This window comes from Crotalus tigris, unplaced genomic scaffold (genome assembly GCF_016545835.1).
Source record: "Crotalus tigris isolate CLP2741 ecotype Arizona unplaced genomic scaffold, ASM1654583v1 scf7180000020166.501630, whole genome shotgun sequence".
NCBI classification, from domain to species: domain Eukaryota; kingdom Metazoa; phylum Chordata; class Lepidosauria; order Squamata; family Viperidae; genus Crotalus; species Crotalus tigris.
Genome location: NW_024097884.1, coordinates 336,751 through 480,929, shown reverse-complemented (window position 1 = coordinate 480,929; position 144,179 = coordinate 336,751). Strand labels below are relative to the sequence as shown.

The 144,179-nt window shown below is 41.1% G+C and overlaps 3 protein-coding genes and 1 long non-coding RNA gene across 8 annotated transcripts in view; 2 read left to right on the top strand and 2 right to left on the bottom strand.

The window, feature by feature from the left end:
* NEMP1 (nuclear envelope integral membrane protein 1) overlaps positions 1-8,816 on the bottom strand; it is a 21,428-nt gene extending 12,612 nt beyond the window's left edge. For all 3 annotated transcript variants that reach the window (XM_039365710.1, XM_039365711.1, XM_039365713.1), the window contains exons 1-5: positions 8,661-8,816; positions 7,069-7,184; positions 5,792-6,011; positions 2,315-2,387; positions 1,701-1,794 (exon numbers count right to left, since the gene is read on the bottom strand). In XM_039365710.1, the coding sequence (XP_039221644.1) occupies positions 1,701-1,794; positions 2,315-2,387; positions 5,792-6,011; positions 7,069-7,184; positions 8,661-8,757 (600 nt within the window). In that variant the 5' untranslated portion in view covers positions 8,758-8,816. The remainder of the gene's footprint in view (positions 1-1,700; positions 1,795-2,314; positions 2,388-5,791; positions 6,012-7,068; positions 7,185-8,660) is intronic.
* A 17,535-nt stretch (positions 8,817-26,351) lies between these two features.
* NAB2 (NGFI-A binding protein 2) lies at positions 26,352-46,447 on the top strand. The gene is made up of 7 exons (XM_039365714.1): positions 26,352-27,779; positions 31,002-31,767; positions 33,364-33,497; positions 36,305-36,356; positions 38,570-38,693; positions 41,080-41,280; positions 43,836-46,447. Exons 1-7 carry the CDS (start codon positions 27,340-27,342, stop codon positions 43,934-43,936), a joined length of 1,818 nt encoding a protein of 605 aa, XP_039221648.1. The 5' UTR covers positions 26,352-27,339; the 3' UTR covers positions 43,937-46,447.
* A 344-nt stretch (positions 46,448-46,791) lies between these two features.
* On the bottom strand, positions 46,792-125,987 carry STAT6 (signal transducer and activator of transcription 6). 3 transcript variants are annotated; one of them, XM_039365707.1, is made up of 21 exons: positions 125,771-125,987; positions 93,274-93,404; positions 85,303-85,444; positions 83,493-83,576; positions 82,806-82,944; positions 77,097-77,158; positions 73,495-73,652; positions 72,922-73,041; positions 67,334-67,522; positions 66,474-66,561; positions 65,268-65,390; positions 63,598-63,690; positions 62,592-62,798; positions 62,400-62,494; positions 61,365-61,501; positions 55,650-55,796; positions 54,634-54,694; positions 53,317-53,412; positions 50,748-50,825; positions 49,513-49,680; positions 46,792-48,927 (listed from the first exon to the last, which is right to left on the bottom strand). In XM_039365707.1, the coding sequence occupies exons 2-21, from the start codon at positions 93,402-93,404 to the stop codon at positions 48,822-48,824; spliced, it is 2,424 nt and encodes an 807-aa protein (XP_039221641.1). In that variant the 5' UTR covers positions 125,771-125,987; the 3' UTR covers positions 46,792-48,821. The 3 variants fall into 3 exon arrangements, with proteins under 3 accessions (XP_039221641.1, XP_039221642.1, XP_039221643.1); XM_039365708.1 differs by lacking the exon at positions 125,771-125,987 and adding an exon at positions 125,191-125,656; XM_039365709.1 differs by lacking the exon at positions 125,771-125,987 and adding an exon at positions 101,895-101,913.
* Positions 125,762-127,095, top strand: LOC120318292. Its single transcript, XR_005559449.1, has 2 exons — positions 125,762-125,854; positions 127,021-127,095. It is a non-coding gene; the product is annotated as an uncharacterized LOC120318292 (long non-coding RNA).
* The last annotated feature ends 17,084 nt before the right edge of the window (positions 127,096-144,179 follow it).

Genomic DNA, 144,179 nt, shown 5'->3' with positions numbered 1-144,179 from the left:
AGATGTACAGCTAAAGCATTATGATCCTGCTTCCTTCTAACATTTGTGCATTCAAGGCTGTTTTTCCTGTTGCTTTTAAGCAAGGTCTGCTATATTATTCATAAATGAGTCCTTTTGATCTAAATCAGACAACTGAATTTTTGCTTTTCTCCTTACAGACCTTTTCTTAAAAGAAATGTGATAAATCTAAGGAAGCTTTTATCAAGGGTATATGAGTATGGGCCAAATAGATAGAGATCGCATTTATGTGAAAAATGGAAGAATCTACCCTCTAATAATGTAGACCACGGGTGTCAAACTCGCCGCGTCACGTGACGTATTGCAACTTTTTTTTGCATTGCCAGAGCTGCAACCGGTCTGTGGGCCGGCAGTTTGACACCTCTGATGTAGACAGAAAAACATTACAATGGGCCAAAGTGAATGCTCTTCTATAGTCCAATACAGTCCTCTTGAGGCCAGTATGGATGTAGCTGGAATATAAGTTTTCTTTGTGTTAAATAATGGCAAACATATTCTGGAAATTCTGTTATCTCTATATTTTTAATTCTGTCCGTTTCTAGATAAATTAGAAAATGAGGCAAGAAACTGCCATTATTACAATTATTTAACATTTTTCTCCACTGAATCAATCAGGATTAGGGATGCTAAAAAGTCTGAAGAAATATTATACATATTTGTCCAATAATTAAGATGCAAAACCATATCCTTTCTCATAATTAAAAGCTTAGATATTCCTGGAAAACACATCAGGGCACTTAACAATTTATTCTTTATTATCTCCAATGGACCAAAATCAATACCTATATATCAAGTATTTTTCAAGTTTGGGAATGTTAAATGTGTGAACTTCAACTTCCAGAATTCCTCAGCCAGCATGGGGAATTCTGGGAGTTGAAGTTCACATACCTTAAAGTTCCCAAGGTTGAAAAATATTGAAGCATATGAAAAAAATGAAGCTCCATAAAGCACTTCAGTTATAACCTAAACCTCAAAACACATAAAATAGTTGGAATCAAAACTTCCACACTCCACTCAGTTCTAAAAAAATTTGAGCACGGCTTTTGAATTTGTGTTCCAGGAGCCCACTATAATGAATAAGATTCTAGATATTTAGAGTTCTTTACTTGTTCAATTTGCTGATAATGCTATATTTGTAATTTTCTTTCAGAAAATTTTAATAGTTTTCCAATAAAGTCCCTTCTTATAATAACCAAAGGTAAAAGAAAATTATAGCGCTATCATCATATCATATAACTACTATTATCCAATCTGCCAAATTAGATGGCATAAGGACCTGCACCACATTATGGGTAGTAAAATTGTGAAGAAATTGTTTTCTATACCTAACTAGGTCAGTAAAATTTCCTGCACGTTTCCAAGCTCACTTAAACATTATAAATGAGGCGGGCAGAAAATAAAATAAAACACAACATAACAATAAAAAGGGGGGAGGGATTCAAAAGGGAAAAAAAGTGAAAAAAGGGGGGAAGATGAATAAACAAAGGGGGGAGGGCTCTGATTTTCCTCAGTACAGATACAAATATACAATAAGGTAATCCCTTACCCTCCATACCTGTTAGACTACCACACCTAAAAATACCAAGCAGAAAGGCCTTTAGCCAGTTCAGGATATTTATTTTTCAGAATGTTGCCAAAACCTCTATCGGTAATATAGTTAAGCCTTCATATTTTTAACCCACCTTGGGTACAAATCTGGATAGTACGTAGATAACAATGAGCAATGAACTCAGTACGCCAATGCTTATTCCAGTTGAATAGAAGAAGATTGAACTTCTGCAAAGAGAAAGAATATTTCAGATGCTGTGCATGAAAATCTACACATGGCACAAGTTCAACAGTAACTTTAGAAATTGTAGGTTTTGGACTGGCAGCCATTAAAAAAAAAAAAAGAAATGACAGCAAGGACTGATGGGTAGACAGGAAGACAAATAGAAAATGAATTATAGCAGCAAGAAGAAAACTGAACAATACTCCAATAACTAAAAGCCATAAAGCTTCCCCCAAAGGGACAGACTTTAGCTGCCAAATTACATAGTAGTAGTAGTGGAAGTCATGCAAGTTTTGGAAGTAATGACGCACAAGTATTGAGACTTCACAAATGTCTCTCTTCACTACCCAAAAAAAGAACAGAGGACAAAAATATCCTGTTACGTGGAAGCCCCTAGAAACAACAAGATTTGATATTTGCCAAGTAGTCTGTAGTAAAAAGGGACAGATTAACACAATCACAAGCTGAAGCAGAGATAGGCATTTACTAGATTATATGGTTACCAGTTACTGGATTTTTACTTACCTACTCATCAAATCACCACAGAAAAACAGCAGCAGGCCCAGAAATGTAACAATGAAGAGTTTGGGATCAAGTGCTACAAAAAATAAAATTATTATTTTATTAATCAGCTGGCTGAGCTACTCAGAATATAACGGCAAATATATGTAAAAAGTAAAAATATCTTTCCATCAATATGTGTTTCTGCTGCATACAGGTTTTTGATAAAGTGATTGTCAAAATGAAAAGATAGAGGACTATTAAGAATCATTGCTGTAAAGTCTTTAAAAAGGCAAACAGTATTTTGTTTTAAAACCGTTCTTTTCATCATTCATATTTTTTTCAAGAACCAACTGATCTGAAAAATGCAGACTGCATAATAAAACCAATTCACACACTTTACATTTTGTACCTCAGAACATCTTATCCATACTCAAACATAGCTCAGCAATTGTGCACAATTGTGTTTCAAAATGAACAGATATTATGTATACAAAATAAGCATGTCCGTGTATGAGATGTTCCTCTTTTTTTACTTCTGCAGATTTAAACCTATTAGACTTGTCCTTATGGTAGCAAATGCTGCCTTGAAGCTTCATAATGTAACATATATACATAAAAAGTCAATGATCATTCTAAATGTGTTCAATTCTCCTTGCTTATTCAGGATAATTCCATCCTTCAGACACAAAGAGGAAATAAAATATGTATGAAAAAAGTAAAGATATTCCCAGAACCCAAGCAGCACATTCAGGAAACGCATCATCTAATTTTACAGGATCATAGAACTGTGGAATTGGAAGAGATCAAAAGGATAATCTAGTCCAGGGGTATCAAATTCGCAACATCACGTGACGTGTTGTGACATTTTTTCCATTGCCGGCAATGGGGTAGGCGCACTTCAGTATGATGGATCTGGCCCACGGGCCAGCATTTTGACACCCCTGATCTAGTCCATTTTTCTGTGAAGGAGACCATCCTTGAAAAATGGATGTCCAGCCTCTTCCAAACCTCCAAAGATAGAGAACTCCCAGATAGACTATTCCATTTTGGAGGGGGGGAGGAACCGAGTTAGCCATGTTTCTGGCAACTGCCCTTAAGAGTCTTTGCAGTTTCCTTGGCAAGATTTGCAGAAGTAGCTTACCATAGTCTGCTTCCTAGGGCTGAGAGCGTGACTGACTCAATGTCACCAGCTGGTTTTGTGTCTAGGACAGGACTAGAAATCATGATCTCCTGGTTTCTACCCTGGTGGCTTAACTATTACACGTAAATGGCTCTTATATAGGGTTTGGCATTAGAACATTTTCTTTAATTTAGGTAGTTGTGTGAGCATGCCAGGTAGTGCATTAGGTGTTCGTATTTATAACAGATTGTCAAGTGGCCTGTGATAATGCGATTGCCATTTGCAATCTTTTGTTCTGTTTCCTCAAAAAGTCAACAGGGAAACCAACAGGAAAAGCTGCAAGCAGAGGGGACATTGGACTTGAGGTCTGTTCTCCCAGTGTCCTGAGAGATTTCCCCTCTCCGCCATGCAGGAAAGGGAAATCCTCCAGTGCAGTGGAGGGATGGATCTCAGATCTGATGAAAACACTAGTAGATTCCAGTGTTTTGAACCTTCTAAACCAGTGGTGGCGAACCTTTTAGAGACCGAGTGCCCAAACCGCAACCCAAAAACCATTTATTTATCGCTGCGTGCCGGGTGGGCGTGGCTGACTGGGTGGGCGTGGCCTCGGTGGTCACAACCATAATAAAAAAAACCTTTGTTCCAGAGAATTTTTTTCCTAGCAGCCAGTCAGAAGAGCAGAGCCCCAAGGCAAGTGTCCCGGAGATGTTTCCGCCCGCGTCTTTCTCATTTTCAATTCTCTTGCCCGTGTGTTGTTTGCACCCCACCCCCCAATTGCTCTACGCTTCGCAGCCCAGGGAGTGAGATTCACCCCCCCCCCGCCTCAGGGCCCCGCTCTTCTGCCTTGTGCTGGCAGCTCCATCATCTGCAGCGGCCGGAACAAGAGGCGGGCCGCAGCAGCCCATTAATCTTTTTGCTGCATCGGCACCCGGGAGCTTGCTATTTCCCCCCCCCCACCCAAAAATCTAGGTCGAGGTACAAACCCAGCTCATGTGCCTTTGCTCAGGAGGAGCAACTTATTATGGTTGTGAACTAAGCCATAATAAGAGAGGTTTTACTTCTTGCCGATTTATGGGGGGGGGGAGGAAGCCCTTGCCCGGCCTGGGCGCATCCACTCGACGGATCTCATGGGGGTGGCTTCTGCTGCTGCTCTGACCGGTCAGCAGGAAAGCAGGAGGTGGAGGGGCAGCCGGGGGGGCTGGAGCCACCTCAGCTGCTCACTAGCAGCCCGAGGCAGCAGATTCGTGCACCAGCTGCCCCTTTTGCTTCCCTGTAGGGCTAACCGGTCAGAGCAGCAGCAGAAGCCATCCCCATCAGATCCGTCGAGTGGATGCACCCAGGCCAGGCAAAGGCTTTTTTCCGGCTATCCCAGAGCGATTTCCACCTGCGCCGATGGGGCTCTGTGGCCAGTACGCCATTATGCAGGACAGCATGCTGTGGCTGCTGACGGACACCATCGGCCCCCATGCGCTCGCTGGCTTCTGTGTGTGGAGGCCAATAGTGTCAGGCAGCAGATCCGGAAGCGAAGCTCTGCTGACTATTCTTGTGCTGGCAGCGGCGGCAGCTGGGGAAGGCAGCATCTGGCATGTGAGCACCCTTTGCCGCTGCTGCCGCACATTGTCCCACATGAGCCACAGCTCACCTTCCCCCGCCACTGCCCCCACCAGCACGAGTTTTGCTTCCAGAACTGCGGCTAGCTTGGCTTGGCGATGCAGGGATCACGCCGCTGCCTCCTGCTTCTCTGTGTGGTTGGCCAGTCAAGGGGCTCAGAGCAACAGCCGCCGCCCCCATCAGAGCCACCCTGTAGACAGGACCCGCACCAGGTGAGGGCTCCTTCCCAACTGTCCTGGGGCCATCTCCGTTCACGCCGATGGGGCTGCACTGCGAAAGGGGGATGGCGGCTCTGATTTCACTCACTCTCCCGCCAAAACTGCTCCTTTTATACATTCCTTCACCCCGGCCAGCACTTGCAACTGTTCCCAGACTGCACATGCGCGGAGAGGGGGAGGAGCCCAGAAATGGCAAGCGTGCCCACAGGGACAGCTCTGCATACTACCTGTGGCACGCATGCCATAGGTTCACCACCACTGTTCTAAACTGATTAAGAGCCTGCAATAATTCAACTAAGTGGAGCAGGGAAAGGATCTAGGCCCGAGTATAATGACACACATGTTCACTTTGTGTCCACAACTGGGAGAGCCGAGGTTCTCCCAGTTGTTGAGTAAGGTGGTTGTTGAGTAAGGTGGTTGTTGAGTAAGGTGGTGACATGGTAATTTACTTAACATTTGATTCACTCAATGACAGAGATTCTGGGCACAATTGCAGTTGCAAGTGGTGGAATACCTGTGTTAGAGCAAGTAAGATAAAAGAAAACTTACTTCGAGTAACGCTGATGGTATATTTGGAGTCTGGGTCTAATATCTCGACTTTCAAGCAGGTTTCTTTACTGAAAATGTCAACATTAATGTAAGTATCATTAAGCTTCTCTTTGAAGAGCAAGCCAATATACATCCATAAACTAAATCCATCCAGTTCTTTCAGCTTCTCCTCACTTTCAACTTGGATGACACGGATTACCTTGGTGCTGTTTATTCGGATCTGGATGGAAAAACAAGAGATGTCAAAAGCAAGAACAGTTCCATAATTAATGCAGAGATTTCATAATATTATTTAACAGTTAGTTGAATTAGCCAGCATTACTTTTAACAAGTTGTGCAACACTGTCCTTACAAAATGCACAACAACTAGCTTCAGGGGAAAATGCTAAAAACTTAACAGGGCTTTTGAAAAACTGCCAAAGGAAATCTGAAAAAACTTAGCATTTTGAACAGGCAGCTTATTTATGGAGAAAAGGCTATTTAATCTAGTGATGGGAAAGAGAGACTAATATTAAATCTCATTGTGAAACCAACTGAGAAATACAACTAACATCCCAAAAAGGCCTTGTGGGGGAGGAACTCTGATTCTTATCTAGTAGAATCCACTGACTCAATTCCATTCCCAACCTCTAATACTGAAATAGGTTAAAATATAGCCTGTATGGATAAGCAATTACAATATGCTACTGCAACATTACTAAGTTACAGAATATAATCTTGTTCTTGACTGTCCCTGATCATCTTCTTCAAAGCTTATTTGAATGGAATATAATTCTATAACTGTGAGATATTTTTGGACCAAAGTTTTTCCTAGATGTGTATAAACTAACTACATCTAATGGAATAGCTTAAAAAGACAAAACAGCAGGACTATTCTTGTTACACAATATACACAGCAAATTGGATCCTTAGCAATTTACTATACAAGCTCCAAATTTATAATTTGCTTTCACCTCTACATGCTCCAAAGTAGAAACTGACTGGGCGTTTTTGGGCCAGTCACACATTCTCTCTCTCACTCCAATACATCTCACAGGGTTGTTGTGAGGAAAATAGGAAGAGGTTTGCTATATTCAACATCTTGAGTTGTGTATGAAAAAATAAAAGGGGGATAAAAATTAAAAAACAAAGACGCTAGAAAACTAAAAATAACCAGGGTTTTAGTGAAATCTAAATTGGAGTCACATAGGATATATTTACAGATCTATGGTTATTCATAGACATAAAAATTAGCTAAGATTCACCTCAGTTGCAAAAAAAAGTAATCTAATTCTTACCTGAATTTTGGTCCATATATCATGCCATTTTGGGATCATTTTATTTGAATAGCAAAACTGTTCAGAGGAATCACGTAGATATGGTTGATGTTCTCTAAGTAACACTACATCTCCATCTACAGGAATCCACACAAAGAAGAAAACAGATATATTAGTAAAATAAAGAAATGCCTTTTAAGACAATGAGACCGATTTATACAAAATGATCAGAATAGTCATATCTAGTAAAATTCCAATATGCCTTTTTTTCCTATTTTTTTACATTTAGAACCTCCTGAAATTTATTTTATGAGTTTGAGGCAGCATATTTTACATAGCACTCCTTTGATTCCCCTCTCCCTCCACATATATACTAAGACAGTTTTGCATAATAGTAACGGCAAAAGGCTAGGTGATCACAATCCATTTTGCTTGTATCAAATCGCAGAGCGCACAAAAAGAAATCTTACTTAAGTCTCAATCTGAACATATTTAGATTTTTTAAAAAGATTAATAAACCATTTACCCTTTGCAGTGACATCAACAACCATAAAACAGCCATTATAAATTTTATAAATAAATTATAAACCCACTAAAATAAGCATTAGCCACATTGCCCCCCCATATGATATGTATGAAAAGTAAGCTAATAAGCAGATGTAAATATTTGTCTTATGCCACAACTCACAGGAAAACAGGATATGCTAGAGTATCAATTCTGCCCAATAATCCATTTGAGGTTTTTTTCTGAGTATTCTAAACAATAGCCCATATTGTCATACTATTGTGATCTTCCTAATGTGGAATAATAATAATGAAAAATCATATCACTAGAATAATGATGTGTCTGCATAATTACTAGAATGCTGTGTTAGCAATATATGACTAACCAAATGCGCATTGCACTCGAATACAATGTATGTAGCAAAATTCTCCATTGTATGCTCATGAGAAACTAACCTAATGTAATACAATGTTTATCATAAATGTGTAGTCCTTTGTTTCTGAAAAAGAGAAAGTATAAAACTGAAGTCTGAACCCGCCCTCGGGGTTCAGAATTGCTTGTCTCTATTGCTTCCGAACCTGCGCAATAAATCTCTCTGCTAAACTCTCTAGAATTCGTAAAAGTTCCTTTCGTTTTCCACAAGGTTCCTTCCTTCCTTCCTTTCTTCCTTCCAAATCCATTTTTACCAAGAAACCTGATGCCCACTTAATTTTAAAACTTCTATCATAATCCAAGCACGCCCCTCAAATCACTTTACATAAGTTGAGGAAAATTTAATACTCGGTATAGCCCAAACTGTTACAAGAAGACGTGCTGGGATTCCAGTCCCCAAGCCTGGCTGGGAATTCTGGGAACGGAAGTCCCATTTGGAGAGGTCCAGGATGGAAAAGACTGTCCTGGAGAATCCATCCAGAGTACCCTTCGTTCTCCTAAATGATAAGAAATATTTTCTGATGGGGGATTTCCGGTTAAGAAATCAACATGAGCTCATCATCGCTTCCTAACAATAAGGCCACTTAGGCATCCTGAGCCTCCGTTACCGGAAGAGGCTCAAGAGGAAAAGGGGCAACTGGGGATGCCCTGAACTATCTCGTGCTCATCTGCTTACCGGAGCCGCGCGCCAGGATCGAAAGAACCACAACCCGTAACAGGAGGTGGCAGCCATGATGGGGCCATTCGGAAGCCGTTTTTGTCTCTCCCGCCATAATTTCCCCTCCTGTCTCTCACCCGCCCCCCATCGTAAAATAACCCTCCCCTCCGCGGTGACCCTCGCAGCCTATCGGAGAGCAAGAGCCACGGCGGCACGCCCTCCAGCTCAGCGCGAGAGTTTAACGGCATCACCCAATTACAAGCCGTTTCACAAGGGAGGGCGGACGAATAAGGCCGGGCTTAGAATCCGTCTTGCCAACGGTCGCGTTGACTGAAGTGACAGCGAACCAATCAACGATCAGAGTTGAGGCTCTTGTGAGGTAACGCCTCTCGACACTGACATGCGGCGAAATTGATATACAGCAGGTGTCTTCAAACTTGGCCCTTTTAGACTTATGGATTTCAACTCTAGCTGAGGAATTCTGGGAGTTGAAGTTCACAAGTCATAAAAAGGCCATGTTTGAAGATCCCTGATATACAATATGTCCACTCAACCAGGGCATCAAGCTTCTCGTCATTAACTAAATCCATTTTGTCACCCCAATTGGTTGGAAGCTGACAACTTTCAACCAATCGAAGAGAGAGAATTGAGAAGCGTGATCAAAAAACACCCACCTTTTTTCTTCAGACGGAAATGGCAGTGTTTTAGCAGGCGAAGCGTGAGGGTGGAATGGTGACTTAACCGACAATTCTCTTAACAACCAACGAGTGTCTTGCACTAGCAACAATCTCCCGAATGACAGGCCGCAACTGGAGCTCGTTGGGAAGGGTGGGAAACTAGAGTGAAGGAGTACTGCTGTTTTTGTGGGATTCGGATTATACAGTAGAGTTCAGAGACAATTATTGTCCACAATTTCCCCTCTGATTCCTCACAGAATGGGGAAATCATATGCAATATACTAGGCACAGTGGCTTTTAAAAAAATGTTATTACGAGTTTGGAAAACTCCAGAAAAATAAACCAGCTAGAAAAGAAATAGAAAAACAAGTTAAGAAAAGTTCACAAAATTAATTAAAAGTTAACTGTTAATGATATGTTGATGCAGTCAAAATCCATCCTTGAAATACTGTCACTGGCCTATCAAACTGATGTTGCTAAAATTAAGGCTTTTTTTTCAGTGAAGGTCTGATGTAAAATCTCTGCTGGAAAAAGTGTTGGACTTTTTACATTTTAAACGTGAGCTCCATTTTACAAATAGTGTTGCAGTGGGATTTTAATAGTGCCACTGACTTTCCCCCTTAGTGCCAATTTACATTCTGTTAAAGTGGGAAAGAAATAGAATAACATAGAATAAAGAAGAATAAAGTATAATAATAATAATAATGAAAAATCACTAAAAGCAAAAATCATGTGTCTGCATAATCTCTGAAAGAAAGCTGTGTTAGCAAAAGCTGTATTAACAGTACGTGAATGACCTAATGCATATTTAGCAACATTGTATAAAAGTAAAAACTGCCTTCATTGTATTCCCATGAGAAATGGACCTAACGTGTGAGAAACTATCTGAATGTTACACAAAGTAGATTCCATATACAATGTAAGATTCCATCTATGCTTCCTTTGTTCCTGAGAAAAAGAAACCTATAAAGCTTTAGTTTAGACGCTCCCCCTTGTTCAGAAATTTGTTGATTGTTAAATCACTTCTGAACCTTTTGCGCAAAAATAAAAATCTCTCTTTCACGCATGGAATTTCGTAAAGGCCCTTTATTTTTTTAAGGCTTTATTTTTCCACAAGACTGTGGTGCTCGGTTTTTAAAAGTGTTTGTTTTTAACCAGAGATAACAATTTGTTCTAGGGTTTCTGGAGCATGTAAGTTAACCATTTGACCAACCACGCAGGGTGCAACTGCCAAGCTGTGGATCATGGGTTATAGCCTGATTATGAAGATTTAATCCTTCATATTTGCATTACATTTATTTCACTTCAGATGAGTTTATTTGGTTGTGCCAGAAACGAACATTGCCAGAAATTTTGTTGGTCCTTGCTACAGAAAAAGAAATAATGGTCAACTACAGTAGAAGATCTTTCTGATCTAGACCAACCTTTGTGAGTAACCTTTTGTCATGACGTAAGTTTTTTAGAATCAAAAATACTGATCCCCTCCTCAGGGAAAGTTCCTTGTATTTCACAATATCATATTTTCTCTAAGGTTGGTAAGAGGCTAGCACAGTGGTTCTCAACCTGTGGGTCGGGACCCCATTTGGGGTCGAACGACCATTTCACGGGGGTCGCCAAACAACGCAGTCCACCACTTTTCCCCCTTTTCCTTAGCTGTGCTACTCCCTTTTATTCTATTGGCTTTTGAAAGCCAATAGAATAGACTCTCTTGAATAGAGTCTAATTCTATTGGCTTTTGAAAGCCAATAGGAATTGTCCAGGCTGTCTCTGCCCTGCTGAGCCCGCCAAAAGTCCCATTCTGCAAATGGAGCTGCACCAGTTGAGTAGTCCTCGACTTAGTCCTCGACTTACGACCGGTTGGGGGTCGTGGCATTAAAAAGGTTGAGAACCACTGGGCTAGCACCTCTTACCTTGGCCAGAAGGAACTGATCCCTACTTTACTACCTGCCTGCTTTTAAGCCAGGAAGAAAAAAAGGAAGGACCCTTATATTTTATTCAAGATGTGAGAGCTTTTAACTGTTATATAATTTCATTCTCTGGTTCCAAAGCTTAATCTTCAGCTTCTATCCCTGCTGATGCTACTCATTTCACTGTTACAGAGCCCATTCTTTTTTCTTGTCTCTAAAATAAAATTGGAAAAGAGTATGCCAGGTATTCTCTTTGTTCTTTTCGTTGTGTTATGAAATCTTTTGTGTTCCAGAGGTATACTCCATTCAAGTTAAGCTCACTAGAGCCTGTAAATTACCCACTGGAGAAATGTTACTATTTTTAGTGACACTGAATATGCTCATGGGCATTGCTGTTCCTTTGATGTTATTTAGAAAAAGTTGCTAACTTTGGCTGAAACATCCACCTTCCATACTTCTTTTATTCATGTTTTATTGTTCTATTGTTCAACCTTCTGAGGTTGCTATAGTCTTATGTATAGCACATCAACATGATTTTTCTTGTTACTAATGGAGAGAGATATGCTGGCATGTCAGTTTGTACAGTTGCATTAAGAAGCCCATCACTACCAGAATTTTGGATGCAATTCAGCAAACCGAGGACATAGGTCAAATCTTGCCTTCTTTTGGTGATCTAAAAATATAACAGAAAGGGATCCAACCAACTGAGTATTAGTTAAGTGAGGTGCAACAGGGGCCTCAGGACTGGAAGCATCAAGCTGGGCAACTAGTTGCCCCAAGGCAACTAGTAAAACACTTTGTATTTTTCACCAGCTTATTAATGCAAATTTATTTATTTTTATCTCATTATTTTTTATTATTTTTATAAATATTATTGATAATAAATCATTTTTATTATTTTTATGGAGAACTCAAGGTGGTGAACATACCTAATATTCCTTCTTCTTTTACAGGTAGTCCTCGACTTACAACAGACATGACCGTTTTTCACACTTATAACCATTTTAGCATTCCCATGGTCACATGATTAAAATTCAGATGCTTGGCAGCTGGTTCATATTTATGATGGTTGCAGTATCCTAGGTTCACGTGATCATCTTTTGTGACATTCTAACAAGCAAAATCAATGAGAAATCCAGATTCACTTAATAACCATGTTACTAACTTAACAAATGGAATGATTCACTTAACAGCTGTGGCAAGAAAAGTCGCAAAATGGGGCAAACTCTCTTTAACAAATGTTTCACTTAGCAACATACATTTTGGGCTCAATTGTGGCCATAACTCGAGGACTACTTGTATTTTCCCCACAACCACAACGCTGTGAGGGATTTGGCTGAGAGAGAGTGACTGGCCCAAATTCACACCGCCAGCTTTTATGCCTAAGGCAGAACTAGAATTCACAATTTCCTAGTTTCTAACCAGGTACCTTAAATTGCCTCTTTCTAAGGAGGGGTTTTTACAACTTGTAATATTTTTCTGGTATGCGTTTGTTCATCAGGAAGCTCAAATTATATTATGTTTGTTAATTACACAATGTGGATCTGGGGGAATCAACAAAGCCCACAGCCAAATCATAGTTGCAAAGTCAGCAGCAGGCACGTCCAACCTTTTGGTTTGCATGGGCCAGATTGAGCAAAGAGGAATTTTTCTTGAGCCACATATAAAATATATAATATAGTTAATGTATATAAATCATATTATTTATTTATTTATTTATTTATGAGACTTATATACCGCTTTAAGTGCAAGCACTCTCTAAGTGGTGTACACCAGTAAGCAATGTATATATATATTTATATTGCCCCCAACAATCTGGGTCCTCATTTTACCTACCTCGGAAGGATGGAAGGATGAGTCAACCTTGAGCCGGTGAGATTTGAACCGCTGACCTGCTGAACACAGTCACCTAAAGTGGCCTGCAGTACTTATGATCTTGTGAAGCCACATTACTAGCTGTCCGGGGTCACATGCAGCCTGTGGGCTGTGGGTTGGACATGCCTGGTCTACAGTATTCAAATCCTTGAAAATGGATTGTGCTGAGCTCCCTAAGTCAAATGGGTTTTCTCACTTACTAGATATTTTGTGTATCTTTTCAGGATAGATGGACGCTTACCTCTGACATTGGAACAATGCCATTACTGTAATGAAGAAAAATGTTGACAGATTTTATTCCAAGTAGAGCAGTAAATTAACTACACAGCAATAGGGATTAAATTTCAATTTCACATGTCTATTTTATCCAGCATACATGGAACAATGGAACCAGGATATTAAAAACCACTTGGTCAAGGCAGTGGCTGATACAAGTCTCTCCTAGCCAAAAGTCCTTCTCTTTGTTCTTATAGCAATTTGAATGGCTCCCAATTGCAAGCATGGTCTCTCTCCATTTGAGATTATTATTGACTAGCAAATACCAGGATCTCTAAAGTGGTTGGTGACATCCTGAGACCTAATCTTTGGATGAAGAGCTTACTAGCACAATGATTAATTAATTGTAACTGTAATCAAGTATGAAGAGGGCTTATAACCCACCCTTCTTCCAAATCGTTGCACCATGGCCTCTAGTGTTAAACTTGTCAATAAATAATAAATATGCTTCAATATAGCTGTTTCTTAAGCTCTGATTTAAAGTGCTCCTAAGACAAAAAATATTATCGTTCATTTGCGTGCATGAATGACTGCCATCTCATTTACATTGATTCACAATACTACCAGCTACTTTTAAAGAGGAACTAGTTCACATATTTTTGACTGATTTTATTCTGAATCAGTGCTCTCCAAAGGTAGGAAAATAAGATGATTTTTAAAAACCACTGTTGAAGGGAGAAAAGGAAATATAGATTGCATAGTAGGGCATATTTATACAATTCTAATCAAAATACTTTTAAATGTGGAAGGTGTCAAAAGTGCCAATTTTAAACCTTTTAATTCTCCAAAGCCAAATGTAGATTAAGGCAATACCCAGAAATTACTACTACTGTACTTTAAATGGCAGATCACAAAATCAGCATACAAATCAGAAATGACTTTACCAAGCGACTAATGCATTTCCAGTATGCTTGGAAGCCATAAAATAATCTTTTTACGTAACTGCAATAGATCACAGTTGTTGTTTTTTAAATCAATGTCTCCTTGCTAAGCCATAACTCCATGTTGCTCCTTAGCTACGGTTGTAGTGCAGCCTTTAAGAACAACCTCAAATACATCTTTAAAACTATGTTTTAAAATGTATGTTTCAGAAAAACCTGCCACTGGTTGGTAATGGTACTAATGTTCATCAGGGTTAAAGCAAGCTGAGTTTAATCTTCCCCCTTCCACTCCCCCATATATGGACTTAAGAAATACAATTTCTTTGGCACTGCAATTAAATTTCCAAAACAAATAGCTGCTTCTGAAAGAAAAGAATAACTTTCTCCAGGATGGAAAAGAAAAGCACCTCTACTCTGCTTCCTCCAATAATGATCTGCCCACCTAATGCCTGCTATTTGTACTTTTTAAAACATGTATAGTGTTATGCATTGTATTAATTACATTCAATTTATTTTTATATATCAATTGAAAAAAATACTGGTCTACAATAAGAAAATGGATCGAAGAAATAATAGACCAACCCGTAGACTGGAAACCAGAGATCTTTTTGTTGGGTATTTTAAACAGAAAATATAGTAAAAAAATATGGTACTTAATTTTACATATAATAATGGCGGCAAGAATAGCATATGCACAGTGCTGGAAAAATGAGAATATACCATCAGAGAAAGAAGTAATAAGAAAAATCCTGGACTGTGCTGAGATGGACAAATTAACAAAAGAGATAAAAGAAAAGGAAGACACAGAGTATTATATAACATGGAACAAGTGGTATGTCTGGTTGGAGACTAGAAATAATAGAGTAAAATAAATATGGAAAGGTCAAAAGTGAAAATATGTGTATAATAATGTATAATAATAATAATATGAATTATTCTTAGTAAGAAGTAGAACATGAAGGAAGAAAAATGTAAATAAGAAATAATGGGGCAATAAGGACAAATATTCTAAAGAAGAATAAGGGGGGAAATGTAAATAATAGATTACTATTATGCAATCGCTGTAAAAAAAGGGAGAGGAGTATATATATTGTGTGTATGTGTGTTATGTTTTGCTTTGTTTTGTTGGTTAAAAATAAAAAAGATAAAAGATTAAAAAAAGAAAGAAAAAGAAAATTGTTCTTAAGGGATAGAACAGAACATGATGGGGTACAAGCAGTATTTTATTGAAAAAGAGTATTTGTTATATTGGAATCTAATAGGAACACATATGACAAAAGATTCATTGGATTCCCCCCCCCCACTTACCAACTCATATCTTAGATACTTGCAACAACAATATAAATTACCATATTTCAGACAGGCTGCTAGAGAAAGTAATCTTGCTCTCATTTTATGCCACTTTATGATAATTTACAGGCTTTCAGTTTAGACATTAATGTGCAAGTCTAGACTAGGATACTTATATTCCATTTAGTTCAGTAGAATGTAGTCACTGATTTCGGATTAAATCCTCTTCTTTATTTTAAAAGTGCATAAGCAGCCCAGCAATAAAGATCATTAGCCTACCTGGAAAAAAATAAGGCACTCTTTATTGCTTTCCATTACCTATATTCAGGTTCCGTAGTTTCTCTAGAAGGGATAATGATTACTAATGCTTTCAGTGAAGAGCATGTTTGTGTTATACTAAAATGCCTAAAATGTCTATCAGTAACCTTTTTTCAAAGGTTAAGACGTAACACTAACTTACCATGCCACCAGTCCAGAAAAAGAATCCCTGATCTCAGATGTAAAAACAAAACAGAATGGAAGTGAAACGGAGGGGAGGGGAGGCAAACAGATCCTGACATTGTCCTAAGTATAGGTGCTTAAATAACTGGTCCACATACAACCCATAGTATGTTTGTTCACAATTTATCAAATAAGCATCTATTTACTCAGATAACATACTCTTCAACACCATTAATAATAATAATAATAATAATAATAATAATGTACACAGCTGGAATAGTGGACTGGACTCAAGCAGAACTAAAAGCAATGGATAGGCAGACCAGAAAAATAATGACAATGAATCATGCCCTTCATCCACGCAGTGACATTGATAGACTTATCTACCAAGGCAAATAGGTGGGCGTGGAATGCTACAAGTACATCAGATGGTTGAAGAAGAAAAAATGGCTTTGGAAGAATATCTGAAAAACAATGATGAAGATGCACTGAAATTAGTATATCAGGAAGGCTTACTGAGAGACCAAGCTGGCCTACAAGAAAGACCAAATGAAGAACAGAATAGAGGCATGGGAAGACAAAGCACTACATGGCCAATACATGAAAAAAATAGCTGGGAAAGCAGATAATAATAAAACCTGGCAATGGCTAAGAGCAGGAAAATTGAAGAAAGAGACCGAGGGACTAATTCTGGCTGCACAAGACCAAGCCTTAAGGACAAATGCATACAAAGCCAAAATTGAGAAGACAGCAACAGACAGTAAGTGCCGCCTATGCAAAGAAGCTGAAGAAACAGTGGACCACTTGGTAAGCTGTTGCAAGAAGATTGCACAGACTGACTACAAGCAGCGGCATGACAAAGTAGCAACAATGGTGCATTGGAAGATCTGCAAAAAATATCATTTGTCTGTAAGCAAAAACTGGTGGGATCATAAAATAGAGAAAGTCATAGAAAATGATAAAATTAAACTGCTCTGGGACTTCAGAATTCAAACAGACAAGCACCTGCAACATAACACCCCAGACTTAACAATTGTCGATAAGAAAGACAAAAAAGTTTGGATAGTGGACGTGGCAGTGCCTGGAGACAGCAGAATAGAAGAGAAAGAACTGGAGAAGATAACAAAATACAAAGACCTACAAATAGAAATAGAAAGACTGTGGCAAAGCAAGCAAGGGTAGTACCAATAGTAATAGGCTCCTTGGGTGCAATCCCAAAACAACTGGAGCACCACTTGAACACCATTGGCATTGACAAATTCGCTATTAGTCAATTGCAAAAGGCGGCCTTACTAGGAACTGCTTCCATCCTGCGACGATATCTGTAATACCATCAAACATCCACATCTGCCTATCCCAGGTCCTGGGTAAGGACTCGATAGGTAGACAAAATGCCAAATCCAGTCTGAACATCTGGCTGACTGTGCGATGATCGATAATAATAATAATAATAATAATAATAATAATAATAATAATAATAAAGTTGGAAGGGACCTTGGCGGTCATCTAGTCCAACCCCCTGCTCAGGCAGGAAACCTATACCATTTCAGACAAATGGTTGTCCAGTATCTTCTTAAAAACTTCCAGTGTTGGAGCATTCACCGCTTCTGGAGGCAAGTTGTTCCACTAATTAATTGTTCTAACTGTCAAAAAATTTCTCCTTAGTTCTAGGTTGCTTCTCTCTTTGGTTAGTTTCCATCCATTGCTTCTTGTCCTGCTTTCAGGCGCTTTGGAGAATAGCTTGACTCCCTCTTCATTGTGGCAGCCCCTGAAATATTGGAACACTGCTATAATGTCCCCCCTCATCCCTCTTTTCATTAGACTAGCCATTCCCAATTCCAGCAACCATTCCTTATGTTTTAGCCTCCAGTCCCCTGATCATCTTTGTTGCTCTTCTCTGTACTCTTTCTAGAGTCTCAACATCTTTTTTACATTTTTTTACATAAATCATGGTTTATAAGCCACAAGAGCTGATTTTGCATATTAAACCAAACCATAACTGCATTATGACTGCAATATATGAACCAAACACCATCTTTCCTGTCTTGGGGTAGACCTGGTTTTATTCCAGATTAAAGAAGAAATTAAATAAAAATTGTCTGTCCTGATGAAATTCAGGAAGATATTCCTAGAAATCATTCAAAGCTTGAGAGAAAGACAAAGAGGATTTGTTAGTTGGATTAATAATCCTTGATTACAACTCTGGTACCACAGTCTGCTGGCCCAAGCTTTTGGTTTAATTCAGCCTAACTTCCATTTTTTATAAATTCTGTTTGGTGACTAGTATTTCCAGCATGTACTATTACTGCCAGCTATATCCCTTCTTAGCATGCATATAAAAAGGCATGTACTGTAGTGGTTGTGCTGTTGAACAAGCACCCTGGTTTTCGGAGTCTGAGTCTCTCATGACTACAGAATACTCTTGGTGGCTTTGAGCCAATCAATCTTACTTCAAGTTATTTGACAGAATTGTTGGAGGGATAAAATTAGGAGATACTTGGACTTCCAATGAAAGGTTAAGAAAGGTGACAGATCAATCAATTCCATTTTCAAAAGAGTTTGCTGTGGTTGGGAATCTGTAACTGCTTGGAGATTAAAAATAAACCAGGCAAGATTAATTAATGATAATATAACTATGAAATGTTCAGTACACGTCAGTGACTAAATGGCACCGTGCAAGCTCCGAATGCCCAAACTCTCTTATTTGGTTTTTCGCACTTCCAAGCAGGTTTGGGAAAAATCTTTTGTCTGGAAATTTTCAAAGATGCTGCCATTCAATAAAGAGGCAGATGGACCAAACATGTGAAATTATTTCCTTTGCTTAACACTGATAACCAAAGCCAAAGATTGACAATGGAGATGCATAGGCTTCTGTATGGTGGGATACAACTGCTGCAAAAAAATTAAGTATACCATGCTGTAAAATATCACACACATGCCTGGTTAGATTTTTGGGGGGGGGGGGTAAAAATTATAAACTTTTAAAATTTAAAGAATAGCCTGAAATTTGAAAGCACGAGTGCAAATGAGCTAAATGCAAAGCAGGTTACTTCATTCTTCCAACTTCAGAGAGGGAGAGAAATTCAGGCACCGCATAAGTGCAACCTTTTTTTTTCCAGAATGGAAAAGTGAATTGCTTTTCTCTTTGATTCTGTCTGGGAGGCTAAAGATGGGGGCAGGAAAGGCTCAGGGGGGTGGATGGAGCTTTTTCAAAAAATCCTATGTGGGATGAAAATGCTTCACAATCCTGTCCCTTCATCCCACATGACCCAGTTGTTTAATGTCAAATATTTTCTTAATAACATGATTGTTAAGGCCCTTCCCACACACTGCCCACCACTGCTCTGCTCTTGGCTTGATGCACCTGTGGTCCTTAGCACACTGGGACAATTCACAACACAATGCAGAGAGCATCCCAGAGAGACATACAGTTGCAAAATATGGGGAATAGCCTGTGATCTGTCAGATTGGCAAAATACAACAAACACCTCTCTCTCCTGGTCAACATGTCATTCTGAATGAACCCCTATTTCTTCATCTCATCAGATGACTCCTGTGGAAGAAACCTGAGGGAAGAATTTCAGGTTCTTTTATATGAAAACCTTGGAAACACTCGCCTCCTACTCAGAAGGTTGAGAGTTCAATCTTAGGCAGCAACTGATATTTCTCTATCAGAGCCCGGAGAGAAAACATCTGTTGCAAACTCCGCATAGGCGTCAGGAAGAGCATCCGGCCAGTAAACACTCAGCTCCATTCAGTCACCCTGACTCCACCCTGAATAAAGGGATTAAAGCAGACATGTCAAACACAAGGCCTGGGGGCTAGATGCAGCCCGCAAAGTGGTTTCATGTGGCCCGCGAAGCCATCCTGAAAACAGTGAGGGAACGGCCCCCTCTGCCTTGGCCCTGGCCCAGGCCAGCTGAGAGCCAATGTACAATTTTGTGGTGGCCATCTATGCTGAAACGCATTCAGTCTTAGCTCCACAAGGCTGTCTGGAAACAGCGAGGAACCAGGAGAACCTTGAGCAGCAGCCTTGAGGAAGTGGGGCTGGACTTGATGCTGCGAGTGCTCAAGGGCCAGGCTGGCATTTGACCTCTGCTGCCCAGGGCTCCGGCCAGCCCGCACCACCAACCCCCCCACTCATGGCCTGAGAGGAACAGTGAGGTTCCTCCAGTGGACCATGCCTTGGCACTTGCCCTGGTCCCACCCCTTTCTGCCAGAGACCCTCAGATCTGTCCCACTCCTGACCAGGCCCCCACAGGCGCCCTTGATGCGAATGATGTAGAGCTGGCCATGCCCACTCAGTAGGCCACACCTGCTCCATCCACGCCCACCCAGTAGGCTGCACCCACCCTGGACACACCCACCCAGCCCCCTGAGGGCAACCACAATGCTGATGCGGCCCTCAATGAACTTGAGTTTGACACCCCTGGATTAAAGGGTCATAAAAAGAAATACATATATATGAAAACCTTGGCACCTCCCTGCCTCAAATATATAATGCAATTCCCCCTTGGATGATTTATAGAGGGTGAACTTTCCAGGAATGGGTAGATGATTGCCAAAAGCAAAACCTGTCCTCCCAATCCAAAGACAAGCTTTACAAACTTTTTTTTATCACTATAGAAGTGGAGTAAAGGCTTAATTCACCACCTACCTACTACAACTCAGTCATGATTGTTCTTCCACTTGGTTATTTGCCTTTCAGAGGACATGGTCACTAAATATGGGAAAAAAAACTTTTGGATGAGCAACTAACAACATTTAGTAGCTAATGTAGCATTAATATGATTTTCGGGTAGCTATTACAGTTGCAGAAAAACTAGCCCCAATTCAGACGTTTTTGCTTCAGAGAACAAACACTGTAAGCATTTTCGGACCGTACCTGGACAGTTAGTCAATGAAACTGAGAGAACATTTTTTTTAATTATGTGTGCCATCAAGTGATTGTCGATGATTGGCCACATAAATCTGTCCCTAACATGTTCTCTCAGGTCTTTCAATGGTGTACTCATTACTGCTATAACTCAGTCCACCCACCTAACTGTTGATGGTCCTCTTCTCTTTCCTTCCACTTTTCCTGGCATTAAAACCTTCTCCAAAGAGAGAGGTCTTTACATAAAGCTGATTTGAACCGGGTCATTTATGCCTCAAATGAGAATTCTGGGTTGATTTATCCTTATCCATTCACTTGTTTTCTTGACTGTCTGAGTTGCTAACATAAAAGTTCAAAAGCATCAATATTTGTCTTATCCTGTATTTCAACTTTTGCCTCCATAGAATGTCACAGGAAACATCATGACTTGCGCTATTTCGAACTTTCTAAGGTTGAGACAAATCACGGCATATGAATATCTTTTCTAAGACCTTCCTGGCTACTCTGTCAAATGTTAGCATGTGGTGTACAGTATTTCTTGGCAGCTTGTTCATTTGCTGTTGATAGTTAATGCTAAAAGGCAAAAGCTATCTACCCGTTCAATACCTTCATTATCAAGAACAATTATTGACTGTATTAAAATTAGGTTAACAACTCAAAAGCCTGTAGTTTAAGCACCTTAACTATGAGAGATTATATTTTATAGCATTTGACATCCTATTTTGAGAAACTTTATATTCCATATTCCCTATCACTCCTTTCTGTACTCAGCCACTACATCCTTAACTATAAAACTAAAGTCACCCATAAAATGCTAAATAAATAAATAGGAAATTAGCTATACCATTGGTAATAGTTCATTAATCTGTATTATGTCATCTCCTACAAAACAAGTAAGCAATCCTCTCCCCCCACCACCACAAATGCCCCAAAGCCAACTTGGACTCTACCAAGTACTGCTTCTCTATACAATGGAGAATAGTTCGAAAATCCATCACAGTACTGTTGTAAACAGATACTGTGTAGGTGAACAGCACAGAACATGCCTGCTTATATCCTCTGGCCCTATTCTTAAAAACTAAGTTCCTAATGACGAATCTTCAGGGAGAAGATAAGCAGCTTTTCTCAGTGGATGGAGTCTTCCAAGATGCATTTGACTATGATTGCAGTCATTTCTAGCCATTCTGGCTGGGCCTCATGTTTGGGATGCTGTACCTTCAGAGTTGTACAGGTAATTCTCAATTACAACAGTTCATTTGGGGATGGTTCAAAGTTACAACAGCACTGAAAAAAGTGACTTATAACCATTTTTCACCCTGACCACTGTTGCAGTATCCCCATAGTCATGTGATCAAAATTCAGATGCTTGGCGACTGACTCATATTTATGACGGTTGCAGTGTCATGTGATCCTCTTTTGCAACCCTCTTACAAGCAAAGTCAGTGGGGGGGAAAGCAGATTCCCTTAACTGTGTTACTAGCTTAACAAGTGCAGCAATTCACTTAACAACTGTGGCACAAAAGGTAGTAAAATGGGGCAAAAATAATTTTTTCACTCAGCAATAAAAACGTTGGGCTCAGTTGTGGTCGTATGTCGAGGACTACCTGTAGTAGAATACATTTGGAGGGCGCCGGATTGGGAAAGGTGAAGGGTTCATTCTTTTGTGGCAACCCGCTGTAAAATCCTGGAATGGGGGAGCAAGGAAGCCGTCAAAGCGCGGCAAAAGGGCTTAAGCTTTAAATGCATTTCAGCTTCCTGGCTTTATTCTTTTCCCGAGTAAGGGCTATTTCTCGAGGGCGGGCGGGGACGGAAAGAAGAGGGGGAGGAAGAAAAATCCATTCTATTTTGTGCCGGATAATTTTTTAATGCTGGAGGGACAGCAAGAGGCCGGGCGTGGGCGCGCGCGCGCCTTCCAAGCAAGCCCCGCGAGCGTCGCGCGTCGCGCGCCGCTGCCCGCGTGGGCGGCAGGATGTGCGTCAGTCCAGCGCGGGGGAGGCCAACACGTGGAGGCAAGCCGGACTATCGGAGAGGGGGTGGCGCATCGGGAGGGATGTGGGTGGGGTAAACGAAGGCGAAGGGCTTTTTGCTTCTAGATTGCTTTTCCTGGGTTTATTTTATTTTTATTTATGTATTTATTTTGAAAGGTAACTTTGCTCGCCTTTAAAAAAGGAGGGAAGGTTCACCCCCTGGAGTGGAGATTATGAAGATATTTGCAGTGTTTCTGCAGTACCATATCCCCAAGTACTTCTCCGAAGGAAGATTTTTTTTTTTTTTTAACTCGGGTCACGCCTCCTTCCACCTCTTTCGAATCTTGTCTCAGAAAACTGAAAGAAGGACCCTGGTCGGCTGGATGAGAAACTATACTGTGCAGTAGTTGTAAATTTTTCTTGCAGAATAGTTATATTCTACAAGAATTCACTTGCCGAGTGTGAATTGATTTATAAGCCTTCCTCTTACTAACATTCCTAGCACCGCACCTTGTTTTTGAGGAAATAGCCCTGCTGGAAATGGGAACACACTACTGCCAATGCTCCTTGGTCGTGTGCCCAGTTACAAAGTAAAACGCCATGGAATAGGGAAAGAAAGTAATCTGGCTGCCAATCTGGGTTTTTACCCCAGAGTGATCTCTCCTGCTCTAATCACTAGTGGTAGCACCAACTCTTGTATATGTAGCTTGTGTATTACATTAGGATACATGGTAATATAATTTTATTGATTTAGGCTGAAATTCTAGCTCTTGTGATTTATAAATCATAATGTATGATTTAGCATGTTGCACAAACCTGAAGTATTGTGGCTTAATAAGCTATGATTAAACAATCCATGGTTTGTATGAAATGTATATTCTTTCACTCCAATCTTATGCATGTTTACTCAAACTTGCTTTCAATGCTGATTTATTTATTTATTTATTAAATTAGACAAGTGTTCTGATGAGTCATGGTTTTAGAGATATTTCCTTACCTAAACAGAAAAACAAAATGATTATGGGTGGGCAAAAAAATCAGTGGGAGTGGGAGAAGCCTCCAACTTATTATCAGTTTCCCCACTAAGTTTTCTTGTGGGAAGTTGATGGAGCATTGGAAATTTTCCTTTCTTCACCCCCTTTTTTCTTTCTTCCCCCAACCCCCCTGCCTTCCTTCTTCCTGTCTTCCTTCCTTCCTGTTCCTTCTTCCTTCCCTCTGTCTCTCCCAGTTTCTTCCTTTCCTCCTTGTCTCTTCCCTTTCTCCCTCTTCCTGTCACATTGAGTTTAGACTTGCTGCTGGCTTCCCCATTGATTTAATAAAACAACAGATGCCATGTGGATCAGGGAGGGTGCATGTTGCTTAGTGAGAGTCAAAAAGGATGCTTAAGATTGCAAGAATCAGGGAGGGTGCTTGAGGCACAGAACAGTTTGAGAAGAGTGCATGAATGGCTAGCTCTATTGAATTTATGCTTCCTGTTGGCTTGTAACTGACTTGTGGGAAGCTGTCAGGGATCATTAGAAATAACAATCACATGATTCTAGCTGACTGCAGCAGTGCAGCAGCACCAAAGCATGAAGCCATGAATTGCCAAATTTCAATTCTGTTGGAGTCGCAAGTCCCAGATTTTGGATGCATTTTGAAAATTAGCCCACTTGAAGTACATTGATTCAAAAAGTGTTGCCCTATGAAGTATCATTTTGCCCAGTTGAAGATTACAAACAAATACAAATTTCAGTAATATAGAGACTTTAATTCCAGCCATGCACATAAAAGGCTGTAAAGGAAGGGGCTGAAATCTTACCCTACAGCCAGCATTTTCCCTTTATTGCTGGTCCCTAATGTGTCCTGTTGAATGTGAGTGTTGGAGACAATTGGGATTTAAGCACAATTTAAGGGATGTCAAACTCAAAAGCCCTGAGCCTGAGGTTGGTCATGGAGGGCTTCAGGGCTTGGAATCCCCCTCCCCCACACACACACCTTTGAAAAAATGCAGTCACAAGCCCTGTGAGAGGCCACTTAGTGAAATTCTATGCTCAGGCATCTCTGAATAGAAATCTTTTCTCAGCAGCTAAAGTTGGTCAGAGGTCCCCACCTCCGCAGAGCAAGCTCTCTGCCCACATCTTCCTTTGCATGCAGAATGGCACTGTTGCTGAGGAGCCAAGAGACCTGCAACAGATTGGACACTTCTATCAGAAGGAGCAGAAGTGTGTATGCGTGGGTGGGGGGAGGCACAGTGTGTGGGTGGTAGAGAAAGGAATGGAACTTCCGTAACTGCAAACCCCACAGCGATGTTTCCTGTATCACAAAGACGATCCAAAAATAAACCCACAAACTAATCCCAGCTAGAAAGGAAAATAGAAATTTAGGATTGTAAGGAATTGAGACTTCTTTAGCATTAGATGGATGGGCAATGAAAAATCATGGTTGGGTTTTTGAGAGTATGGAGTGAGAAGGAATGTGCATATTTTTTTAACTTATAAAAGCATTTCTATATTGATTTTCAAGATATATCTGAGATGAACCAATATATTTGTTTTCTGTTTCACAAAATTGACAAGCTCTAAAACAATTATGATTTTTTAAAAAAAACATCCAGTTGGACTGGCAGCAAGCCAGAGTGTCTCAAAAGGTTTTAGTAGGTAATTTGACATTATTGGTATTGCAGTTGGGAAACAATGTAATTGCAATTCACAACTAGAAAATACACAGTACATGGTACCCAAAAACACTGGAAAATGATGTATAAAATTCCACAAGTACCATTTCTCCTTGTCTATAGCAATACGATAATATTGAAGAACAATTTGTAGTTATGCACTATCAGAGACAATCATTCTCTCTAAAACTAGGGCCAGCCCCCACTTCATCAAATTCCAATCACATGTCAATTTTGCCATTTAAAGATAAAAGAAGGAAATAGGCAGTGGTGGGATTCAAATATGTGAACAACCGGTTCTCTGTGTGGATGCCGCTTCTGGAAGTCCATTCTGGGCCTGAGCAACAAAAAATTAGCTACCCGTTCTGCCGAAGTGGTGCGAACTGGCTGAATCCCACCACTGGAAATAGGTGATAAGAAAGATCCATCCATTCTGAGATCTTGAACAGCTGCCAGCCCTGGAGAATTATATGGCTAAATTTGGTGTAGTGGTTAAGGCACCCAGCTAGAAACCAGGAGATGGTGCAGGATGCCAGCTTGGTATCTTGGTCAATTGCTCTCTCTCAGCCCTTCCTAAGCAGACAGTGGCAAAGCGCTTCTAAGAAATCTTCCAAGGAAAACTGCAGGGACTTGTGCAGGCAGTCTTCAGGACTTAACTTGACTTGAAGACACTAAAACAAACAAACAAACAAACAACACAAACTGGTATAAAGTAGCTTTATTGTTTTCAATATGGCAGCTACCATAATCAATAATCAGACATGATTCTATTGTTATCAAGAAATCCCTTTTCTGATATTTAGAAATTATAAGCAGCCTTTCTCCACCAAAGTAACTGTGTACTATTAATGAAACAAAGATCAGAATTCACATGGGGTATACTTCTTCTGTTACTGGAAAAAAAAAGCAAGCCTTGCTTTTTTATCCAGCCACTATTTTTGCAGATGGGGGAAAATATGAACGTGTTCTCACCATTCCCCATACATTTGTACAGCACTGCTTTTTGCTTTTCAAAAATAAAGCAGCAGGTCTCCTAGCATGTTTCAATAAAATGGATACTGAATTCAGGGCAAAACAGCTCAAGGAAGCGATTACAGTACTTTATTTTAAAAGTACGGTAGGTCAATTCCTGTCTGAGTAACTTTCGGATACATGCACTTGAATGCCCAGAATTTCTCAGCCATATTTGGTCACTGCTGAGAATTCTGGGAGTTGAAGTCTGTAAGTTGCCTAGGTTGGGAAATACCGAATCAAACCCTGTATCCTGATTTGAGCCTCATACTATTTGAAACTCCCCACGTCTTCAATGAATGGATGTATTATTTTCTCAGCAATTCCCTTCGATCCCGGAACTTTATTCCGCACAGTGTAAACATTACCCACAGTGTAAACAAACATTTAGTGTATAAAAAACAAAACAAAACCCACACCGAACTTTTCCGTGTACATCCGAATGTCCAAGTGAGCGAACCAGCGCGCTCACGAAAGCATTATTGCGCACACATGATGAACCTAACAGAGGCGGGAAAAGCGGCGACAGGCATATACGCTCCGGCAGGAAACCCACTGATTTGAAATACACGAAAGTTTATTTCACCGAGACGGGGCGTATATCACACAAAGCTCAGGCTTGCAAAACGTCGCAAAAGAAGAGAGAGAAAAAAAGAGACAGGCTGATGATGTCCGCGCCTGGACCATCAACTCGATCTTCTTCTCCTTCCGAGGCGCACGAACGCCCGCGCTGAAGACAAGTGGAAGAAGTTGGGGCAATCAAGCGGGGCGGTGGTGGGGAAGCCTACTCTTTCCGGCCATCGCATCTTGGAAGCCGCGAGGAGGGAAGGTGGGCGGTAAATGCTGTACCTCCCCCTCCCCCGGCGCTTGCGGTGGCGAAGGCGGTTTGAAGCTGCTGTTGCAGTTTTTCTGGTCCGAGGCAGAAGCTGCCTGCCGCCCCCGAAACCTCCCACGCGCGGCAGCAGCTCAGAGCCGCTGCCGCCGCCGTTCCATTGTGAATCCGGCGGCGTGGGAGGCAATTCCGTGCCAAAGGCTCAGCGCAAAGGCGCGCAGAGGGAAGGGAGCGGAGGAGGAGGGGGGGCGGACAGAGAAGCTCCGACGGAGGGACGCAGAAGACCATCGAAGCTGGACAAGGGTGCTGCGTTGGGAGCTCCGCTCCTTCTAGGTCTGCCCTTCCGCAGAGAGCCAGCAGAAGGGGCGGCCACCAGCCAGGCTTCGGAGGCCTTGGGTCCATGCTTGACGGGCACATCGGTGAGGCTGCGAAGAAATCCACTGGCGCGGTAAGATTGCCACGGGGAGGGGGGTGCGAGAAGAGGGAAAGAGAGGGGGAGGGGGAAGCAGGAGAAGTGGATTGATGAGGGGATCGACCGGAAGCAAGTTGTGGGGAGGGGGGCAAGCGAGGCAGGCAAGAACTGGCGTAGAGGAATCGGCTACCAACCTCGCAGCTCTTCGACGTAAGGCTTCTTCCAGAAGTTGCTGGGATGCAAAGGGTGTCCCTGGTGAAAATGCCAACACGTTCAAAAGGATGTAGGGGCTCAACTTGCTTTTTTGGGGGAGGGGGGAGCCACGCCCCCCCACACCTGTGCAACCTTATTTGCAGTCTGTTCTGGAGACTTGAGTCCAATGAGCCCGGTGGATTCTGCACAGGCTCAGAAACACTCCTATCTCTTTCAGTACTTCAGAGAGGGCATTTTGGGAGTTGCCATGGTGCACCCAGAAAAATCACACCAGCATGGTGTCTGAGAAAGAATATGAGGCAGGGAAGAGTTTAATTCCCTCAGCTAAGTTAACATTGGAAAGAAAGAAAAAAGCCAGGATAAAAGCAATCTCATCTCTGAGCTTTCAACCTGGGCTTGAAATACTGATGTTAAAATGGATTAATACCTAATCTTTAATGCTTTATCCAGAAATATCAGGTATTGGGATTAGAAAATCTATTTTACAGGTAGTAATCGTAGAATTATAATTTTACAATCTCTCTCCAGTGCTTTAAATGATAATATGAATAAGAGGATAAGCCAGGCAGTATAATGTTTAAGGCTTTTGGATAATTATAGGTAGTCCTTGAGTTACAACCACAACTGAGCCCCAAAATGATGTTGCTAAGTGAAACATTTGTTAAGTGAGTTTTGACCCACTTTATGACTTTTCTTGCCACAGTTGTTAAGGGAATCATTGCATTTGTTAAATTAGCAATGTGGTTATTAAGTGAATCTGGCTTCCCCCATTGACTTTGCTTGACAGAAGTTCGCAAAAGGGGATGACATGACCCCGGGACACTGCAACCATCATAAATACTAGTCAGTTGCTAAGTGTCTGAATTTTGGTCATGGGAACATGGGGATGCTGTCGTAAGTGTGAACAATGGTCACATTTTTCAGGGGTGTTGTAATTTTAAACGGTCACTAAATGAACTGTTGTACGTTGAAGACTACCTATACTTTTAATACTTACCCTGTTGGCATCTCTAGAGAAGACCAGCAAGAACTATAGGAAGATAGTGAAGTTTGATCTGAACAGTGTCTGTCAGCAACCATCAGTTGCTGTTGACCTCACCAAGTTAACAAGTTAAGAATCTTGTCCAGATGAGTTAATTTGACTTCGTTATAATTGACAAAATCTTGCATGTTGGAAAGTACACTTTTCTCCCCATCTCCTTTACAGCTGGAGAAATAGGGAGGATCCCTTGTGAGCCTCTTGCCCCACCCAGTATCCAGCTGCACTGCCATGCTGTCTCTTATCTGACCGTTCCCTTGGCAGCGTCTCTTTGCCCAGTTTCTCAAGGTTTTTCCCACATTACAATTGCATTCCCCGTTAGCCCCCCTCCCTTCCACACCCACATATCTCCCACTTGTATTCTCAAAATTTCCTCACCCGCTGTTTATCTTCAGCCTCTTCCAAGAAGAGAAAATAATGGCAGCTCTGTTGGTATCCGTGGAGTGCCAACTCCACCCCAGCCCATTGCTTCACTGTCTTAATGGCTTTGTAATAGAAGACAGAGTGTGCACACAGGGGTGGATAAAGAAGGAACAAGCAGTGGGCGTTTGGAGGAGTCAGATATGGGTGTGCATGTTGGTTACTAGGCCCAGCAAGAGGTGTGTGCCGAGTGTTTCTGGTTGGTGCAGAAAAGCTAGGTTTTGTGTGAGCACGCATATGTACTAAGCAGGTGAATATGTCCCACTGGGTTTTCAAAGGACAGAAGCTTGATTGTAATGTTGATCAGGCTGGTAGTGCAAAGGCAAAAAGACTTTGATGCATGGGCTGCTGTTATTGTAGGTTAGGGTAGTTTACTGTACTTGAAGGTTTATAATAAAGATAAAACCCTCAGTGCAGAAGCAAAAACTAAAATGGAGTACAAGAGCTTTCTTTTGATGGCAAGATTAATGTATTAGAGCTTGGGGTTGCAGGGTGGGATGGATGGACAGTGTGCATCCCCACTGAATTCTAGTGCAAGATCAAATTCTCCTGCTAGCAAAAAAAAAAAAAAAAAAAAAGCAGCAATCAAGAAAGCAGGATCCTAAGGAGTAATTGAAGTTTTCAGCAGCAGTCTGAAAATACACTTAATAAGAAATACTCCCCACTGAGCACAGTGGGACTTTATTCCAAGAAAGCAAGGGGTGAGTGGTGTTATCAACATGAAGGAGAGAGAAAAGAAAAGGCTGGGCCTTTATTTGCCTCAGGAATATGGCAGTGATGTAGAGTTAACAGAGCAGGGAATATATGAACTACAATACACTTAAGAGGCTGTGTAGAAAGCCTCCCCTGTTTATTGTAGAGCCTTAGAAAAGACTCCTGGGCTGGATCAGATCCCTCAGCCAAATTTGGGTCTGTTCATCCAAAGAAACTGGAGGAAATTTTCAGTATAAACCATCTGTTTACATCCATCAAGCCGTTGTTCTTATGTGAATGGGGACATGGACAATAAGAAAAAGAAAAGCCCTTTAATTCATGACACTGATAGCTCATGCTAATTTAAACTTGCAAACCTAGTGTAAAAGGAATGCCAAGTATTTTCTTCTTTCTTCTCCTGCCTGTACTGTGTATGGAGATAGAGAGGGGCTGCCCTCCTTCCATTTTGGCCACCACAGGTAGTCCTCAACTTATGACCATAATTGAATCCCAGTTGTCAAATGAATTTTGCCCCATTTTATGACCATTTTATGACAGTTTTTAAGCAAATTGCTGCAGTTGTTAAGTCAATCATGCAGTCATTAAGCAAAACACTTCGCCCATTGACTTTGTTTGTTGGAAACTGATTGCGAAGGTTATAAGTGGTGATCACATGACTCCAGAACAGTACAACTCTCATAAATATATGCCAAATGCCCAAATTTTGATGAAGTGACCATCAGGATGCTGAAAAGATCGTAAGTGTGAAAACAGATTGTGAGTCTTTTTTTTTTTAGTGCCATTGTAACTTCGAACAGTCACTAAACAGATGGTTGTAAGCTGAGGACTGCCTGTACTTTGGCCTTCACAGTCTCACTCTGTCACCCCCGCAGGCAACTGGCAATGGCGTTGTTGCTGCCCCGCACCCTGGGCGAACTGCAGCTCTACCGCGTCCTCCAGCGAGCCAACCTCCTCTCCTACTATGAGACCTTCATCCAGCAGGGCGGCGATGATGTGCAGCAACTGTGCGAGGCTGGTGAGGAAGAGTTCCTGGAGATCATGGCTCTGGTTGGCATGGCGACCAAGCCACTCCATGTCCGGCGACTCCAGAAGGCTCTGCGGGAGTGGGCAACCAATCCTGGTCTCTTCAACCAGCCGGTGCCCTCCATACCTGTGAGCAGCATACCACTCTTCAAAATCTCCGAGTCCGGGAGCCAGAAATCACTCACCAATGGACACACCAGTCCAGGAGAGATCCCTGGCAAAACCAGTGCCACTTCCCCTTCCAAAAGTCCCTCCGAGCCACGAGAGAAGCTGTCCCCCTTGTCAGCCATGCAGTGGGGGAACCCTGAGTCTGAAGAAGAAGGAGGGGTAACCTCACCCAGCGAGACCCCATCGTCCACTGAGCATCTCGATCCAGAGCTGGCCCATGCAGTGTCAGATGGGGTGGATCGCCTGCTGCGCAGCTGTCCGCGCAGTGGAGATGTGGAGTTGAAGACCCTCCTGAAGCTGAATAAGAAGTTGGCCAAAACAGTAGGGCATATCTTCCAGATGGACAATGGAGACCCTCGGAAGGAAGAAGAGATCCGGCGTCACAGTGCCATCTATGGCCGGGGTGAAACTCGGCGATGTGAGGGCAAACAGCTCACCCTTCATGAGGTGAGCCATGGGAAGCTACACTGGTCAACCAAAACTCAAGAATGTCATTTGCTTAAAGTATTCAATGTTTAGCAGACTAAAGAATGTCTAATATTAATGCTACTATGGTAATAAACTGTACACTCTCAGTAGGGGGCAGCATCTGGCTGACCTCATCTGGAATGGAAAGTTAAGCAAGGGCAGGTCTGTTTGTCACTTGGATGGGGGACCTCAGGATATACTGTGGGTTTAACAAATTTTAAAAAATCTTGAAAGAAGGCAGCTCATTCCCAGATGGTGTGAAGAAAACTATATGGATGAGTTGAAGTAATCACTGAGAACTGAGCTTAACTCAAAGGAGGCTGTACTGGTGCAGTCCTCTATGTTAGCCTATACAATTAAGATAGTAATTTTGTTTTTAAATGATACAGAATTAATCTAAAAATTTCTATGGAAAAAGACTTTCACAGTGGTGGGACCACCAACCTCAAGAGTTTTGGCTGAAGAACCAAGGAATAGGGCCTTAGAGAGTAACTGCAAACGATGTGTCCTTCCAGTCCTACAATTTTTAACTTATTAATAGGAATATCCATTGATTCATTGAGAGTTAATTTTAGTGGATATGGACTCTGCCTTACTCTAAATCATTGTTGAACTATTCCAAGCATTGTGGCAAAAGTAAACTAACAGTGTACTTCATAGCATTCTCTCTCTCTCTCTCTCTCTCTCCCTTCCTCCTCCTCCTCCTCCTCTTCTTTCTCTCTTTGTCTCTCTCTCATTAAAATGGATCTTTGGTTGAAAAGTGCTTCATGTAGTCTGTAAATGATAATAAATGTAAGAATGTGAATACTAACTTCAACAAAATGCTAATAATGAACAGGCCCTAAATGCAGTTACCAACTGAATCCACATGCAGTATAATGAATGGAGCTGTCACCTCATACCAAACAAAAAAAGCAAATAGGAAGAGTTCAAATTCAAATATATATTTTTTCATCCCAAGGCCAGCATAAATAATATTTAAAATTAGTGGATTATGCTTCTTCCTATGACAGCAGTCAATACATACAAACTTTGGCCAGGAAAATTAAAATACAGTATATACTAAAATATAGTGTACAACTATAAACCTTCATGGGACTAAAGTGTACAAAGAATTACCAAAAATTATGATTAACGTTAATATTGCACATAGCATATGGTGATGAACTAAATGTAGAAGATAGTATATGGTGTCATTAATGTAATAGAAAATATGATAGATAACTAAAAATAAGATATCTCATTGGGCTGATGATCTATTCATCCTTTTTTTCTTTGTACCCAAAGATTTCTATTGAAAAACATGGTTGACTGGTTTGTGTTAAGATGTGTCAAGAACTGGGAACATAAAATAATCCAAGCCATAGTAAATAGATAATTATGAATTACATTTCAATACAAATTTAATTTTAAAACAGGTTTAAAAATAAAGAGGATGGGCAGTCTCAAATGAAGCTTGTTTATTTACTGGTCCTTACTTTCAGAAACTTTTGAGAATCACAGTTTTAAATGCTTTGGGCCTTTGAGGTCCTCTGCTTTCTCAGAGAATCATTTCTGTTCCCTCTCTTCTCTCAGCTCACAATTAACGAGGCTGCTGCTCAGTTCTGTCTGCGAGACAATTCATTGCTGTTGCGTCGTGTGGAATTGTTCTCGCTGTCACGTCAGGTGGCTCGGGAGAGCAGCTACTTATCTTCACTGAAAGGTTCCAGGTAAGACTCAGATCTTTGTGGTTTCATTAGCAAAGGGAGGTTCTCAAACTGAGCTGTAATCTCTTGAATGATTGTGGTAAAACTGTTGGGAAGGTTCTCAGTAGGCAGAATAAGTTGCTATTGCTTCTAGTCACAATCTTCATCAATTATCCCTTTCAGGTTGCTTGAAGAAACCCAATTCCTTCAAACGGTTTGAAATACCTTTTGGAATATCCCATAGAAACAAGCAGATTAAAAAAAAAAGCATTTTGCATGTATTCCATCTGACCTTGATTCCTATATTATGGAACATGCTATCAAAGATAAATGCTAGATGTGAAATATGCCGAATATTGGTGCAAAGTGATCTCTGCTAAGCTGGAGCTAAAGTACGATTTGTCCACCTGTGTTAATTATCTGCCCACTAATGCTAACGAATACAGGTAATTATCCCAAGAGTACCTCGGGCATTCGGAAAACAATCCTTTTATTATTAATTTGCTACTTCTTTGTCTTTGAAGTTGGTTTAACAAAAACAGGAAATCCTAATTAAACAATATAAGAATAATCCTGGATGAGCCTTGAGTTTTCATTATTTTCATCCCCAACCTTTTGTGTGTGACAAAGAGCTCAAAAACTAATGTTTTCCATTTTGAAACCATTGCATCATGTTAAAGCTAAAATTTGGGGCCTAGAATTATGTACATGTGCATAATTCCATTATATAATTCACGTAATTCATGTTTATTCTAATGTTTTAAAAAGTAAAAAAAAAGTTTCTGCTTTGACTTTTGAACTAATCACTTTCCCTTTTACAGCTGAAAAATTGAGAACTAGGATTTGTGCCGACTGTGATCCCTTATCAAATCAGGATGTAAAATTGTAAGATCCAATCTGGATCGGTCAACGGGACCAGAGGTTTACTCCTTGGAGCTTTCGGCCACTTTCCCGAGGACTGACCCAGATTGGATCTTGCAATATTATCCTGGGACACGTATATTTGCCTCCATTCATATAAAATTGTACAGTAGTGGCCAAAATTGTGGAAACCTTTTTGGAAAAGTATATATTTGAGGTTTGATGGCTAATAACGCCACTTTTTTTTTTTGGAGTAGTACCATAAAATTATATATCAATGGAAAGATAATTTAATCAAGAGTGTAATGCAACAAAGTTTGTTCAATTATCTGTACTGTTTTCGATGAAAAGTTATAACCAAATAACCAGAAAAAGGAAGCACAACTTGCTTAGGTTGATATCAGGTAGCTTTCCTTCATCTGATGGTAGCCAATGATCATGAGTGTTTAGAGAGCCAATCAGGTGTCATCTTGTTTTGGCAATGAGCCAATCAGATCACAGTAGGATTCAGTTATTGATGTCATGTACTGAAGGGGAGAGGAGGACATTTGTCAGTGTGTTATGTGATCGCTATCAAGTTGGTCGGGTTTTTTTGTGTTCTTTCATTTAGTGAGCTTGTAAAACGTAATAAAATTAAAGTAATGGTGCAAACAGTTGACTGGTTGCCCAGAAGGCGATGTAAAATGGTATTATTAAGTGAACAAGGCTACAGTTATAAAGACATTAGAAGAAAAATTGGTGGAAACTTAACCAAAGGTGGCATTTCTACTGTACACTTTTCCCAAAAGGTTTCCACAATTTTGGCCACTACTGTACTTAGACACCATTTTGAGTAACATGGTCAGAATAAATCTCAGTATCCTGATTTCAGCAACCCTGGGAAATTGCAATTGCTTCTATAGAGAAAGATTTGATTTTCTCATAAGTATGAATATTAGGACAGATGGAGAGCCTGAGCCCAAGATTAACTAAAACACATTCTCATCCTATGAGGCCACAGATTCTTATGTTTAAAATAAGGGCCTATTTTACCCATCATAATAAAATGATTTGATTTACAAGTAGTCCTTTAGTGACCGTTCGAAGTTACGATGGCACTGAAAAAAGTGACTTATAACCATTTTTCACACTTATGACGATTGCAGCATCCCTACTGTCACGTGATCAAAATTCAGACGCTTGGCAGCTGACTCATATGACGCTTGGCAGCTGACTCATATTTATGATGGTTGCAGTGTCTCGGGATCATATGATCCCCTTTTGCACAACCTTCTGACAATCAAAGTCAATGGGGAAGCCAGATTCACTTAACAACCGTGTTACTAACTTAACAACTGCAGTGATTCAAGTAACAGCTGTTGCAAGACAATAGGGTTAAATTCACTTAACAACCGTCTTGCTTAGCAACTGAAATGTTGGGCTCACTTGTGGTCGTAAGTCGAGAACTATCTGTATTGGTTTTTGATATTCTTTCATTTGTGTATTCAGCCATCACAACTTGTGAACCATGTGAAGTATGATGAGTGAGCCCCTCCCATTAGGCCTAATCAAACAGACCACAAAGAACAAAAATGTAACTTAGTGCAACAGACTTAGCCATTAAGCTTAATACGTAGATTGATTCATTATGGTCTGTTTAGCAAGCTGTGTTTGAGGAAAAGTAAATTTCAGCTGGTATCAAGCCTTATTTAATATAACTCTAGCAAAGGATAGTTAGCTTCTGTGATGTTATTAATGCTTTATATCTTTATATCAGTCCATTAAATTGTATTCATTCCAACCCCCCACCCCAGGCTGCAAATGTTTGTAAATGCTGAATTGGCACAGGCACATGTCCTGGACCAGGGTAGTCTACTCTAGAACATATGGACTGTTGCATGAATGATTCTTCTGTGATTGGGCTAGGAGTGATTTTCCTGGATATATTATTTAGTTGGACATGCTGACTCCTTTATGACTTTTGTCCTCAGACTGCGTCCAGATGAAAACTGTGGTGGACAAGCTAAGCGCTTCAAGCAAGAGGTAAGAGAAAAAAGATAAGCTATATTTGCATGCACAAGAGAAAAAAGGTAGAGAAATGCTTTGAGTTTTTAAAGAAAAATACTGTAAAAAATATGATGATGAAACAATGCATGCTTTATTTGAAAACCAGTGGTCCATTTGGATCTTTTTTTTTCCAGTGAAGCAGAGGGTTTTTCCCCCTTGTAATCTTTCAGTCCAGATTGGGAAAGTAGGATGCAAATCTTCTCTGCTGACCACCGTATCTTCATGTCCTTATGCAAATTCATGTCCTTATGCAAATTTATGAGAAAACTGTTTGCTCCATTGAACAGAATCAGAAGATGAGCAATAGGAAGGGAGGAGTGATAGCGTAAGAAAACCTGCTGGTATTTTCATACTGCATGCCAAGGCTAGTTTGGCACTTACCTATTGGTCTGACTTCAGAAGACCTAGCAGAGGAGGACAATTCTGGTTTTTTTGTGGGGAGAGAGGCCACCCATTTTGCCTGATTGGCTGACCACATGTTTTTGTTTGTGTCTCCAGTTCTCACACTTGCAATATGCCTAAGGGATGGGCAAAAGAGAAAAAATGCTGCAACCAGAACAATTCAATTCTACAACCGCCCTTACCTCTCATCTCTCTACCCAAAAGCTGGAGATTAGGATTAATTTAAAATTACCCTTCTCTGCTGAGTCCAGATAACACCAGGCTAATGTTGTTAAAATTGTTATTAAACTTAGATAAAGAATATGGTAAAGGTGTGAGTCCAGATTTCTCAACAGTCAAGCTTTGTGTGCTCTACCAGTGTGACAGCATCTTTCTTTGGCCTACAAGTCCTTGAAAAACTAGGAGAATTCTCTGGGTTTACTAACTGGCAACTTTTAATTTCAAGAATAAGGCAACAGAGACATATCTGTATATATATAGTATGTAATCACATCTTTCTGGACATATTGGTGTACATGTACATTTCTGAAAGGATGGTGAATATATAATTATCCTGTATCATCATTACCGTAAATGCCGGCATATAAGGCGACTTCCGCAAGCGGGGGTCGTCTTATACGCCGAGTCGTCTTATACGCCGGAAATACTGGTAGTTTCCAGCGTATAAGACGACGTTCTAGGAATGCGGCCCGGCTATAAAGACAGGGGTCGTCTTATACGCCGGGTCGCCTTGTACGCCGGCATTTACGGTACATTGTGATTACATGTATTATCAGTGCTTTTTTTCTAAAAAAAAAAAAAAGTGCCGGAACTCACACATGTCATACAACCCGCCTTGCCTATCCTACAAGGTTCCATCCAAAAAAGGTGCCGGAACTCCATTCTGGGCGTTCTATGAGAAAAAAAGCCGTGTGTATTATATGATCATTACATATAGGATTACATTGATCTATGAAAGTTGAGGTATCTAAAATTGCTCCCAGCCCCATTCCCAACCAGCTCTGACTTCGGCCATGGATTGAATGTGTGAAATGCCAGAGTTGGCCTTAGTGTGGAGACACTGCTAGTTAACACATGCACAATAGGAAACATCAGTTCCATTTCTTCATTGTTCTACTGAATGAGGCAGGCATAATATCTATCAATTTCTACATGAAATTTGCAAGCATGCTCTGTAGCAATTTGTAGAGGGGGGAGAGTGGATTAGGGTTTGGGAAACAGAATGTACTTCTTGCCAATTCAGGATCCTCTTTAATGGACGCATTTAAAAATAATGACATAGTAGTACTGACAGGGAGCAAGCAGATTAGAAGGAAGCAGGCTAAGGAGATGAAAGCTATCATTTCCTTGTCCTCTGAACTCTGGCCAAAACTTTTTTTTTTTTTAAAGTTCCAAGATTCCCAAAACAAGGCCTCCATGTTATTTTTATCAAATTCTTACCCCAGCCTTCTTGTATCATTTGTAACTAAACAGATTAAATGGAATTTAATACGTAAGTGCAGGAGGAAATGTCATACTAATCCATATACAACATGAGTCCAGGCAAGCCAGCTGGCTGATAATTCAAGATTCAAAATCACACAAGCATATTGCTCGCCTTTCAATTCAGATTTGTTCCAAGATTATATTTTGTGTGCAAGTGTGTTTAATGACGTATTTTAGTGCTCGTCGTAAAAAAGGTATGATCATTTTTCAGTTTTGAAGTTCACAGCTCTAGTAGAGAAAGTGCAGTCGGCAGGCAGCCAGCTGAGCTTCCCTTTTATTTTTCTTGGTAATTCTCCCAATAGGTTGCAGAACACAGCCGCCACGAGCTTCCCTTGGTCTGTGAACCCTTCCTTCCTCCATACCGATCCAGCGTAGAAGAAGACACAGCCAGCTTGTCTGGGGAAAGCTTAGATGGACATCCACAAGGTGAGTGCTCTGGGCTCTTAAGGAAGTTTTCCGTAGGTATCAATTATGGAACTAGGCTGTAAAGTAGAAATTACAAAAGAGGCGTTGTTTTTTGTAGGCTTCACACAAAGTGATGTCATTCCTCTTTGCAGAATCCATGTGGTCTCTGGAACAGTGACTCTCATGCACTACTTTACAAGAGCAAGGAACATGCTCAGCCTCATGCGCAGTATTCCGCAGTGCATTACTTTAACCCTAACTTCAAACTGGTTAAATAGAAGTTGCAATTTGTACATTTTATTATGACAGTTCGCTGCCCCCCCACCCCCTTCACTCAGTCTGGTTTGCTGTGTGACCATAACATAAACTAATAAAGTATTATTAATTTCATTGCTTTGTGGAGGAAACCATGGTTGGCTAGGTTTATACAGCATGCCAAGCTATGAATCATAGTCTACAAATCAGAATGGCTGGGTTTTCACATTCAGGAAACCAAAAGTAAACAAACCGTATGATAGTTTAAATATGATGAGTGTACCCAAATCAGCTTCCTCCAAGTGAGGTGATGCTGTGTGTTAATTAAATTTCCTTATCTTAGTACGTTTTCCTTTTTTTCTTTGTTTTTTTCTCTTCACCCTCCTTTTATCCTCTTCTCCTTTTAAATACGAACATACCACTCATGTTTTATTTTGCTATTTCTTTGTTATAAATAGTTATCTCATAATGGTCTTAATCCAAACAAACCCCTAGCAGAACTTCAGCAAATATTAACTTAATATAAATTAGCATAGCTTTACATTCTTAGAGTTGTTTATAAATTCTAGTTTTATTTATAGTAGTTGTAGAGTTAGTTATCTGTCCTAATTATTTATAGTGTTTAGATTATTCATTGCAAAATTATAGGATTATTTATAGGATTACTTTGTGTTTTAATATCTCTATTCTATAATTTTATCTTCATAATTTTTTATTTACCCCAATGTAAACTATGTTGACTTTTTCTTTTTACATAACTTTTAGTGACGCAATTCCATTTTCTCAGAATCCAGTTAGCACGTCTGTGGTTTTGGTTTAGTTTGTGAAGACTGAGGAAGAGAGCTTTATACAGGTAGTCCTCAACTTACAAACACAATTGAGCCCAAAATTTCTGTTGCTAAGTGAGACATTTTGATAAGTGAATTTTGCCTCATTTTATGGCTTTTTTCTTGCCACAATTATTAAGCGAATCACTGCAGTTGTTAAGTTAGTAACACGGTTGTTAAGTGAATCTGGCTTCCCCACTGACTTTGCTTGTCAAAACGTTACAAAAGGGGATCACATGACCCCAGGACACTGCAACCGTTGTAAATACGAGTCAGTTGCCCAGCATCTGAATTTTGATCATGTGGGGATGCTGTTGTTAAGTGTGAACAATGGTCATAAGTCACATTTTTCAATGCTGTTGTAATTTTAGACGGTCACTAAATGAACTGTTGTCATAAATAAGAATCAGCTTCCAAGAGTCTGAATTTTAATTATGTGACCACGGGGATGCTGCAACAGCGTAAATGCGAAAAACGGTCATGTCACTTTCTTCAGAGCTGTTGTAACTTCAAACAGTCACTAAATACACTGTTGTAAGTTGAGGATTATCTGTACATTATAAGAGTAGAGCTGAAATAGGAAAAAAGAGAATACAATAGAAAACATTGTTCAGCATATCTCTTCATTGTCAACAGCTGCTGTTAAATCAGCACTATTCTTCTAAATGCAGTCTAAAATTAGTAAACCATTAGTGATTGAATTTTTAAAAAGCTAAATGTCTTAATAGTTTTGGAGAACTTCAGTTATATTCATGTAGACAGTCATTTATTTATTCTCTGATAAAAAGCAATGTTTTTCAAATTTGGCAACTTCAAAAGTTAGCATGCTGGCTGGGGAATTCTGGGAGCTGAAGCTCACACATTTTAAAGTCACCAAGTTTACAAAACACCGTATTAAAGTAATAAATCTTCACTTTTCTATGTAAAGTTGATAACCCTTTATGGAAAATTCACATTTTCTAAGGTTCATCTATCTCTTCCTCTAGTTCTCACTGTCATCCTTCCCCTCCTTAACAGACCATCTAGGAAAAGGTGTTGTGTTTCCTCCAGGGAAGTGAGTTGGTAGCACACATGGAGTGTGAAAGATAACTGAGGAATCTCAATACACTTTCCTGCTCTCTCTCTCACCTTTAAGTACAACTCAGTATATATTTTTTTCAATAATTCCAGAGTCAAATACATGCAGCGCAACTTTTCCCTGTTACCTTTGGGCCTATTCTAGCTATCTGAAGCTCGGGACAGATTATTTGAGAGCAGTATACTACTGATTTAATACCTTTTACTTAAAGGCATGCCCTTCCCCTCTTGCTTCTTTTTCTCCATAGCTACTGGGTCTTGTCCCCGGCTTACGCCACCCCCCAACACCGCTTCTGATGCACTGCTGAGTCTCCCGCCACATGGGCTATGGAGTCGTCACATCCTGCAGCAGACACTGATGGATGAAGGGCTGCGATTGGCCCGGCTGGTGTCCCATGAGCGAGTGGGAAGGCTCAGTCCATGTTTGCAAGGAAAACCCCAGATGCCTGGTAAGTAGCTATTTTATTTTATAATTAAATTAAATTAAATTAAATTTTTATTTAATTTAGTTTATTATTTTATTTTACTTTATTTTTATTTTATTTGTTTTATTATTTTATTTGTTTTTTATTTGTTTGTTTTATTTTATTTTAATTCGTTTTATTATTATTTAGATATAATTGCTGTCCACCTTGCTACTAGGTTACTCTAGGTGGCTTACAACATTAAAAGCTATACAACTAGAATGCAAATATTTCTAAAAAGCAATAAAATATAATTACAATCAAAAGTAATATTACAGTTAAAAGACGGAGGGAGCAGGATGCGCAGGAGGGGAGGCAGAGTTTTTTTCTTACTCCATCAAGTACCTCCAGTGTGATACTCTCCCACTGATGGCAGAGCCAGGTATTCAGGCCCTTAAGGAAGATCAGGGGGGGGGAGCAGTCCTCATTATGGGCAGGGGTAAGATGTTCCAAAGGTCAGGAGCCACAGCAGAAAAGTCTCTTTATGCTTCATTTGAAATTTGAGGGGCAGCAGAAGGCTGGGATGGCAAGGAGAAGGTCATCAATACTGACACAATTTAAAGGAATAGTGAATGATTCGTGTAATATGTAGATGTAAAGAAAAAGAACAATAAATGTTAGTTTAGTTGGTAGTTTGATTTAGTATGTTTTAAAGGACTAGTGAATGATTTGTGTAGTATGTAGATGAAAGAAAAAAAATAATAGAAGGTGTTGATTTAGTAGAAAAGTTTAAATATTTGGGAGTATATATTATAAATTTTTAATTTAAAGTGTATAAAAATAATTATGAGATATTATGGGTAAAGGTGTAAAAGAATTTAAATTCTAATGATCTCTGTTGGTGATAATTTTAGTGATTAAGATGAATGGTTTGCTGAAACTTCTTAAGTAGGAGGGTATTAATACATTTACTTAGGGGTAGGGGAAAAAAAGCAAAGAGACAAGTTTATCGAATGTAAGTTTGTTCGTTGGGTTATATTGGAGGGAAAATTTTGTGTTTATTATGGATGAATGGTTGTTTAAAAGAAATATATACCTCAGCGTGGAGAAGATGGATAAATTACATGCAGAGTAAATATGGGTTAGAGTTGATATGGGATTAAAAAGTATTTTAGATTATGAATAATTTTTAGTTTTTAATTTGGAATTGCTTATATTGTTATTTTTGCTTGTTTTTTATTTGCTTAAATTTGTTTTGTATTCGAGTTAAAGCACATTATTGATTTTGTTATTTGTATAGTTGGGTAAGTCTATTTAGAATTTGCTTGTTTATTTGTAACCCTGTAACCAGCTCTGGGAAGTGAGGGGGGGAGGGAGGGAGGGGGTTATTATAGGGGGGGATATTGTTAAAAACTTGTATAAAACTTTTTAATAAAAAAAAAAATACTGACACAATTATGTTGTCAGGGAGCCGGGCAGGAGTGAATGATACCATTGAGAATGAGGAGAGCTACAATCTCCATCTATATGAGGATCTGTTGCATCATTTGGGGGAAATACGGTCACTGCTGAGTAAAAGCCAAAACTACTACTTTTTTCCAGGGAACAGATTTGGAAGCTTGTATGCTGGATGTTAGGGAACTGCAGCCAAATTAGGGGAGGGGAGGGGAGGGGTAGCTTTTGTTTCTAAAAAGATTTACCAAGTTGCCAAAAATAAGGGTTACTAGAGGGTTCATCTTACAGTTGTGTTCTGGAATGTGGAGAAAAGCAAACTGCGTATGATTCGGGAAAGGTCAGCTTTAGTGAGGTACTGGGCACTTTTGGGGCACTAAATGCATGTGGTTCAGAAACCAAGAAACAAGATTGTGACCCATAGCAACGTTAGTTCCTGGATTTCTCCCAAAATGTTCTGAGAAGATCCTGGAAGTACTGGGGAGAAAAGGAATCTCCATTATGACATACAATTCTGATTTTATTTTTTAAATACATAGCAGACAGATTTACCTGGAGTTTGTTTGCTGGCCTCCAAAATGGACGTTTAGACCCTGAAAAATGAGAGAGGTCATACTCATTCCATGATCTCCCTGTGTTAACCCCCCAACATCAATAGTCCTTTATTTGGGAAGTCCCTGCTCAGTGGTTTTAATTTTCTTGATAATTAGTTTTTAAAAGTATCAGTATATGGAGTCAATTTTTTGATGAGGCAAAGACTATCCATAGAAACCTTATCTAGTAGCCATTGGAGAATGTCAGAAAACGAAAGTTGGATTCTTTCTGTGCTCTAATAGGAAACCTATAAAATTGAAGAATGGTGATGGTACAATGGTTAGAATGCAGTACTGCAGGCTAATTCTGCTGACTTCCAGCAGTTCGATCCTCAACAGCTCAAGGTTGACTCAGCCTTCCATCCTTCCAAGGTTGGTAAAATGAGGACCCAGATTGTTGGGGGCAATATGCCGACTCTGTAGACTGCTTAGAGAGGGCTGTAAAGCACATTGCTATTGCTGTGTTCCTTGTGCCACTTATAGGTCTATAACAGCCTGTCTGAGCTTTGAAATGGATGAGGAAAACTTAAATTTCTATGTTTCGCTCTCTTTTAGAGTTTGGGGAAACACTTTCTGAGAGATGCCAGGCTCCAGCAGCACAGCCTGAGGCTAGAAGAAACAGCATTAAGATGGAACCAGACACCAGCCGGCAGTGAACAGCAGAGGCAGCCTTGCTCAGCCATTAAGCAATAATACTCCAGCCAACTCTGAGCTTTAGACAGGGAGGCTATCCTCTGTATCACCCTGTGTGGGGCCTGTGGGACTTCCTTGCAGAAGGCGAGCTGTTATATTAACACAACCAACTCTTCACCCTGTTCTCTTCATGAAATGGAGAGCATGCTTTGACTCCCAAACAGAAGAGCATGGACCTATGGACAGCGAATCATGTAGGAAGCTCTGCCATCTTAATTTAACTCAGCAAGAAAGGGGTACCCTGGCTACAGTTGATAGAATGAGCTCAGGTAGACCAAATCTCTGGCCCTCTGATGGACTAATGGAAGGTCAGACTTACCCACAGCCTTTCCTCCCACATGAGACTTGAAACTGAGGGGTACATAGCCATAAACAAGCACATAAATATCCTGTACATATTTTATTGAAAGGCATATAAGTGATTGGCCATAAACACATCTTGTTCCCAAATCGTCCCCAGCCTCTCAACCACACGCATACACGTGAAACATGTTTGTTGCTGCCCTTCAGTCTTTGTCACAGATGTTCCCTATATGCGCAGAACCTGCTTCTCCAGGACTGTTTGTAACACACACACACACACACACACACCCTGCAAACCATTTTGCAAATTGCCATAGAAAGGATAATTCTTCATGTGACAGAAGGAAAAAAAAATGTATCAAAGACACAGGAGGTTACTATGCTATCTGTATAACTAAACAAAATTTGTAAATTGAATTAATTTCAGTTTTTGTGTCCCCTCCCCTCCACTGGAATATGGTCCCAAAAGTCATTTTTAAGCCCAAGGATGTGTCTCAGACCAGGAGAACTGGGCATCTTAATGCCACACATTTTGCCCATCCCCAGAATTTTCCTGTTTTTTTTTTTATCGTGTATACAATATTGAAAATATTCTCATTACTTCTGTTGCCTGTTGACTTTATATTGTGGTTAACCATCAAAAGCATTAATTGTTGTTCAGCTGAGTTTGGATTGTTTGGAGGTATTTTGTTTCCTAATGGCTCTAGAGAGGCTAGAACAGGGGTAGGCAACCTTGGCTCTTTTATGACTCGTGGACCAACTCCCAGAATTCCTGAGCCAGCCATGCTGAGGGGAAAGGGAAAGTTTCCAAGCTGAGCCATGCTGGCTCAGGAATTCTGGGAGTTGAAGTCCACGAGTCATAAAAGAGCCAAGGTTGCCTACCCCTGGGCTAGATGCTTACCCCATTAAAATATTGAACTGTGCCATTTGGATATGGGCACACCAGCAACAGCTTCCTCCACACTAAGATGCATCACAACAGCAGCTTTGTGTACAGGTAGTCCTCAACTTACGACCACAATTGAGCCCAAGATTTCTCTTGCCAAGCGAGAAATTTATTAAGTATTTTGCCTCATTTTATGACTTTCCTTGGCACATCTGTTAAGTGAATCGCTGCAGTTGTTACATTAGAAACACAGTTGTTAAGTGAAACCTGGCTTCCCCATTGACTTTGCTTGTCAGAAGGTCTCAAAAGTGGTGATCCCATGAACCCCCCAAGCACTGCAGTTCGTCGTAAATACAAGAGTTTCCAAGGGTCCAAATTTTGATCTTGGAGATGCTGCAATGGAGATGCCTTTGTAACTTCGAACGGTCACTAAATGAACTACCTTTACTGTATCAGAACTACTGACACAGGGAGGTGAATTATCCCTTTTTTACCAGAACACGGTGAATTTATAAAGGACCGAACCAAAGGGGGGGTGTCTTGCTGAGAGTCACGTTCCCCCATTTGCTGTCAGTGCTCCCTACTCCTATCTTAAGGCTCCTCACTCCTATTCTTGGAGCTTATTTATAAAGGTAATCCTCAACTTAACAAGCACAATTGTGACCAGAATTCCTCTTGTTAAGCAAGGTAGTAGTTAAAGGAGTCCGGCCCGATTTTATGATTTTTTTTTTTTGCTGAGGTTTTAAGCAAATCACTGCAGTGAAATGAATCCGGCTTTCCTCCCCCCTCCCATTCACTTTGCTTGTTGGAAGACAGCTGGGGAGGTCACAGATGGTGATCACGTAACCTGCCCCACCCCCTCTTGCTGCAACCATCAAATACATATATATATGCCGATTTCCAAGTGCCAGAATTTTGATCACATGACTGTAGGGATGCTATAACAGTTGTAAGTTCAAGGACTGGTTGCAAGTCACTTTGTTCGGTGCCATTTTAACTGTTGCTTAAACGAATGGCATTATGTCAAGGACCACCTGTACTTTTCTTCCCGATCCCTTTACTTTCCTGTAAGCAGGAAGAGGAGTGAACAGCAAAGAGGAAACCGATGTCATCATAGCCAGAAGCGGACGAGCTGATCTCTTAACTACTTGCAGAAAATAAAAGATCCTGCACGGATCTTCCATTTTGAAGGCGTTGCCTAGAACAGGGGTGTCAAACTCAATTTCATTGAGGGCCGCATCAGCATTGCTTTTTCCCTCGGGGGGCCGGGTATGGCCAGGGTGGGTGCGGCCTACTGGGTGGGCATGGATGGAGTGGGTGTGGCCTACTAGGTGGACATGGCCAGCTCTACATCTTTCGCGGCAAGGGTGATTGTGGGGGCCTGGGCAGGAGTGGGACAGATCTGAGGGTCTCTGGCAGAAGGGAGTGGGACTGGGGCAAGTGCCAAGGCATGGTCCATTTCTTCATTCCTCACAAAGGGTTACCCCTCCCCAGCATGCACCCAGGGGGCGGGGCCAACACGGCAGGGGCTGGTTCCTCGCTGTTTCTAGACAGCCTTGTGGAGCTAAGACTGAATGCGTTTCAGCATAGATGGCCACCACAAAATGGTACATTGGCTCCTAGCTGGCCTAGGCCAGGGCCAAGGCAGCGGGGGCCGTTCCCTCATTATTTCCAGGATGGCTTCACGGGCCACATGAAACCACTTTGTGGGCTGCATCCGGCCCCCGGGCCTTGTGTTTGACATGTCTGGCCTAGAAAGTAAAATCGGCCAATGAAAAGCTATACAGGCTGAGAACCCCGGACATTTACATTATTTCAGGAATGTAAATTTGTAATTCTGCTGGTTGAATTGCTAGTTTCAGGTTCATGGTTGATCCCAACGGTGAGATTTTTGAATGGGCATCAGAAGATTGCTGGAGTTTACCACCTGTTGAGCGGAACAAGTTGCATATGATGCCCTTAATAAACACACATGCAACAGGGTCAAGTTGGAATTCAATTTGCTGCTCTGAGGGGACATTAATTTTACAACTCTTCTGTTATTTTAGGGAATAGGAGAGCATTTCCTAACGAGGCTTTCTCAACGGTACAGTCCGCTTTCTGCCAAAAGAGGTGAATGAGGAATAAGGGTCTTGTTGAAATTGAGAAAACCGGAAGGAAGGAAGGGATTGCACCTTTGTCTCTGGGGCAGGAAAGGATCAGCTTCCCCTCCAAGCATTGTACCTTCCCTGAGGAAAATATCATCCCTCCATTCTACTTTACTCATAATTACAGCATAACCACAGTATGAGACAAAGACGGAACAATATTAATCTTCAAAGCAGTCTGAAAGCAACATTTGCTGGAACAAACTGACTCGCAAAACACACTTTGAACTCCTACTGAGTTAAAAATAATACTCAACTGCTACTAAATCAAGTCCCCATTTCCTACCCTACAGCCTTTCTGTCTTTATAGGAAAACTAGCACCCTTTCCTTTGTAACGTGTACAGTAGATTATTTATTTTGTTACTTTGGAATAAAGTCTTTATTTTATGGGTTATTTTAAATTGCACCTTTTAGCAGGATTTTGGCAAATGAGAATAGAGTCTGTACAACAGGAAATCTAGTATCAAAGGATGGGCTTTTTTATTTTACAATATCCCACCCAGGAAAAATGGCACAAGTGTTGCAGTCCGTATCTCAATAGCCCAAAATTCACTCTGGAACAGGAAAATCTAAGCTCCACCTATTCTAGAGGAACTGCCAGCTGGTGAAGCTAGTCCAAAATATTTTGCAGCTGTTTGTGTGAAAATTGAATCCCACCTCCCCAACAATTATGGACAAAAACTTGGTGAGATCGCATTCACCACTATAAGGCAGGTTAGTTTGGAAATTAGCAAGACAGACCATGTGACATTCAACACCTCCCCACCATTGCTGTTGTTTTGGCCTGAGATAGTCACCTCACCCTGCCTAATAATTCTGTATGGTATGGAGGGGTGCTCTGTGGAATGTTAAATTCTGGGAGGAAATACAATGTCTCCTCTTCCAATGGAGAAATGAAAAATAAGACTCCATTGGAATCTTTTCCTATGCTCAACTGTCCCCTCCAAATTCATGAAAGAATCAGCAGCCCAACCAAGACTTTACCTACATTAATTGAACAAAGAATTTTTCTTCTAAAGTTCCTGATGAAATATTTTCTGTCTTGGCTGCTGGTATTGATAAAAGTCAATCAAATGTACTATAATTGGAAAACCAACTCTTCCTTGCAATCCAGAGGCAACACAGGTAAGTAGTAAAACACACAGAGGTGCTAGTGCATCGTGCCTGTCCCCTTCCCCCAGAAAATTGCTCACAGCAAAGAAGATGTGAGTGAGTGGCAGACCCTCTCTGGCTCCATTGGCTTCGCTCACAATTGTAGGCAGAGCTATATCATGGCATGTCCCTTACTTAGCACACAACCGAAGCTGGTCTTGGTTCAAAAGAGCTTGCAAAGATCTAACAGGATGAAGTCGATAATGCAGATGGGCCCAGGAGTGGTTTTCTGTACACAGTAAATCTTCTGGGTTACTAGCCATCACTGTTTATGTCCAGGCTTGATAGGAAGAAGTACATAAAAGGTCCATTAAAGTATCTCCAAGGTATTCGAAAGATGACAAGCACATAAAAATGGGTCACACTGGATTATGGCAAAAGTGAAGATCTGGATGCAGGTCTTGGTCTGGATGCAGAAGCTTTTCAAACTCTTCACTGGAAGGTGGGGAGATGGTCTCAGGCACACTGGGGAAAAAAACAGGCAGTGAGTGGATTTGAGGAATTAGTTCTCATGAAGCACCTCACAACCGACAGGCAAGACCATGCCATCATCCCATTATATTTTCCCTCCCCAATTTCTTGGCTTCTGGCCAAGTACTTGCAAGTTTGAATCCAGCTAAGCTCCCCATTGCAGCCGTTCCATTTCCCAACTTCCTTGGCTTCCAGTCCACAATTATTATTCTCAACTGCACTTTCTATATTGCACTGCTCTGTTTTACCTGCCATTCAATGTCTACTTCACTTTCAATAACTGATATCAGCAAACACGTTCCTTGCTGTCTACACATCAGAAACTGAGGGCTTCAATCGTTAAAACTAGTTTGAAGTCTGCTTAGCATTTCAATCATCTAAAAAGCACCTCACCCTGTCATCCATTGTTTGAAATAATCTTATAAAAGGTTCCCTATTCCATCATTTCTGGGGATTCTGAAGGAAGCACGCCTTCAGAGAAAAACCACAGGAGGAAAAAGTAATATTGCAAAGCCCCATCATGAGAAACGTCTCTGCCTTTATCTTCTTTTCTACCTGCAAGACACGATCTGCACTCACCTTAATGAATCTGCCATCAAATGGAGCGGAAGATTCCCTGGATATGTTACGGTGTTCTCAGTGGGTATAGAGAGGTCTGGCATCTCTACATCCTGGCACATGGTGTATGAATCCACTGAACCAAGAGGGGAAGCATTGCCCAAAGGGTATGAGCAAGTCATTAATTCACTATGAGAAGAAAGAAAGGGTGGTCACCATGCAGCTCTTGAGACTGAAAAGTGGAATAGGAAATCCTGATATTGCTAATTGGTATCAACTGGAGATCCAAAGCCAATTGACTAGTCGCAGGGGTAGGCAACCTCGGCTCTTTTATGATTCATGGACTTCAACTCCCAGAATTCCTGAGTCAGCTATGCTCCCAATTCTGGGAGTTGAAGTCCATGAGTCATAAAAGAGCCGAGGTTGCCTACCCCTGTGAGATGGAAAATGACACTGTGGTTCTTGCTCTCTAGATAGTTTGAATTCGTTTGTTTATTGCCCAATATTGCAGTCCCAAAATGAACAAACGAATTTGCATTAAATTAACATGACAATATATAAATATGCTTTTTAATTATCCAATTACATTTAAATTAGCCTTGGACAATGTATGATATTAATATTGGGCAAATAGCTATTTTTATTGCTTTTCCATATTGCACACTTTAATAAATATTTCTGTATATTATGCCCTGGTCTCTAAATTGTGTGGGATGGAGTGTTTCTGTTTTTGGTGAGATCCAAGTATATACAGTCCTTGGTTAACAACTGCTGTTTAGTGACTGTTAAGTAATGACAGCTCTGAAAATGTAACTTTATGATTGGCCCTCAAAAACATATTGACTATTGCAGTTTTCTATGGTTACACGACTGCCATTCTGGTGCTTTGCAGTCAACACACACACAACCATGGCAGCATTCCAAGGTTACAGGATCTCGCCATCTGTAAGCTTCACAGCTGGATTCCAAAGTCAATGGAAAAGCCGGCCATAAAATGCAAGCCTCGGTTACGTGATCTCTTATTAGCAAGCGGAGTGTTTCACTTAGTAACTACAATGAAATTGATGTCATAAGTCTGGTGGGGGACACATGAAGTTTCACTTAATGAACATGTTGCTTGGCAATTGAGTTGCTGGTCCAAGTTGTGATAGTTAAGTGAGGACTGCTTGTATAACAACATTCAGTCAGGGTCCTCCTTGCTATTCTTTCTCAGACAAACAAAACAGAAAGGGACCTGCTCAGGCAAGGATCCTTACAATGGCAACTGTGAGCTTCCGTATGTTGTGTTGCTGGCTACAGATGTCCCAATGGGTGATGGAACGATGACTGGCGGGCTGCAGCAAACACAGAGAAGGCTATGTCAAACACTGGATAGAATAATCTCAAGATTCTATCAGTGTTGAAATAAGCATACAACAAATCTACACTGGTTTCTTTTTACCTACAGGAAATCGTTGACTTACAACCAGTTGATGTAACAACAAAATCCCCCCTCAAAAGTTACTTATGACTCAGTTTTGAAGTTCCAAAATCTGCCCCTCCCAGCGATCACATGACTAGATTTTGGGTGCTTGGCAATTAGCCTTCATTACAGCCATTTGCAGTGCCCACGGTCATGTGACTGTGATTTATGACATTTTTATGAAAAAACACCATTTATTTCCAGTTTCGGCAAAAAAACCTGCCTCATAGCGAACAATGAGCTTGCTTAACAACCATGGTGTTTGCTTAATGACTGTCAGGTTGGCTTAATGATTTCCGGAACAAAAGTTATAAAATCAGGTCTGGTCACATGGTAACTTGCTTTATAACTGTAACAACACAGGGCCAAAATTTTGGGCTCAATTAGGATTGTAAGTCAAGGATTACCTATACTGATTGCATTTTTACTTTGCTCTTGCTTCAACTGGCCTTCAAGGAGAGTGTAGATCAGGGTTTCTCAACTCAGCATTCTGGATGGAAAACTTGGGAGTTGGTCCCCATATTTAAAGTTGCTGAGGTTGAGAAATCTGGTCTAGATGGGTTCTTTTCCCTTCACCAGCCTTTTGAGAAAGGTTTGGTTGGGAGAAAGAGTCTGAGTTCACATACCACTCTAAGTGAGGAATTTAACCATGGTTTAACCAGTGGGTTTGACCTAACACAACATTTTTCAGCTAATAGGCACCATTTTGTAACTTGCATAATGCCACAAGATGCAAAACTAGCACAGGAGAAAGTGGTTAATCTTTCCTCATAACATTATTTCCTTTGAAGTTCTCTCCTTCCACTTAAATCAAGCAGAGTTCCAAAATAATGCACCGGTGTCTTTCCTAAGTACAAGTCTGAAATAGGAATATTTTTTACAAAGCAGAGAGCATCGAGGTCTTCTCTTTGACGTCAGCATCAAGGTCTCTTTTCTTTGATTTTATGAAAGGAGACTTGGGATGAAAGTGTTAGATTCCTTTTTGGGTAGTGTATCCTTGGTATGGTTTTGATCAGAAGCCAAAAAAAAAAAACCTCTGATTAATTCGGTCTATGGGTAGAGAGTAAAGAAGATGACCTTACAGAAATAAGCAGGGACTACCAGTTAGACAAAAGGGACAGAAACATCTTTGACTTCAGAATGACATATTATTATAGCCAGTCTCAATAAAAGTAGTTTTAGCCTTCCTGTGGAGTTGATTTCCTGGTCTCATCTATCTATAGGAGCTGACATTGACATGAGTCTTTCAAGTCTGATTTTCCTTCTTATATTCCAGTCTGTCTGAGCGGTTTCTGAATGGTACTTAGTTGTTCTGGACATAAAATAATGTTTCAGTCTCTTTTGCCCAAGTAATGGTTCTTGCGTATTTCTGTCAAGGTCATCTTCCTCACTTTCTATCCACAGACTGAATTAATCAGCATTTTTGCTTCTGATCAAAACCATAACAAGGACACCAGCACTACCAAAAAAACAAAACAAAAAAGAACCCTGACACAGTACTTTCACATCTCTTTCATAAAATCAAAGAGAAGAAGACATTGATGCTGACATCAATCCTATTTTGAAGCATTATATAAATAGCTGCATTTAATGATTCTTTTTTTTCGCCTCATCTCTTCGCAGAAGTTCAGAAACTGCTCTGGACATGGTCCCACAGTACTGGCTCTACCTGGAAGCTAAGTCTTTTTTTTTCTTTTTCTTTTTTTATGTCAAAATAATTGAAATTGTTCTTTTCCATTGGAAGGCAGCAGCTTTGCAGAACTTGTAGATCAGGGGTAGGTAACCTTGGCTCTTTTATGACTCGTGGACTTCAACTCCCAGAATTCCTGAGCCAGCCAAGCTGGCTCAGGAATTCTGGGAGTTGGAGTTGAAGTCCACGAGTCATAAAAGAGCCAAGGTTGCCTACCTCTGTTGTAGGTGGATCATTTTCCATTGATGAGAAATTTTGCCTCAACCTGTCCCCTCATATTGAAGCTTCAGAGCAATGGTTCCATTTTCTTCTCTTCTCTTCCTCCTCACCCCCCATATAATCAGGTACATGTACACAAGGTAAACTAAAAATACAGATGGGATAGGAGAAGTAAGAGCAATTTATTCTCTTCCCTTCTTCTATGATCTGAGAGAATTCTCACCCTCCAGGACTAGAAGTAGCTCAAGTTTGGCCTCCACAGCATTCTCCTTCAATGGTTCCACATTAAAGGAGTGAAACTGATCAGTGAAACAGGGACTTTTGAAGGATTGGGAGATAAAATATGGGGGCAATGTGAAGGTACTTACTCTTGGTACTACTTCATAGACACATGTTCATTATATAATAGACACACAACAGTAGGATTCTCTGTAATTAATCAGTAAATACTTACTCATGATAGGTTGAATCAGAATGGACTGCAAGATTCACATTAGAACCGCCCAGAGTGTCAAGTGGTTTCTGAATTGATGTAGGGAATGAGCAGGGTCTGGAATTGAACACAGCTTTTGTGAACATCCATTTGTTGATCCACAGGTCATTTCTTGTACTTTTGCAGACCCTGATCTAAGAGGCATATCTGATCTTAAAGAGTGTTTTCCCTTGCTTTGTTCAAAATGGTACCAATAGGATAAAATCAAGGCTGGTAGATGGAGGAAGTGAAATCTGAATCTAAATCTAAATCTAAAATTTAAAATCTAAAATCTAAATCACACCAAAACTTAAACCCATCCAATTTACAGCATATAGTTGTCCATCTCATGAATGTGACTCTGGGTGCTGTATAATAAAAACCCACCCAGATGCTATCCATTAGTTTCCTTCAATAGTCTGATGTTATGTGGGACTCTTTTCCCCATGGTAAGAAGGGAGGGAGAGAGAAACAGCCCAAACTGGAAGTCCAGTCAGATAGCAATGGAAGAACACGATACAAAAAATAAAAATAAAAATGCTGAAACCCTAGAAAGAATACAGAGAAAAGCAAAAAAAAAACGATAAAGGGTCTAAAGACTGACTCATACGATGAATAGTTGAGAGAACTAGGTATATTTAGTCTGGTGAAGAGAAGGACTAAGGGCAACATGATAGCAGTCTTCAATATTTGAGGGGCTGTCACATAGAGGAGGGGGGCCAACCTATTCTCCAAAGCACCTAAGGGCAGGACAAGAAATAATGGGTGGAAGATCCCAAAGATGCTTTTTCACAAGTCCAGCTGCCTCATGAAAAAGCATCTTTGGGATAACTATGACCTGGATAACTGAGAATCTCCATAGACTTTGGGTGGAAGATTATTAAAGAGAAATCCAACCTAGAACTAAGGAGAAATTTCCTGACAGAGAAAATCATTAATCAGAATAGCTTGCCTCCAGAAGTTGTATTTTTCAAGAAGGGATTGGAGAACCATTTATCCAGAATGGTATAGGAGCTCGAGCAGGAGCTTGGACTGTAAGACTTCCAAGGTCTCTTCCAACCTTGTTATTTTATGTTCTATGTTCTAAGGACAAAAGGTACCTAGCTGAAAGAAAGTGCTATCTGAGCAAAAGTGTTTTTCAGACCTTCCCTTCATTTCAGTAGAACTATATTAAGATAGATCTGAATTTACTGTCTACTACTGGAAAGATTAATTAGGAAAAGATGGTCGACATATTTGTATCCAAGCCCAGGAAATGTTAAGAGAAGAGGAAAAAAGTTGGAGAATTCACACACTCACGTGTCCACGGTTATCGTTAACCTGGCTGGGACATAACTGCTGGTGTTTTTTCGTGTCTCTGCTGCGGGAGGAAACAACCACATTTTTAGCTTCTCAGCACACAAACTGGTTCATATTTTTTGTACGGAAAGAAATTTCAAGGAGATTTTGTAACAAGAGGAAGCCCTAAAGCAGAAGTTGCTTCCCTCTATAGCAGCAGTTCCCAGCCTGGTATCTTCCAGCTTATCAGTTACAGAAAAGTAGAGTCCCAAATAGGGATGAGCTAATTGTTTGGGGTTTGGTGTATTCAATGATTCTCAGGAATTCTCAGAGAAGGATGCTGGAAATGGTCCAGGCAGCAATTCGGCTTATGATCAGCTTATAAGCTGCCATTCAAATATTAAATGGAGATTATCTTCTGTCTTATCTTTAGAATTCCCAAGCAGGTTCTGAGTCATTAAAAAAAAAAAAGTACCGCTTTATCTATAGAAATGATCTTCACATTTTTTGACTGACATATAGCGAAAGCTCTGCTTGACATCAACAGCTCTGCAGACACACCTTTTGTTTGATTATATGTCATGACACTGTCACTTAAACTATGCAAGTTTATGTGTGAAAACAACTCATGGATTTACTGAAAGTTTGCTCTTAAATAGAACTGAAGAGAGCCATCAGATATGGATAAGCAAATCAACCCTGAGCAGGTCTATGCCATTTTATAGGTGTTTATTATAAGTCCCACTTTCACATTATTTTGTGATTTATAAACACCTTTGCCAAAATTCTCCCCTGCATGCAGAGTTATAATATATGCTCTGTCAAAATATACATTTTCTACTATATTTTAGTAGTTTTATTGAGCTAAGACCAGCATTACACAATATTAAGCTGCCAATGTGCATATTAAGCTAATGTTAAATTCTGCCCCTGCTGGGAACAGGAGATAAAGAACTCTCTTGAGGAAAGGGAGCATTGTAAAATATTGAGCTCCTTCTGTCTGTATCTTCCCCCCTGCCCTTCTCCCCACCACTCACTGTTGTAGTCCCTCCTGAAAGCCTCGTGTTTGGGCCTGTTAGGATAAAGCACATGGAGCTGTGGGAGATCCAGAACACAGTCAGCCAGTGAACGAATGGACAGTTGCTTTGCTGTGAATGGCTGGATGTTCTCCACCTGAGTGGAACCTGAGACAAAAGAAAACAGCCCGTAAAGAAATGAAAATGTCAGCCCATCGCACACAAAAAATGTACACCTATGATCCAGAGCAGCCACCCCCACCTTCTAGATGTGCTGAATTTGCTTGTTATCAGGCTTCTCAGTAAATCAGGCCTTTGGGTGGGACTTCAAATTCTATTTATAATTGATTATTTGAATTTATGGGCAGCATGCAAATTGAATTAAGCTTACATCTGTTCCTCCCTTTTCGATCTCAACAGTACTAAGACTAGATCTTGACAGCATCGCTTAGTTGACTTGGGATCGAGATACCCTAGCAGGGTATCATTAGCATACTCGTGGTACTACACCCCACGTCAATGAATATGACACCCAGTGGCTTCATGTAGATTTTAAACAGGAGGGCTGAGATCAGGGAACTCAGGCTCAAAGTCTCTTTCACATCAACACCAACTGGAACTGGCAGTGGAGAAAGGAGAACCGCTACAACACAATGCATCCCACTTTGAATCCCTACGGTTAATCCAGAAGGATATCATGACTGATGGTATCCAAAGAAAATTGGGAAAATCAGAACAGTCGCAACACCTCCATGCTGGCTTTGCCAAAATCATCAACTTGTAGGATCAGTGATGTGTCCATTCTATACCTGGCCAGATGATCCATTTACTCCAGGACCCTCTCAAGCTGTAACCTGGTCACCTTCTCAGTTACTTTCTCTGGAAAGGGGAAATTGGAGATTGGCCCAAAATTGCCCAGATCCAGTTTTACAACTTATTGAGGAGGAGATGCACCTAACTCCTTCAAGGCAGGCGGACCCATCCATTCATATAAGGTTGCATTTACCATGTGTTCCCAACTACATATCACCCCCCAAGGGAGCCTTCATTAGCCAGGGACAACAAGGATCTACAAGACAGGTGTCCATGTTAGCCATCTCAATGACTCTGTATTTACAGGAGCAAATACTTTCCAGGCAACAGGACAAGATCATCTCATTCACTAGTTACCCAGTTGGAATCTAATTCTAAGTGAACCCCCAGTAGCTTTATCCGTCATATGCCTAAAGTATTTCTCACAGAGTCTTGAATATGTTCTTGGGACCCTTTCTTTCCCAACAGGGAATGGGTCATTTTTAAAAGGTTGATGAGAGGAGAAAATACATTTTACCACTTTTATCACTTATGATGTAATCCCTAATTTGGGCTCATAATTCAAACTTTGTCTTTCCTCTAGGAGTCTCTTGTGTCATTTTACTTCCAGAACTCCAGAAAACCAGTAAAACCCCCAAGATCAATGAACATAGAGAAACACACAGAAACAATCTGACCTAAGGCCACTGACTTCCATCCATTCCAGATGGGGAAATTGCTCACCAGTTCCTCAGGAAAGAAACCAAATTCCTCTAAAATCCATCCAGGTCCATTGGATGCCTGGGAGGGGGTAGCACCAGTGAGTTTAAAAGCAACGAAAAACTGATCTGACCATGACAAAGGATTGATGGTAATGTCCTCCACCTTCAGATCACATTGCAACTGCCCCAAGACAAATCCTGATCTAACATATGACTGCTCTGGGTATCAGGCCTGAATGATCTGGGACAGGTCCATGAATGTCAGGATGGCCCTGAACTCCTGAGTTGCTCTTGTGACTTTCTGTCACATGAGAGCACATTAGAGCTATTAGTCTCAAATATTCTACCACTAATCCAGCAATAGAATTGAGCAGCTCCGGCAGGAATGGCTAGTACAGCAGCAACAGAGGCAAATTTTCTCTGCAGCCCCACTTCAGCCTCACATCCAGTGACCTTCAGGACAGTGCCCTTGAAAGCTGCTAAGGGAATGGTGCCTTCTGAACAGCAGCTACCTCAATCCTCCATTCTGGGGTCATGACTACCATATTTGATACCCAGGTGAGCACAACTCTGAAGAGGAGCATCCCCTTTTGGGCCAACCCAAGTCAGTCTTGGCCACTACATGCACAATAAGATCACACACTGTTTATTACAGACTGGCCTGACATTTAGCAGCAGCAGCAATCAGAGGCCAAGGCCATCAAGGATTTGTTAACCTAGCATCGGGACTTAATACTTGTGGCTGGAAGGCAGAATGACTTTACTCCACCTTCCCATCGAGCGGCCTGCTCCTGCATTCCAATCATACAGTCCCTTGGCCATTATGACCTGGATATTACCATTAAATGCTCTGTCCATCATCTGCCATCCCTTTCCCACGTTCCATCAGATGAAACCAACCACTCAGCAGTCAAGCAACTTAGCCATCAGTCAGTAGTATTCTTACACCAATTTTGTCTGCTGTACTCAACAGCTGCACTGCATTTCTAACTGTTGTAGTCTTCTCCAGCTTAACTCATTACCTCCCACACATGCATTTCATCTTCCTCTGGCTAATCTCCAACTCCAAGGGAGTTTGAACTGACACACTATTATCTTGCAGTATGTATCCAATCTCCAATCTTCAATGCAGGGCAAGAACTAAAGTCCAATGGTCCAACAGGCAGACTAGCCGATAATTCAATAGGTGATCCTGGTAGTTGCCTGAACAAGCAATGCTTTGGCTGTAGATGCAAGAGGTCAATGCCCAGGCAGCTGCAGAACTTGGGTAGGTCAAATACTTGCACCAACACTTGACTGTACTCCTGTTCTTCACCACAATACTATATGTTCTTTCCTACTGGAGAACCAGCACATTCCAACTGCCAACTTTCCTGCTGCAGTAATTCCAGCCCACATGATCTCCAAACTGGTGGACCAGTGATCGGGCCTCCCTTGTTGCCATGCTAGGATGTGCATGTGAATCATGGGAAACTGTCCAATTTTCCCATGCTGGCTTTTTTAGCACTCCTTCACAAGCCAGACACTTGGCATGTTAAGGGAAAGACTTGCTTCTGCAAATCCCAACAGCAAGGAAACAGTGGTTAATTGATGATAAGAACTTAATTGGGCAAGGCAAATTTCCAAGTAGAGCAGTCCAAAGTCTAGTCAAATTTACAACAGCAAACCAAGGGAGAGATGAGGTTGTGGTTAGTCAACAAGGCATGGCCATAAATAATTAGATTCCAAGAATCATGATACACAAGTCAGATGCCGGAGTTGCTTCTGGTAAGATAACAGTGTTCCTGTGAGTCTTAAATCCTCTTTGTGCTGAGTATGCACAGCTGTGGTCAAACCTTGCTGGTGAGTTCTGCTTGATGGCAAATTGCAAGTCGTGTGTCAAGGTGTAATCAATTAAACATCTGTCTGAAAAAAACTTCCTGCATATACTCCCTTGACTCAGCTGGCAAAGAGGGAGGAGAGCCTGTGGCTTGGTGGTTAAATCACTGCCTAGTATGTAAACTGCCCAGGTTTGAATCCCATAAAGGGTGTGGCTAACTGAAGAGAGCAGAATGAGCTCGAAATGGCCATCTTAGTCTCCCAATTTAATTCTTTAATTCTTTGTCAGAAAAAGAAATTTGGATTTGTAATGTTTTGCAGTTGCGACTTGAGCCTGCTTAACGCCCCTAGTTGGGGGTTGCAAGGCAAAAGAGATTGTAAAAAGTAAAACTGCAGTATAGCAGTTAAAAAAAAATGTCAAGGTGTAATCAATTAGACATCTGTCTGAAAAAAACTTCCTGCATATATATATATATACACATACATATACATATACATACAGTACATACTGTCTCCTCACTATATATATACTGTACATACATGAAAACTCAAGAAAGCTACTATAAAATGGTGGAAGCAGAAACTGCTTCATGATAGCAACATGAAAGATTTCACATGAAACCCCTAACAAATACTGCTGCTCATTAGAGAAGTAGAATAATACCGGGTAGATAATTTGACCCAGCATTGTAATGTTCATGCTGATGTACTGAGTTTCAACAACACCCAGTTCCAGCAATGCTGCTTTGCACGAATAACCACACCCATCCTGCACAATGCCCTGGGGAGAATGGCCAAACCTCAACAATAGGAACGAATGACCTGAGTTCAGAAACTGATCAGGCATCACGACCTCTGCAATTCTTCCAACCAAAGGTTGGCAGAGAGCTAGAATGTAAATTAGTTAATTCCTTGCCCTTTCAGATCAGTGGGATCAATTCTTCCCTTCCAATCCTGCTCGTTTAGAGCTGTGAAGGAGAAGGGAAGTTTCCACAGTCTTACTAAGTTGATTAGGGTATTATTCCTAATCATAGCTTGTTGATCTCTGGCAGAGCTGGGATGGTGGTCTCAGTGGCTTTTGATTCCATAGATCACTGATCACAGTATCCTTCTCAGCTGACTTGAGTTGGAGGCATTTTATAGCGGCTCTCTTTTGTTCTCTGGGGCTGGTTCCAGTGGGAGTTGGTAGGTGGGAAGAGACTTTCTCTTAAGCCCCTCACTTGTGGTGTGTCACAGGGTTCTATTCTCTCCCCTCCTTTTCAACACTGTATGAAATTACTGAGTGAACCGCCATTTTGGGGTTCAGTATCATCAGTATGCCGATGGTACCCAATTATACCTTTTGACTCCAGGCTGGCCAAGTGAAGCTGTCAAGGTTCTGTCCCAGTGCCTAGAGGACATCTGGGTTTGGATTGGGAGGAGCTGTCCTACCAAGACCAAATGACCATGAGTGTTTGGATCACCCAGATCTGGGGATATTCCAACTTTGACTTTGTACAGAATTTCACCAAGGATAGTACATAATTTGGAGGTCTTCCTGCTCACTGAAGCAGGTGGCAGCTGGAAGGCTTTTGCCCAATTTCATCTGTGCCTTTTCCTAAATTGGGGGGAGGGTGTCCTTCAGTCAGTCACTTATGCCCGATCATTTCACAGCTTGACTACTGCAATGTTGTCTACATGGGGCTGCTCTTGAAGATCACTTGAAAACTTCAGCTCCTCCAGAATGCAATCTCGTGGGCAGTGATGGGTTTGCCACAATGTGCCCACGTAACACCTCTGCTTTATGTGAACTGCACTGGTGGCCAGTTTGCTTTGGCGCGTAATTCAAGGTGCTGGTTGCTATCTATTAAGCCCCACATGACATAGAGCCTAGTTATTTGAGGGACCACCTGTCTCCCATAGTATCTCCTCAACAGGTTCAATCTGACAGAGTTGGTGCACTCTGGGCTCTGTCAATTAAACATTGCCACCTATTGGGACTCCGGAAGTGTGCCCTCTCTGCAGCAGTGCCTGCGGTTGGGAATGAAGTTCCCCCTGAAATGTAAATGGTCCCACTGGTGTTTCGAAGGGCCTTAAAGAGCTGACTCTTTGCCCAACCTCAGGAGAGCTCCATTCTTTCTTTCTGTCCCCTTCTGGGTTTGATTTCTTTGCCATTGCTGTTCTTTTGTCTTGTACTGTTTTTATATTGCCCTTTGGTTATTAAAAGTTTTAACCATTATAAATTGCCCAGAATCGCTTGCAGTGGGGTGGAATATAAATATAATAAAATTATACTCCTCTTCAACAATGCTGACTTCCAAGTAAAAGTTAAAAGGATTTCATCAAAGTGACGAAGAGACAGAAAAACCTATTTTCCTCTGCTTTAAGCTCTGTGAATTTGGGGCTGTCCTATGCAAAGGCATACCATCTGGGAAGTAGTTAACATAGGCGATGCTGATGCCCCCGATCTCAGAGTCACTGAAACGTAAGAGGAAAGTCCCAGCTGGTGCATTGCTCAGGTAATTGAAGACATATTGCTTGCTGACAAAGCCCATAATCAGTCTGCACGAACAACATTGACAGATAGAGAAAAAAAACAGAGGAGAAAATCAATAATCAACACTGCAGGACTTAGAGAATTGTAGTAACGGTTAAAAGAAAAAAAATTGCACCCGCTCTGATTGTGAAATTGGAAAAAAAAAAAAACTAGCTGAACATTTCTTATTCGGTGAGTATCAGTATGGGCTAGTATCAAGACTCAAATGACCTGGTCAATAAATATGCTTTCTTATACTGAAAAAAATTGGAAGGAAAACTAATTACGTTTTCAGGCTTTCATTCCTAATTCAGTTTTATAATGACTATTTTTTTTATACCCAACCTTTATCTTTTACAACTCAAGCTTGTCTGCATCAGGGCTTTTCAACCGGTGAGTATGCGTACCACCAGTGGTATTTTGGCATGTGGCAGGTGGTATGCGACCCTCCTAGACAAGTGTAGCGGGGGAGGAGAATGAGCTGAAGCGACCCAAGCCTGAGGGAGAGACAGCTGGAGCTGCAGGATTGTTGGGGTTCGAAAGAAGCCCCAGAAGCGCCACAGCGTTCCAGCTGATTGGTGCTTCCAGAAGCAGCGCATAGCTGGAGGTGAACCAAAGAGAAAAGGAGGAGGGGAGACTCAAGATAAGGAGGTAAAACTAATTACATTTGTTTAACAGGATTAAACCTACGGAAGCCAACACTTTGACTGGTCTACATAATGCTCCTCCTTTCTTTTTTCCCCACAACAAAAATGCTAGGAAAGTTTAGGCTGAGGCATAGTGACTAGTCCAGAGTCACCCAGCCGGCTTTCATGCCTAGGGCAGGACTAGAACTCAATCTCCTCATTCCTAGTTCAGCACTTCAACCACTGCACCAAACTGAATTATCTAATGCATCCTGGTTTGATCCATTTATTTTCTTACCTGTCAGACCAATAGTTCTTCAGGTATTTCTTGGTGAGGTCAAGAATGCCTTCAAACCATTGCCAAAATGTGAATCCTCTACCAGGAAGCATCTCCTATAAGTTACAAGGTGAGTGTGAGAAGCAGATGACACTATTCAGATAAGCTCAAGAAGCTATCGTATCACCCTTCTGACAAAGCCCATCAAAAGACCTTATTGAATTGGGACCAGGACACATGGCATCTCTGTAGTTCCTCTAGACTGGTGATGTTGTCACCAAAGATCTTCTGGGCCAAGAAGAAATAATGATCCTTGAGTAGACCTTTTGTAGTTTGCACCTCAGCAAGGAACTTCTGGTTGAGAGTGTCACACATTGCCTTCCAGCTAACACGCTCAGCCACCACAAAGGGAACGCGATCCTGGAACAGAATAAGAGACAGAGCATCACACACACTCCAGCTGTAGCAGATAACAGTACTCCGTATCCTATGTTTTCCCCAAAAGCAGATCTGGTACTAAAAAATAACCTTCACTAAGAACAGAAACTCTAAATCTTACCTTGGTTTTCTTACTACCTTACCAGTATGTGTTAGCCAGTTTATACCAATGGAGCTATTATTAGGTTTCCATGTTACAGTTCTGCCTGAAATACGAAAAGCTGTTGGGCCCCATGGAGAAAGTTTATTATGACAATTTTTCCTTTCCAGAAACTGGCATAATGGTGGAGTGAGAGGCCACTCTACATTGGCCTCAGGTTCTTCAGATTTTACAAATGGCAAAATTAGTTTTAGTTTATATCTTACTTTCCTTTGAGAATTTTTGGCCATGTCCATGATTTTCCCCAATCTTTGCCCTTCTAAACTCTTCCAGTGATTTTCACGACTGAGTAAGAATTTAACCCTGAACTGAACTGTCCCACCAGATCCTCTCCTATTGGTATGATAGGTATTAGGGACGGGTTCTAGGCTGGAGATGGGGAATCTGTGGGCAGAGAGAGGTTGATTAAAAAATTAAAAAGAAAAAGAAAAAAGAGAGGTTGCTCCTAGCATCCTTTTTTTTTTTTACAAGCTGGCTTAGATTTCTGGAAGCTCACAGGTTCAAATCCTTCCCCTAAGATAAGTGTGTGTGGGGGGGAAATTCACACTTTTTGACAATTAAATGTCTGCATTAACTTCTTCCCCTAATGACTCGCAGTCTTAATCTGCATCTGTCACTTACAGGAGCAGCAAAAGCATTGTCCCATAAGATGGTGGCTTTGGCATTGTTGTCCTGATTTCCATGGACAATCACCACAACGGGCAGCGACAGAGCCTAGAATGGCAAAAGGGAAGAAAGAGTTGTAATTAACAAATGATGATTTTCTTTAAAGCTGGCCTGCTGTCTTCGTATTTCTCTCTGACTGATCAGCTTAGAACCCCAAAGTAGATTTATTTATTATTATTTTATTTTATTTTTAAAATTTATAAACCGCCCCACTCCCGCAGGACTCTGGGCGGCTAACAATAAAAACACAATATAACTTAACAAGACAAACAATACAGTAACATTCATCCAGGGGTCAGATTTTATAAACCCCAGGCCTGCCGGAAAAGCCAGGTCTTAAGCAGCTTGCGGAAAACCAACAGGGTGGGAGCGGTCCTAATCTCCGGGGGGAGCTGGTTCCAAGACGTGGGCGCCATCACAGAGAAAGCCCTCCTCCACGGCCCCGCCAAATGGCACTGCTTGGCCAACGGGACCTGAAGGAGGCCCAGCCTGTGGGATCTAACCGGACGAAGGGAACTATGAGGTAGTAGGCAGTCTCGCAAATAGCCTGGCCCTGAGCCATATAGGGCTTTAAAGGTAATAACCAACACCTTGAATTGGACCCGGAGACCAATAGGCAACCAGTGCAGCTCACGGAGGATAGGTGTAACGTGGGTGTATCGAGGAGTACCCACTATCATTCGCACCCACTATCATAGATCTACATAGATCTATGTAGCAAGATCTATTCTGAACTCTCAGCAGGAGTGACTTTGTGCAGGATTCAAGCCAGTCTAAACCACTTTTAGGGCAGACTGCAGGGCAAGAAATGACTGCACGGAGAAGGACAGCTACCCGAAGCCTTCCCTTACTGTAACATATTGAACGAAAGGGTTTAGGATAGGATCCTGGCAAATTGACAATTTTTCCCAACTTTCTCTACTCATTTCAACTTCCATAACTCTTGATCTTCTCAGAAAAGCAAGGTATTCCAATCAGACCTAAGGATCTTGTAACGAAGCTCAATTCATTACAAGATGGAAAAGATGGTGCAATATAGACATATACTATATTAGATCCTGTGAAGCCCACATATATTTTTAAAGGCTTCAATTTCTTACTTAAGTCTCTCTCATTCCGTTAAAGATTTGATTTTTATCTGTTTGAGCCTAATACAAATGTCTGGCCCACTTGGGCTGACAACCAACTATCTGTCTGTTGTTGGAATCTGGGGCTTAATGCCTGATTAATGACACTATTATTCGAAACAGAATTCTTGCCAAGTTCTACTGAAGGAAACCTGGGGCAAGAGAAGGAAATTTGCATGGATAAAGAACCAATCATGATACCGCCCCATTTTTTTTAATGTTTCTTCTCATGTGCGTCCAATTATTCCTCCCAAAAGGGCGCTGCAAAACCTTGTTGCCAGACCTAGAAATTTGCATCCCGCTTATATCTCTGGTGCCAAACTGCTCAAGACGGAAGAGAGGAGACAGTGAAGGCCAGTGAACTGGTCACTGGGTTCTTTTCAAGGCTTTGCCTAACCTATTTGTGTCCTCCTCTCAAGGCAGCAATAAACCAGTATCAGCAGCACTTTATATATCTCCAGGGCTAATAATAAAACAGCCCCCGCATGGCGTTGCTACCTGTAGGTGGAAGTTGGTTTGGTTGGGCCCAAGGCAAACATTGGCACTGAAGAGGACGGCACACTTCTCTTCTGTTACAGATTCTGTGCTCTTGCGGTCACAACGCTTGATCTTTTTGAGAAGCTGAAGATGAGAAAAGGCAAATCGCATGGGAAAATCTGTTCCAAATCTTAGCTCCCGGCTTATAATTAGTTGACACCCCTCCCCCCACGACCTTCTTGAATGACAAAACTCGTCAAGCTTGCTTCTAAGCAAAGCATCTCTTGTAGGGCTGAGCAACCATTTGGGTTTGAAGGAGAAAAGGCGATTCCCAGCAACGGGACACTTCTACTACATCTCTCAGTGACTCCTTAAAAGGAGCCATACTTTTCCCTGGGCTTGCACAGCTACTGCACAATTTTAGGAAAAGATATATTGGACTAAGGAGAGGCCAATGTGCACTACATGGACATCTTTTGAGCACACCAAATCACCCTTTCTTTTTTTTTTAATCTGGGCACTGTGCAGCCCAAAGGGACACGCACTCATTCATGGGATTTTATAGAGGATCCTGGTGTCTTTGATCTACATTTGTAACCTTCCATTAAGCTGGGCAACATAGAAAAGCTGCAGGCGCTTTTTGATTGATACAGCAACAGCTGTTTGTCCACACATGAAATACAATGAGATGAGGATTAAAAAAAAAAAAAAAGCAACAGTCCTGAAGGTGAGGGAAATCATTTTTTAAAAAGTTCCCTTACTAGAAGGAAGACACTTGGATTAGAAATGTTCTCCCTGCTGCATCCATTTCCTCTTACTGTTATCTAGATGGGAACGTATCTAAAAATATATATTCTTTCCTACCATTTCCTAACACTTCCAGCATCTTGTCATGGTGCAAGTATGAATCAGACCTGAGCTACATCAGCCCAAATGATGGTTCAAGACCCCCTTACACTGCCACGTTTCTAAAGTTAATCATGGTGCAATACTGGCCATGGTTTGAATGTGAGTTGCTTCTGGGGATTTCTTGTAAACTGATTTGAGCTTACATACATATGCATAATGACCGAGATGACCAACACCACCATGCCCCCTCCTCCAATTTTGCTTTCTCTGCAATTTTTGGGTAAGTTGCTTCCCACCGGCTTCATCCCAATTTACAGCCCATTTCACCAGTTAGGGTGTTTGAATTCTCTCCCACTCACTTTTTCTCATTCCACTTACCAAATTCTTGAACTGAGAGGTACAAGAATTGCTGGAGGCATTTATATCCAGCGATGCTGTGTTGTTTACAATCTCTCCAGTGCTTTCACTGAAATCGAAAGAAAAACCGAGATCATGAGCTGGTTCCTCTACTACCAGGAAGTGTGACAAACTCAACTTTTGTAGAGAGAGTTCCCACTCCAAAGTTTGTTTATGTGCTATAGTGAAAACAACTCTCCTATAGATAAAGACTGAAGCTATTTTTGTTTTTTTAAAATATTTCATTTTGAAACATTAGTTTTGAGGAGAGGAAACAGGCCACCCCATTATGTTGTCAAGAAATAACAGAATGACTGCTTTTTAAATTGGAGACTAATAGGCAGGTGCACAAAATTAAAGCTACTAATTTTCCCTCCTGCACTCAGTGTTTTCATATACCTATAAATCTATCTTTTACCATATTATTAAGAATAACTTCAAAACTTCTCTGGGCAATATTGTGATACATTTCTCTTATCTAGATATCATTTGAGTTGAAGATGAACTTTATTCATTTTAGGTACTTCGTCCTCTCCACCTTCGGTAAGTTACTACAGATGTTCACTAGCTACATGAGATAAATCATTCCTCATTTTGGCAGCTCTTCTTTCTCGTTAAGAGAACATGAAAAGAGGGAAATAGTTCATATGTGGAACCCTGAAAGTGTATTTAAAAGCAATTCCTGTGAACGGTTCGTGTGAAATTTTCTCACTCTACGTTAAGATCTGTGTTTAAGAATCTATGCCCTGATCCTCTTCTCACCCCAAATACATTTTTTTTTAAGAAACTTGGAAACAAAGCCATCAGCAGGGAGACACTGAGGTTGCAACCATGTCTCTCACCTAAAGACAGAGGGAGAATGATTGGCAGTCAGTTCTCGGGCCTGTTTTTCCGTCACAATGTCAGCCGTGACCAGAAATGATGTTGGCGGATGCTTGAGTAAATGAGGTCCCAGCAAGAAGCGGACGCTGGCTTGAAATTTGGTCTGTGTCTTTAAAACTTGTGGAGGCTGTTTTTCCACCAAGAAGGAACTGGAGGGGAAACACAAGCCAGGTTCAAGCATGAGAAGAGTTGGTTCTGAGAACAGCAGCAACAGGTTTCAATATTCACCCTATCCCAGTGATGGCGAATCTTTTAGAGGCCGAGTGCCCCAAAACCACCCCGCCCCCTGCCACCCCCTGCTCCACTCACCCCCCCGCCTGCTCACAGCAGCATCTGCATGCAAAAGGGTATGAGGGCGGAATCTTGTCCCTGCTGCCCAGCTACCATGTTCTTGGCTGCACTACTCCGCGCAGGCCGAGCCTGGGGACAACTCTCCTCCAGGGGGGCTGCTGGTGAGGAGGGGGCGATGGGGAGAGGCGGGGCTGGGGCGATGGCGCACATGCCCACAGAGAGGGCTCCGAGTGCCACCTCTGGCATGCATGCCATAGGTTTGCCACCACTGCCCTACTCCTTTCCCTGTCCAATATTCATAAAGACAGCGGGCAGGGGAAAAAAATCTGTCTTCTAGGATGGAAAGAGCAACTGGGTTCTCTTTGGGAGGGGAAGCATTATGTGATAATATGCATTCAACCATGTTTCCTGTTGGAAGTTCGATGAGCATTTTAAAAAACCCAAAACCTCTAGATCAGTGGTTCTCAACCTTTTTAATGCCGCGACTCCCAACCGGTCGTAAGTTGAGGACTATTCAGCCGGTCGTAAGTCGAGGACTACTCAACTGGTGCAGCACCGTTTGCAAAATGGGACTTTTGGCGGGCTCAGCAGGGCAGACACAGCCTGGACAATTCCTATTGGCTTTTGAAAGCCAATAGAATTAGACTCTACTCAAGAGAGTCTAATTCTATTGGCTTTCAAAAGCCAGTAGAATAAAAGGGAGTAGCACAGCTAAGGAAAAGGGGAAAAAAATGGCTGACTGCATTGTTTGGCGATCCCTGTGAAATGGTCGTTCGACCCCAAATGGGGTCCCGACTCACAGGTTGAGAACCACTGCTCTAGATTCAAATACACACATTGATTTAGATAAGTTTAAAAACTGATCTATAACTGAAACAAAATGTTCCTCTTGGGACTGATGGTCAAACAGCTGAGCACACACTCAAGGAAGTTTTTTTCCCATATTTGACAACAGTGGCAAGACTTTTATACGCACATTACCTAGAATGGATCTGACATTATCTAGAATGGAAGAATGGGTGGTGAAGTTGATGGAGTTGGCTGAGATGGCAAAATTGACAGCTTTGGTTAAAGAAAATAATTAATTTCAGTGCTGATTGGAAGATGCTTTGGGATTTTTTGCATGAAATGCAAACAAATGAAATTATGATATAAGGATCTGGTGATTAGAAAAAATAATAGAAAAATGAAAGTTATGTTGCAAACTTAAGAGTAAGAGGTCTATGTAAATTTGTACTTATACTTGCTGTAGAAGAAAAACGGAAGTCTTTGTATGTCTTTTTCTTTCTCACGCTTTTGACTTTTTCTGTGTTATTAGTTTTTGTTCTTTTATCTCTCTACTTTAAACAAACCAAACAAAGTCATCTCAAAGTGCAGATTGTGCAAAGATACAGAAGAAATAGTAGATTATATATTCAGCTTGTGCAAGGAGACTGCAGAAACTTATAAACAACAACATAGCATAGTGCCAATATAAAATTCACTGGAAATCTGTATAAATTATCATATGCCAGTAATAAAAAATTTATGGAAACACATAAGTTGCCAAAAATGAGCAAGATAAAATATTGTGAGATTTCCAAGTACAAACTGATAAAGTCTTGGCATATTACACCAGATTTGTGGTTGAAAAAAAGAATGCGTGGATAATTTAAAGTGACAATATCAGGGGATAACAGAAGAGAAGACAAAGACTCACAAGGTATCAAGCTCTGAAAATCAAAGTTGAAAGATTATGGCATGAACTGACTGTGGTGGTTATCACCACCTTGGGTACAATGCCAAAAAGTCTTGGATGGCAATTAGAAAACCTGCACGCCGATAAAATTTCCATTTTTCAATTACAAAAGACCACACTGTTTGGATCCACACATATACTACAACAAAACATTATGACATCCTAGTTCTTGGGAAGAACTTGATGCGTTTGAGGGCCAACACCAGCTAAAGAACTGGCAAGTGCAATTGCACATTGTTGTGTGTATAATAATAACCAATATTAATGTAGTTTTAGTCTTTGTATGGATAATTTCTTGGCAGGTTCAATGCAGTGGGGCCAATGATAATCCTGTAAATCTGACTGTACTTTACAGGAAGTCCTCCCTTAGCAACCACAATTGGGAGCAACAACTTGGTCTTTAAGCAAAGTTGTCACTAATTATAAAATCACATGACTGTGTCTGCTACTATGTTTACAATGTTATTTTGGCTTCCCCTTGTTTTCTAGCCTTCAAGGAAATAGTACCCTGAACAGCTAAGTGAGCATAAATAGTGCAAATAGCAGAGAAGATTTCCAGAATTCAACTCACAAGGAAGCTGGGTAAAAGGGCAAATCTTATCACCATTTTCCCCCCATGTTCCCACCCTTTGGAATGCTCACTCTGGTGTTGGGATAATTAGCATGAATGTTTAATTAATGTTTACATTTAAGTTCATTGGAAAGAAAGAGTTTACAGGTAGTCCTCAACTTACAACTAGTCGCTTAATGACAGTTTGAATCTACGATGGATCTCCCCAGAACTACTTACAACCCGGTTTTGAAGATCCAATGGCTGCCCCTTCCGCAAGCACATGATTGCATTTTGGGTGCTTGGCAACCAATCCAAGTTTATAGCCATTTGCAGAGTCCTGCAGTTATATCATTTGTGATAGTTTTGCTGGAAACCAGTGTTTACTTCTGATTTTCAGCAAAAAACACCCATTAGGTACAATGGGCTTGCTTAAGGAATGCCATGCTTGCTTAATGTCCATCACTTTTATTTAACAGTTGCCATGACTTAACAACCATAATTCTAGGTACAATTCTGGGTATAAGTAGAGGACCACCTGCCCAAAAGAGTAAACTCCAGCTCCTGCTTGTAATTTATATATATAAATTACGGGAGACTGTGAGTTCTAGTCCTACCATAGCCATGAAAAACCAACTGGGTGTATTTGGGTCAGTCACTCTCTCCCAGCCCATTCTACCTCACAGGATTGTTGTGGGGAAAACAGGAGGATGAGGTGTGTTGGATATGTTCGCCATCTTGAGTTATTTGTAAAACTAAAGGCGGGATACAAATAAATAAAAATAAATATTCAAGGAAGAAAACTTAAGCTTCATCATTTTCAAAAGTACGGACAAAACAGTTCAGTTACTTTAGGAATGTTGCTGGCGCAGTGGTTAGAATGCAGTATCGCAGGCTAACTCTGCTCACAGCCTGGAGCTCGATCCTAACAGGGCTCCAGGTTTAATCAGCCTTCCATCCTTTCAAAGTCAGTAAAATGAGAACCCAGACTGTTGGGGGGCAATAGGCTGATTCTGTAAACCAATTACAGAGGGCTGTAAAGCACTGTGAAGCGGTATGTAAGTCTAAGTGCTATTTATAGTTAGAATTGCAATTGGCAGTGCCTTGAAATAGGGAGAAGGAGGCAGAAGAGGGGCTGGCAACTTTAGTTGTAAATCACTTTGCTGGTTCTGCCACAGAAAATGATTGGGAAGTCAAAAATAGTTGTAGAATGAATGTTTGTTTTTTTGTCAAGGTATGCGAATAAAAGTGAAACAATGCAAACAAATGATTTTCTGCTCTTAGTTTTTTATCAGATCGTGAAAGTCACAGAAAATTGCCAGTCACACACGGCCTACATTATTAGGATATGAATATTAGTATATCAAAAAGAAAGTTCCAAGAAAATATCTTTGGTCACAGGTCAGAAACTTGGACTATTAATTAAGCAGATCTAAAAAAAAAGTTCAATGACTAATATACACAAATATTCATGATACTGGGAGCATGATTTCCTCCACGTATCTCGGGAAATGATGAAGACACATGATGTTAGAATATTTTACACGTTGAGAGAGAAAATAATCATAATTTATTAGCTCTAACATAGCTATCAATATAAGATATAAACAATTAAAGACATATCAGTTAGAAAGATAGAAAAAGTGAAGGCATGTGAAGCTGCCTGAGCAATCTGAAATGGACAGCTAGATTTATTCCTACGTGCATACATATAAAATAAACTTTGCAAGTACAGTGAAATCTTGTTTTAAATTTTGTTTTATAATTAGCAACTGGGGGAAGATGAAGGATGATCATATCATGTCCATGAAACTGGAGAGAATGTCACTGCAGATACTTATGTCATTAGCATGATAAGATCATCATATATATATATAAATATATGTATGTATGTATGAATGCATGTACAGTATGTATGCAGGGAAATTTGGGCTATTGATTATGAAGTCCATTTTACACATTTCTGGAAAAGTGAGGTTTCCTAGTACTCTACAAACTTTGATCAAGAAATGGGTTACTAACTTGGTTTTGGATATTTATGCTATTTTTGCCTGTTTTAATCTATAACAGAAGTGTGGTTCAACAAAAAAAAAGAGTTTTTTTTAACTTCAGAGAACAATACAAAAACTAAATATAGTACATTTAAGAGCTCAGGAAAATACGTTATTTCCTCAGGGAAATTTGATGTTCATTCACAACTCCAATACACAGTATTAGAGTAATAGCTTATTTTACACAGAGACATGCAAGTGTCTCTGTGTGTGTATATAAAAGTATGTGTAGGTGTGTGTGTGTATGTCTGTGTGTGTGTGTGTATGTGTTCTTTTAGACAGTAACTCCATGTCCTCTTTAGCTTTTTAAAAACTATTTCTTAACCTCCCTCAGAGAAGTGAATAACTAAAAAAAAGGGGGGGTTGATTGGGAAAATGAAGTATGGAGAGAAAATGAGAAAACAAGAACAAGGTTGAAGATGTCTAAAAAAAATTTGTTTATATTAGTGTTTCTCAACCCCATCAATTTTAAGAAGTGTGAACTTCACTTCCCAGAATTTCCCAGCTAGCATGCTGTCCACATATCTTAAAGTCCTGAGGTTGAGGAACTATACTCAATCATGGGAAGATTTTGACATGCAACAAACTGGAGACATGGGTCAAGGCTTTATATCATTTGTACACAAAATATTATTTTAACATTTCACCTCTAGGAAACAAAAGGTTGATAGAACCAAGCACTTGATGCTAGGCTGAAATCTTAATTTCAACTATTAAAACTCTTTTAAAAACCTACACCAAAAACAGTTGATAGAATGTCTTTATGATCTCCTCCAAATATCTTCAGCCTCTCTTGCTGATAATCCGTGGTTCAGAGTCACCAAACAACACAGACAATAATCCCCATACCAGTCATAGCGTGAAAGGAGATGCCAGTGGGAAAGAAAGACAACTCTTCCAGACAGGGATTCTCCTTACTTTTGTACAAGAGATTTGAATGTCTCATCAAGATGTTCTCGAACACGAGATTGAAGCTCAATTCCAGATGTGATCAACTGCTGGCGAAACTGGAACCAAATATCTACTAGACATTCCAACCTGTTAGAAACATGACAGATTTATCTCTGGGACTGAAATCCCACATTCATCCAAACCAAGATTATCTAAGTTCCAAGAGTCAAGCAAAACTTTTCAAGGGGTATAGCAGTCACTTTTTACCAAGCACTAAAAATGGAGTAGAGCTGAGTACTGTATAGAGGTTAGAAATTTTATTTTGCTTGATATGTAGACCACTTGATGTATCTAAGATCTGACAAACAAATGTAAAGATCTACACTTCTATCAACACCACTAAACTCCTCTAGATATGGTAACATCAACCACAGATTTCTATCAGGGAAAGTAGATCCATAAGAGACATTGCCATGAGAATTTTGCATTCAGCTGCTTCTTTAAGCAGCATTAAAAGTTGGGTTGCTAAATCACTGACAGTATTCAGAACGATAATATACCATCTGACAAAATGCAGTGCATTCTTTTTGCACAACTCACCTCTTTTGCAGTGGGGACAAGTCCTCATCAAATGGACTTCCATTCCCAGCCAGTTGCTGCTGTCTCTTCCAAATCAGAAGCCTCACCAGAACCTTCTTCTTGGCCTCTTCTAGCTCACTGTCCATCTTCATGAACAGTCCTTGAAGGCTCTGAAAAGACTAAGAAAAAGGATACATGAGTACATATGAAGAAAATGACATGCATTGTCTGGTATCAGATATGCGGTGGAGAACTCTGTTAGGGCATTCATGTTGTGTGATTGCTAGGAAGAGACATAGGTGACCCACATGTAGAACTTGACCCAACATGTCAACATTCATTTAGAGCTTGGGAAAGCAATTTTTTTACACTGCAGGGTCTGGGGCATTCCTGACCATTTTCCCCTGCTCAATATTCAACTGGACACAGAAACAATACTAACAGGATGTTGTTAGTAGCATAGGGCTAGGATGTTTACAAGGATTAACTTTGCCCTTCCCCAGTAATCTTAATAAAAAAAATAGGAGGAGGAAGGTGTGTTAGAGATGTTTGCTACCTTGTTTGTAAAAAAAATAAATAAATAAGGGCGGGAAATAAACAAACAAAAACAAATAAAAACAAACAGCAGAAATTACTATTCCATTATTTATGTTTTAAGGGGCTGAAATCAATGGGTTGATGGGGGGGGCTGAACTGAATGGAAGCAAATAAGTGTGTGTGTGTGTGTGTGTGTGTATGAGAGAGAGTGGGGGGGAGAGAGAGGGAGGGAGAGAGGGAGAGAGAGAGAGAGAGAATCAATACTTGAAGGGAGAGGGAAAAGAAACAGAGAGATAGAAAGAAAAAAAAATCAAAAATAAAAGACAAATCTCCATCCTTTCTTGGCTTTGGCTTTCTCTACTCTGAAAAACATACATCCTATGGCTATTGATCTCTATGCACCTCTCATTCTTGATTTAGAAAACATAAGTTTTAGCCTGATTGCTTGGGAGAAGGAGCTGATGAAGCTGAGCTGAACAGATACAAACAATATTGCCATTACAAATCAGGGGCCGGTCACAGCCTTCTTTAAGGCTTTTCCTAGCTTGGTTTATGCTCTGCATTACTAAACAAAAGCTTGGGAAAACAATTGCTTTTGGAGAAGGCCATTTCGTTCATTTCTCTTGCAGGACAATTTCATCCACAATATTTCAGGCATTTTTTTTAAAAAAATAGTTCTGATTATATGCAATTTCTTCTCCCTAGAGAAGAATTTTGCTTCCGCTGAATAGTCAGGCAGCTGCAAGAGAATAATAGGCAGCATTTTTTTCGGTCAGGTTACAATTGCCAATACAATTTTAGTATTTTTTTATATACAATATTAGAAATTCTAATTTGTCAACTTGTTTGATTCTTTTTCAATCGGAGTGCTTCGGCTCTAATCCATAGGAGTGCTTGTAGCCTTTAAAATAATTTTAAACTCGATGGAGCGAAGCTGTGTTTTCTTTAAGGATACAAATTCCTTGTCTCGAGCATTACATGGCCCAAGTTTTGGCAACTCCGCTGGTATGTAAAAATTCATCAGTCAGGACAAACATCAGTCTTTTTGAACTGAACTGAATTCAAATTGGAGACATTATCTGGCTCTTGGAAAGAAGTGGAATCCTTTCTAATCTAATGAGAGTCGTATCCTTATTAACACCCCTTAAGCAATTTAGAGTTCAAAGAAGCTGCAAAAAGACCATTTTTCTACACCAAAGCAACTTGCTTTGGATGCCATTTCAAATACCATCCTAGAGCAAAGAAGAACTTTTCAATAGTACTTCCTCTAACTGAACAATCCAGCAGAAGGCCAATTTTGTTATCTTTTTACACCAAGCAACATTCCCTAAAAGGCCTTTTAACCTGTGTCTATTTAGAATGAGCCTTACTTAATCAAAGAAAGTTTCTTTGTTTGTGATATCTTCTTGGGAAGCCTGTTTTAGGTCTTTGCTACCGTTAATTAATTATTTTTATATTTTATGTTTTATTACACTTTTTAAGGCAGTCATTATTGCTATTAGCTCTAAGCAAATAGAAGCGCCTAGAAGTAAAAGAAATTAAGCCAAATGCAAATAAAGAATGCAAAGGAAGTAATTTGTTTCACCGTTAGTGCACTTTTCTAAACATGCAGCTTGGGTGTACAGGTAGTCCTCGGCTTACGACAGTTCATTTAGCGACCGTTTGAAGGTACAATGGCAGTGAAAAAAGTGGCTTGTGATCATTTTTCATACGACCGTTACAGCATCCCCCAAGATTTAGATGCTTCGGAACTGACTCAAATTTATGACCGTTGCAGTGTCCTGGGGGTCATGTGATCCCCTTTTGCAACCTTTTGATGAGCAAAGTCAATAGGGAAGCCAGATTTACTTAGCAACCGTGCTACTTACTTAACAGTTGCAGTGATTCACGTAACAACTGTGGCAAGAAAAGTCGTAAAATGGGGCAAAACCCACTTAAGAATTGTCTCACTTAGCAACATAAATTTTGGGCTCAATTGTGGTCATACGTCAAGGGCTACCTGAACCAGTTATTGTTAATAAGGATGGTAGACTATTGCATACAGGTAATCCTTGACTTTTGATTAGCTGCTTAGTTCAAACTTACAACAGACCCCAGAAAAGGTGCTTATTAGTTGGTTTCAAAGTTCCAAGAGCCTCCCCCACCCCTTGCAGTCACATGACTGCATTTTGAGCATTTGGCAATCAGCCCACATTTACAGCTGTTTGCAATGTCCTGTGTTCGGGTGATCACAATTTGTCAAATCAACGTTTACTTCCAGTTTCCAGCAAAAAAAAAAAAAAAAACCATTGCAGACAATGATTTTGTTTAATGACTGCAGCGCTCTCTTTACGACTGCCATGTTTGCTTAACAACCGCTGCAAAAAAAGTTTGTACAATCAGGCATGGCCGCATGGCAACCTACTTAACAACTGGCTCAATTTACGACCATAATTCCAGGCTCAATGATGGTTATAGGCCGAGGACTACCTGTTACATATAGAGTCTCAATTCCTTGCTAGTTTTTCAAAGGACAAATAGAACAAAAACTTGAGGACATGCTTCTTATTAGCAGAAGATTTTCTCAAATTCCTCTAACATAAGAAATTATAGATGAATTCTTCCAAAAGAGGAACAATAAACGTACCATTCCAGTAAATGTTTGATGAAATCTAGCTTTCTTGAAACTCTCTTCTCCTATGGGCATGTCAACAACTTCCAATAAATATTTCATTGCAAATTAAGACTACAATTCCACAAAAATTCATTCCAACCTCACTGAGGGCCTTCTCTTCGATAGATCCCCATATTGGAGCACATTTTTAAATCATTTGAGTTTGAAGAGTGAGCCTAAGATAAAAATCTACCCAGTCGGCTTTAATGACAATTCTTATTTCTTATCTTATTAGGCAGCTTTTGTTTTTAGTCATTTTTAATAGAATGGTCACTTGTAGTTTAATTGTTTTTTTAGGCTGTTTAGAATTAAATATGGAAACTGCCTTGAGGACTCAAGAGTTTAGATGACAAACAAAAAGTAATTTTAAAAAATGAAAACAGCAAAAAAGTCAAGACTCCATAATAAATTCTTTGTAATGTTTGTGACTTACACTTGCTGGCAGGTTGTCTTGTATTGGAAATTGACAGTCCAGTGAGTTTTGTGACAGTGGAGCTGAGGATCACAAATACAGGGTTAACAACAACTGTAGGAGGTTTTTACAAAGAAGCTAATTATTGCATATATTTTAGGCCATCATTTTCTCTTTTGTTTATTGAAAGTTGGTACAAAATTCCTCACTTATAATAATAATTAGAAAAACAATATTCAAGGCAATAACAATAGTAAAATAACCCGTGAAAATTATATGTCCAAAATATATTTTTGAATGGGTTTAGAAGGCTTTAAACTTATTGTAGCTATGTTAAAAACAAAAGTTTATTTCAGGGAAAATTTAAAAAGAAAGACCATGACAGAAATTTGGACTGAAGACATATTTTAGAGAAGTTTGAGCATGTATTATAGAAATCACAAATGACTAAGAAATACAGGTAGTCTTCGTTTAGCGATTGCTTTATTTAATGACTATTCACAGTTACAAAAGTGATGAAAAAGTAGCTTTATGACCAACCTTCACATTAATAACCTTCACACTACGTAAACCAAAGAAAAGCTAAGTAACATCGTAAGCAGGGTTGTGGTTTCTGAAGATTGGATGGAAAAAGTGACAGAGCAGGCAGAGATGGCAAAATTAATTGTTTTAATTAAGGAAACAACATATCAAGTTTTGCTTCTACTTGGAAATTGCTCCTAAACTTTATGTTTGAAACAGAAAAAAAATGACATTTTGGTCATTAGATTAGTTTGCCGTTATAGAAATGGCTAATATTCACTAATGATGTAAAAGTAAAAAGTTGATAGAACTCTATAATATTTTGCACTTTACTGCACTGAAAAAAGTTGGAAGCAACTGCTATTTTTTTTTCTTTCTCCTTTACTTCTTTCCCCTTCTTTTTCCTTCTCCATTTTCCTTTTATTTTTATTTATATGTATTCTGCCTTTATTATTTTTATAAATAACTCAAAGTCTGAACACACACAATATTCCTTCCTCTTCTTGTTGTCCTCCAAGCAACCCTGTGAGCTGGGTTGGAGAAAGAGTGACTGGTTCAAAGTCACCCAGCTGGCTTTCATGGGAAGGCAGGATTAGAACTCATAGTTTCCTGGCTTCTCGCCTGGTGCTTTAACCACTAAGCTGAACTGATTCTCTTTATTATCTTCATTTCTCTATATATTTGATATCTATTCAGATAAACTTCAATAAAATTTCTATAAGCACAATTGTGGTTTCATTTAGCAACCAGTTTCTTAACAACTAAGTTGCCGGTTCCAACTGTGGTCACTAAATGAAGATTACCTGTACACATTTTTATCCCAATTGATGTTTTAAAGCAGTGTTTCCCAAACTTGACAATTTTAAGGCATGTGGACTTCAACTCCCAGAATTCCACAGCCAGCGTTGCTGGCTGTGGAATTCTGGGAATTGAAGTCCTCATGCCTTAAAATTGTCAAGTTTGGGAAACACTGTTTTAAAGTGATGTGGGAAGTCAGGCCCCCTCAGAGAAAGAAATATTTTTGGGAATATTAAAAGGCAGATTATATTTCCCCAAAGGGTCTTAAAGCAGAAACCCCCTCCCCCAGTCTCTCTGCCCCAAACAGAAACCAGGTCTGCAGAAATGCAGATGTAATACTCTTGTCAGAAACACTGGAGCCAGGAAGCTGGGATTAGAAAGATAAAGATCCCTAGAATAATAATAAAAAAAAAATCAAACACTTATCAGCCACAGCCTCAGGGAAGCAGGATATGACCTTTGGGACATAATAGGATTAACCTGTTGTGATTCCGTGCCAGCCAGTAGACCTGGCAGCTGAGTCCATGGAATCAGAGGAGGAGGAGGAGGGGCCTGGAGAGCCATCAGAGTCAGAGGAAAGCTCTGATGAGCTCCAGGACTTACCATCTGATGAAGAACCTGGCCCCTCCACTCGTGCTCAGGCTGAGACCCAGCTGTGCTGGGAAGCTGAGTCAAACTCTGAAGACTCACAGCTGGAAGACATCATAGACGCTCACAAACACAGACAGGCAACAAGAGCAGGATAGAGGGAGACAATGGGGCAACTCCAAGGGAGGAGGAGAAGGCATTGAGAAGCCACACCTTGGGGCTACATAATAAAAAGGGAAGGTGTGGGTGGTGCTGGTTCATGGAATCTGTTTGTCTTGCCTGTGAACAATTCTCTGTTTGAATCGTGCTCTGTTTGCCTTTGCTTTTGGGACACTTCGCAGGTCTGTATATAATTGATAAAAGGGGTTTGTTTTTCCTGCATTTCCAGCCTACTTGTTAAAAGAGGGGTTTGTCCTTGTGAGTTAACAAGGACTCACATAGGCTGGGACAGAACATAACCCACCACCATCAGAATACCAGAAAGGCACACTCAGACTTAGATCAAAGGAACAACTCCAAACAAAGGCTCAAGAAGGTATAAAAATCCACCTCCCCCTACTACAGGTGGTCAGTTTTTCCAGAGCCATCTTTCTGTCTGGCTTTCCTCTTCAATAAACTACAACCTTCTTTCTAAAGCAGTCTCCATTTTGATTATTCCTGGCTTGGACTGGACCCCGATGAAGATTTTTCTTTCCACAGTGATCGATTAAAAAAATAAGACCAATTCTAATATTACTTTTTAAGTCTATGCAGTGATGCAGATCAAATGACAAAATGCAATTTAGACACACAACCCTTTAAAATAGCTGCATATTTTCCTGGACTTGTACAGCTATTGCCTGAAGCCAACATGCAATCCTGGGAAAAGGCTTGCTTGGTATAATGTGTTCCTGGCAGATGCTATGCATATGTTCAGGCATGTTCCATTTGGCCCTTCCTGTCCCCATCTCTCAATGAGTTGATCACCTTTCAAATGTTGACAACAAAATGGATCCGATATGTGCTAATACACGGATGCGTCTTATCTACTGTTGTTAAATGGGTAGGGAAATGCTTTATTTGTCCCTGGATAAACCCGGAGAAAACCTTCTTCTGTTTGCTTAGTAATAAGTTTATCATTATTTACCAAGACATGATAAGAAATGGAAAAATATATTTACATTCATAATTTGAAGCAGACGTTAATAGAAATTTGACAGCTAAATAAACTCAGGGTGAAATAACCAGACTATACATACACATTAATCCAATAAAAAGGTCTTTAAACCCCTTTTTTCACAAAGAGGAAGGAAACTGACTTTAGGGTCACAGGTCTAAAAGCCCAGAACTTGGAAAAAGCAGATCTGGAAGAAGGAATTGAAAGAGAGAAAAAAGATCCTATTTAGAAGAGCATAAAAAACGAAAAACTACGGGAAGAGATAAGAGGAAACTGATCCTGGAAAGTACCAGAATTTTAAACTTAGCTCTGATGCAAATGTGAGGTAGCGAAGAGCCCTGTGCTCTACTGAAACATGGGAATAACATGGAAGGTCCAGAGTAGCTCAAATGGCATCGCTCTGGATTCAGTGATGAAAAAAGTAAGGTTCTACTGTACATTTAGGCAAGAAAAACCAAATGTACAGGTATAGTATAGGGGGTACCTTGCTCAATAGTAGTAACTGTGAGTGGAATCTTGGAGTCCTAGTGGACAATCATTTAAATATGAGCCAGCAGTGTGCTGCAGCTGCCAAAAAAGCCAACATAGTGCTGGGCTGCATTAACAGAGGGATAGAATCAAGATCACGTGAAGTATTAATACCATTCTTCAATGCCTTGGTAAGGCCACACTTGGAATACTGCATCCAGTTTTGGTCACCACGATGTAAAAAAGATGTTGAGACTCTAGAAAGAGTATAGAGAAGAGCAACAAAGATGATTAGGGGACTGGAGGCTAAAACATATAAGGAACGGTTGCTGGAATTGGGTATGTCTAGTTTAACGAAGAGAAGGACGAGGGGGGACATGATAGCAGTGTTCCAATATCTCAGGGGCTGCCACAAAGAAGAGGGAGTCAAGCTATTTTCCAAAGCGCCTGAAGGCAGGACAAGAAGCAATGGTGGAAACTAATCAAGGAGAGAAGCAACCTAGAACTAAGGAGAAACTTCCTGACAGTTAGAACAATTAACCAGTGGAACAACCTGCCTCCAGAAGCGGTGAATGCTCCAACACTGGAAGTTTTTAAGAAGAAACTGGACAGCCATTTGTCTGAAATGGTATAGGGTTTCCTGCCTGAGCAGGGGGTTGGACTAGATGACCTCCAAGGTCCTTTCCAACGTTATCATCATCATCATCATCATCATTAAGATTAGGGAGCAGAGACAGGATTCAAAGGCAGGTCACCCCTTTCCTAATTTCATGTCCTATGCAGTAAGCAAAGAGACAACACTGATGCTGCCAGAATGTGGCTGAAACTTCCCTTGTTATCTCTTCCAACTTCTTTTCTTGCTTGCCAAAGTCTTTTGACCAAATCTTTGACTCTTCTCCCAGAAGACTACACAACTAGGAGTCATGTGACGGCTACTATGTTTTATGTGACGCCTCTTCCCTTCTCATCAAGCTGCAGTGTACAGTCCTCCAAATGTGAATTAGAGCAATAAAAATCCCAGCCTCAGGCACAACAAATAACAAATCAGATGTTATAATGTCAGGTGATGTTGCAGGGAGAGATCCTAGAGACAAATTCCCATCAACCTGCCTTCCCCATGCAGGAGAGATGTCACCATCACTAGTAACCACTCGGTGGATACCTGTAGTGTCTCTTTGAAGCCAGGACATAGATCTCTCATGTATGAATTTTCTCAGTTATATGTTTTCTTCCACTCATAGATTGAAGAGGTAGAGGATATGGCAATTTATTCATTTTTTAAATCAAATGTATATACCACCCATCTCACTATCAAAGTGACTCTGGATGGTTTTCAAGTAAAAAAAAAATGATAAAATCCATATAAAAATCCATGCAAAAAAATTCTGCAGCAGCACATCTCTCCTACCACCCACCTGTGCTGATTTCCCCATATTTGCTTCTAAAATGTCATTTGTATAGTCAATCTGCTATTTAAAAAAAGGGGCATGGGCATACTTACATTTGTGAGAAAGAATACCTTTCAATTTTAAAAATATTTCTCTTAAGGGGGAAAGTTTATTTATTTAAAAGATTTACATGGCCACAGGTCTTAAGCAAGTGTGATTGCTTAAGAACAGTATCTGCTGCACAAGTATAAATGTATGCAACTTATTACTGTCTATGAAGATTCTCAGTCATCCAGGTCATGGTTGTCTCAAAGGGGCTTTTTCAAAAGGCAACCGGACTTTTCTTTGTTTTTCCTTGAGGACATTCCACTTATCATCCAAGAAGCTTGATTGGTTGAAACATCTTCAAGGAAAAAACGAAGTCCAGCTGCCTTTTGAAAAAGCAGCTTGGAGACAATTATGCAGCTTACATTGACATTTTCTTGACTAGATCAAGTCTGAAAACTCAAATTGCTTATTAATAATGAGGATAGTTTGCCCCCTGTCTTGTATGACTACGGTATGTAATAATTATAAGACTGTATCTAAGACTTTTTGGTATCTGTACTGTACTGGTCACAGTGAAATACTACAAGAGTTTGATCCACTAAAGTGGTTCGTATCTAGAGTGTCCATCGAATATGGGCCATTCTGCTGCCAAAATTCCTCATTGTATGTGCACCAAGCAAGCAAGATTGGAAGGGACGATTCTTTTTTTCACTTCATTTTCAGTGCCCAGACTTCTCAAATGCTCTTTGTGTGTGTCCTCACCTCTGGCATTGCCCTTCATCTGCTGGAAGCTTTCCCGGAGAGTTTGAATCTCCTGAAGTCTGTAGTGCAGCTTCTCCAGGCTGAATCGAAACATCAGTTCTTCTCGCTGACGTTCGATTACAAGGGGAACGTGTTGATGCTGCAAGATGGAGAAACGAGACATGATTCTCCCTGCTACGTTCCTTTTAGGACAGAACTCTTTCTGGTAATAAAGGTTGGAAGGACACATGAGGCCAGAAACCCTAGACTCGTGGACTTCAACTCCCAGAATTCCTGAGCCAGCATGGCTGGCTCAAGAATTCTGGGAGTTGAAATCCACAAGTCATAAAAGAGCCAAGGTTGCCTACCCCTGCCCTAGACACAATGGAATGTCCCAGGTCAGCCGTCAAAAGAGACTGGAAGAACCGAAGCAGCTCCTTTTTCATATAGTTTGCATTTCTTGTGCTGATTTTACAAATACAAGTAAAGAGAGAAGTAATATTTGATGGAGCTCATATCATGGAAGGCATAGGCAATTTGGAGATGCCAAGTTCTAGAATGGGTCTTGCAATCACTGGAAGTTGTGGGGCTCCTTAGCAATAGATAATAGCTGCACTGCCTCTATTTTTAACCATTATCTAACAGATGGGATTTAAGAGTCCGAGCAACTGTTTAGGTCTCAGGAAACAGATGTAGAAAATCTCTTACCTGCTGCTGAACTGCTCTTTGCTCTGCTTCCAAGATCCTTTTTATAACATTTGCCAGTTGCAGTGGATCTTTCCGATATCTGCTCTATAATTATTAGGAAGATGCCAACTGTTAATACTTGTCATCCTTCTGTCTACTTCTGGGACAATCCACTATTCTTCCCATAACAAGTTCACCTAGAATTGCTGTACGAGCTTTATTATATTTATTATTATTATTTAGTAAATTTCTACATCACCCATCTCGCCTAAGTGACTCTGGGCAGTTTACAACAACATAATAAAACAATATAAACACCTACATAAGAGCTTAAATTAAAAAGAGTTAAGAACAAGTTAAAACATATAAGTTAAAGATTTCTCTCTTTCAGATTCTGGGAAGTGAAGCACCTATCTATACCTTCCAAGTGAATCTAGATCACAAACAGATTGTGCAGACAGGACAATCTTTAGATCAATGTAGATTTGATGTTTGTTTTAAAAAAGAACAGATGTATCATGGATTGTTACTCCTGAGTAAGGTTCCATATTTTGAGTTGTTATGAAACATTCAGAATTGGAACCCTCCAGGCATTCTGGTACAACCCACTGTGTCATTTCAGGACACAATCTCATATACATACCATGTTTACACATCCATGTTTCTTGCATTGCAACTTTAATGGAGGCCTTGAGGCTCTGTAATTTACCTGGGCATTAGGACCTAGGGGGGTTCCCTTTCTTAAAATGTTTTCTTAAAACAAAAAGATTGTTGAAGGAAGACTGAGCCAAGCTAGTCACTGAACATTACTAGAAGTAAGTTATATTCCATTCTTGAAACTCAGGGAGTCTCTGAGAAATCAACCAGCATCATTGGGTAATTTTTGCATGCGGTCCTGGCTTCCTTCTGATACAATTTCAAGATTCTATACAAACCGGAAACTCCTGTCTACAAAGGTAAATACCACCGCAGAAGCAGGAATGAATCAAAATATCTGTGGAGTCATGGCAACTGGCATGGCTGCATAAAAAGATGTTAATTCAGAACCATCAATCTGAGATATGTGTCTATGGCAAACCAACAGGAAGCTTGCAATTTACTTCCTTTTTTTCTGAGTTTTGGGGGGTGGGGGATGGGGGAGGAGATTTGTGTTTGGATGCAAAACTGAAAGCATAGCCTGATGCACCCAATTACAGACCAATCTCTGAGCACTGGTTGATTGAGACCTCTGATGTTCAATTCTCAAGATGCAGCCTGCATGTTATGCTTGGCTGTGGTTCCCTGCCAGGGCTGCAGATTAAAACATGCCTATTCCCACCTTTTCCTGGTAAATTAAATAATCAGGATACCCCATCTTAAGGCCTAATTTTTGTGTGTATGATAAAACAATTCAGCTACGCTACAGCAATCTTGGTAATCATTTCCTTCATCCCAGATAAGGGTATCCCTTTTCTTAATCTAGGGAATGCTGCCTGAAATGTTTAGTTTAGTTAAGCTAAAGCCCCGTGCCTCTTTTCTACCATTTTAAAAAGAAGAGAACAGAAGAAGGAACTCTGTTTCTTCTGCTGTCTAGAAAATAAGGTAATAGTAATAGTAATAGTAGTAAAGTTGGAAGGGACCTTGGAGGTCATCTAGTCCAACCCCCTGCTCGGGCAGGAAACCCTACACCATTTCGGACAAGTGGCTGTCCAGTCTCTTCTTAAAAGGTGGAAGTTTAAATCACAGGACTCAGCATCACAATGCATGGCACAAAAACAAATATGGACATTGTGGTAGGACTGACGAGGATCCTTTCAGAGACATACCACATTCACATTGCAGCCTTCCCTACCTCAATGTTAGCAACAAACTGAAGAATCTGAGCAGCAGAATTGCAGTTTTTGTTGGCAAGATCTCGTATCTTCTCCACCATGGCAGACAGCAGCCTTCCAGCCAGAAGAGTACAGAAAGAGTCTGATCTGTTGATGAATTCCCTGGGGAGAACATTGGGAGCAGGCAGAGAAATGGGACAAAAAGGTAAAAATAAAGAAGTGTAGAGATCCAGGCTATTATGCCTGCACCAAAGCCATCTCCCTCTTCAAAGTTCCTAAACTCAACTGGTTCAAACTGGAAAAAGATGGGTGCATAGCAAGCAAAAGGTCCTTGTGCTATTCCTTCTACCTCAGAGGTAGGCAACCTTGGCTCTTTTATGACTCGTGGACTTCAACTCCCAGAATTCCTGAGCCAGCATGGCTGACTCAGGAATTCTGGGAGTTGAAGTCCACAAGTCATAAAAGAGTCAAGGTTGCCTACCCCTGTTCTACCTTTATCTATAAAGACTCCCACTCTGCCAGAATAAAGAAGCTGGTCCTTGAAAAAGAGGGCCATTGAAACAATGGAAGGTAGTAAGAAGATGTCTGGAGGAAAGAAGCAGAAATAAGGAATACGATGAAGAAAGGAAAAGAAGCTGAAAGTCAACATTGAAGTCCTGAAAATGTTGGGCAGAGCAGTGCCAGCAGAGAGAAGAAATGTAATGATGGTGATAGGCAGCAAGTAGAAAGCAGAGGCATCACTAACCATCCAGAGCATAGGTGGACAGAGTAACAACACAGAAACTAGAGAAGCAAATGGAAAGGGCAACAAGCAACAAGTCCAATTTGAATTACAACGGACAGAAGAGAGTAGCACCAACAAAGAACCTGAGAAGGAGCCAAAGAAACCCGACTGAGGTGAACCCAGTGCTCTGGTATCCAGGAAGGAGGACCACAGCTGCGAATACTGACAACGACACATTGAAGCTTGGACTGCTCTCAGAAAAGCCCCAGGGTAATGATGGCAACTATTTCAAACCCAAGCCCAGCCCTAACTGAAAATCCAAGTGCACATGAATCTGAATCCAGGCTGAGACATGCTCTGCATCTCAGACATTATAGAAAAATACAAGATAGAGACTAGATCAAAGCTAAGATATAAACTCTAGATAAAATGAAAATTGAGACATAAGAGATAATGAGACTCAAGTAAATGGTGGGATTCAAATATGTGAAGGGGCGTTGTCTTACCTGAACGCCTTTTCTCAGCACGATGATGGAGAATCCACTGGTGGGTTGTCTCAGTCTTCTTGCTCAGATAGACTAAGTCTAAAAGTTGCCACGCCTCCTGCAGAGCTAGACTGTCCCAGTTTTCGACCGAGGCGAAGCAACCGACGATAGTCCGACGCGATGGCTCCTCTTACCCGAGACACAGGACCAGACGGCCGTTAAAGGGTGGATGTGGATTCTCCATCATCATGCTGAGAAAAGGCGTTCAGGTAAGACAACGCCTTCTCCAGCATGATGAGTGGAGAATCCACCGGTGGGACATACCAAAGCCGCTCATGTCCTACGGGGGGGAAAGTAGTCTAGGCTTGTGTCCCACCAGATGAAATCACCTGTTGTAACACCCACCGGCCAAACAAAGCATCCAAAGAAGCAAACTTGTCCAACCTATAGTGTCTGACGAAGGAGGGTGGGGAGGACCAAGTTGCTGCCTTGCAGATTTCTTCAATCGATGCCTGTGTCGACCAGGCCGCTGATGCAGCCACACTGCGAGTGGAATGGGCAGTGATGTGGCCGGGGATCGGTAGGGAATGTGACAGGTAAGCACAGGCAATGCAAGCCCTGATCCTCCTACCAATGGTCGAAGAAGAGACCTTCTGACCCATGGAAGAGGGCTGGAAAGACACGAACAGGGCCTCAGACTTGCGGAAGGCAGACATCTGTTTTATATAATAACGTAGGGCCCTGCGTACATCCAATTTATGCCACTGTCGTTCCAATCTATGAGATGGATTGGGACAGAAGTTGGGAAGTACTACCTCTTGAGACCTGTGGAACCAGGTATTTACCCTGGGGATAAACGATGGATCTAAACGAAGGACCACCCTATCCTCATGGAACGTGCACAGGTCTTCTCTAATGGAGAGGGCCGCCAGCTCTGAAATGTGTCTTGCTGATGTGACCGCAATCAAGAAGGCCACTTTCATTGAAAAGAATTGCAGAGCGCAAGACTGCATAGGTTCAAATGGTGTTGAAGTCAGGGCCTGAAGAACCCGAGACAGGTCCCAAGAGGGGTATTGACGTATCACTGGTGGCCTGGCATTAGTCGCCCCCTTGAGGAAGGCACTTACCACTGGGTGTTGGGCTAAACGGCCAAGATTGTCACAAGTAAGCACCGTGGATAAGGCCGCTACCTGTCTACGGATAGTGCTAGGAGTTAACCCCTTATCCAGACCCTCCATCAAATAGTCTAGAATATTTGGAATGGTCACTGAAAGAGGCTGGAGGTTGTGCCTAGTGCACCACATACAGAAGTTTCTCCAAGTCGCATCATAAATCCTATTTGTAGAGGGGCGTCTGGAAGCTTGGACCATAGAGATCACCCTCGACGAATAGGATTGTCTGGTTAAATTCTGCCGCTCAAGTGCCAGGCGGTCAACTGGAGCCACTGGGGATCCGGGTGTTGAAGGGTCCCTTGGCTGAGGGAGATGTGCTCTGGAGGAATCCTCCATGGAGGTGAGATGGAAAGCTCCACGAGGTCGGCAAACCACAGGCATCTCGGCCAATGTGGAACAACCAAAATGATCTCCGCCTGTTTCTGCAGCACCTTGCGGATGGTCACCGGAATCAGGGGAAGGGGAGGCAAGGTGTACAGCAACTCCCTGGCCACCTGCTGCGAAGAGCGTCCATTCCCTCTGCCCCTGGGGAAGTGAACCTGGTGAAGAACCTGGGCAGTTGAGAGTTGGTTGGGGAGGCAAACAGGTCCAACTGAGGTTGGCCGAATCTGTCCGAGATCTTCCTGAATAGGGCTGGATCCAGGCGCCACTCTGAGTGGTCCATGGTAAATCTGCTCAGGGAATCTGCTTGTTGGTTCGTCTCCCCTGAAATATGCTCTGCCTTGAGCAAGGCTAGATTGGTCTCTGCCCAAGAGTTCAAACTGTGGACTTCGAGCATAAGGGACTTGAATCGGGTCCCTCCCTGCCTGTTTACGTGTGCCTTTGCTGCCACATGTTGTCCCACCACCCTGGTGGAGAAGTGGTGTAGGGCCAGATGAATGGCTTTGAATTCCAACCAGTTTATACTGTGGCTCAGGTCCGAACAGGACCACTGACCCTGAGCCAAATATAACTGGAGGTGGGCCCCCCATCCAAACAAGCTGGCGTCTGTGGTCAAGGTGAGCCTGGCAGGCTTCTTGAAGAGGGATCCCTTTGCCATTGCCGGGGAGGTCCACCACAGGAGAGATGATAGTGTCCGGCGTGGGACCCTTACCCTCCTGTTGGAGGAGCTCATGTTCAACTTCTGGTAGGGAAGAAGGAACCATTGAAACTCTCTGGAGTGCAAACTGGCCCATGGAACGATCCCCATACAGGAGACCATTTTCCCCAGCAACTGTGACAGTTGAACTAGAGGAACAGCCTTCTCCATTCGGACTCGGTGTACAAGGGTCCGGATGCTGTCCCGGCGTTCCTGGGAAAGGAAAACCTCGCAAAGGTTCGAGTCTATGATTGCCCCCAGGTGGAGGAGGTGAGTTGAGAGGACCGTGTGGCTCTTTTGAAAGTTTACGGAGAATCCGTGAACCTGAAGAGTCCTGATGGTGAGTGCTAGGTCCGACTGGCCCAACAGAAGGAACGGGACTGAATAAGGATATAGTCCAGATAACATTGAATGCACACCAGTATCATTCTCAGATGGGCTGCTAATACTACTAAGATCTTCGTGAATGCTCGTGGGGCCGAGGAAAGGCCCAAACGGGAGAGCTTTGTACTGAAAATGCCGGTGCGCGTAACAAAACTGGAGGAATTTGCAGTGCTCGGGTAGGATTGGAACATGAAGATAAGCTTCCGTTAGGTCTATGGAGGACAGGAAATCCCCCCTCCTGATGCTGGCCAGGATAGACTTGAGAGTCTGCATCTTGAACCGCTTGTAGGCCAAGGGGTAATTTAGTCCTTTCAAGTCTAATATCGCCCTCCAGCCCCCCGAGGCCTTCGGTACCACGAATAGAATGGAGTAGAACCCCTGTCCCTTCTGTTCTGTGAGCACTGGCTCTATGGCCTCTATCTGCAGTAGATGGGAGATGGCCATGGAGATGAGCCTTGTCTTGGTGGCGTTCCTCGTGTTGGGGCAAGTGAGGAAGCGTCCTGGAGGTATGGTTAAGAACTCCAGGGCAAGGCCTTGTCGGATGGTGTCTAGCACCCAGGAATCTGTGGTGGTGGCCTCCCAAATGTCAGCGAATAGGGATAGCCGGTCTCCTTTGGGAGAGGTCTCCCTGTAGTCACTTGTTCCGTCTATACGGACAGCCTCCGGAGCCCCGAAAGGGCCGTTTGGTCTGGTACTGGGACCTGGGCCTGGGGCTTTGACGGTCCTGTTGCTGATCCTGCCTGGGAGGAAAGGAGTACAGATTTTGAGACCAGTCCCAGGCTGGTCCGGCACGAAAGGGCTGTCTCCAGACCCATGTTGGCCCAATGCGGAAGGATTGCCTTCGGGAGTCTTGTTGCGATCTCCTGTCTGTTGCCAGACGCCACTTGGACTTTAGGTCAGTCCGCCACTGCTTGAGCCAAAGTAGCCTGAGGCCGAGACACTGGCTGCTATAGACCGGGCAGAGTACCTGGCAGAATAAAGAGGGGCGTCCGCCATGTATTCAGATGTGGCAACCAGCTTGCCCAAGGTCTGCTGTGCTCGCACCTGGTTAGGTGGAATTAGAGCCTGTAGTTCCCGGAGCCAGATGATGGATGATCTGGCGAAGAATGACGAGGATGTCACTGCCTTTACAGACCACGCCGAGGCTTGGTGAGACCTGCGAAGGGAAAGCTCAAATCTCTTGTCCTCCACTCTTAGGACCTCAGCCATGCCCCCTGATAAGTGGGGGAAGAAAACAGAGAGGTTAAAGGTATGTCCGCGAGTGGCACCTCCAGGAGTGAAGAAAAGGAAGAAGACACGTTAAAGAGTTTTTTCTCTGCTCCACTTGGAGTGGGGGAGGTACCCAGGGAGGACCACTGCTTTTGCACCGTATTGCGGAAGAAGGGAGGAACGGGAATCTGCTTCTCCGCAATCACCGGCTCAGAGAACAATGGGTTCGAGTCCTGGGGGGCAGGAGGTGTTGGCTGTGGCTCCTGTTCAGGGGTGATGTTAGCCGATGTGCATGCTTTCAGGAGCAGCGACCTGAAGAGAGATTGGTCAAAGAGGCCGGTAACAGGAGAAGGATCTGGAGATGCTTCCTCATCCTCAGACATCAGCATGCCAGATGTCCCATAATCCTCCAAACCCAAATCTTCTCCCTGGGAGGATCTGTCTGAGAAGGCAGAGCCTGGAAAGGGGGCTGACTCGGTCTGTGGAAAGTTTGAAATGGGGGCCCGGGCACTAAGGAGGGCTGTCCTCCCATAGAGGAGGCCATGTAGTGGGCAAAGGCCTGCGCCATGAAGGCCTGAAACTGAGACTGGTCAGACCATGCCCCTGTTGTTCCGGTGGACGGATGCCAGCTGCCGTAGGCGTGAAGGTGGCCTCTGGAGCTTGTTGAACTCTAGGGGAAGGGGGGATCTCCCGGGGGCCTGTAGTAAGGGAAGGGAGAGGGAGATCCACCTGTCCGGTTTCCCTCTGAGGAGACTAAGCCCGCGGGGCTGAGATAAGCGGCACGTATTGTGGTTCAAAGGGTGACCTTTCCAGTGGAGCGGGGGAAACCAATTCTGATCCACTGGAGGTGAGTTTTTGTGCTCTGGAGAACTCACGCTCCAGCGCCTGATGCCTCTTTGTGGCCTCTCTCTCAGCAGTTTTGGAGGGCTTCTTAGTGGAAATGGCCTTGGCCTTGATTTTCCCCGCCGCCTCTAATTTGGAGGATTTACTTTTCTTCTTGGCAGGGGGACCAGAAGAGTGCTGCGTAGCTTGAAAGGCAACTACCTGGCTATCAGCCATTGTAGCCGAGATATTCCGAGTAGGAGATTTCCGGAGTGGGAGCAATTCACAATTCTGGTCTGACAGAGAGGGAAACCCAAGCTCTGCCCCAGATACAATGGCTGCCAGCCAGGTAGTTTCCTACAGCTACCTGTCAGGCCTGCGACACAGTGCCAGCACCTATAAGGACAAGTGGCCACTGATAAAAAAAAACTCCCTGCAATCAAGGATCTGGGCAAATTAGTGGTGAATTCCAATGAAGGAGGATTGGTTATGGCTCCAGGGGATGTAATGAGGAAAAAGGAAACCTCTGGGTTGTCTCTGAAATCTAACTTTTACGAAAAAAGGGGGGGGCAAGTCAAATGCCTCCGAAGTTCCCCCGGTGTCTCAAAATGCTGGCCTCAAAGGCCTGACTGTCAGCACTGCAATGGCTTGAAGCTGAGGAGTGCGCAGCTCACAAAATGGCCTCGCCAAGCTCGCCTCGCCTTGGGCTTCACAAGTTAATTCAAATTGGGAGGCTGGCAAGTGTGAAATTCCTCCCCACAATGCCCTGGCAGGGCAGCCAGAAAGAGGTCCGTGGCCTCAAGTGCTCAAGTGCTCCCTTCCAAGACCTTTTCTTGTTCTGACAAGTTGTTTGTGCGCCGTCCAAAATGGCAGCCGCGCCCAAATTAGCGGTTTGCTGACAGGACCAGCAGAGCCTGAGGGAAGGTTGCACGGCCTGAGCAGCTTGGCCGGAGTCCGTAGGGGAGATTCTGACCATGCTGAAGGCTCTGTTTGTCCAGGAGCAGAAGCGGATGACTCGGCAGTCCGTTGCTCCGTGTAGCCTTCCGAGAGCCAGGAAACTTCCGAAAATCAGCTGAGGGCTCCGTGCAACATCTGAAGGCCGATAGAGCTCCGACGAATCTGCTGGCTAATTAATCAGCTGGGAATGGCGAAATCCCCCTCGCCTCAAGAAGGGCTGTCTCAGCTGGCCGGGAGCTCGGATCGGCTGAAGTGAGTACAATCTCTCCAAATATGCTAATTAGGGCAAGCAGTTCAAATCTAGTCAATTTGGAAAAAATTTGTAGAAATTTGGGAAAAAGCCAATTGTTGATGTAGTGGAAATTCCACAAGGGTTCTCAACCTAATAACTAAGCCTAGAAGGAGCCAAAATTATAGCGTCCTGCTGAGCGAAGACTAAGTCGAAAACTGGGACAGTCTAGCTCTGCAGGAGACGTGGCAATTTTTAGACTTAGTCTATCTGAGCAAGAAGGCAGAGACAACCCACTGGTGGATTCTCCACTCATCATGCTGGAGAACAACCGGTTCTCTGTGTAGATGCCGCTTCCGGAAATCCATTCTGGACCTGGGCAACAAAATTAGCTACTGGTTCTGCTGAACTGGCTGAATCCCACCACTGGTTATAACTCAAGTTAGAAAAAAAGAGAGGTAATAAAAGACACTTGAAGTTTAGATTTGAGTGAAAACTTAATTTGCAAAATTTTGTTAACAGAAAGACTCCATTCACAATGTGACTCTTCCCAACCTAATGTATTATACAAGCCATGACCAAGAAAAGAGTAACACTCTTAAACCTCACTTAGCATTGCAAACCTTCTTGGAAGGATCTGAAGAAGAGGAAGACATATTTCCCATCTTATTATATTACTCATGGATTTCTAAAAGAGACTGGCCAAGATGATTTCTGAGTCAAAGCCTGAAATGTATTGATGATCTAGAAATGATAACTATAGTACAATATATTGATGGAGGAACTATTCCAAATGTATGATCTGTCAATAAAATAATCAGATGGAAAGAGAAAAAGCTATACCCACCTGTGCATTAGGAACATGGGATAAAAATGAGACATTGTCAAATCTGATTAAGTCTACCATTCATTACCTTTTTAGTTGACTTACCATGGTTCAGTTTCCAGCCACTCCCCTAGGAGACAACGTAGAGTATGAGGAAATTCTTCATATAAGCCGTTGAACCGCTCCAGAGACATGGTGGAGACATAGCTCCACAGGGACGTGTTGGTATTGGTCATCTAAAATGGTAAAAACCAACGTTCATTATTGCAATCCATCGCACAGAAGATGTTACAACATGCAGTATTGACTAATGTTTCATTTCCTGCTTGAGGGGCCTTTTCCACTAATTCTAGTCCAAAACTAGTCCCAATGCAAAAAAATGAAATACAATTTTTCCTGCCTCTCTAGATGTATTAGACTATAATTCCTATAATTTAAAGCATGCTCTATGAATCAGCGGAGTAGCGGGTTCAGAACAGATTATCTATGATTGTTCATATGAAGTCTCTATCTAATGCCATCCAATTGGGTTGGAATTCATGAATTTAATTCCCTGCCATTATATCTCATTGAACTTTCTTACACCAGTGCTAATTTTATCATGGATATATCTTGTTTTATGGTGTGTGTTCAAACCTTTTCAGAAACCTTAAGACAGAAGTCTCCAATCTTGCTCGGTTGGTGGACCAGAAGGAAAGGGAGGGGGAAGCATTTTATGCATGCGTGCGTGCGCACACACAAATGAGGCCATGAGCACGTGCAAAGCAAATAGGGTGGTGCTAGTGCTCGCATGACACTCACTAGCACCACCCCATTTTTCCTATGCATGCGCTAGCACCACTCCATTTTCGCAGTGCGGCATCCTGTTTTCGTCTTAGTCAGCCTATTTCATGGCCCACTGGCCAGTAGGCCACGGCCTAATAGTGGGCCATGGACCACAGGTTGGGGACCCCTCCCTTAAGAGTCAGAAGTTAACAGGTCTCATTCAGGAGAAAAAGAAAATAGTAGAACAATCTAGCTAAGTTTGATATGGAGCATGTATTGTGCAGTCAACAGGCTACAGTTTGGCTGAAACTCCCTAATTTCTTCATCCCTAACAGAATGAAGCCAATATTTACAGTAAGAGCAGAAGTGAAACCCTATTACTACTGTATATAGATCTGAATCTTCTTTCAGACCTTTGGTGAGGGTGAGTGAAGGCTCTCTTAGATTGCCTGAGTTTTTTTCTTTTTTGTTCCAGTCTGGTTTGTCTCATCTTTGCCATCTCTTGTTCTTTTAGTTTTACTTCTTATTGTATGTTTAAAAATGGATTTACTTGTGAGCTGCACAGAATCACTGAGAGTCAGGTGATAAATTTAACAAGCAAATAAATAACAGATTATTGCCTCTGACAATAATCACTGTCCCACTTTATACCCCTCATGGATTTAATCTGGAGCTTTTTTTCTTCCCACAGTTTTCATGATTTAATTGAAAACCCACTTAACATTTCACATAGTCAGTCCTAAGTTTCAGTTGTCAGTGTACATTCTCAACATCTCTATCCCAGAAAAATTCTAGCTCTTACCATATCTCCAAAAGATATGAACTTTTTTTTTAACTTTTTTCAAAACATGTGAAGGCATCTCTTTGCCATAAACCAAACCCACATCTCTTCTCCATTTATCTTTTAATCTGACAAGTAATTTATAAAAATAATAAAGGCAGGATAAAAAAAAAATCCCTACTCCCCCTTTGCCAACATTTGTCTCTACAAACATAAATTCCTCCTCAGGTTCTCTCTCTCTCTCTCTCTCTCTCTCACACACACACACACACACACACACACACACAAAACACAATAGGAAAAACATAACAAAGAAAAAGGGGGAAAATAGAGTATAACCCACCCATGAAACTGGTATTTTAAAATATATATTTCACATTATCAATTAATTGCCGTGGGCAAAGAAAAAGTATTGATTTTTTAAAAAATATTAATTTAAAAATCCATCTTAAGCAAATTCTTTCTAACATAAGGTATATTGAGTCCCAACTCTGGACCAAAGTTTACAATTATCTGGTTAAGAGCACTTTCCTGGTCTGTAATGCTTGGATTTCTTTTGAGTAAGATTGTCTTCTTGTCCGAGGAGCTCTTCTCTAGTTTAGAATGTGAAAACTAACAATTTCCATTCTGCAATCAGTAAGCTTACGATTGCTATTGCCATTTTTTTGGTTTTTCATCTCTTTTATTCTTGGCCAGGATCATAAGTTTGTTTGCAGATTTCTCCAAGTCTGTAAAGCTTCTTTTTTTGAAGTTTATAGAAACCACTTGTTATCAAAGGCCAAAGAAAGAATCCCTACCCTCCTGTCCCTTCAACACAGGAAAGGGCAATGTTGGATGAAATTAATCCTCAAATATATTTGGTAGACCGGCTCTTCAAACTTCAACATTCTTATTTTTATCACAAAAATTCTCAATATTCTTTTATCAAGAAATGGAGAGAACCTCAGAATCGTTATCATTTAGGGCTCTCTTTCTTTGGGGGAAGGAAAAATTCTTGTAGATCCTCCACTTTTTAACTTTTTTTTCTCTTACATTCCCTTCATTCTGCAGTGTCGTGTTACTGTATTGCTGCTGCTTTCTTCTCTCCTCCTGACTTTCAGGTTCAGCGGTAGCTATGATGCCAAGAGGTTGCCATGACTGTTTCTTTATCTAAATTATTTGTATAGCTGCCTATCTCACAATAATGACTCTAAGTGGCCCACAACAATTAAAACCAAGTCATTGGACTCACCAGCAATCCAAACAACAATTATCTAAGCTCAACAAAGTGATTTCCAATTATCTGAGCTCCACAAAACAGTTTCCAATTTACAATAAAACCCATAAGGAGTAGGTAAGAGTTCCCTCTAAAATGTATTCCCTGTAAAATGTATTGTGCCTTCTCAGTGTTAGAATCTCTTCGTTGCTTGCCACTTGCTTTGAAGAAGATAGTTGTGAGTCTTCCATTGAAAAAAAAATAACAATCAATCCAGGTGTGGTTGACAACTTTTGTCTTGCCTCCAAACTTCCATATACTGTAGGAGAATGTGGTGGATTGGGGGAAGGCTGGAAAAAGAGCAGGAGGAATGATTGCATAAACCAGCAAGACATAAAATAAGGGTTTGTAAGCAGCTTATCTCATTAAATTCTACTCAGTGCAGGCAGGCAAAACCTGGGAAAAAGAGACCAATGTGGTTTGAGGAGATTCTTATGAACTAAATAATAAATGAGGGACTAAAGTTGTTTTATCACAGTTTCTAAGATTCTACACTTTAACCTGAATCCTATCATTAAGCCATCTTATATAGAATCTTGTTAAGCCTGATTCTGCCAGTCTAGTTCTGGACCACAAAGAGGCTCTGCTAACCATTTCATCCCGTGTGAAGTGAAAGGCATCTGGGCTTGAAGTCAGGGCTTTTTTTGTAGTAGTTCCCACCAATGCTGCTCCAGAGGCATCCGTAGGTTCAACCGTGTTCTGAATGACTCTGAAAATCATTTTTTCTTCAGTAAACCTTTGGCTCATTGTGTAATTGTGGGCAATCCTCTGATGTCACTAGGACCACTGAATTTTAATGGGAGGGGGAACTACTAGGCTTTAATAAGATTGGGCGTAAATCTGTTTTTGTTTTTTGTCTTCTTGTGCATGGCCCAGAGTCTTATGTTTAAGTCACTGAATATCTCCTGTCCAATCTGTTTATCTTATTAGATTTATGGTTAGGGTTTACGTGCCACCTACTAGTTTTCAAACCAAACAGCTGAGTTCAATAGACATAATGCTAAGAAAATTTAGATTATGGCTTAGCATGCCGAACTGAATTACTGAATGTCAAGAACTGAACTGCAGCCAATTTGTTTTTATCTTTGGGGCATTTTAGAGAAGGAAAATGCTCTTTCTCCACCCATCGTGAGTTGGCAGAAAACTATACTACTGATTTACACCCTGTCTCTAGCAGTTCTTATTTCTGGCAGCCAGCCTGTAAGTCAGAGATTCTAAAACTATGGGTCTGGATGCAACAACTGAGGGAAAGTCACACTCAATAAATAATTAGAAAGCCTGATCAGGTTTGCACAGACAAAGCAGAAACAGTACCCTGGGCTTCATTTCCCATTTTGCCTATGCAAGAAATTACAGTTTCACAATATTTGAGACCCCTGGCGATAGCCAGACTAAACTTTAATCATTCAAAGTAAATGGTAGCTTTATTTCACACCCAGCCCTATCCCCAGTGAAATCCTTAGTTTCATCCTTTTAGGGAGTTGAGTCCTGTAAAGTTTGAGAACTGTACTCAAGGCAGTAGATGGCAAAAATGTTGAGGCTGTTCTTGGATGGTGTTAAAAGAAGGGGGAAGTACTATTATGCTACTAATATAATATTGTCTTATTTTCTTCTGGGATAGGATAGGCTAGGATAGGCTAGGATAGGCTAGGATAGAATAGAATAGAATAGAATAGAATAGAATAGAATAGAATAGAATAGAATAGAAAGTAGAAAAAAAGAGAATACTTTTTATTGGCCAAGTGTGATTGGACTCACAAGGAATGTGTCTCCGGTACAAAAGCTCTCAGTATACATACAAGTAACAAAGTGATAAATCATATACAATGATAAATCATAAGATACAACCAACAAAGTGATAGTCATAAGATACCAATAGGAGTAGGTAATTAGACAGGTGAGAAGGATAATAGTAATACAGTCCTATTACAAGCTTAGACATCCTTAGGCATAAGACAATGCTGTGGGAATTATGCTAAGAACTCGATACATGGAATAAACTGGGGTATCTTGTAAGGCTGATGCATTTATCTGATTGCTGACTCTTTGCATTACCATATATGCATTTTATCAGTGTATTTTCTTTTATCTATTTTATCCTGGAATCAGATCATGTATTTTATTTATTTATTTATCTGGTTGTAAGACTAATCAATTAATAAACTATTACATTCCTAGGCTGGAAATTTGAAAGTCAGGACACACAAGAAAAAAGGGTTTACCCAGCCAGTGAGGAAATGCACACAAGGAAAAGCTCTGTTTCTAACTATTTCTAGGGAACCAGAGACATCAGGCAGAAGTACTCAGTTATCTAATACTCTCAATTTTATGTGCAAATTAGGCTTGTTGCATCCTCTTATTTTTGTCTTAATCTCTTCTGGTTCAACTCATCTTCACAATGTATCTCATGATCCCTTAAATTCCAATGTGTTTTGAGTCTCCTTTAAAATTATGTGACTTTTAAAATATGTTAAGTATTATATGTATGCGCAGCATAGAAGTAGTCCGTGGCTTACAACAGTTCATTTAATGAGCATTCAAAGTTACAACCGCTCTGAAAAAAGTGACTTATGATCGCTTTTCACGCTTATGACTGTTGCAGCCTCCCCACATGATCAAAATTCGGACACTTGGCAACTGACTCATATTTATTACAGTCCCTGTGTCCTGGGATCATGTGATCTCCTTTTGCAACCTTCTGACAAGCTAGGTCAGTGGGGAAACCAGATTCACTTAACAACCATTTTACTAACTTAACAACTGCAGTGATTCACTTAACAACTGTTGCAAGAAAGTTAGTAAAACAGGGCAAATTCATTTTGCAACAGAAATTTTGCGCAGAATTGTGGACGTATGTTGAGGACTACCTACATTCAGTTAGCATTTTTTTTTACACCTGACATGGAGAAAATGTTAGTGGCATTACCAGTTTCCAATAATGTCAGCAACCAGCAAGCTGGTTCCAATCCTAAACTAGATCCAAACAAGATTGCAAGTGCCTTAAAATAAAACCTGTCCATTTTGTTTCCACTGTGTATCTGTCTCTCAAATCTTAGTTCAGCTCCAACTAAAAAGCATTCAATCTGAGACTGCAGCTCTAAAAATCCATGATAGAGCTTCTGAAGTTCAATCGTTCCTCTTCAACTGCTCATAGGAAAAACACAGTTCTTTCTGTATTTTTGCTTCTTTTTTTTCTTTTTAGCCTACTAGGGAACAAATTGTACAAATAGAAGTAATGCTGCCAAATTTTAATCTGCAGCAACAAAATGGGAAAAAGCTACAATGATTCTTATTCCAATGCCTCCATTACCCACCCTTGCCTGGCACCTCCTGAGGAAAAGAGTCTTCAAATTGTCCCATAGCAAAGTCTGATAACCCCCAATAGGTCTCACTAGCCATGCAGAGCTTGGAGAATGGAGTTTAGTTAAATTTCTAGCAAATAAATGTGACTGAAGACAGTCTTCAACTGTCTGTATATGAAACAAGGAACTCCAAAAATGATTAAAATTCAGTCTAATGAAATTCTTATTATGGAACTGCCCTAGATTTATCAAATTCCTAGCCCTGCAGTGTTTCCCTATCTCTTCTCTCATATTGTTTATTATAACCACAAAGAGGGAAACCAGAACAGCTGCCTAATGCCCTTTGACTTAGTGCCCTTGAATCTTGATAGAGGAAAGACAAACAAGAGTTGGTTCTGCGGACTCCAGAAGTCGGGGTTTGTGGGGGGAAATGCACTCGCAGCAAACTGCCGTGCTTTCCCCCCCACAAACCTCATAACCTTTTGATACTCTTTGTCCCAATGAAGCAGCCAGAAGGTCATCCCCTTTTGACTTAATGCCTCACTTACCTAAACAGATAATATGCTTACTTCCTTCTCCTATCTTTTCCTGCTTTTGTTAGTTCCTTCTCCTGTTTGTTCTTTACCTGGTCTTTGATCATGTAATGTGTTACTAGGAAATAGTTGTTTACATGAAGACATTTTCCAATGAAGAAACCTTTGTCAGCATCTAATGGTTAAGCTGGTGTATGTAACAAGTATATAAGAAGCAATAAACTCAGAGTTTGTCAAGCTGTGTCCTGCAGCTTCAAACCTCTGCTCAAGACATGCCTGCTGTCTTTTTCTTAGCGTCTTACAGGGGTTTGCACCGAGGCTCCAATAAAATATTGCTCGCTCAGTTCAAATTGCTGGGCTGTAAAAATTCAGAGATTTCCCACGTGCTTTTGATTGCATCAGGGAAAATAAGGAAGCAAACAAGACTTGTTTCTCTGTTGCTTGTTTACCAGCTTTCCTTTTGCATTGGTCATCACATCACCAGAAAAACTAGGAAGAAAAGCCACAAAAGCTGCAGCACAGAAGCCTTCCTGAGCTTCCTCGGCTCTCGGTTCTCATCTGAGCAACTTATTAAGCAAATCATTGGGCTGCATTGCTGCTTTTCTGCTTTGTTTATCTTGACCTGGTCAACTTTGGTCTAGGTAGGATTTTAGCTCTAATCCTGGCCTGACGTTCTGGTTTAATTTGTGTACAGTCTTCTTGCCACAGAAAGTCTGCAATGAGGAAGATGTAGAGCTGAAAATAGCACGCAACACCTAAAGCAAAAGCCCTGTTGGTAAGCTGCCTTTTGTTTACTGTGTAGCTCAGAGTCCACCAAAGCCAATGCAACAATTAACAATGATAATAGTTTTATAATGATTTGTTAGGTTTATCTAGTGACCAAATCAGAAAGACTTAAGTTGGCATGCATGTAAGAAATACCAATACATTGAGGAAATATCATAAATTGTCCTAACCTGGTCGGTTGCAAAGTCCAAGCTTTGAAAGCTTTTGAGGACATCTGGGTTGGGGCCAAACACACCTTAGGTGGAATGGTATTCCAGAGGCCCAGAGTGGTGACAGAGAAGATATTTCTCTGGGATTCTACACGGCACCATTTAGTCAATGGAACTGGGCAACTCTTTCCCTGTCTGATCTCATAGCATGGTCAGAGACAATAGGAGAAGACACTCTCCTAAATAACAACCCCAAGTATTGGGGCTATCACAAGGTAACTGTTTTTGCTAGCCTATCTGCTATGGAATGTTGCTGGCAAAAATTCATTCCTGAGAGCAAACCCAAAGACAGTTTTCACACAATGGTAAGCAAGAGTTGGTTAAATTATCAGTTGCCAATGGCCACCTACTCCACTAAAACCATAAATCACACTTTACAAAGTGCACGTCTAACTATGTGTTTGACACCATGCCCTACACCAAAAGTAAATTTCCCACATTAGGGATGTGTTTTCTAAGTCAGGCAAAAGATTTCCATCTTGTAAAATCTGGAGGAGATTCACTCTTTTTGGAAAGGTAAGAGGGAATCTAATTTAAGGCAAGGTGAAGCAGTAGATATAAACTGTATCTGAGGCCAGATCTACACTCCAGACAGAGATTGCCACAAAGAGAAGGGGGTTAACTTGTTTTCCAAAGCACCAGAGAGCAGGACAAGAAACAATGGATGGAACCTAATCAAGGAGAGAAACAACTTGGAATTAAGGAGAAACTTCCTAACAGTGAGGACAATTAACCAGTGAAACAGCTTGCCTTCCAATGTTCTGGGTGCTTCATCACTGGAGGTTTTTGAGAAGAGACTGGACAGCCACTCATCTGAAATGATAGGGTCTCCTACTTGAGAAGGGGGTTGGACTAGAAGACCTCCATGGTCCCTTCCAGCTCTATTCTGCTTCTGATTTTGATTCTGCTGGAGATGAGTAAATTCCGCCAGCCTAATTACAGTACTCAGCTTCAGATTTTATCTAAGGTTATTTTCTCCAAATCAGGGAAACAACCATTTTCAATTTAATAGTGTCTCCTGCAGTATTATAAGACTCTTCCCAACCTAATTCCTACCCAACCCACAAGCCAAGACAAATCAATTGCTTCTCTTACCTTTCTATTTTCAACCCAACAGAATGTTAAGGGGAAAAGACAAGAGTTATTTTCTGGTGGATGTATGTCTAATCCCTCCACCCATCAGCAGGATAATTCTCCAAAAACATAAACAGAATGGGTCCAAATTTGGTATGGAACAAGAAGTGAGCAAAAGAAAGACTATGTTTGAAATGGGATGGGTCCAGCTGGGGACTGAAGAGAAAAAAATATGGGGGGAAAAAATCCTCCAATGATTCCTATGGGAGAAGCAGATAGGCAGAGGCTTGGAATGCTACTGATGGCTCCATTCTTAAGTCCCCCTTCCCTCCCAGTAACAGGATGGAGATGCTATTAAGAAGATGGCAAGATTTCAAGAAGTCATATGCTGCAATTCTTCCCGTGCTTCCAAAATTCCAGAAGCCATGCTGCGCGTACTTTCCTAACTTGTACTCAGCTTGTTTTCTTTTTCTTAAATGTGCCGATGATGAAAACTGGGAGATTTGGCCAAGACCCGGGAAGATAGAACAAGAATCAGTCTCGTCTGGGTAGGTGAGAAGACTAGGCTGAGAGAAGCAAAGTGTCCTTCAGCAGGGAGCAATGTACGACATTACATTTAGAAAAGAAAAATCTAAGCCACAGATATAAGATGTCATGGCTTGGAAGCAATATCTTGGAGAAGGAACTAGGTGCGGTCACTGACAGCAAGCCAAAGATGAGCCAGTACTATGAGACAGTTGTCAGAAGAGCTAATGCAATTTTGGACTGGGGTTAGAAGCACTTTAAAACACATGTAAAGTTCTTATTCCCCTTTATTCTGCACTGGTGCTATCTGGAGTACCGTTTGTGATTCTCGGCACAGTTTACAAACGGACAGTTAGAGCAGGTTCAGAGGATGGCAACAAAGGTGATAAAAACATTGCAGAAATGCCCTGTCAGATAGACTGAAGGCACTGGGGATGTTCACTCTCCAGAAAAGAAGACTGAAGGAAAACAGGGTATCAGTTAGTCAGAAATATTTTCCACTGGCACAGAAACTAGGACCAGAAATATTGCGTATAATTTACTTAATTACTTACTAAGTTACTTAGATTTTGCTTAAAAATAAGGAACAACTTCCTGGCGGTATGATCTGTAGAATTCTGGAACAGTTTACCAACATGGGTGGTTCTTAACAGGGAGTAATTACAAGAGAAATTTGGGCATATGCCTCGGTAATTGAGCTATTTGTAATTGCTTGTATGCAAGTAAAGTCTGCAGTTTGAGTTTGCAGCTGCTAACAGCTTATCTAAAAGGAAAGTCTGAGATTTGGAGTCTGCTATCTGTGCAGACTCTTTCAATTGCACAACTCCTTAATTTTATATTCTCAAGATCTCAAAGAAGGAGATGTTGATAAGCTTTAGATCTGTTCAGTTTCACTGAACAAATACTCTAATTGTAAGTGAAGAAATTAGAGCTTTCCTCAAATACCATGTTGGAACAATTTTTGTAAAAAAAAAAGGTGGAAGACTTGGGATGAAAGGACATAAATAATACAAGAAATTCTACTACCCTTTTTGTTTTCACTCACTATAAAAAGACAGAATAAAACACCATTTCTAAGGCTTTAATAGTGTTACTTCAGACAGATATCGTCTTATGCAAGCTCATATATATATCATTAAAAGTTGTAATCCAAATATAAGGGAATTAAGAAAATTACTCAAACATATTTCAGTTGCGGTAGGAGTGAAAATTTGGGGAAGAACACACAGAGCACGGGTGTTAAACTCGCCGCGTCACGTGACGTGTTGTGATGTAGCGTGACTTTTTTCACATTGCTGGGGCTGGGGTGAGTGCAGCCTCCGCATGATGCAACCTGGGCCGGCTGTTTGACACCCCTGACGTAGAGTATCATAAAGTGTAGTTTAAAGCTCTTGGGAAGGATTTGATAGGTGGATAAAAATACCAAATCCAGTCTAAACATCTGGCTGATTGTGCAACAAACCATAATAACAGTGAGGCACTATCTTGATGTAGTTGTGATGCTTGTATGTTCTGAGGAAGATGAGAGCTATGTCAACTATATTTATTTATTTATTCGTCTCAGAAGCATCAGAATTAAAATAAGGCATACTATACAACATAAAATTTGAGACAAAAAAAATACAAATTAAAATATGTACAGGTTAAACAGATCTTTCCTAGAAATTGGCAACATTAATTGTGTTCTGTCAGGCTGCCAGGAGATCCTCAAGTATACACACTGATCAAGACGTAAAAGGACATGAAAGGAGTTTCCTCCAAGAATGTATATTGTTAACTCATTCAGGCGTCCCCTGGGCAACAGCTTATCATCGCTGGCTAATCCTTTCAATTCAGAAGCATCCGAAGCCTAGTGAGGTGCTCATTCCCACCTATGACTATTTCACTATACTGAATAGATTTCATAAGAGGAACCCGATGAAGAGCGTCTCTCTTATAAACAATATGGTGAGACATAATTTATAGAAACCCATACTGGATCGGTTGTTGCCTGGGTCGAGCAGAAGCGCACTAGTTGTTAGAGTTCTTGAACATCTGATGAGAAATGGGCTACAGGCCTCAGGACTATGGCCCGAACATCTAGCAGCTGCAGGACTACTAGAAGGAAAGTTTTGGATGAGTTGCAAATACACAAAGATTGAAAACAAAGAAATAACTATCTGTTATTACAAATCAAGTCCAACAAGAGGATACCTGAAAAGAATGTATCAGTTCTGGAAAGGACAACATTTAGTAGAAATAACAGAAAAGAAGATTGCAGATCAACACTGATTTATAATACAAAATATAAATAGTCACAGAAGCAAAATTGAAAGAACTACAAAGGTCTACTCAGGGCAAAGAAATCAAAGCCTTGCCAGAAGTAGCTCACATTGTAGAGGCAAGCCAGGAGGAGTCAGCAGTAGAGAAAGACAACATAGCTTCATTCCCAATTTAGGTACCCTCTGCTTTGTCTTCTTCTCAGAAAGAACAAAGTCTTCTAGCTGGAAAAAAAAAAAAGATTTGAAATGGAGAATAATTAAGCTTCTAGAACAGCAAAAAAAAAAAAACAGAATAAGGTTGCCTGTGCTGAAACTTGTTCCAAAAAAACAGCTAGAACAAGTATTAAAAGATGCCAATACTGTAATATCAAATATAAACTCCAGCTCATTGCAAAAAACAAACCAACTAATATATAGGATGGTTGCACTTATAACTGAAATGTCTGGAATGTAAAATCAACAAATGTGAAAAAAGGTCAAACACTGCACTATCAAAATGGAAGATCAGCCTGGAAAATAAGATCATGATGCAAGCAAGCAAGAATAGCTGAAAGAAAAGAACTGACAAATAAAGAGACCAAAAAATATGTGATCAAGAAATATCACTTAGAAACAAAGAAGATCAAGGAAATACTGGAAATAAAAGTAGCAAATAACAGTTGCCGCCAAGAAGTTCAGCAGATATGAAGCTTGAATTATGTATTATAGGCAGAATCTCCAATTTCATTCAAATTGGAAATGTTTCTACCAATTGATCAATAGACAGATTGCAATGAACCAGTCAATACCTAACAACAAAAAATCTGTGCAATTCTTGGCACAGCTATGGAGCAACCCAAAGAATATAACAAGAATGCAGCTTGGATTTTTTAAAAAAAGTGAAGAGGAGTAAAAAAGAAATATTGAGCAAATTAGGCCATGGCTATCAAACATCCAAAACATTCACCAGGCTACTCCACCTCCTTTACATGAACAATCTAAAGCTGTATGGAAAACCACCACCATCGCTTCAACATTGAGTATACAGCCAAGATTTGAACTGGACAAATGTATTACTCTTACAAACAACAGAGGAAAAATAGTGAAAACTGAAGGGATCAAGATGCTTTGTGGAAAAAACATTAAGAATCTGGATGAAGACAATCATTACAAATACCTGGGCATCCTATCAAGCACATTGAAGTCAAGAAGGTTAGAAGTGAATACATCATGAAAGTGAAGAAGATCTTAAAGCCCAAACTCAGTGGAGGAAATACAGTCAACACAATTAACACCTAGGCAATTCCAGTCATTATATACACAGTTGGAATTGTGGACTGGCCTCAAACAGAACTAAAAGCCCTGGATAGGAAGATCAGAAAAATGACAGTGATTCATGCCCTTCAACCATGCAGCAATATTGACAGATTCTATTTATCAAGGACCATAGCTAGGCATGAAATGTTACAAGTACACCAGACAGCTGAAGAAGGAAAAAGGGCATTGAAAGAATATCTGAAAGAGATTAAAGAAAATGCAGTGAAGCTAGGACACCATACTGAATACCAAAGAGACTGACTGGCCTAAAAGAAAGACCAAACAAAGAATAAAGAAGAGATGTGGCAAAGCAAAGTATTTGGATGGCCAATACATTTAATAATAATAATAAAAAACTAGCAGGCAAAGCAGATAAGAGCAAAACGTGGCAATGACTAAGAGCGGGAAACTTTTTTTAAAAAAGAGGTAGAAGGTTAAATCTGCCTGCACAAAATAAAGCCTGCAGAACAAATGCAGATAAAGCCCAGAACTGAGAACACAGCAAATGCCATTTCTGGGGAAAAAAAAAAAACTGAAGAAACAATGGACCACCTGGTTAGCTGCTGCAAGAAGATGGCACAAACTGACTACAGATAATGGCATGATGAAGTAGCAACGAAGATGCATTGTAATATCTGCAAGAAATACCATTTGCCTACAAACAAGAACTGGTGGAACCACAAAATAAACCAAGTAATAGAAGATGAAGAAGATGAAGTACTCTGGTACTTTAGAATTCAAATAGATAAGCGTTTGCCACACAATACCCCAGATTTAACAACTGTTGATAAGAAAGACAAAAAAGTCTGGCTAGAAGAAGTTGCAGTACCTGGAGACAGCAGAACAGAAATGGAGAAAATCACAAAATACAAAGGTCTGCAAATACAAGTAGAATGATTTGGGCAAAACAAAGATAATACCAATAGTAATAAGCCACTTGACTGCAATCTCAAAACATCTGGAGCACCACATGAACACCATCAGCACTGACATAATCACCATCAATCAATTGCAAAAGGCAGCTTTACTGGAACAACTTTAATCCTGTAACAATACTTTTAATACCATCAAGCAACAACTGCCTATCTATCTCATGTCCTTGGCAGGGACTCAATAGGTAGATAAAAATGCCAAATCCAGTATAAACACCTGGCTATAAACCAACCATTACCATCATAATAATATAGGGAACTATGTATATTTCTTATCTAATTTCTGGCTTAGAAACTCTCTTTATCAGCTGGTTTCATTTATTCTGCTACCTCTTAATGTGGCTTTGCCTTAACATGCTCTGTGAACTGAAGTTTAAACTTGTAGTTCATCAGATATAGTTTATGAGTCAGTGCAATCAATGTCTGAACTATCTGGTGCTGGTGGATTTAATAACCCTGATTAAACAAATCATAACCTAGCAAACCATGGTCTGTGAAGCCAATCTGTAGATTAGCAACAGCTAAGTTGTCACCCTATTTTAATCACATACTCTTGGGACAAGATTAAGACCTGCATTTAATCCAAAGCACATCCAGAAAAAAAAAACAGTCTTTTGTTCCTATCTGATGGAGCAAATCTCAACCTCGTTTACTTGTGTACGTGTCTTTCGACTTGTTTTCCCATTAAGCTATCTTGTCAGATTTAAGAATAATTTTTCTCAATATCCAATCATAGAATCTGTCCTCCTTCCCATCTATTTTAGGAACCTTTCTCCAAATATTTACTCCAAGAACATTCATGCCCATTAACTCTCCTCTTCCTAAGAAGGGGGATCTAGTTCAACACAGAATTGCAATAATATTTGTGCATCAAGAAGACAGCTGAAGAGAAAGACAAAGCAAGCCAAGAAGCCGTTCCCATTTGGCCTTTTCCTGATGTTGAAGGAAGAACTGTATTCTACTACATCTGGAGGATGTCTAGTTGAAGATTGAGCTGGATGCAAACCATTGATAACCCGTATGTGGGAAGTCAACCTCCCCCACCCCCGAGAAAGAAATATTTTGGGAAATATTAAAAGGCAGAATACTATATTTCCTCAAAGGAATAATGGAGAAGATCTTAAAACAGACAGAAACCAGCTCCCAGAAACCAGCTCCCAGAAACCAGTCCCAGCCCCCCTCCCCCAAGCAGAAACTAGGCCAGTAGTGGCAAACCTATGGCATGGGTGCCAGAGGCGGCACTCAGAGCCCTCTCTGTGGGCACTCGCACTGTCGCCCCAGTCCTAGCCCTTCAGCTGGGTTTTATAAAACCTTTTCGCTTTAGGTCTCCGCCGCCATATGCAAAAAAAAAAAAAGGTTCAATCAATCAATTTCAACTTCTTGCGGGGGAAAAAAAAGATCTTGCAAAGTTGGAATTGATTGATTGAACTTTTTAGTCCTACCCAGTCTGCCGTTACCACTGCAGCCACGCCCACTCAATGGGCCACACCCACTCAATGACCCACACCCATCCGGTACCTGACGATGCATAAATGGGTTTTGGGTTGCAGTTTGGGCACTCGGCCTCTAAAAGGTTCGCCATCACTGAACTAGGCAGAGGCCAGCTTTTAGAAATGCAGATGTAATAATACATTCAGGAAGGTTGGAGCCAGGAAGCTATTAGGAAGACAAAGACACCTAAAATCTACATACCTCCACCCAAATTCTAAGGATAGGAGACATAGTAGGATTAACCCACCAATACCAAAAGGGCACACTCAGACTCAGGTCAAAGTACATGACACAGGAAATACAAAGCCTCAAACAGGAACAGGAAAGAGCCCCAGAAGGTATAAAAACCCACCACTCACTGCTACATGTGGTCAGTTTTTCCAGAGCCATCTTTCGGTCTGGCTGTCCTCTCCAATAAACAACTTTCTTTCTAAAGCAGTCTCCATTTTGATTAGTCCCAGATTGGACTGGACCCTGATGAAGATTTTTCTTTCAACACATGCAATCCCCATAAATATCAATAAGACTTTCTCACAAGAAGTGAGATTGTAACTTAGGTTAATGTATTAAAAGGCAAGTGCCACTGGGGCTTTCCCATCTATAAACCACATCTTGATGCTGATTAGCATAAAAAAATATAGATGCTATTAACTGAGCATGTCTTTCATTAGAAAGATGGATGGTTAGTCCTCAGATAACTTGAATTAGGATATTGACTCTAGAATTTTGTAGACTTTTGTACTCATTAGCCTCAGCCATCCTGATAGCCTCTGATAGTATATAATTCAAATATTTCAATAGATATTTTAACATCTATAGCAGGGATCTCCAAACTTGGCCCATTTATGACTTGTGGACCAACTCCCAGAATTCCTCAGCCAGGCACGCTGGCTGAGGAATTCTGGGAGTTGAAGTCCACAAGTCATAAAAGGGCCAAGTTTGAAGACCCCTGATCTATAGCTTTGAGTAACTGGTGAGAAAAGACTTAGGTGTATATGAAGGGCTGGTTCTCACATTATTTTTTGTTAGATTTTGGTTTAGCATATTCTGTGAATTTAGGCGTCATATTTTTTGGCTTGGTACAATATGTGAACCCAGCTATGATTTATTCAACAAACCAAGATTAAAGCAAATCATTGTTGAGCAACCAGCTGGTGAAGAATGTTTTAACATTGTTCCAAATTACAGTGAACAGCAAGCTGATTGAAGAGATACTGATAATGCAGAAGCCCTTTCTGAGGAACACATCCAGAGCAGGGGTCCCCAACCCCCAGTCCGTGGACCAGCAACTGGTCTGCATAAACAAGTGAAGCCCCATTTGCAGGATACAGGCAGCACACAAAACCATGCACTCTCCGATCCATGGAAGGAGCGTTGTCTTACCTGAACACCTTTTCTCAGCACGGAGATGGAGAATCCACCAATGGGTTTGCTCTGTCTTCCTGCTCTTGAGACCAAGTCAGCCAAACTTGCCACAACCCCTGTTGCTAGGAGAACCCTGTCTTGACGAGGGTGAAAGCGGCTGATGACAGTCCAAAGTGTTGGCTCTCAGACTCCTAACCCTGGCCTAACTGACCCTAAGGGTGGGAGTGGATTCTCCATCTCCGTGCTGAGAAAAGGCATTCAGGTAAGACAACGCCCCTTCTCCAGCACAGGAGATGGAGAATCCACCAATGGGACATACCAAAGCCTCACTGTCCCAATGGGAGGGAAACAGACAAGGCCGGATCCACGTCCCCAGAAACCACCTGCTGAAGGACCCTCCGACCAAAGGAGGCATCTGCGGAAGCAAAGCGGTCAATTTTGTAATGACGAACAAATGGGGAGGGCGAAGACCACGTCGCAGCCCTGCAAATCTCCTTGATGGATGCCTGAGTGGCCCATGCTGCAGAAGTCGCACCACTGCGAGTGGAATGAGCCGTAATACGACTTGGAGCTGGCAAGGAAAAAGACTGGTACACCTCCGCAATGCAAGCCCTGATCCACCTGCCTACAGTGGAGGCAGACACCTTTTGTCCCAGAGAGGAATGGTGGAAGGAAACGAAGAGGGCCTTGGACTTGCGAAAGGATGCCGTTCGCTTGATGTATCGGCATAGTGCCCTGTGGACGTCCAGTGTGTGCCACTGCCGCTTCAAGTCATGGGAAGGATTAGGACAAAAATCCGGCAAAACAATCTCTTGGGCCCTATGAAAAAGGGAGTTGACCTTGGGCACGAATGTGGGGTCCAATCGAAGGACCACCCAGTCCCAGTGGAAGATACAGAGGTCGTCCCTGACTGACAGTGCTGCAAGCTCAGAAATGCACCTGGCTGGCATGATAGTGATCAGGAAGGCAACCTTGTGAGACAAGGACCGTAGAGCACAAGTTGTGATAGGCTCAAACGCCGGTCTGGTGAGAGCCCGTAGGACCCGAGATAATTCCCAAGAGGGGTACCTATGTACCACGGATGGTTTTGTGTTGATGGAGCCCTTGAGAAAGGCGTGTATCCTAGGATGCTGGGCCAAAGGGACCAAATTGGCACAAATAAGTAAGGTTGATAGTGCTGCTACTTGCCTACGAATGGTGTTAGGCATTAAGCCCGTATCAAGGCCCTCGAGTAAGTGTTCTAAAATCTGTGGAATTGTCAAGTCCGAGAGATCCAATTGCCGCCTTACACACTAATGGCAAAAATTTCTCCATGTGGAGTCATAGATGTGATTGGTCGCCGGCCTTCGAGAGGCCTGGATCATGGAAATCGCTCTTGTCAAGAACGATTCCTGGGTCATGATCCAGCGTTCAAGTGCCAGGCGGCTAACTGTAGCCACTGGGGTTTCGGGTGTCGTAGAAGCCCCTGGTAGAGAGACAAGCGGTCTGGCAGGATTTTCCATGGGGGAGAGCGGGAGAGGTTCACCAGGTCGGCGAACCAGGGTCTCCGAGGCCAGTATGGGGCCACAAAGATTACCTCCGCTCGTTCCTGTGGCAGTTTGTGAATGACTGCCAATCAGTGGGAGAGGGGGAAATGTGTAGAGTAGACCCTCCGGCCATGGGGCTCGAAGGGCATCCGCCCCCTCCACCCCCAGAGATGGAAACTGGGAAAAGAATCTTGGGAGCTGGGTGTTCGCTAGCTAGGTGAACAAATCGAGGACCGGTTGGCCAAACCTTTGTGACATCTCTGTGAAGAGATCCAGATGCAGACGCCATTCTGAGTGATCCACGGAAGACCTGCTCAACAAGTCCGCTTGCTGGTTCGCCTCCCTCGAAATGTGCTTGGCCCTGAGGGAGGAAAAGTTGGACTGTGCCCAGGAGCTCAGTAACTGGGCCTCGGCCACGAGGGACCTGGACCGGGTACCCCCTTGCCGGTTCACGTGGGTCTTTGCCGCCACGTTGTCTGTAAGGTCTAGCACGTGCTGTTTTGCAACTTTGTTGCAAAAGTGGCGGAGAGCCAGATGTATGGCTCTGAGCTCCAACCAGTTGATGTTGTGGCTCAGGTCTGCTCGAGACCATCGGCCCTGAGCAAACTGAGACCAAAGGTGAGCTCCCCAACCAAACAGACTGGCGTTCGTCGTAAGTGTGAGATAGACGGGTTCCTTGAAGGGTGACTCTCTGGCTACTGCTGTCGAGAACCACCAGTGGAGGGATCGTAGGGTTTGGGTAGGAACCCTCACCTGTCGAGTAGAGGTCGAAGGCCCCAGCGGAAGGTCAAAGTCCGGGGCCCTTGCCTGTTCCGCTTCTGCCCTGACCTGCCTCTGCACTCTGAAGAACTCCTTTTCCAGGGCCTGGTGCCTCCTATTCGCCTGTTTCTCCACCAATTTTGAGGGCTTCCTGGAAATGGCCTTTGCCTTGGTCTTGATCCTGCCTGCCGCCTCCTGTTTGGAGGATTTGTGCCTTTCCTGGCCAGAGGATGGGGAGGTGTTGGTCGTACATTCAGGCACCATGGAGTTCTGCATCCTGAAGGGAGCTATCTCAGGAAATACTGAGAGGGAGCTCTGGGAGGGGATCAATTGGCAGGTTGGCTAAAGCAGCTGGAGCAGGGAAGGTGCGCTGCTCCCCTGGCCACCTGACCGGTAACTCAGTGCCTCCTTGATGACTTGGAGGCGACGAGGGAGAGGTCAGTACGCTTGCCGGTTGGGTCAATCTGCGACAGAGGCCGTGACAGCCAACTGGAGTGCAGCCCGCTGAAATGTTTTTTTTGGTGGCCAGGTCAAGGAAATTATTTGCACCAGAGAGGCCCAAGTTGTTTGAGGAAATTATTTGCACCACTGCCGGCCTGAACTACGACCCAGGGCACCTTCGTGCAAGCGTCTGCCATGTGTACAAAATGGCGGCCACCCGGCCTGCAAACAACAGCTAAAATGGCGGCCGTGAGGTTAATGATGCCTATGCAAATTTCGAGTGTCGAAGCAGTCAGGGAGGAAGAGACCAGTAAGGCTAGGTTAGCGGCTGTAGCTGCGGCAAAGGGTGGCTTTTGATGTAAAAAAAGGCCGAAAGGCCCGACGTTCCCTTCAGGTGAGGAGGACGGGCGTGCTCAAAATAGCATCTGCCCAGGGCGAAACGCAATCTTCAGGGATGGATTGCAATTGCGAGAAAGGGAACGAAGGTGTTTGGCACTGATGCGAGGTCTATTTCCTCGCTGGCAACTGAAGAAACAGCCGGACGAGGAGCCTCCGTTCCCCTCCGGGGATCCAGCGATTCTTCGGCCCGTTCGCGGCAGCCAAAATGGCAGCTGCAACGAACAAGGAGAGAAGCAATGAACCAAGGGCCTCGTGTATCTCTCCAGGGAAGCTGAGGAAAGATTAGGGCTGGAGTGCTGAGCCCAGCACTGAAGCCACTTAGGAAGAGGGGATTGAAGACGAAAGGCTGAAGCCTCAGAGATCCGAGCTGCAGCACTGATCCTAGCGCTGAATCACTGAAGGGAGAATGACAAACGACAGCTAAAGGGGGGAAGAGATGAAGACCAAAGCCTCAGCAATGGTCCCCAGAGCCCTGGGGCTATGAGAAGGGGAAAGGAAAACACCCACCCCCCTCAGATTACCAACAAACTATCTGGAGCAGCGCTGTTCCCAGCGCTGCTGAGATAGTTTTGGAGGGGAGGAAATAAAGAATCCACTAACGAGATAGACTCACTACCTGCAAAACTTTGAGAGCCAAACCTATCACGTCTCTCAGAGCTGGAGACCAAGTCAAGACTGGGTTCTCCTAGCAACAGGGGGCGTGGCAAGTTTGGCTGACTTGGTCTCAAGAGCAGGAAGACAGAGCAAACCCATTGGTGGATTCTCCATCTCCTGTCCCTGGTGCCCAAAAGGTTGCAGACCTCTGATCTAAAGTATATTTATTTAGTCATTCATTTACTGAATTTGTACAGCCACCCATCTCAAACTAGTGATGTAAACAAGCCTAGTAGATTCTTCTTTGACTCCACTTCTGCTCTACTTGTATATCTGTAAAGAAATAATATCACAAACACCATCACTAATTTCTTGTGCTTGCTTTCCTTCCAAAAGAAGTGAAATCAATTTAGGAAAGTTAGGCAAAACAGAAATCAATTTAGGAAGTTAGGCAAAACGGCTCTGAAGAGCTGACTTGTGGTTGTTCATAAACTAGACAGCTGCTATTAGAAAGGGGAAAAAAATGACATGCTGTTTCAGGAAATACTACTGAATAGTCTGTATCAAAAGATTTTAAACTCATTGGCCTGCTGACTTGAAAGACCCAACTGTGGGCAGAGTGACCACATGATATTACACAATTTCCTGAAAATTCATGGAAATCATCTCATGTTCCAGAAAGGCAAGACAACAATGAACATGCCTCTACCCACTCTTTCCCTCTGAGAATAAAAAAGGTAACTAGTTCCATGAGATGATTCAAACCACAATTACCTGATCTTACCCTGTATGGTAGGAGGTCATTAGCATTTATGCAATATCTTTGATTTTTGCCTTTGCTCCTAGTTGTTCACACGCATCACACTCCCATCTGCCCTTTTAACTTGAAACTTTATTTTTAATGTTTCAGGAACCTGGAAGCATGTCAGAACAGCAAGAGAGATTATTTAGAAAGGGAGGGGTACCCTATATTGAACTATTTATTCATTATCACTTAATAAGTAAATTATTTGTTGTATTACTGTGTTGTCTACCAAAACTGATTAGGATGGATTCAATACTGTGAGGAGGGGAGAAAAGGAAATTTGTTTCTTCAACCAGTAGAATAGCTTACCTTCAGAAGTTGTGGGTGCCTCATCCCTGGAGGCTTTCAAGAAGAGACTGAACAGCCACTTTTCAGAAATGGTATAGAGCAGGGATAGGCAACCTTGGTTCCTTTATGACTCGTGGACTTCAACTCCCAGAATTCCTGAGCCAGCATAGCTCAGCATGGAAACCTCTCCCTTCCTCCTCAGCATGGCTGGTTCAGGAATTCTGGGAGTTGAAGACCACGAGTCATAAAAGAGCCAAGGTTGCCTACCCCTGGTAGAGTCTCCTGCTTGAGCAGGGGGTTGGACTAGATGACCTACAAGGTCCCTTCCAACTCTGATATGGCTGCGCATAATTGAAGAAGTCACCCAACTGGCTTTGTGCCTAAGGTCTGGCTTTGTGCCTAGAAGTCATGGTGTCTAGTCTGGGGCTTTGGCCACTACACCAAAGTGGCTCTTCAAACATAACAAAACAGAAAATGCACAAATATAATAATAAAATTCAATAAGTATCCAGTTAAAACCAAGACCAAATTTAAGAACAGAAGACTATACCCACCACCCTTCCAAAGATTAAACCCAAAAGATGAAAACATTTGGAGTGATAAAAGGTCATCGTGGGAATGGCTCTGAAAAAAACTCTCTAAGAAATTAAACTAAGTCACCAAGCAACCAGAAAACACTATTATAACAACCTTCTCTTTTTTCAGTTCCTATGCGGAAACCAGCAAGGCTACTAAGTCTTACATGAGAGACAGGATGGTGGTCAGATAAGAACAGCTACGTCAATAACTTTTAACCCTTGCCTGGAACCCAACATTTTGGCAGCTCTATTTCATTAGATATTTTTCTAGCCCTTAGACCTTCTCAACGTTTGTGTGACGGCGACCCCCGTCACACAAACGTTCTGCGCATGCGCAGCGCGCATGCGCGACGACCCCATGCGGATGCGCGTGCACGGCGCCGCCCCGTGCGCGACGTGCACGCGCGGCGGTGCCCATGCGCGACGTGCATGCGCGGCGGTGCCCCCATGCATGACACGCGTGCGCGGCGGCGGCCCCATGCGTGATGTGCATGCGCGGCACCGCCCCCATGCGCGGCGCGCGTGCACGGCGACACGAAAAATGGCGGATCGCCACCTTTGGCGACCCCCGAAAAATGGTCGATCGACCCCAAATGGGGTCGCGACCCACAGGTTGAGAACCGCTGCCTTAGACATTCTTTTGCATGATTAATATGTAGCACCAGAGTCTTATCTCCAATCTCAATATTTATTTATATATTTCCAATTAGCCCAATAACTATTTTTTCTGATCCCACTATAGCAGGGGTCCCCAACTCCCAGTCTATGGACTGGTACTGGTCTGCAGCACGCCAGAAACTGGGCCACGTAAACAAGCAAAGCCCCATCTGCAGGATGCAGGCAGCACCTGAAACCATGCCCCCTTCCAGTCTGCGGAAAAACATCTCTCCCCGAACCCATCCCTGGTGCCCAAAGGTTTGGGGGCTGCTGCACTGTAGCATAGGAGGAAATAACACTGTAGTAAAGACTGAGTTGGCTCTTCTCTAAATGTTGTTATCCTGAACACTGTCACCTCTTTGCCTCAGATAGAGCAATTAGTATTCCATGCAAATTTGCCTGACTAAATTTGGTTACAGCTGCAAAATATAGGAAGCTGCAAAGTTATTGTATGTATGTATATATATATATGTATGTATGTATGTATTTAGCTTGCTTTATTTTTAAAACGTAAAGGCAATTTGAATAAAAGTTTAGTGCTGGAGGAAGTCCTATAGCCCATGTACAAGTAGAAAAGTAGGTGAAAAAAGTCAACTTCCATGAGTTAATTTTGACTCCATATTGGATTTTTGGCAGCAAAGCAGATGTTCCATTGTCTTCTTTTAATAGTTTTAAATTCCCAGTCTAGTTTATAGAGCTGGGTTTTCCTGGTAGCTTTCTATTCGATGCTATCAAGGTTTGACTCCCACTGGCTTTCTTCAACATCACACAATGCTGGTAGGATTTGCACTGATCACAAGTTCATAGACTGAACCAACCTAAACAAACCAGAACTTGGCTTAGCATGGGGGTCTTCAAATTTGGCCCTTTTATGACTTGTGGACTTCAACTCCCAGAATTCCTCAGCCAGCCATGCTTAGCATGATATATGAACTTTGACACTGAACTGAGAATCAGATATTTTGTATTACTTAAACAACTGCCCCCGAAAACTGAGTTACTTCTCAAAACACTTATGAACTGTTTTGGTCATCTATTTTATGCTGATTAATAGATGACTTTATTGTTTTTAATTATTAAGAAGTCAAACAAGAAGATATTAGTTCATTTATTATGAACTAAGTGAACTAACAAATGAAGTAGACATTTAGAGTAATTCAGTCCACAATGTTTTGGTATTGTATGATATGTGGATGTGTGTGTTTTAACAAGCTGAATAGCTGTAGATGCAACCCAGCTTGAGAATGTTTTCAACTTTTGACCTGATTTGCCTGCTTTATTTGATGACATCCTGACATCTGAAGTGGGACAGGATTCATCTGTTTTCCTTCCTTTTTGGCAATACTGACAGGCTTTGCCAGATCTTGTTTATATCCAAGCACACAATTTTTAAACCCAGATTTTAAACACAAGAAGAGGCTTCACCCGATAATCATCAAAATACACTTTCCACCAAGTAAATAAGAGTATCATAAATATAGATAGTAAATTAGTTTGAAGAATTGGGGGGGGGGGTTTGCTGGTATACTTTTAGCTTTGTTTTAAAAAAAGTAAATTTCTGTGCCTCACACACTTTTATAAAAAATGTCTACTCAGGTTATCCCAACAATTAGGGCAACAATCAAATTTATCCCTAGGCTAAATGATTCCAACTGTACTTACATTCTTCTTTAATACTGTAACAGAAAGGGTCATGTTTTGCTGAATCATACAAAGTCCATCTTTTAACACAACAAAGCTTTGTGTGATTTTCAGTCACTATCAAAAGTTATGCAAAAAGTTATATCTCCACCCCGTGTCCTTTCAGTGAAGCAGTCGATGTGATGTGCCGGTGCCTGGAAGATGTGAGGGTCTGGATGGGGGTGAACAGGCTTAGACTCAACCCTGACAAGACCGAGTGGCTCTGGGTCTTGCCTCCCAAAGGTCAACTGGATGGTCCATCATTAGTCCTGGGGGGGGCAAATTTACCTCCCTCAGTGCAGGCACGCAACTTGGGTGTCCTCCTGGACTCACAGCTAAATTTGGAACAACATCTATCGGCTGTGGCCAGGGGGACCTTTGCCCAGGTTCGCCTGGTGCACCAGTTGCGGCCTTATCTGGACCGAGAGGCTTTACTCATGGTCACTCATGCCCTCGTCACCTCAAGACTGGATTACTGTAATGCGCTCTACATGGGGCTACCCTTGAAGAGCATTCGGAGGCTGCAGTTGGTTCAGAATGCAGCCGCGAGAGCGACTGTGGGTGCGCCAAGGTACGCCCATGTGTCACCTATCCTCCGCGAGCTGCACTGGCTTCCTGTGGGTCTCTGGACGCAATTCAAGGTGTTGGTTATCACCTTTAAAGCCCTTCATGGCACAGGGCCAGGTTACTTACAGGACCGCATACTGCCGCACAGTTCCCAGAGACCGGTGAGGTCCCATAGATTGGGCCTCCTTCAGGTCCCGTCGGCCAGACAATGTCGGCTGGCGGGCCCTCGGGGAAGGGCCTTTTCTGTGGTGGCTCCGACCTGGTGGAATCAACTTCCCCCCGAGGTTCGAACAACTCCCACCCTGCCGGCCTTTAAGAAAGCCGTTAAAACTCTCCTGTTCCGGCAGGCCTGGGGCTGATGTCCCCGGGGGGGGGGGCGGGACATGATCGGACTTGCGGTATGATTGTATTATTTTATTGTTTTATTTTCGATGATTGTTTTAATTTTGTACGCCGCCCTGAGTCCTTTGGGATTGGGCGGCATATAAATAAATAAAGTAAAATAAATAAATAAATGCAGTTCAAACAAGACAATAACAGCTAAGTGACTGAATTCACTGTTGGTTTTTCTGCCTCTTTTCTCTCCCATCAAGGATTGAGTACACATTTAAGAGTGTACACAAACCCAGAGCAGGAAGAATACACATTATGAACTAAGTGAACAATACTTATTTTGCAAAGAAATTAACAAAATAAAAATCTGGAAAGTTCTTGTAAAATATAAAATATCTAGTAAGGAACCACACCCTATTTCTGAAGGATACCTGGTGCATTTCTATATACCTGGTATACAGACCACCAGGTTGTATTTCATCCCTTAAAGATTGTTTGCTAGAGGGTACAAGCACAATGTTTCCACAGAATTTTGCCAACAGCAAATACATTTTAAGACCTTAAGTGCTAAAGCAGTGGTTCTCAACCTTTTTAATGCCGCGACCCCCAACCGGTCGTAAGTCGAGGACTACTCAACTGGTGCAGCACCGTTTGCAGAATGGGACTTTTGGCGGGCTCAGCAGGGCAGAGACAGCCTGGACAATTCCTATTGGCTTTTGAAAGCCAATAGAATTAGACTCTATTCAAGAGAGTCTATTCTATTGGCTTTCAAAAGCCAATAGAATAAAAGGGAGTAGCACAGCTAAGGAAAAGGGGAAAAAATGGCGGACTGCGTTGTTTGGCGACCCCCCATGAAATGGTCGTTTGACCCCAAATGGGGTCCCGACCCACAGGTTGAGAACCACTGTGCTAAAGGGAAGTGAGATGTCTGATTCGTAATAGTGTTAAGAAGCACCCAGTTTATATATAGGATTTGTTACCATAAGATGGGGTGATGGTCACCAGACTAGGAAACTTTAAAAAGAGAACCTGCAAAGATGTTTGTGGCCAACACAAGCTAAAGCCCATCACTCCTGCTTTATTTTCCACCTGGATCCCCTGAGATATAGGAAGCTGGCCTAAGGCGACCTATGTTTTGATAGGAAGAATAGTATGGTAGCCTTGGATTATGCAATCATTCAGAGAAAAAGAGACTCTGAATTCTGAAGATCTGGAAATTCATCTGCAATTGGATGCCATTTGGAAGCCAACTTTCTTCACCCATATTTTTCTAACAGAATGCATATATCTACAGAGAAGGAGTTTATTTCATCACTACACTTAAGTTAGCAAAATATTTGCTGAGAAATGCTCATATTGCAGAAGCATATTTGAGAATAAATATTGGGCAATCCCTGTTTCTTTGGAGTGGGGGATAAGTTACAAAAAAATGACATTTTTGTGGAGCTCATTACTTGAACTTTACTGAATCTGCCTGTAAACAGTGTGTTCGTTCTTTAATTGAGTCCTTCAACAATGGTGTCAACAAGAATGTATTGGCAAAGGTGGGTCAGCAGAATAAGCAAATAGATCCCACGTGCCATAAAGCTCATTTTGAATTGGATGAACTGTGACATGTATTCATATGGTTCTCTGAGGGGAGAGAAATTATAACATGTATACAGTCATTTCATCACACAAATACCATAACTAATGTTCTTACATGAGACATTCTGACCAATGTATGTAATTGTGGCATTTAGAAAATAATGTCATCATTTTGATGTTATTGTTTCAGTCACTGCTGTATACAGTGCATTCAGAAAGTATTCAGAACTCCTTCACTTCTGTCAATTTTGTTATGCTGCAGCCTGAGTCTACAGTTGTTGAAAGTCAGTTTTTTTTATCATTAATCTACACTCAGTACCCCATAAGTGAAAACAGAATTTTAAAAATGTCTGTAAATTTATTAAAAAGAAAAAACTGAAATATCCCATTGGCATAAGTATTCAGAACCTTTGTGACATCAGGTGAAATTTAGCTCAGGTGCCTCCCATTTCTCTTGATCGGTCTGACATCTTGACTGAAGTCCACCTGTGGTAAATTAAATTGATTGGACATTATTTGGAAAGGCACATATCTCTCTATAGAAGGCCTCACAGCTGACAATGTGTATTGTAGCAGAGCAAAAGCCATGAGGTCAAAGGAACTGCCTGCAGAGCTCAGATACAGGATTACTGCAAGGCATAGATCTGGGGAAGGCTACAATAAAATTTCTGCTGCACTGAAGATTTCTAAGAGCACAGTGGCCTCTATAATTCTCAAATGGAAGAAGTTTGGCACACAACCAGGACTCTTCCAAGAGTTGATCACCCAGTTAAACTGAGCAATTGAGGGAAAAGGGCCTTAGTAAGGGAGGTGATCAAGAACTCGATGGTCATTTTGACTGAGCTCCAGAGATCCTGTGTGGAGATGGGCAGATTTCCAGTAGGTCAACCATCCCTGCGGGCTTTATGGCAGAGCGGCTAGACAGAAGCCTCTCCTCAGTGCAAAACACATGACAGCCCACTTGGAGTTTGCAAAAAAGCATCGGAAGGACTCTCAGACAGTGAGGAACAAGATTCTCTGGTCTGATGAAACCAAAATTAAACTGTTTGGCCTCAATTCTAAACATTATGTCTGGAGGAAACCAGGCACCGCTTATCACCTGCCCAATATCATCCCAATAGTGAACCATGGTGGTAGCAGTGGGAATGTTTTTCAGCAGCAGGGACTAGGAGACTGGTCAAGGTTGAGGGAAAGCTGAATGAAGCAATGTACAGGGTTATCCTCAATGAAAGCCTGTTCCACAGTGCTCAGGACCTCAGACTGGACCGAAGGTTTACTTCCCAACATGACAATGATCTTAAGTACATAGCCAAGACAATACAGGAATTGCTTAGGGACAACTTTGTGAATGTCCTAGAGTGGCCCAGCCAGAGCCCTGACTTGAACCCAATTGACCATCTCTGGAGGGACCTGAAAATGGCTGTCCACCGATGGTTGCCATCCAACCTGACTGAGCTTGAGAGGATTTGCAAGGAAGAACGGCAGAAAATTTCCCAACCCAGATGTGCAAAGCTTGTCGCATGATACCCAAAAAGACTCAAGGCTGTAATTGCTGTTAAGGTGCTTCAACAAAACACTCAGTGAAGGGTCTGAATACTTATGCCAATATGATATTTCAGTTTTTTTCTTTTTAATAAATACACAGACATTTTTAAATTTTGTTTTCACTTTGTCATTATGGGGCATTGAATGTAGATTAAAAGAAAAAAATGAATTTCAATAACTGTAGAATCAGCTGCAGCATAACAAAATTGACAAAAGTGAAGGGAGTCTGAATACTTTCTGAAATGCACTGTATATTGCCAACCCCTGTGACAATGAGTGGAGCCTTGGAATGTGTTTGCACTGATTTTATTTTTACTATAGTTTATTGAACAGGAGACAACGACTGAGTTCACAAACTGAATAAAGCCACAAGTCTTAGCTTGGAAATCACAATGAGTGTCATACATCAACCATTACAAATAAAGTTTAACACAAGGTAGAGATCAAGATGTACTTCTTTAAAAAGTACAAAATGATCACACTGACTAACACGGTAATGACTGCATAGCTCTGGCTGCAACATGCCAAACCAAGTAGTAAGAAGAACCTAGAAGTAAGGAGAAATTTTATGACAGTGAGAACAATTAATCAGTGGAATAACTCGCCTCCTGGAGTTGTGGGTGCTCCATCACTGGAGGTTTTCGAAAATAGACTGGACAACCATTTGACCAGGCTGGTGTAAAGTCTCCTGCCTTGAGCAGGGGGTTGGACTAGAAGACCTCTGAGGGTCCATGTTCTATGTCCTATTCATATAAAGAGCAAATTGTATTCTAGCATCCTGAAATTAACCTTTTGGGGACACTGCATAATACTGATTAAGTTTCATAATATCTGCAACTACACCCACAGAAAATTGTCATAGTTTCCTGACACATACCTTATCAAAAAAAAGAACCATTTTTATTCTGCTGTTTGATTGGAAGTGAAAGAGCAAACATTTCAGAAGTAGTTCAAGACGTTTTGCTCCTCACCAGAGCTGTACGGAACTGAATGGATTTGTAGCTGCCATGTATTTCAGCAATAGAAGGAAGCTTATTCTCTATTAAAACATATCCCTAGCATCTGTCATCTGAGGCTTTGAGTTCAACAGGAAACAAAGTCTCTACAAGCATAGGTAACTTCCCATTCGGTATGCATCAAACACCGGAAGAATTGCCCCTCTATACTGTTAGTCTAATATGCATGATAGCTATGCTTTTTTTTCTGGGCTTGTATTTATAAAAGAAAGTATTGATTATAGTTGGCACATATGCAGGATTCTTCATTGAGCATGATCCTACTCCTCCTTGTCAATTACACTGAGTGCAGTAGAAAGGTTCTTCTGTAACAAGCCATTTTCACCTCTTCAAAATAATTGTCACAAAACCACAGGGCACTAAAATTAAACACACAGAGATACATACATATCAACTATTTTTGACCTAGGAATACCAAACAAAGCTTCCTTTTCTCTTCCTTCCCTTCTTCTTTTTTATAATCTTACTCAATATCACTACTCTACCAATGATCTCAAGTCCCAACTAATTGATTAAGCTAACATGTCTCAGATCTGTTTTTATTTCTTCCATATCTTTGGTTTTTAGAGTTGAAGAAAGTGGGCAATCTATCACAAACCAACTTTGTAACTATAAATCCCAAGAGAAGTTCTTATCTTATGTTTCCTTTAGCGGTACATTAATCTCAGAAACAAGAATCAGCAATGCAGATGGCAGCACACAATTGATTTTTGTCTGGGCAGAGAAATTAATTAGGCATCCAATTAGCACATGGAAGGATTATTGAACTGAGGCCTCTGGAGGGAAAATAGTATATGTAAAGGGAAACTGGATGTCATTATTGATTGCAAACGAAACATTAGCCAGCATTGTATGGGAGCTGCTAAAAAAGCAAATATTATTTTGGATATATTAACAGGAATAAAAATCCAGAATATGGGAAGTAATTGTTCTAAGCTGGGTACTCTGTTCCTGGCATCAACGTTCCAGAAAGATATTAATATACTGAAGCAAATTCAGAAGAATGCTATCAAAGGTGGGAGAGAAGGACAGGCAGTAAGGAAACAAAGCCCAGTGAGGAATGATTAAAAAATCTGGTGTGTTTAATCTGCAGGAATGACAACTGAGACAAGAGCAGTTTTTCAAATATCAGAAGGATTGTCATTCAAAGCAAAGAATAACTTGTACAAAAAACCAATGTCCAGAAACCTCTTATTGGAAAATAACTTTATTATCAATTTATATGAGTCATAAATCCTTTTGACTGGGAAGGATTCAACTCGTGCAAAATGCAGCAGTGTGGGCAGTTATATATGTGCTCCAAGGACTGAACATATTATACCTCTGTTTTGCAAGCTAAATTGGTTGCCACTTTGCTTTAGGGTCCAATTAGAGCCATGTATGGCATGGGACCAGGTTATTGGATTAACCATCTCTCCCCAATTACATCATGTCTAGCAGGAGACCATGTTTCGGGTCTCATCAGCCAGGGAATTTTATCATGCGGGACCCCGGAAGAGAGTCTTTTCTGCCATGGCCTCTGTCCTATGGAACATTATTCTGCTGGAGATGACATTGGCCCCAATCCCACTGGTTTTCCAGAAGGCCCTTAAAACCTGATTCTATCACCCAACTCGGGGATCCCTTGGCAGAGAGCTTGCTAGATGGCTGCATGTGATATAGGAAGAAGGCAATTTGTTGGAACATAATTACATGCCACAGCATATTTTTCTAATAACAATGTTTAAAAATGTCACGTTGACATATTTGCTACAGGAAGGGGAAAGGCTGTGAAAAGCAACAAGAACACTTTTCCGAGATCGGTTTTATTAATGTATCATTTTCAGTCATGATATATTCAATAAGTATAATATACACTGTGATACTTATACCATAGGCTAAGTCTAGATCAAGCAAACCATATTAACACAATATAAATACTTACACTAAAACCGATAGGTTTTTTTTGTAATTCTAAGTTAATTCACAACCATCACCATATTTTCCCAATAATTTGTATTAAAGAACAAAACGGGAGAATCAAAGAAGGACACAATCAAATAAAGATACTTTATGAAGTAAGAAGTAGGCTTTCTATTTCTCCTATTACATTAGAGATGTCTTATGTGAAATTGTAAAGAATTCCAAAAGTCATACACAGTAATCCTAGTTCAAAATTCCGAGAGCTGTACCCTTACTTCTGGAAGACACTACACAGAGAGAGAGACTGACCTAGTCTAATCTTTGCCAATGCAAATAATCTACTGCTCTAATTTTTAGTAAACCCCCCTCCCATCTTTATCACCCATTTTTAATTAAAACTCTTACTTTTTTTCCATGCATCTTCATGGTCTATCTGCCATAGTATTCATAGAATTATTAATTATATCACTTTACATTGCTGTTGCCCTGTCAAACTGAGGAAGTATATTCAAGGGCATATTTTTAATTAGGATTTCTTATTGTAAATTAGGTATCCTTCAGAAAGTATTCATGCTTCTTCTGAACAGGATTGTAGCATCTAAGAAACATTCCTCTTACAAATAATACTTTTGTCCTGCTTGCTGGTGGCAGCTAACTAAGAAAAACCCCACATATATTGCAAGCAGATTTTTGGATTAATTTGTACTCTTCCTGACCTTTTTCATTTCTGTAAAACCAAAACAATAGCGCACATAAATGATCTTTTATACCTCTGATGACGCAGATGCCAGAATAACATGTTTCGAACAAGGCAACTAGCATGCACGAATCGAATTCACAGCGTTCGAAGGATTATTTATGAGTAAGTGTGTGTATCAAATTGAAAGCCGCTCAGCCACAAACCGATTAACAGGACTCTTCTGAAATCCGTCATTTAGATAGGCGTGGGTGCGAGCGCCTATCAAAGCTCTTTAACTGCACGGTCACGCAGGCTGGAATCTGAATCCAAAATTTGAGTACAAATTATGAATTCAACTGTATTGGGTTCAGGGTACAATTCAAGGGGTAACGGGATTGCTGGGTTCGATGCAGAATTCAACCCTCTCTGGGTGTTCCCAAGTCGTGAGCGTTTTCATGAATTTCTATTACTCTACTAGCTCAACCCACACACACACATATAGACCGCTTTAAAAAAAACCAAACTATCACTTTGCACAGCATTCCCGATCTGTTACTGTTTTGCACCCCGTTGCTAAACGCTGGAATTTCTTGACTATTTCGTCGATTGCCTCTACTCATCGGCTCCTACCCCACCCATCCGTCGTTAGTATGTTCCCACCCCTTCCGTACCTTTACACCAGAGAGGTCCCTTCCCTCGGTTGCCTCCTAAAAGCTTCGTCTTCCGTGAAACACCGACCGTTTGTAATCCACCCGGTAAAGTCCCAAATTCCAATTCTTGTGCCAGGCGCGAATTCTGCTAAATTACGTATCTTCGGGAACTGCGCCGCGAGGGCGGGAAGAGGAAACGAGGTGTGGGGCAGCGGCGCAGGCTGCTGTCAGAATCACACTGAAATCAGAAGTGAAAGTAAAAAAAAAATTAAGTCAACTTAGAAGAGATGGAGGAAGAGGAAAAAGGAAAGGGCCGGGATAGGCTCGGAGGCTGGGGAGAGGCTCTGATGTAAAGCTTGGCTTTACGGTGCCCTTTCTTCTAGTGAATTTAAGGAATTCGGAAGGAGCGTCTCCTTGATCGGAACGAAAGGCTGGCCATTATTTGTGTCTGCGTATTTCGAACCGAATAATAACCGAACTTGATTAAGGCACATTGCTAGCGCTGGAGCTATTTATATTACCCAGGCTAAACGCTTTGGGATGGTTTGCATTAAAATGTAAAGCTTTTCCAAACCCGAAAACAAAAAGGTTGAAATTAACACACATCTCAGGTTAAAGACATTTGATATCATTAGAATCCAGGCTGAAAAGATGAGTTTGAAGGTTCTCAAGATGCTTTGTGTGTGTGACTCACTTAAAAAGGGGCCGGGCTTTTATTGCTGGATTGTGGGGGAGAATTTCAATTTTTTTTTTTTTATTATTCCTATGCACATCCCATCGTAATATTTTACTGGAAGCCTTCCATAAGTAAGAAGGAGAGCTGAGAAGTAAGAGCTGAGACATCCCAGTCACCACCTGATGACAGGGTGGTACCCAAAGATGAGGCTCTTTTGAAGTGAGGATCATAAAAAGAAACATTATCTTAGTTAACCTTAGTCTAAGCCCTATTGGGTTTTAAACATGACAACTAGCACTTATATCTTGCCCAGGAAGCTATGAGCAGCTAATGGAAATATTTAAGAACAGAGGTAATATAATCTCCAGAGCTGTTCCAGAGACGAATCTGACCATATTCTGAACTATAACTTCTAACTATATCTTCCAATATTTACAAAGGCAGCCCTAAATAAAGTACATTGCAGTAGTCCAGTCTGCAGGTAATTTTTAGATCATTTTCTTCAGGGAATGGGAAATACCTGCTGTATTAGTCACAGCTAGTAAGCATTCCAGAGCATTCTTAATGTGTATTATCATATTTGTTCTTTTCACAGGAATTTAATTTAATCGACAGAAGAATTTAACTGTTTCCAAATCAAAGCTTCTCATAATGAATACCTCTAACTTTCCTGGATTCAGTTCTCATTTATTATCCATATGTAATGGAATAACAGAGTTGAAAGGGACCATGGAAATGTTCTAATCCAATCTCCTACTTGAGCAGGAAGCCCTATACCATTTCAGATAAATGGTTGTCCAATTTCTTCTTAAAAACCTCCAATGATGGAGCACCCACAACTTCTGGAGGCAAGTCGTTCCATTAATTGTTCTAACTGTCAGGAAATTTCTCCTTAGTTCTAGGTTGCTTCTCTCCTTAATTAGTTTCCATGGCTTCTTGTCCTACCTTCAAGTGCTTTGGAGAATAGATCGACCCCCTCTTCTTTGTGGCAGCCACTTGGATATTGGAACACTGCTATCATATCATATATCATATGATATCATATACACACATTTGAATATTTATAAAATTCACTAAAAATCACTGATAACTCCACTCGCTGTTTCGTGTAAATGTTAAAAAAGCATTGGTACCAGAATTGGACCCTGATAGACTCTTTATAAAAGTTCCTGTTTTGAGGAGCAACTGCTATCTAACAGAACCATCTGAGATGTACCTGAAATAACGCGCAGTATCCCCAACCCACATCTCTTATGCAACCCAAAAAGGATAACATGGCTGATAGTATCAAAACTGCAGAATGACCTAAAAAACCCACAACATTCCCTCTTTCAATCCTATATCAGGCCAATTAAGGCAATCTCACCCTTATAGCTTACTTAAAGCCAATTTGAAATGGGTCCTGCTTCTTCCAAGATTATTTAAAGCTGATTAGCCACTACATTTTCCATCTTTTTTTTTCTCCAACAATGGGCGGTTGGAGATTGGGCTATAACTGACACATCATCAAGGGATCAAAGATGGGCCTCATGAGCAGAATTCAAACCATTGCCGTCTATAAACAAGGAAACATCCTCACTCAGACATCATCTTCCAATATGTCATTTTCAATAATCTCCTTGCATAATGAAATTCTAGGCAAGGATCCAAATTATACGTATTTTGATATGGCATAAGATCGTGGGGCTTTGAGATTGTGAAATGTTAAAATATGTAAGAAAATAGTCATGTTCCACATAGAAGTAAAATGTTCCTTAGGATCTTACAAAGAAAAATAATTATACATGGAAAGAGAAATGCCAAATAAAGAGGCAAAAGGCTAAAATAGTTAACGTAACATTATTATTTTAAAGAAAGCAAAAGAATGCAAATATAGGATGGGAGTTTACCTCACTGATTACAGCAGGAACTTTGACTAGATTGAACCAGTATGTGAACATACTAAGGTTAATGGCTGTGCTAAAATACTTGATAATTCTTTTGAGAAATCTTTATAATTTATTTACATATTTCAAATTTCTAGGCGACATAATTCCAATGATTGTGTGGATTAACATGAATAAAAACCATAAAAAATTGAAATAAGACCTCAAAAGACAGCATCTTCTGAAGAAAACAACTCTCTCTTCCTCACAGAAATAACAATGACAAAAGCATCCCCTCCCATCAACCTAAGTCAAGGCCTATGGAAAGAATTATTGGGATGAAGCATGCACAAAAGGAGCAAAACTTGCAGGATATAGCACAGTGTGAATGTGGTGATTTTTTTCTACCCACACTGCCTTGAAAATGACTACTGCAACCAAAAATGGAGGTCAAACCAGATGACCTGCAGATGACACTGCTTTGCCACTAAAAGTAACAATTAGAAATGTAGATAATAAAAGTAAAAAATGGAATGTGACAAATTTGGATCATTATATAATTTTAGGAAGATGAAGGTTATGTTAGTCTGTGTGCTGTGTGCAGTCAGTTAGCAAAAAAGTAACTAGGGTACTTTTGCTTTCTTAGGCTAAAGAGCAGATAAAAATGAACAGTATGTGGAAAAGTAAAGAAGAGGGGGAAAAACTGTCAATAAACTCGGAGAAACTTATTAAAATAAGGACATTTCAAGAACATAAATCAGAATAGAAGCATTAGTCTTCCAAATGGTAATATAAGGTTACTAGACAACCCATGGCCTTTTGAGTCGTTGTCCCAGAGATATTCCTACCGAAATAGGGAAACAAAATGACTATGGGAGGGTTAAAAAGCAGTGCGAGTGGGATCAACTTCTGACTGCCTGCCAGCTTCCCCATTGAGTTTGCTCATGGAAAATTGGCAGGGAGCACCAAAAGTCTTCCCTTTGAGAGAGATTTCACATGAGTCATGGAGAGCACATGGGTGAGCTGTGTGGGTCACAAAGTGTGTACAGGAATGCATGATCAGTGCCACACAGGTGAGAAGGAGTGCACATGGGGGCGACATGGGTCGAGAAGGTGCATGGGGGTTGCAGGGCTGTGGATGAGGTGCTGCGAATGTCAGGGGAGGCATATGGGGAAATGGCACAGGTCACAAAGAGTGCATGGGGTGTGCCATTTTGCGTGGATTGGGGAAGGCCTGCTGGGGGTCAAATGGGTTGGGGAAGGTACATGGGCATGTGCAAGAGGTGCCGCATAGCTCAGAGAAGATCCATGGGGTGGGCAGCATGGGTTGAGAGGAGCAGTATGGGCCAGGCAGGATGTGCAGAGGTTCCTCCCTCCCTTCCTTCCTATTCCTCCCTCTTTCCCTTTTCTCCACCTTCCCCCTTCCCCTTTCCTTCTCAGCGGGCAGGTAAGTGGCTGCTGCTAGGTGGTGGAGAAAGTGAGGGATTGCAGGAATGGCGGGAAAACTTTCACAGAATGTTGAAAATGAGGATCACATGACCACATTAGTAGCCCAGCAGCCCTGACACAGCCACAATTTTTCCGAATTTCATTCCCTCAGGAGTCATGGGTCCTGGACTTTGAACGCTTTCTATAAGTTACCCTAGCTCATTTGAGGTACCTTGGTTCAAAAATTGTTGTACTGTTTTGCCGAGTTAAAAATTATAGAAACGGGAGTTTTAGTAATGTACTAGACAAGTCGTGACCTGCTGGGTCATTGTTTCAGAAGTATTTCCTTACCAGATTGAACCTTCTGCGTTCAATTCATGGAGATATTCAGAGATGCGTCTGCCTTGAAAGCATATACAAGTTGAACTGTATAGCATAATCAAATGTCAGGAGCTGACTATAGAAAATGTTTTATGACATTTTGTGTTATGTCATAAATGCTTTATGATAATTTTATACCCTAAAATGTTTTATAAAATTTGCCAAATTTTATTCCCTCAGGAGTCATTGGTCCCAGTTTTGAATGCATTTTGTAGGTTAGCCCATTTCAGGTACCTTGGTTCAAAATTGTTGCCTTATAATGCACTGTTTCACCCAGTTAAAAGTTATGGGAACAAGAGTTTTAGTGACAGCATAGAATAGATGATAGATAGATAGATAGATAGATAGATAGATAGATGGATGGATGGATGGATGGATGGATGGATGGATGGATGGATGGATGGATGGATGGATGGATGGACGGACAGACAGATGAATAAACACCTTTAAATTATGGTTTTCTCACCTGTATCAGGATCAGTGGTATGCATGGGGGGAGGGGGAACAGAGGGGTCAGAATAAACCATGCAGTATTATGACATTGTGATACAAACACTGCCCTTTGAGTTATGACATTCACTGCATGCCTACCTGAAAGTAGCAGGGTGTTGTGTAATGTTGCTTTCATCATTCTAACAAAAGCGAGAGAGCTGGCAGTTGTTGATGATTAGGACTTCAGTAAAAAAACAATCAATTATTCGTGGCCCAAATAAAAGGAGATAATTCTCTGGGGATGATAGTAAGTGGAAACTCCTCTAATTTAGTCATGAGATGAGAACAGACAATGGATTAGAGAAAAAAAACATGATGCTTTTCAAAGTTGAGGAAAATAAAGGAAAAAACAGTTAAACGAAAGATGAACTGGATTAATGAGATTGTTGAAATGTCCTTGGAAAAATTACAAATTATTACTAAAGACTGATCATGAGAGCAACTATTTATCTATACAATCACTAGAGTCAAACCTGACTTAATGGTATTGAATTAACTAAAACAAGTTTGGGAGAAGCAGTGCAGGTACAGCTCCAAACTGAGAATTCAATGCTTAGTGGGCCAACAAATGACCACCAAGAGCAACAAATGATCTTAGCAACTTTAATAGAGTTGCATTAGCATTGAAGGATGAATAGAGCCATAGATAGGTTGTGATGTCCATGGCTAAGAGGGGCATATTGTGCTCTCTACAACTTCCCTTCTTTCTTCATATATTAAAACAATGTTTATGCTAAGCTAGCCAATCTGTTATATGAGACTTATTTAATTTCAGTACTTTTATTCAAAGTCTATATTAACCTTATTGTGTTTGTTTCCACATATGTCTTGAACCTCAGGATAGCAGAAGGAAATCCTTTTTTATTTTTGTAGTCATTAGGATGCCATAACATGTGAGTCTCAAAGCAACCTTGCACATCTTTAGAGTACTTCTTTTTGATATATTTAATATGTAAAATAATTGGGGAAGAATGGAGAATATATGATTTAAACCTGTAGGTTAAAGATGCTGAGCTTGTCAGCTGGAGAGCTGACAGCCCAGGTTTAAGACCCGAGCTATGTACAACGGGATGAGCGCCCGTTCCTGCTCCAGGTCCTGCCCTCCTAGCTGTTCGAAAGCATGCAAATTCAAGTAGATTATTAGGTACCACTTCAGTGGAAGGTAACAGCATTCTGTGGCCTTTGGTATATAGCCATGCTGGCCATATGATTACAGACATTGTCTTTGGACAATGCTGGCTCGCTCGGCACCATGCTCTAGAGCAGCGGTTCTCAACCTATGGGTCGCGACCCCATTTGGGGTCGAACGACCATTTTACGGGGGTCGCCAAACAACGCGATCCGCCATTTTTCCCCCTCGGGGTGCCGCCGCGCATGGGGGTGCCGCTGCGCATGCGCACCGCGCCTGTGTGACGGGGGTCGCCGTCACACAAAGGGTAAGAACTGCTGCTCTAGAGTCAGATACAACTCGATGGGAAACCTTTACCTTTAGTGGATATCTAAGAGAAGCAACTTGGAATAGGGAGTAAAGGCTCTGTGTCAGGAGACTGTGAGTTCTAGCCTCTTTTAGGCATGAAGCTAAGTGAGTATCTTTGGTCCAGTCACTCTCTCTCTCTGAACCCTAGGAATAAGCCAGGAGCAAACCACCTCTAAAGATAACTGCACGGACTTCAAGACGGAAACAAAAATCCATATGCATACAAATATCTTTCAAGCGAATGGCTTCGGAGTATAACACTAGTACCATGGATTAATGAATTAAATTTAAACTGAGTTGGTTTTTGGACTGAATTATAATCACTGAGAGGCATTACTGTTTACAATCAACTACAGGTAATCTTTGACTTACAACCACAACTGAATCCAAAATTTATGTTGCTAAGTTGTTAAGTGAGTTTTGCCCTATTTTATAACCTTTCTCGCCACACTTGTTAAGTGAATCACTACAGTTATTAAGTTAGTAACATGGTTGTTAGGTGAATCTGGCTTCCCCATTGTTTTTGCTTGTCAGAAGGGCACAAAAGGTGATCATGTGACAATGGGACACTGCAACTGTCATAAATATGAGTCATTGCCAAGTGTCGGAATTTTGATCATGTGACCATGGGGATGCTGCAACAGTTATAACATGTGAAAAATTGTCATAAGTTGCTCTTTCCAGTGCCACTGTAATTTCAAACAGTCACTAAATGAACTGTTGTATGTCAAGGACTACCTGTATTTTCAGTGGAAGTTGAATTCAATCATCTGGATCATCGACTTATTCAATTGCAATGGTCAGCAAGAATTCTAAGCTATAATGTTTGATAATTCAGGAAAATGAGAGTTTAAAAAAATCAAAAAAAATTTAAGAAATTGTTAATGAATATAATGAACATGTTATGCAATTGCTTAAATATGTAAGTAACTGAAAAAACATTGGTTCAAAGTATTTTAGTTCAGCTCAAGTACCAAAACTGCTCTGAAACTGGAATAGCTCTATTTGCAAAACAAAGTTGCACCATAATTTTTGTATTATGTTTTCCTCAATAGAATTCTTTTTGTATTTCACAATTTCTCATCTGGTTCAAACTTCATAATCTGTTTACTTCCTGCCATCTGAAACCAAATGTTGTGGTTAGGAAGCCTACATGTACACTGAAATGGGAGGGGAGGGGAAGGGCAGAGAGAATTAGTGCAGAACAGTCAAAATTTGAACAGAATTATCATAATGTATTTAACTATGTTGCATCTGTTACAGCAGAGATATCAAACTCGCAACATCATGTAATGTCGCGCAACGTATCGGGACGGTTTTGCCATTGCCGGCAATGGGGTGGGCACAGCTTCCGGATGACGCGTCCGGCCCATGGGCCGGCAGCTTGACACCCCTGTGTTACAGGTAGTCCTTGACTTATGACTACAGCTGGAACTGGATTTCTGGTTGTAAGTTATTACACTGATAAGTTGAGGCATCTATGTGACCAGAACTGATTTTACTTTTTATGTGTGTGTGATCATGAAGAGAATACATGATCTTGAAGTGAATGACACAGTTAAGTGTGAAGCCATTCTTCCAAACTGGCAAAATAAATTCCAATTCATGGTCACATGACTTTGGGATGCTGTAATGGTCATAAAAGGCGAGCTGGTTGCCAGGCACTCAAAATGCGGTCATGTGTGTGTGTGTGTGTGTGTGTGTGTGTGTATGTGTGTTTATATGTTGACATGAGATTTTATGATAGCTAGAAGTGATAGCCAGAGGATGATAGCCAGAAGCCCATTCTGGGCCTATTGTAATTTTGAACAGTCATTAATCAACAGGTCTTAAGTCCATATCCATGAATGTATTTGATATTACAACACTTTAAAAATATTGTGGCTTGAATGTCTTTTGCAATCATTGAGTAAATCAAAGTAGAATATGCCCACAAATACATCCCCCAAACTAATGGTCTCCAGAGTGATGAATTATAGCTTCCATCATTCTCACACATCGACAATGCTGGACAGGAAGTATAGCTTAAAAAGTCTAGAGGACACCCAGTTTACAGACCTTAAACATGTTTAGTATCAACAAGGCATCTTTAAAATGAACTTGTGAAAAGCACAAGCCTTCTTCTCATCTTTGAGGTCTTTCCATCTCACAAACCAGCTTGAACATAACTTCCTGTTATATTACTAGTTTATAAATGTTTGAAGAATATTCTTTTCTACTTTTTCTAAGCACATGTTCAAATAGCAGAAGAGTTGGTTTTCGTCTAAAACCGCATTTCTCAAAAAAAAAAAAAAAGGCTCAATCTGTACATATTCAATCTGGCTTCCGATATGAAAGCAGATAATGAGGTGAAGCGTTATTTAATGTACCTTTCTCTTCTCAACCAAGAGATAATGGATATCTCTTATCAGAAAACAGAATATGTACTTATATAAGAAAGTTTAAGTAGCACTTAAAGTAGCACATGGTGTACTACAGGGTTGTTTGAGATTATAGGCATATGAATTGGGCATGAGTTTAGCTTTTTTTTAATGTTGTATGTATGTATGTACCACATGTGTGGGTGTTTGTGTGTATGTGTATATGTGAATGCCTTTAATGTTGATTTCTGGTTACTGCCTGTACAAGTCCCTGAAGTTTTCTTGGCAAGATTTCGTGAATAGCTTGCCATTGTACTGACAAATTAATTTTAAAAAGTATGTAACTCTTATGCAGTTATTGAAATCTAATTCTTGAGTGCTTAGCCAATACATTTCTAGCCTGTCTGGGTCATTCACCCATGCTTTTCCCATCAGAATGTCTAGTGAACATCTTTGCCATAGTCAATGACATGGGGGAGGGGGCCATCAGCATTTTGTCCTTGCTCTGTTCCCCACTTTTACTCCAGTTTCTTTTCAGACTTACTCCTTTTCTCTTAATTTCACTGTGCTTGCTCTGAAAGGGTCTGAGCAGACAGAGAGCACCTCCGCCCTTTCCTTCCTCTCCGCCCCACCCTGCCATCAGGGCAACATAGCTGCCAATCATACAGCAGCTGCCAATCAAGCAGCAGTGTTGAGCAGGTGGGGAGGAAAAGACAGAATGTCCCAAAGAGCCAAAGCTCAGGAGTGAAAGTAAATAGGCAAAGAAAAGAATAGGCAGACAACAGAAGAGGTGGCAGCGGCTGAGAAAATTGGTAAGAAAGGTGGGTTTTTTATCTTCCCTCAAACTTGCTATGAGGGAAAAGTTCTTGCTGTTTCCTTCAGCTCCAGCAAAGATCCAGAAAAGAAAAAAGTTCAGAAGACCAGCCAGGCACAAAGAAGTAGAAAAGGCTTGGACAGAAGAGAGATTTAAAAAAACCAGAAATAATAATAATAATATAGAGCTTATAGAAAATAGTTTTATTATCACGATTCATTTCTACAACCATTGTGTAGGCCTTTATAATTTACAGTTCCTTCTTCCTTTAAGGTTTCCTTTCTTAAAATAAAAGTTTCCTGTCAGCCACTGAAGGAAGCTATAAAAACCCAAGTTTCCAGTGCTTTGTATCTGAGTCTCTGTCAATTTAGTTATTGGTAGTTAAAAAAAAAAACATTGTTAGAATTTTGTTCCTTACCAGGTGTGTTCTGAGCCAAGACAAAATAAATGAGCAGTTGTATGAAGTTAAGTCTTTATTTTTCACCCAACAGCAATGACAGCAGGCTGTTAGTGAGGAGGCCATATGCAGGGGCCCCCATATTACAACACCTTATATACATTTCCTTTGGCCTCTCCTTCACTCCGTCACTCAAATCCTTCCCTCAGTATTACTTCATATATAAGGGGTTTCCTTCCTTTTCCTCACTAGGGCCTGTGACTAAAAGTTAAAGCCTTTTTCATTGGAAAGCGCCACCCTTGGGATACACTCATTGCCCCATTTCTGTGTGGGTGCATCTACTTCTCAATGAAAATCAGAACAAACTAGAAGCCTCTAAACTTATAAACTTAAAAAACCTCAAGAGTGAGGCACGTCCTTAATGAAAAATGTCTCAATATGTATAAATATTCTAGATATTTAGCACAAAGAATATGTGTAAATATTCTAACATCGTGACTCTCACTTTGCTTGCTCCCGTTCTTTCCCAATTGTATTATTACAGCACAGTTTTCCTTTCTTCTGATTGCATCTACAGTTGCCAGCCCTGTAAGATTTATAAGACTAAGAAACCAATCGTATATAGAGCAAGAGTACTTTTGTTATAAATAATTTTGCAAATCTGAATGTGTTTCTGTCTCGCTTTATCTCTGTGTGAATTGGCATAGGTGCTTGTCTAAGATGCTATCTCAATTTACATCTTTTCTCCTTATCTTATCTGGAGATAACTGGAGCAACACTTGAACACCATCGGCATTGACAAAAATCACCACCAGTGCACTGAAAAAAATCAGTTTAACATGGAACAGCTTACATCCTACCTTTAACACCATCAGTCAGCAACATCAGGCTATCCCTGCTAGTTAATATTTTCAAAAATTAAAACACTGATTTTGACTTTTGAGACGGCTGCTGGATTGCCAGTTGAAACTGTCAGGTTGGAAAAGAATTCTTAAACATTTTAATTATTTGTTTGCCTCTAGACACAATTCAGACAATTTATGCTAGCTTGCAATTAATTACATAATTGAGACTATGGATAACATGAAGGAGCCTCTCCACTATGTGGATTTGACTATTTAGGGCCCATTTAGAAGCTTTTCTCTAGTTACCTCCTCTCTCTATGTGTAAACTGAATTAGGTGGGAACCAAGTAATTCTATTAATTATGTTTTTTTTCCTCCCCATCCCATATACATATACACACACAGCCAAAAAAGACATAGTTGGAAATATCCTCAGAAAGGTATCCTTGTGATCTATTATTGGTAGTGGGCAAGGCCAAATTCTATGCCCAAAGCAATAGCAGTTCAAAGCCATTGGATATGAACATGGCATAGGTGTACTTAATTTCTGCTCTGAATATTACGTCAGAAGTAAGTCTTCATCCTGGTTCATCCAAGCTGGGGATAAATAAGCAACATGGCGACTGCTTTGGGAAGAAGGTTACAGTTTATTGAAGAAGCAGAAAGATAGTCCTTGCAAGAAAGAGCAGAGGAGAGGAAAGAGGAGTTGAGCACATGGGCAGTAGGTTTTTATATTCCCTCTAGCTTTGTTTGGAATAGTTTCCTATTCCTGGGGCATGAACCTTGAGGCTATTTCTGAATGTTTTTCTAGGCCTTGATATCTGTGGTTTAATCCTATTATCATATCCTGCTTCCCAGGTGATGGGGCTAATGACTCCTAGCATGCAGATTTTCTCTTTGTCTTTTTGAGTGCTCTGGCTTCAACTTTCTGATGGTTTTACATCTGCATTAATATGGGGTTGTATGTATCTCTTGCTTGGGGCAGAGAGATAGATTTGGGGCCAGGTTTGGTTTTAAAAAAATCCTTTTGAGGAAAAATATATTTTTCTTCCCTTTTAATATTTCCTTCTCTGGGCTAACTTCCCTCAATTACTTTTTATAAATAATTCAAGGTGGCAAACATACCTAATACTCCTTCCTCTTCCTATTTTCCCCACAACAACAATCCTGACTTCTAAAGGAAAGCAAAAGCGGGCTTGCTGTCACTTTGTGAGCTATCACTGATATTCTAAAATGCCACCCAACACATTGCTGGAGGACTGGATTTACTGGGTCCCTTCTCCAGACTCACAATGTATACCAACAAGCTTTTGTTCATTTCTTGTTTGTTTGTTTTTCTATTCACCACTGAGTGTTACATTAAAACTCTCTGACATGACTAGTAATAATTTAAACTGAAAGAAAACAAATATATCAACATTTTAAATGCTCCCTGGCAATATTCAATATATAGAAAAGCGTAAGAAAAAGCAAAGGGGGAGGTGAAATGTATTGTGAAACACCCAGAACTGACTGGAATCAGTGCTGCTGAAATCATCAGAAATTAAATCAGTAAGCAGAGGCCTGGTAACTGAACCAGGAAGGAAAGAGAGAGGCAAATTAGTATTGGGGAGCATGCTTAAGAGTTGGGCACCACAGCTAAGGAAGTCTTGCCATGTATCTTTTGAATAGAATAGATCTGGAAGGGACCTTGGAGGTCTTCTAGTCCAGCCCCCCACTTAAGCAGAAGAACTTACAGTCCTACATCATCTCAGTCAGGTGATTGTCTAGTCTTCTTCCTTTACACTTCAGACTGGAAGCTGGCATAAAGTTCAACCTTGAAGGAGGCTGGCATATTCTCAGGGGAGAAGATCCTTAAAGGATCCTAGAGAGAGAGGGGGGCTGTTGGTTTATATACTTCAAGAGCTTAATCCAAAAAGAAAGTGAGACTGGGATCAAGAAGTGGCAAAAATGAAAAGTGTTCAGATGATATTAAACTTACCAGTTTATGAGATTATTCCTGGAACAATATAACAGTTTTGGTAATATTAATTCCTGGTGTAATATAATTGCTCTGATGATATCAATCCCTAGATATTTGAAGGATTTGCTTTCCACTTAATGTATTTTAAATACTTGCTTTTTAGGACAGGCATAGAAAAACACGAGCTGTGACTTTTGAACATTTATTACTATCCCTGATACATTTAAAGTTGTTTTTAATTGCATCCTAATACATTTAGCTCTATTATTAGAATATCACTTTCTATGTACTAATATATTATTTTATGTACAATCATAGACCAAAACCAGAGTTAAAATACAAAACATTTAGCATAAATGTCCTATTCAGAGCAGAAATTAAGTACACCTATGCCATGTTCATATCCAATGGCTTTGAACTGCTATTGCTTTGGGCATAGAATTTGGCCTTGCCCACTACCAATAATAGATCACAAGGATACCTTTCTGAGGATATTTCCAACTATGTCTTTTTTGGCTGTGTGTGTATATATATATATATGGGATGGGGAGGAAAAAAAACACAATTAAAAGAAAGAATTACTTGGTTCCCACCTAATTCAGTTTACACATAGAGAGAGGAGGTAACTAGAGAAAAGCTTCTAAATGGGCCCTAAATATTCAAATCCACATAGTGGAGGGGCTCCTTCATGTTATCCGTAGTCTCAATTATGTAATTAATTGCAAGCTAGCATAAATTGTCTGAATTGTGTCTAGAGGCAAACAAATAATTAAAATGTTTAAGAATTCTTTTCCAACCTGACAGTTTCAACTGGCAATCCAGCAGCCGTCTCAAAAGTCAAAATCAGTGTTTTAATTTTTGAAAATATTAACTAGCAGGGATAGCCTGATATTGCTGACTGATGGTGTTAAAGGTAGGATGTCAGCTATTCCATGTTAAACTGATTTTTTTCAGTGCACTGGTGGTGATTTTTGTCAATGCCGATGGTGTTCAAGTGTTGCTCCAGTTATTTTGGGATTGCACCTAACCTGCCTATTACTATTGAAGGAAATACCATCAAAGCAATTACTATCTTTGCTTTCGTTTGCCACAGTCTTTCTACTTCTATTTGCAGGTCTTCGTATTTTGTTATTTTCTCCAGTTGTTTCTCTTCTCTTTTGCTGTCTCCAGGTCTTGCAACATATACTATGCAGACATTTTGTCTTTCTTATCAACAAATGCGCGGTCTGAACTGTTATGTGGTAGATGCTTGTCTGTTTGAATGTTAAAGTCTTAGACTAAAAGCACTTTAGCTTCTTCATTTTCTATTACTTTGTCTATTTTGTGATTTTTGGTTGCAGGGAGATGGTGTTTCTTGCATAGAATATATTCCGGTGCACTATTGTTGCAATATCTTTCCATTGTTTGAAGTCTGTGCAGTCTTCTTGCAACAACTAGATGATGCATTGTTTGTTATGCTTCTTTATAGAGACGGCATTTGCTATCTGCTGCTGTTTTCTAAATTCTGGCTGTATGAATTTGTTCTTAAGATTTGATCTGCAGTTAGAATTAACCCCTCTGACTCTTCCTTCAACTTTTCTGCTCTTAGCCATTACCAGGTCTTATTTTCTACTTTGACTTCCTTCCTTCCTTCCTTCCTTCCTTCCTTCCTTCCTTCCTTCCTTCCTTCCTTCCTTCCTTCCTTCCTTCATGATGTAATAGCTTCAGTGTAGTTTTCAGTGTAGTTTCATCTCTCTCACTGTCCTTCCAATATTTTTCCAATGTCCTTGATTCTTCTTCATTTACTTGATGTACTTGCAACATTTCATGCTCACCTACAGTATGCTCCTTGATAAGTAGAGTCTATCAAAGTTGATGCATGGATGGAGGGCATGATTCATTGTAATTATTTTTCTGTTCTTCTTATGCAAGTCATTTAGTTCTGCTGTATCCAATCCATTATTTCAGCTGTGTAGCTAATGACTGGAACTGCCTAGGGCAGTTCCTTTTTTAGAGACCAAGTACCCAAAAACTACCTCCCACCCTGCCTGCTCCGCCCCCGCCCTGTCCCACCCACCCTCAGGGCCCCACACACCACGTCCATAGCCCACCGCAGCAGATCGCCCAGGCAGCCATGCAGCGCCATGACAGCCATGCCCTCCGCCCATACCCCTCAGCATCATCTGCACGCTATGGGGTGCGAGGGCAGAGTCTTGTCCCTGTTGTCCGGCTATGTACTTGGCTGTGCTGCTCTGTGTGGACTGCACCCGGGGGCAACTCTTCTCCAGGGGGGCTGCTGGTAAGGAGGGGGCTGTGGGAGGAGGCGGGGCTGGGGTGATGGCACGCGTGCCCACAGAGAGGGCTCCAAGTGCCGCCTCTGGCACACGTGCTATAGGTTCGCCACCACTGGCATAGGGCCTGGCGCTAACTGTCTTTAAACAGTTTCTCTTTTTCTTCAAAAACCTTATTCTACATGACTTAGCTTGCATTGCTGTATAGCAGTGGTTCTCAACCTGTGGGTCGGGACCCCATTTGGGATCGAACAACCATTTCACGGGGGTCGCCAAACAATGCAGTCCGCCATTTTTTTTCGCTTTTCCTTAGCTGTGCTACTCCCTTTTATTCTATTGGCTTTTGAAAGCCAATAGAATAGACTCTCTTGAATAGAGTCTAATTCTATTGGCTTTCAAAAGCCAATAGGAATTGTCCAGGCTGCCTCTGAGCCCGCCAAAAGTCCCATTCTGCAAACGGTGTTGCACCAGTTGAGTAGTCCTCGACTTACGACCGGTTGAGTAGTCCTCGACTTATGACCGGTTGGGGTCGCGGCATTAAAAAGGTTGAGAACCACTGCTGTATAGTATGTTGTATGTAAGGGAAACATTACTGCTTGAGTTTAGCTAGATTTTTTTTACTGTGAATATTTTTACTGTGAATTTTTCCATTGCTACATATTCTTCAGTTTTACTCTCCTAATTCTGTAGGTTTCCATTTTGCAGTATTATGCTAGATCGATTTTCACCATCACTGTCAGTACACATCTTAGTAAATTATGATGCTTTTCATCTATATTATTTGAGATCATACCTGATTAAAATATTTGTGATTTTAATTTGTTTTATTTGCAGAATTTCTGAATGTTTTTGTGTATTCCTTTTCAGTAGTTTTGAGTCTTTTTGCATAATCACCATTAGTGTTTAAACTGAGTCATAATTCTGCTGGGAACCACTGATGCTTTGCAAAATTAATATTATAACCTTCATGAATCCAGATAAGCAAAAAAAAAAAAAAAAGACATTTTGGGACTATTTTCAAAGATGCCGACAAAAAGCACAATACAATAATCTAATTCATTTAGGCATCATCTTGACAGACATTAATTAAGAGATGGATAATTTCTTTCCAAGAGATAGTTTGATTAGATAACATTAACTCCAAGCTATTCATGACAAAATAGTTTATTTAGATAATTATCACTCCAGGTTGTTGATAACAAAATGTTGAACTAGAAACTATCACAATACTGTGAGACAGCATTTTCTGAAACAATGCACTTTTGTTTTTCTAGACACATTTCCCCTTAATAAATTTTATTCTTAGGTTGACTTTTTCAGAATATCTGATCTGGATGACGTTTCAGATCACTTAACAGCAACTAGTTAAAACTTTTTCCACCTCCCTAAGAAGGAAGGAAATATAGAAATCTGTGAATATAATGTACTGGTTCAACCAGTACAAGCCACGGTTAATTGAGTGTTGTTGCCAAATATTGGCTGCATGTCCCCTGAGACTGATGCATCGTTTGGGGAGGACTATTTTATTTTACTTTTGATGCCATAATATGATTATACCTACAAAGATCAGAAATGTGCAGGCAAGTATTTTCTCTTTGACAGTATACGGTGTTTTCTTTTTTTTTTTAATAATTTTTTTTTATTTTCCATTTATTTATACAAAATACAATTCACAAGATAAAATAAATTCATAACCATTGGTACTGCCTGCCCATTCCCCCCAGGCTGCGTCCACCCTCTCTAGTACCTTCCCTACTTCCCTCCTCTTTCTCTCCTCCCCTCCTACTCTCTTCCCCTCCCCTTCTCCTCTTACCATCCTACTTCCTCCCTGCACCTTCCTCCCCTCTCATCCCTCTCAAACACATGAACGCAGCATAGGGGAAATGCCCAAGCAGCTCCTCTCTCATAAACTATCATATCTATATTATCCTTACCCACCCACCCTCAACCCTCCCCCCCTCACTTCCCAGAGCAGAGTACAGGGTTATTAATGAGAAAGTTAACAATAAAAAAAGAAAAGAAAGAAGAAAAAAGAAAAAAGAAAAGGAAAGAAGAAGAAAAATATCATACTTAGCCTTTAACTCCCCTTAAATTACATCATCATAAACAAATCTCTACATTTACTATAAAATTTACTCATAAAATAAATGAAACTTTGTAGTCCCATACTTTTTCTGAATATAATCTATCCATCTTCTCCATACAATAATATATCTTTCTTGTGTATGATCCTTCAAATAAGCAGAAATTTTTGCCATTTCTGCAAAATTAGAAATTTTAAATATCCATGCTTCTAAAGTAGGCAACAAATCTTTCTTCCAATATGAGCCTACTAGTAACTTTGCTGCAGTTAATAAATTCAACATTAAAATAATTTCTTTGTCATTTAAATCCACAAAAATACCCAATAAGAATAATTGAGGAGTAAACTTTATCTTCCTTTTAAAAATCTTTTGAATGTTCCACCAAATCATAATCCAAAAAGCCTTTACCTTTTTACAATTCCACCAAACGTGAAAATATGTCGCATCCATATTACCACATCTCCAACATTTGGGTTGTAAATTTGAATACATACAAGATAATTTTTTAGGATCTAGATGCCATCTGTAAAACATTTTATAAAAATTTTCTCTCAGATTTTGAGCTTGTGTAAATTTAACATTTCTAATCCAAATTATCTCCTATAAGTCCAATGGGATCAGATCCTGGATATTCTGAGCCCATTTAACCATACAATCTTTGACCAATTCTGTTTCCGAGTCTAATTCTATTAAAGCATTATAAATTCTTTTTATATGGGCCTGACTCTGATCTTTAATCTGAATAACCAAATTTTCATCTTCTAATGTTATTCCCTCTTTCTTATCTACACTCCACCTGTCCACTATTTGTAAATATTGAAACCATGACTGTAGAATATTTTCATGCCTTAATACATCTAGGGATTTTAAAAGCTAGTCCAAACCTGACCAAATTAATAATTTTTTATACGAAGTTTTGTCAAAGTTCATCCCCTTAGAAATTCCCTCGATTGCATGTCTAGGAACCCCCAGATGGGTATTTTATAATTTAACCTATGATAATACTTTTTCCAAACTCGAAGTAAGGCACTCCTCAAAATGTGTGATTTAAAAACCCGGTCCACTTTCTTATTAAAAATTAACTATGCATGCCAACCATACATTAAATCCCACCCTTCAAGAACAAGAATATTCTTGTTTGTTAAGTTAAGCCAATCACTTATCCAAGTTAAGGCGGCTGCATCATAATATAATTTCAAATTAGGTGCTTTAAGTCCTCCTCTTTCTCAGGCATCTTGTAAAATCTTAAACTTAATCCTTGTTTTTTTTCCCAGCCCAAATGAATTTATTGATACCCTTCTGCCATTCCTCCAAATTTACATCTTTTTTTAAAATAGGTATCATCTGAAACAAGAAAAGAAACTTTGGTAGAACATTCA

Excerpts from the sequence above, each read along its gene's own strand:
- NAB2 (XM_039365714.1), top strand. The coding sequence starts at position 27,340 with ATGCTGTACCTCCCCCTCCCCCGGCGCTTGCGGTGGCGAAGGCGGTTT. Across the intron at positions 27,780-31,001 it reads CGAAGAAATCCACTGGCGCG|GCAACTGGCAATGGCGTTGT; the intron begins GTAAGATTGCCA and ends TCACCCCCGCAG. Across the intron at positions 33,498-36,304 it reads TCTTCACTGAAAGGTTCCAG|ACTGCGTCCAGATGAAAACT; the intron begins GTAAGACTCAGA and ends TTTTGTCCTCAG.
- STAT6 (XM_039365707.1), bottom strand. The coding sequence starts at position 93,404 with ATGACCAATACCAACACGTCCCTGTGGAGCTATGTCTCCACCATGTCT. Across the intron at positions 66,562-67,333 it reads CATTCTCCCTCTGTCTTTAG|TGAAAGCACTGGAGAGATTG; the intron begins GTGAGAGACATG and ends TTTCGATTTCAG. Across the intron at positions 49,681-50,747 it reads GGAAGCTCACAGTTGCCATT|TGAATTAATGACTTGCTCAT; the intron begins GTAAGGATCCTT and ends TTCTTCTCATAG.